This window comes from Schistocerca nitens, chromosome 5, assembly GCF_023898315.1.
Source record: "Schistocerca nitens isolate TAMUIC-IGC-003100 chromosome 5, iqSchNite1.1, whole genome shotgun sequence".
Classification (NCBI taxonomy): Eukaryota; Metazoa; Arthropoda; class Insecta; order Orthoptera; family Acrididae; genus Schistocerca; species Schistocerca nitens.
Genome location: NC_064618.1, coordinates 47,260,026 through 47,404,204, shown reverse-complemented (window position 1 = coordinate 47,404,204; position 144,179 = coordinate 47,260,026). Strand labels below are relative to the sequence as shown.

General features: G+C 40.3%; 1 protein-coding gene across 2 annotated transcripts; it reads right to left on the bottom strand.

Annotated features, from left to right (window-relative positions):
* Positions 1 to 55,377: 55,377 nt before the first annotated feature.
* LOC126260863 (zinc finger protein on ecdysone puffs-like) lies at positions 55,378 to 103,390 on the bottom strand. 2 transcript variants are annotated; one of them, XM_049958279.1, is made up of 16 exons: positions 103,295 to 103,390; positions 86,507 to 86,794; positions 82,905 to 83,057; positions 81,598 to 81,806; positions 79,646 to 79,781; positions 79,489 to 79,569; positions 79,070 to 79,171; positions 74,560 to 74,706; positions 69,781 to 69,882; positions 69,544 to 69,631; positions 69,241 to 69,465; positions 69,021 to 69,157; positions 68,837 to 68,923; positions 66,973 to 67,152; positions 56,221 to 56,320; positions 55,378 to 56,139 (listed from the first exon to the last, which is right to left on the bottom strand). In XM_049958279.1, the coding sequence occupies exons 2-16, from the start codon at positions 86,792 to 86,794 to the stop codon at positions 55,907 to 55,909; spliced, it is 2,268 nt and encodes a 755-aa protein (XP_049814236.1). In that variant the 5' UTR covers positions 103,295 to 103,390; the 3' UTR covers positions 55,378 to 55,906. The 2 variants fall into 2 exon arrangements, with proteins under 2 accessions (XP_049814236.1, XP_049814235.1); XM_049958278.1 differs by having other exon boundaries at positions 55,378 to 56,320.
* Between the last annotated feature and the right edge of the window lie 40,789 nt (positions 103,391 to 144,179).

The window sequence follows — 144,179 nt, the reverse complement described above, 5'->3', positions numbered from 1 at the left end:
AATTCATCAGTATCGGATGACAGTCTATAAATATCCACCTGTACATGCCCTAATCTCCTTTATCGTATTCCTGTGATTGTTGTTGTTGTGGTCTTCAGTCCTGAAACTGGTTTGATGCAGCTCTCCATGCTACTCTATCCTGTGCAAGCTTCTTCATCTCCCAGTACTTACTACAACCTACATCCTTCTGAATCTGCTTAGTGTATTCATCTCTTGGTCTCTCTCTACGATTTTTACCGTCCACGCTGCCCTCCAATGCTAAATTTGTGATCCTTTGATGCCTCAGAACAAGTCCTACCAACCGGTCCCTTCTTCTAGTCAAGTTCTGCCACAAACTCCTCTTCTCCCCAATTCTATTCAATACCTCCTCACTAGTTATGTGATCTACCCATATAATCTTCAGCATTCTTCTGTAGCACCACATTTCGAAAGCTTCTATTCTCTTCTTGTCCAAACTATTTATCGTCCATGTTTCACTTCCATAAATGGCTACACTCCATACAAATACTTTCAGAAACGACTTCCTGACACTTAAATCTATACTCGATGTTAACAAATTTCTCTTCTTCAGAAACGCTTTCCTTGCCATTACCATTCTACCTTTTATATCCTCTCTACTTCGACCATCATCAGTTATTTTGCTCCCCAAATAGCAAGACTCCTTTACTACTTTAAGTGTCTCACTTCCTAATCTAATTCTCTCAGCATCAACCGACTTAATTCGACTAGATTTCATTATCCTCGTTTTGCTTTTGTTGATGTTCATCTTATACCCTCCTTTCAAGATACTGTCCATTGCTGTGATTAATACACTAGAAATAAGATAGTGTAATGGTGTCAGAGTCTTTGATGACAGAACACACACACACTCTCTCTCTATCTATCTATCTATCTATCCATCTCCCTCTGCATTAATTTTGTGATACCAAAGGAGTACAACTACGAATTATAAAAACTTCGCTAACGCCGCCTGGTAGAGATTTTAACAAGATTTTACCACCTGTAGATCTTGATCATTTGTGGTGGTCCCATTAAATATACACATATTGGTCCACTGGAGCAGGCGGCCAGTGATTAAAGTCGCTTCGACAGACCTGTGTAAAGTTTTGTTCCCTGTACTGGAGGAAGACCATATCCCACAGACTACCAATCACAACAGAGCGTTCTTGTGTTGTTGTTTCATAAGCAATATAATACAGTGTTTTCTGCTGTAACACATCGAAGCACATGTGACACAGCTATACATTTTGTTTTTCTGCCGTGACTCTGACGTCCGTATCATGTGCTAAATCGACATTAACATCTTTCGAGCAATTGGTTCTCACAGAAAGCTGGACACTGTATGGTATAAACTATGCTGCTCCCACAACACAAAGGAGGGTTGAAATAAAAGATATAGCCAGTGTTTCTTATTGACAAAAATGTGGAGGACATCGCAAGATATGAAAACTGGAAGAGTTTGCATCACTGTGGAGCGTTTCCAAACAGCTTAATCTCATCTCCCACACTGATATGTGGCACATGTCACGGTGTTCCATTTTGGAAGAGACCAAGCGCATTGATTCCTCATGTTGGCGGTGCAATGTGATCGCTGTTTCGGTGTCCTAGGTGGAGGTCATCCTACCTCCAAATCTTTGGACACAATTCTTTAATTTTTATGACTTACAATGCGTAACTGCATATGGAACAAGAGGGGAGGGGGGATATTCTGCAGGACTTAAACCCATAAAACACGGATAGTGTGCACCATCAGTTGTAAATCCCACGTGTGGAGGAATGGAATCATTTTCAGATGCCCAGATGAGCATGTAAGTACCCCCATTCCTCCACATTTTGCCAAATTTTCATAAATTTTAAATATTTCCAAGAATTTTCGTAAATTTATCAGGTTTTCTGTAATTTTAACGCATTTTACCCAATTACTCGATGTACAAATCACCACTCTCCACGAGTTGTCACGTCAACAAAACGTCTCTTTGCGCCGATATCGTGGTGCTATCAGTCAATGATTTGCAGGACGATTCTTAGTTTCTGTAACATTGCTAAATCATGTCCTCAATTACTTAGCAAATATCATAGACATGTGGACATATCGAGAACCCTGTTATGCTTCTTACATCACATGACACAGATACTGTTTCTTAGTGTAGGTAATAGCCATCAGCAGAGAAGACTTGCAAAAACTATTTTCCTTAGCCGAAACATATTAAAAATTTGGTAAGATTTTATTACGATTGGCCATCTCGCCCTATGTGGATGGGAGCCACAAAGTATTCTCGTATTCGTAGTATAAGGTTGAAAATTGAAAGATCTCACCAGCACCTTTGGCGATTACCACCCCAACAAACGAATCACATCTGTGGCAGCATTGTGCCCTATATTTCGAAATGAGTTGCCCCTTCGGTCTCCAGATGAAACCATGAGTGCTACATCATACACCATCCATTTAGATGCATGCATACGTGGAGGTTAGCACTTCTTATTGGTGTATGGTAGATGCAGGCCAGAGACATTTGAGTGTTATGGTGATGTAATAGACAATTAAAAAGAAGAAGAAGAAGAATTGTATGGCATATGGACGATGGAGCTGCAGACGGAAGGAGTTTGAAACATTTTATGCACACCACTTGTGTTATTAATTCCGTTGTATTGTTTTAGTGTTTAGATTCCATACCTAGAGGGTACTGGGAAGAGAAAAATGATTGTAGAAGATAAACACACGCTCTTCAGATTACATGGTTCTCACTTAAGCATGCTATAATGTTAAAGCAATGAGGTTTCAGATATGTTAGTCGTGTGGAAAGAAACACTGTTAATATTTCAGTGCAGGAACTTATATTAACCCTGCAAGTTTTCTATCCCACTCACTATAGTGAGAAACTTCAAGCTGATGAAACTACACCCACTTCGCATCCGATTATGTGAACAGAACATAGTCTCTTCCATACACACCATATTTCAGGCAAATGAATACACAGGGATTGCAGTAATTCACAAACCCCTACTACAATCAAGAGGCAGATTCAAATGGCTCTGAGCACTATGGGACTTAACTTCTATGGTCATCAGTCCCCTAGAACTTAGAATTACTTAAACCTAACTAACCTAAGGACATCACACAACACCCAGTCGTCATGAGGCAGAGAAAATCCCTGACTCCGCCGGGAATCGAACCCGGGCGCGGGAAGCGAGAACGCTACCGTACGACCACGAGCTGCGGACAAGAGGCAGATTGTTCTCTTTTCTAGGAAAACATCCAAGGCACCAATCAACTTGTAAGTATCCCTATTACCTCAGTATACACACAGCAGTAACAGTTCTGTAAGGCATTTGCTAGCTGACACTACGTGTTTGTCATTGGTACAAAGTACCGAGAAGCACACTGGAAATACTGTTTGTTACTGTTGAAAGCACGTAAGCAATATTGAACGGGGTCAAACACGCGATCCATTCCGTAGTTGTATACTGTAGCGCCCCAAAACGATTATACAATTCTTTTCAGCTAAGGACACTTTGGAAAGTCTATAAGGTGGTTGCCGATAACTTTACTGTCACACCTGGGCTTGTGATCTGACATATGTAAATTTATTACTCTACATTTGGTGATCATCTACGTTAAACAATCTGTTCCACCCGTCTTGTCGCTATCCGCAAAAAATGACTCTTTCCCTGGTTCCAGATGCTTCCATGTCAACTTTTTCTCGTATTCTTCCTCTTGCTATCCCACACTCGTTCCAATGTACAAGAATTTTCCTGCACCAAGCAGACTTGTAAGTATTCCCTCATTCTCTCTCTCTGTTTCCCCGCATTTTTGGCATATTTTCTCTCAATTTATACGTATTTTCCGTCAGTGTTGATAATTTTACCAATTTCATGTCACTTCTGTTCACGTGATCATGATTTAACTTCTGGCCACGTATTTTAAAATTGCTTGTAAATGTTGTATACTTTGCTCGTTGACAGATTGCCACAGTCGTAATACACTCCTGGAAATGGAAAAAAGAACACATTGACACCGGTGTGTCAGACCCACCATACTTGCTCCGGACACTGCGAGAGGGCTGTACAAGCAATGATCACACGCACGGCACAGCGGACACACCAGGACCCGCGGTGTTGGCCGTCGAATGGCGCTAGCTGCGCAGCATTTGTGCACCGCCGCCGTCAGTGTCAGCCAGTTTGCCGTGGCATACGGAGCTCCATCGCAGTCTTTAACACTGGTAGCATGCCGCGACAGCGTGGACGTGAACCGTATGTGCAGTTGATGGACTTTGAGCGAGGGCGTATAGTGGGCATGCGGGAGGCCGGGTGGACGTACCGCCGAATTGATCAACACATGGGGCGTGAGGTCTCCACAGTACATTGATGTTGTCGCCTGTGGTCGGCGGAAGGTGCACGTGCCCGTCGACCTGGGACCGGACCGCAGCGACGCACGGATGCACGCCAAGACCGTAGGATCCTACGCAGTGCCGTAGGGGACCGCACCGCCACTTCCCAGCAAATTAGGGACACTGTTGCTCCTGGGGTATCGGCGAGGACCATTCGCAACCGTCTCCATGAAGCTGGGCTACGGTCCCGCACACCGTTAGGCCGTCTTCCGCTCACGCCCCAACATCGTGCAGCCCGCCTCCAGTGGTGTCGCGACAGGCGTGAATGGAGGGACGAATGGAGACGTGTCGTCTTCAGCGATGAGAGTCGCTTCTGCCTTGGTGCCAATGATGGTCGTATGCGTGTTTGGCGCCGTGCAGGTGAGCGCCACAATCAGGACTGCATACGACCGAGGCACACAGGGCCAACACCCGGCATCATGGTGTGGGGAGCGATCTCCTACACTGGCCGTACACCACTGGTGATCGTCGAGGGGACACTGAATAGTGCACGGTACATCCAAACCGTCATCGAACCCATCGTTCTACCATTCCTAGACCGGCAAGGGAACTTGCGGTTCCAACAGGACAATGCACATCCGCATGTATCCCGTGCCACCCAACGTGCTCTAGAAGGTGTAAGTCAACTACCCTGGCCAGCAAGATCTCCGGATCTGTCCCCCATTGAGCATGTTTGGGACTGGATGAAGCGTCGTCTCACGCGGTCTGCACGTCCAGCACGAACGCTGGTCCAACCGAGGCGCCAGGTGGAAATGGCATGGCAAGCCGTTCCACAGGACTACATCCAGCATCTCTACGATCGTCTCCATGGGAGAATAGCAGCCTGCATTGCTGCGAAAGGTGGATATACACTGTACTAGTGCTGACATTGTGCATGCTCTGTTGCCTGTGTCTATGTGCCTGTGGTTCTGTCAGTGTGATCATGTGATGTATCTGACCACAGGAATGTGTCAATAAAGTTTCCCCTTCCTGGGACAATGAATTCACGGTGTTCTTATTTCAATTTCCAGGAGTGTATTTTGTTGTACTTTCATTGATACATAAGTGATGGGTTTCCTAGGACGACTCCTTTTGATGTCTGAGAGAGTGGCACCCGTGGCTGATGCTTTGTTCAGGGGTTAGTGGGAGTTCGGGTCTGTAGCCGTTGGCTTTAGGCCGGTGACTTGATGGGCGCGCAGCCACGAAAAATGTGGTTTCCATCCACGCTCGTGGCGTCCTGTGTGTGTGTTGGCATTATTGGTTCACACAAAAACAGGAAGTAGCGAGAAAAAGAGAACGAGAGCGTAGTTGGGTAAAGAGGGTGCGAAAACACGTTTAATATCAAACTGACATCAGATTAATTATTCTAACTAATTATTGATCAACTAATTACCCCCACCCAATGAAGACGTCATGGGTTTTCCGCCGCCGGCACGTGGGTCCCTTTGCCCTTCCCACTGCCCTTCCCACTCCTGAAAAGGAGGGAAATTCAAATTTGCGGATGGGAATATCAAATTTTGTGTTATCGACCACTAGACAGTAGTTCCATTCAGCTTCATCAATAATTGCCGGATGTGGAGGGGATATTTTCGCTATTAGCCTAGCACTAGAGAGTTGCTCCAGTCAGTCTAACCGATAGCCCTACAGGTTCAAATGGCTCTGAGCACTATGGGACTTAACTGCTGAGGTCATCAGTCCCCTAAAACCTAGAACTACTTAAACCTAACTAACCTAAGGACATCACACACATCCATGCCCGAGGCAGGATTCGAACCTGCGACCATAGCGGTTGCGCGGTTCCAGACTGTAGTGCCTATAACTGCTCGGCCACTCTGGCAAGCATAGCCCTACTGGGGAAGGGTGGTCAATAATAATACTGAAGTACAGGGGAGTAGCCTCCTACCAATATACAAGTGAATAGGTGCTGTTGCCAGGAACATAAGGATGGGTAATAATATTAGAACAGCGACCCACTGTCCAAAGCGCCTGTTTCTTTTTTCCTTTATTGTCATGTCTTTCCCCTGCCCCATGGGCGACAAAAGATGGAATGTATACATGAGAAGGGGGAAGCAATTCGAGTTAAAATATACAAAAAAGGGATAGTCGGATGAGACACTTTTACATAAAATCCACACACAGTTAAAATGGCACTCAGTGAAGATGTAGCACGTTAACGCTGGCAGCATGAACAGCACAATTAAAAACAACATTCACAGTATGGGGCGACGACACTGAACACACACTGCACTGATGATACATACACAGTGAGCACCAAAACACAACCAAGTAACTGCAGCAAAATTTGTAGGGCCTGCCAGGGGAGGGGAGGTCATAGAGGGGGAAGAGAGGAAAGGGAGATGGTGGTTGACACAGAAGGGGAAGCAGTAAAGGGGGGGGGGGGAGGGTGGAGTCGGTAGCACACCAAGGAGCAGTAGACGGGGAGGAGCGCAAATGTCTTGTTGTTCTGTTTTCAAAGCAACCCAAAGTACTGATTCCTCATTTTGGTGGTGAATATTCCACATAGGTGTGTGATCACTGATTCGATGTCCTCGGCAGTAGTCACCCTGACCCCAAATCTTTGGCCAGTGTTTCCTTAACTTTTATGACCTACACCCATAGCCACATGTGGAACAAGGGGGTATTCAGCAGGACTTAATCACATAGAGCACAGATAGTATGCACCATCAATTCGCAATTCCACCGGTGGAGGAACAGAATGATTTTCATATACCCAGGTGACATGCAAGTAATCTCATCCCTTCACATCTTTTGCCTTATTTCCATCAATTTTACATATTTTCAATCAGTTTTCTTAATATTACCAAGTTTTCCATAATTTCAACATGTTTTACTCAATTACTCAGGGTTCAAACCACCACTCTCAACAATTTGTCATGTCAACAAAATGTCTCGTCACGTCGATCTCATGATGCTATCAGCCAATAACATTGTAGAATGGTTCTCAATTTCTATATCATTGCTGAACCGTATCCCTCCATTACTTCGAGAGGGTCATATATGCATGGAAGTATTGTGACCCTTATTACACTGCCTACATCACACGACCCAAATATTGTTTCTTAGTGTAGGAAATAGCCATCAGCAGAGGGAGGTTAAAAAACTACGTTCCTTAGCAGAAACACTTCATAAATTTGGTAAAATTTTATTAAATTTGGCCTTCTCCCCTTATGTGGACAGAGGTCACAAATTATTCTCACATTCGTAGGACAGAGACAGAGATTCAAAAATCTAGCGCTCAGCCCTCTATTCCGGAAAGAGTAGCCCCTTTGTTGAACGTATCAGCTAAGAACCCTGAGCAGAATTCTAGATGGCCTCTCTCTATGCATCATGTAACTCCTGGTCTGTCCGTCACCAATCCTACCTCCAACATTTTGTCCTATTTAATTTGGAACTGACCAGAAGTAGAAGGGTACTATGCCCATTTCATTTGATGTCTCATGAAAGAACAGAAAGAGCTGAGTTCCACGTAACGAATGCGCTTTGATTATTTGCTTTCTCAAAGAGTATAACATGTGTTTCAAAGTTGTACTGACTGACGCTAGTGATATAGACCAGTATTCTCATTCTAATACAGTAACTCATTCTAATACAGTAACTGCCATTCTGTGAAGACTTTTTCATACCAGTCTTACTCACATCACCTATCCAATTGCACACGATCTCTCTGCACGTTGCATGCTGAGGAGTTTAGCACTCCCTATTGGCATATAGTAGATACATTTGAGAGTATTGTGGTGATATGACATATGATTAAGAAGGATAAAAATAAGAAACATATGATTTGTGCATAATGGAGCTTCAGACAGAAGAAGTTACATACAACGCTTGTATTATCAGTTCCATAGAATTGTTGTGGTGTTTGGATTCTATACGAAGAAGGTACTGGGGAGAGAGAAATGACTGTAGAACATAAACAAATCTCCTAAGGCTACATGGTTATATACTTAAGCATGCCATAATGTTAAACTAGTGTGGTTTCTCACATATTAGTCATGTGGAATGAAGCACTGTTAAGACTCCAATGCAGGAAATATATTTCCGACACATGACGTACATTCACCCTGCAACTTTCCTGTCCCACTCACTGGTGAGAAATTTCGAGACAGTAAAACTACTACTTCTACACCAAAGGTAAAACATTAAAACATAGATTCTTTGTGATCGATGTACTATATAGCTTTCTGGAGGTACACGGTACCCACTGTTCACATACGATTATGGTTTGGAAATCATGCTATGCCTACATCAGTCATATAAAATGATCATCAGAAATTGAAAATGCATGAAATAACGACATCTTATGAGGAAATAGACGAATGCATAGTGGTAGTGTTTGACAAGTGAAATTACATGCCGTGCTGCTCTAACTCCATGAACAGAACACAGTCTCTTCCATACATCAAATCTCTCAAGCAAATTTGTACACAGGGATTGCAGTATCCCGCAAACCTCTTGTTGCTAACTTAGAATTACTGCATCTATGAAACTGAAGACTGTGCTATTTTCTTGTATGTGAGTGTGAGTGTGTGTGTGTGTGTGTGTGTGTGTGTGTGTGTGTGTGTGTGTGCCTGTATTAGTTTCATGTGAGGGCCCCAATGGCACAGGGTAGATTCTGGATAGGATGAAGACCAAGTGTTACGTCAGGGATAGGGGTCGAGGGTGGATCCACCATGTCTTATGATCGGAATAGGGTTCAAAGATGGGTCCATCATAGGTTATTGCCAGGACTAGGGTTCAGAGGTGGTTCCACAACACACTGTAGCCGGGATAATGTTTGAAAGTGCATACGCCATACACTAAGGCCAGGATACTCTTCAGAGGTGGATCCACAGTACATTACCATCGGGGCTGGGTTTGAAGGTGAATCCACTCACTGTATGTCTAGGGCAGTGTCTGATGGCGAATTCACCAGTGATAGGTTTGGAGCATGGTCTGGGGGGGGGGGGGGGGGGGGTCCCATGCATGAAACCAATACAGGCACACACACAAACAGAAAATAGCACAGTGCACGTGATGTTGACAACTGTACTACATTTACAAGCAATTGCAGAATAAGTGCTAAGAAGTGATGTCATGATCAGATAAGCAGAAGTGACATAAAAAGCTAAAATTACCGACATTGACGGAAAATATGTATAAATTGCAGGAAATTACACCAGGACAGGGAAATTGAGGGAAAATAAGAGGATACTTACTTTTCTGTTTGGTGCAGGAAAATTCTTGTACATGGGAATGAGTATGTGATAGCAAGATGAATACGAGAAAAAGTTGACATGGAAGCACTGGGAGCCATGGAAACTGTCATTTTTCATGAACAGCGATGTGACAGCTGGAACATATGTTTAATGTGGATGACGCTCAAATGTTGTGTAATAAATTTACACTCCTGGAAATGGTAAAAAGAACACATTGACACCGGTGTGTCAGACCCACCATACTTGCTCCGGACACTGCGAGAGGGCTGTACAAGCAATGATCACACGCACGGCACAGCGGACACACCAGGAACCGCGGTGTTGGCCGTCGAATGGCGCTAGCTGCGCAGCATTTGTGCACCGCCGCCGTCAGTGTCAGCCAGTTTGCCGTGGCATACGGAGCTCCATCGCAGTCTTTAACACTGGTAGCATGCCGCGACAGCGTGGACGTGAACCGTATGTGCAGTTGACGGACTTTGAGCGAGGGCGTATAGTGGGCATGCGGGAGGCCGGGTGGACGTACCGCCGAATTGCTCAACACGTGGGGCGTGAGGTCTACACAGTACATCGATGTTGTCGCCAGTGGTCGGCGGAAGGTGCACGTGCCCGTCGACCTGGGACCGGACCGCAGCGACGCACGGATGCACGCCAAGACCGTAGGATCCTACGCAGTGCCGTAGGGGACCGCACCGCCACTTCCCAGCAAATTAGGGACACTGTTGCTCCTGGGGTATCGGCGAAGACCATTCGCAACCGTCTCCATGAAGCTGGGCTACGGTCCCGCACACCGTTAGGCCGTCTTCCGCTCACGCCCCAACATCGTGCAGCCCGCCTCCAGTGGTGTCACGACAGGCGTGAATGGAGGGACGAATGGAGACGTGTCGTCTTCAGCGATGAGAGTCGCTTCTGCCTAGGTGCCAATGATGGTCGTATGCGTGTTTGGCGCCGTGCAGGTGAGCGCCACAATCAGGACTGCATACGACCGAGGCACACAGGGCCAACACCCGGCATCATGGTGTGGGGAGCGATCTCCTACACTGGCCGTACACCACTGGTGATCGTCGAGGGGACACTGAATAGTGCACGGTACATCCAAACCGTCATCGAACCCATCGTTCTACCATTCCTAGACCGGCAAGGGAACTTGCTGTTCCAACAGGACAATGCACGTCCGCATGTATCCCGTGCCACTCAACGTGCTCTAGAAGGTGTAAGTCAACTACCCTGGCCAGCAAGATCTCCGGATCTGTCCCCCATTGAGCATGTTTGGGACTGGATGAAGCGTCGTCTCACGCGGTCTGCACGTCCAGCACGAACGCTGGTCCAACTGAGGCGCCAGGTGGAAATGGCATGGCAAGCCGTTCCACAGGACTACATCCAGCATCTCTACGATCGTCTCCATGGGAGAATAGCAGCCTGCATTGCTGCGAAAGGTGGATATACACTGTAGTATTGCCGACATTGTGCATGCTCTGTTGCCTGTGTCTATGTGCCTGTGGTTCTATCAGTGTGATCATGTGATGTATCTGACCCCAGGAATGTGTCAATAAAGTTTCCCCTTCCTGGGACAATGAATTCACGGTGTTCTTATTTCAATTTCCAGGAGTGTATGTATGTTGGATCACAGTCTCAAGTGCAGCCCCAAAGTTATCAGTAAATACCTGTTATAGATTTTTGTAAAATGTCTTTAGGCTAAGAGCATTGTATTACCAGATTGGGGGCAGCAATATACAGCTACACAATGGATAGCATGTTTGGCCCTGTGCAAGGTTGTTTACATGTTTTAAGCTCTAACAAACAGTATTTACAATGTGCTCCACTCTACTCTCTACCTATCACAACTGTGCAGTGTCAGCTAACAAATACCTCACATTACACATGCTGCATGGTTTTTAACAACATTTTGCTGTTGTCTATCAAGGTAAGTTACAAGTTGATTGATGCCTTTGATGGTTTCCTGGAAAAGAGAACCATTTGCCTCTAAATTGACATGGATCTGCATTAAAGGATAATAGACAGTAGATGGATTAATTGGGTGAGAGGGGTAGTAACAAGGTATGATTTAATTGTAGACTGATGATGCATTCTAGAGAGAGGAAGATGTTGTGGCAGGTCATTTATCACAAATTTAATCATTCTTTCTGTTGTTTTCTTGGGGTGTATCACTTGTGTGGTATAACCTGAGTTCGACTCATATACAACTGACTGTTCTGTGTGTGACTTAGAGCCCAACCTACCTGCAGTTATCAACAGCAAATCTCTCCCTTCACAGTCAGAAAGAACTTCTAATGCATGTGTGATGAATCATGTGCACCAAACCGATGGAAAACGTATTTTGGCACCCTCCTATTGACGAAGAAGATGTGTGTGAAGTATTCCATCCCCATGCCACATTTTGGACATAAATTGAGTCTTCAGTTTCATAACTGAAGCGATTCTAAGTTAGTGATAGGGGTTTTTGAGGTACTGCAATCCCTGTGTACACATTTGCTTAATAGATGGGATGTATGGAAGAAGCTGTGTTCTATTCATGGAGTTAGAGCAGCAAGGTGAATAATTTCACATGTCAAACATCTAAGTTAGGGGTTTGTGAGGTACTGCAATTCTTGTGCCTACATTTGCTTGACAGATGGGGTGTGTGAAAGAGGTTATGTTCTGTTGATGGAATTAGAGCAGCAAGGCAAATGATTTCACATGTCGAACACAGCTGCTATACATTTGTCTATTTACTCAGAAGATGTCCTTTTTCATGCACTTTCCATTGCTGATGATCATTTTCTTGGACCAATATGAGCATAGCATAATTTCTGAACCATAATTATATGTGAACATTGAGTGCTGTGTAGCTCCAGAAAGCTATATAATGCATGGATCACAAAGAATCTGCATTTTATTTTTTTTCCTTTGGTGTAGAAGGTAGTACTTTTTTCATCTTCAAGTTTCTCATCATAGTGAGTGGGATAGAAAACTTGCAGGATGAATGTATGTCATGTGTTGGAAATATATTTCCTGTGTTGAAGAATTAACAGCATTGCATTCCACATGACTAATATATAAGAAACCATACTGGTTTAACATTATAGCATGCTTAAGTGAGAACCCATGTAGCCTTAGGAGTGTGTGTTTATGTTTTACAGTCATTTCTCTCTCCTCGGTACCTTCTTGGTATTGAATCCTAACACTACAACAATTCTACGGACTAGCACAAGTGATTTACATAAAATTTTTCAAACTACTCCTGTCTATTATGCATAAATAATACATTTCTTCTTCTTCTTCTTAATCATCTGTCATATCACCACAATACCCTCAAATTTATCCAGCTTGTATCAGGGGCAATTCTAGAAGTCAGTCAAGGGAGGAGGGGGGGGGGGGCAGAATGGAATATAAAGGAGAGTTGGGGTCCTCTACCAACAAATTGGTAAATTTGGTGTTGCTTAAAGTAGGTTTTGGTAACTGTTCTGCAGTTCAGGGTAAAAAACATGTATTAATAAATAATAAGACGTCTATTTTAAGTTAAATGATATTTATTGGTTTAGGTAGTAAGCTATTTGCCACTCTTATTATTTTGTTAAAATGTGTTTGGAATACATTGCAACCTATATTGCTACATAATTATAAAAAAAAAGATTGAATCTGTTGGAGTAATATATTCGCTGATTTCTGAAGTCATTTTATCCAGTGTAATATGATACTCCATGGGGATGGGGGGTGGGGGGGGGGGCTATAGCCCCATAGCCCCCCCGCCCTTGCTACCGCCCCTGGCTTGTATCTACTATATGCAAGTAATGAGTGCTAAACTCATCAGCATGCAAGCATGCAGAGAGATCATGTGTAATTGGATGGGTGACATGAGTAAAAGTAGATAGGAACAGTCTTTGCAAAATGGCAATTACTGTATTGGAATGAGAATACCAGCCTATACAATACAATATAAGTTAGGAACACATGTTACATTCTTTGAGAAAGCAAAATATCAACATGTATTGATTATGTGGAGCTGAGCTCATACTATTCTTTCATGAGATGTCGAATGTAGTTATGGTAGGATCATGAGACATGTGATGAGATGTTCTGTCGAGATTGGCAGTTAGAGACTGGAGTAATTAAGTAAAATGCATTGAAATTATGTAAAATTTGGTAATATTATGAAAACTGATGGAAAATATGTAAAACTGATGAAAACACAACAAAAAATGTGAATGGATGAGGGTACTGATGTACTCGCCTGGACGTATGAAAATCATTCCATTTCTCCATCAGTGGGATTGACAACTGATGGTGCATACTACCCATGCTCTGAGAGTTTAAGTCCTGCTGAATATCTCCTTGTTCTACAAGTGGTTATGCACTGTAGGTCACAAAAATTAAGGAAGCACTGTCCAAAGATTTGGGGGTCAGGGTGACTACCACTGAGGACACCAAAACAGTTTCCATATATTGGGATGTCTTCCACATTTTTGTCAATAAGTAATACCACTTCTCTCTTTTTAAATTGGCAACAGTGTCGCGAGGAGGGTTGGTCAAGAACAATGCGGGGAGATCTTTCAATCTCCAACTTTATCCTACAAATGGGTGAACACTCTGTGACTCCCATCCACATAGGGGGAAAGATGGCCAATCATAAACATAAATTCTGCACTATGACAGGAGTGCTAGAAATATGTAGATAACCTAACTGCATAGGCATAGGATGCTGTCTGGTACACTTTGGTGTATATGTCTGAGAATTAACCATCAATGGACCTACTGCACAGTCGTCTCTACATTCACAATCTACTATATACTGTACTCTCAAAGTAGTGGAGTGGTAGTTTAGGGGTGATACAGGATTGGGAAGCATGCTGCCGTGTCATTGGCTGGCACTGAAATTACAGGAAAAAAAGCTGGTAAAATTGCTAAAATTGATCACAGTACCAACAGTGGTACTTAATATAATACACTATGTGATCAAAAGTAACCAGACAGCTGGCTGAAAATGACTTAGAAGTTCGTGGCACCCTCCATCGGTAATGCTGGAATTCAATATGGTGTTGGCCCACCCTTAGCCTTGATGACAGCATCCACTCTCACAGATATATGTTCAATCAGGTGCTGGAAGGTTTCTTGAAGAATGGTAGCCCATTCTTCACGGAGTGCTGCACTGAGGAGAGGTATCAATGTCAGTCGGTGAGGCCTGGCACGAAGTTGGTGTTCCAAAACATCCCAAAGGTGTTCTATAGGATTCAGGTCAGGATTCTGTGCAGAATAGTCCACTACAGGGATGTTATTGTCATGTAACCACTCTGACACAGGCCATGCATTATGAACAGGTGCTCGATCGTGTAGAAAGATGCAATTGCCATCCCCAAATTGCTCTTCAGCAGCGGGAATCAAGAAGGTGCTTAAAACATCAATGTACACCTGTGCTTTGATAGTGACATGCAAAACAACAAGGGGTGCAAGTCCCCTCCATGAAAAACATGACCACACCATAATGCCACCGCCTCCTAATTTTACTGTTGACACTACACATGCTGGCAGATGACTTTCACTGGGCATTCATCATACCCACACCCTGCCACCAGATCACAACATTGTGTACCGTGATTCTTCATTCCACACAACGTTTTTCCACTGTTAAATCATCCAATATTTACACTCCTTACACCAAGCAAGGCGTCGTTTGGCGTTTACCGGTGTGATGTGTGGCTTACAAGCAGCAGCTCGACTATGAAATCAAAGCTTTCTCACCCCCTGCCTAACCGTCACAGTAATTGCAGTGGATCCTGATGCAGTTTGGAATTCCTGTGTGATGGTTTGGATAGATGTCTGCCAATTACACACTACAACCCTCTTCAACTGTTGGTGTCCCTGTCAGTCAACAGACAAGGTCAGCATGTATGCTTTTGTGCTGTACATGTCCCTTCATGTTTCCTCTTCACTAGCACATCAGAAGCAGTGGACCTAGGGATGTTTAGGAGTGTGGAAATCTCACGTACAGACATATGACACAAGTGACACCCAATCACTTGACCACGTTCGAAGTCCATGAGTTCCATGGATTACCCCATTCTGCTCTCTCACAATATCAAATGACTACTGAGGTCACTGATATAGAGTACCTGGGAGTAGGTAGCAACACAATGCACCTAATATGAAAAACATATGTTTTTGGGGGTGTCCGGATACCTTTGATCACATAGTGTATATTGTCCCACATCAATAATGTCTTTTCCATCCCATCCATCCACTTCTATGTTGTTATTACTACATAATAATTGATTGACACCAACTGTTTGAGATGGAAAGAGTCTTCGTGGGAGCAACACCTTCCTGGGATTTCAAGCACCAAAACAGTGATCATGTACATGATGCTTGCTGTAATATCTGGTGTTTATTGTTTGATCCTGTATTGCAATCATGAATCCTTCCATCTCACTGTATATGTTGCCTTTTCTTAGCCATGTGTTGGATGCGTCTTGATCAATGTGTGGCTGTGTTAGATGATACGGGTGCTTGCCATGTAGTGTTTTCTTTTTTCCAATTTACTTTCTTCGTATCTGTTGATGTTACCAAAGTATTAATATGAGTGATTGCTTTGTGTATTTTGCTAGTTTCTGCTCGTTATATAAAGAATTTTCTTAAATTGTCTACCTGTCCATATGTAGGTTTTTATGTCGATAAATCCCCTTCCTCCTTCCTTTCTGCTTAATGTGAATCTTTCTGTTGCTGAATGTATGTGATGTATTCTATATTTGTGGCATTGTGATCGTGTAAGTGTATTGAGTGCTTCTAGGTCTGTGTTACTCCATTTCACTACTCCAAATGAGTAGGTCAATATTGGTATGGCATAAGTATTTAGAGCTTTTGTCTTGTTTCTTGCTGTCAATTCTGTTTTCAGTATTTTTGTTAGTCTTTGTCTATATTTTTCTTTTAGTTCTTCTTTAATATTTGTATTATCTATTCCTATTTTTTGTCTGTATCCTAGATATTTATAGGCATCCGTTTTTTCCATCGCTTCTATGCAGTCGCTGTGGTTATCCAATATGTAATCTTCTTGTTTAGTGTGTTTTCCCTTGACTATGCTATTTTTCTTACATTTGTCTGTTCCAAAAGCCATACTTATATCATTGCTGAATACTTCTGTTATCTTTAGTAATTGGTTGAGTTGTTGATTTGTTGCTGCCAGTAGTTTTAGATCATCCATGTATAGCAAATGTGTGATTTTGTGTGGGTATGTTCCAGTAATATTGTATCCATAATTTGTATTATTTAGCATGTTGGATAGTGGGTTCAGAGCAAGGCAGAACCAGAAAGGACTTAATGAGTCTCCTTGGTATATTCCACGCTTAATCTGTATTGGCTGTGATGTGATATTTGAATTTGTTTGGATATTAAGTGTGGTTTTCCAATTTTTCATTACTATGTTTAGGAACTGTATCAATTTAGGATCTACTTTGTATATTTCCAATATTTGTAGTAAGCATGAGTGGGGTGCACTATCAAAAGCTTTTTGGTAATCAATGTATGCATAGTGTAGCGACCTTTGTTTAGTTTTAGCTTGATATGTCACCTCTGCATCTATTATTAGTTGCTCTTTACATCCTCGTGCTCCTTTGCAACAGCCTTTTTGTTCTTCATTAATAATTTTGTTCTGTGTTGTATGTGTCATTAATTTCTTTGTAATGACTGAAGTTGTATATTGTTGGTAGGCATGTTATGGGGCGATATTTAGCTGGGTTTGCTGTGTCTGCTTGATCTTTAGGTTTCAGATAAGTTATTCTTTATGTAAGTGTATCAGGGAATGTGTATGGATCTGCAATGTAACTGTTAAATAATTTTGTTAGATGTGAATGTTTTGAGGTGAACTTCTTTAGCCAGAAATTTGCTATTTTATCTTTTCCAGGGGCTTTCCAATTGTGCGTAGAATTAATTGCTCGGGTGACTTCATGTTGCAAAATTATCACTTCAGGCATTTGTGGTATCATCTTGTATGTGTCTGTTTCTGCTTGTATCCACCATGCATGTCTGTTATGTTGTATTGGGTTTCACCATATGTTGCTGCAGAAGTGTTCCATGTCTGTTATGTTTGGTGGATTGTCTATTTTAATGAGTGTGTTATCTATTGTCTGGTAAAATTTCTTTTGGTTTGTGTTGAATGTTTGGTTTTGTTTCCTTCTATTTTCACTTTTTTTGTATCTTGTAAGTCGTTTGGCCAATGCTTGTAATTTCTGCTTCTTTTCATCTAATTGCTCTATCACTTCTTGTTGTGAGATTTTACCTGACCTTTTTCATGTTTTGTCTGATATTTCATTTCTTATAAATTGTGTTAGCTGTCCGATGTCTTTTCTCAGTTTTTCTATTCTGATCTGTAGCCTGTGTTGCCATGCTGGTTTTGTGGATTTCTTCTGTGTGTTGGTTTGTTCTGATCTCTGCCTAGTGTGTATATTTAGTGTAGTGAGCGCTCCTCTATAAACCAGTAGTTGTAACTCTCCCAAAGTTGTATTTTCATTTATTTTGTTGTGTATGATTGTGTTGATAGTTGTTTTGACTTGTGGGTTATTTGGTGGTCTATGCAAGAATGGTCTAATGTCTGTATTTGTGTCTTTGTATTCTATATATGTCAGCTGAAATTTTTCTTCTATATGTAACATGTGTGTCACTTTGTGTTCTATTTGTGCTTGTTCTGGTGGCTGTCTTAAGATTTCGTTTTCCTCTGATTGTTTAATTGATGTGTGTTGTTCTTTGTTTGTTTGCTCTGGGATGTTTGAGTCCATTACTGTATTTTCTTCTTCTTCTGATTGCACATTATTTTGTTCCAGTATTTGTTGTACTTGTTGTTTGATGTTTTCTAATTCTGACTGGGGTATTCTGTTATTTTTTATTATTACACGGATCTTATCAGCTAGTCGTTGTTCTGTTAAAAATTTTAATTCTGTGTATCTGGTAATAAATGTTGTGTATACTTGTGATCGGTATCCAGTTGTGCTGGTTCCTAAGTTTGTTGCTTGGTAATAACATAACATGAGGTGTCAGTTAACTTCATCTGACCATCTCATCCTCTGTCTTTGTTTTCCTTCTAGAGTGGTTGCAGGAAGCATATCCTGCAAAACGCCTCTATTTGGATATAAATCATTTTCCGTGTGGCTAGCAGTGTCGTTACCATTGTGGACGGGCTTAGGGTTCAAGCATCGTCCCCGACCATGACAGCGCTTGTCCGAGGCTTCATTAGTTGTGCCCTGAACCAACTAATCACACTAAAAGGGGGGTTAGCCCTATTAGTGGTTTGTTCTTTTTGTCACCTTTTACGACTGGCAGAACATACCGGAGGCCTATTCCTTTCCCAGGCCTCCACGGGGTTTATTATTATATCTTCTTCAATGTAACTGAATTTCCTGTCATAGGATCCTTTCACTCCAACACAGACTGTGTATTTTTTCCATCAATTTCCAGGTGGTGGTGGCGGGGGGTGGGGGTGAGGGGGGGAGGGGGTGAAGCACGGGAGGGCAGGTGAGGGTTGGGGATTTCCCAGAAGAGGGAGGATTAATTAATTTATAGATTTAATTAATTAGTTAATTTATTTAATATCAAAAGCGTGCTTGTATCAGTCAGGGAGAGATGTTGGGGATTCCCCAGAGGTTTGGAGGGGGGGGAGGGTGGAGGAAGAGGAGGAGGAGGAGGAGGAGGAGGAGGAGGAGGGGATGGGGTTTCTCAGAAGGTTGGATTATCCCAAAGGGGTCATAAACCAACCCTTTGGGCTCATAAAACTCTTCACAGAACATTAGATTTGCCCTTGAATGTATGCTTGCCCTGAATGTATGCAACCCATACAAACAAAATACACCAGAACGAGCTTTGCCCCATCACTTATACCATCCACCATCTTGTGTCTTCTGTGCCCTCTTCTTCTTCTTCTTCCATTCACAGTTTCTTCCATAGCATCCATGAGTAAACAATCTCTTCTCATTCAAAGTTCAAGCCAACTGTGTTTCCTTTTCCCGATTACCTTTAAAATTTGTCTCTCTTCCCCACTCTTCTCAACACCTCTTTTCTCACTTTGCTCATTTTATCCCTTTAAACCTCCTCCATATCCATAGCTACTATTTTTCTTTTTTCCTCTTTCCTCAGTGCCCATGTTTCAGCTCCATGTAATGTCATATTCCATATAACGCACTTCAACAGTCTGTTCCTGAGGTCCCTGTTTATCACCCACAAATAAGTCTTCTCCTTAGCAGTTGCTATATGCATTTTCATATCATTATTGGATCTCTTCTTCTGTAATTATGCTTCCCAGCCATTTGAAAGCATTACCTTGTTCTGTATCTTCCTGTCCTAACTTCTCAGTTGTTCTTACTTTTTTTCACTTAACACCACACACTTTGTCTTTTTCTTATTACACTCATTCTGAATTCTTCACTGGTCTCATTTAATGTTTTAAAAATTATCATTCATAGTTCTTTCACTCTCTGCCAACAATACCATATTACCTGAAAACTGAATTCACTCTACTACCAACTCGCACTACTACCAACTCGCACTCCCGTTTTTCATTTCAAACATTCCTGAATAACATGCTTCAGATACTTGTTAAACAGTATTGGAGAGAGACAGCAGCCTTCCCTCACTCTCCTTCCAGCTGTGTTTCCCCTGTATCTCATTCCTAATTCCGGAATCCAAATACAGTTTAATTTAAGTTGATATTATCAAATTTCCATAACTAGCTGCAGGAAAACAGTAATTACTCTCCTTTCCATTTTGATCATCAGACAGCACCCCTGCAGAATTTTGTTTTGTTTCTGTGGTTCATATTTCTTTGGTTTTCACAACTCTTTCAAACCACAATTATGACACTGAAAAATAAAAGATTAGTACACCTGTTTTGTGATTCAACATTGTTATGAGACTTAGAGGCTTTGATTTCTCTCCTGACTGCGACGAGAAATCTGTCAATGACTTACTGTGGTATTTTTTGACAACAGCTTTCCTCTTTTCTCTTCATCCAAAAGTTGATTCTTCGTGAACTCTAGAGATAACATATCTGGTGACAGTGTTTATAATGCTGTGACTAGATTATCATAATACACAGCATTGTCAACAACTGATGGCAAACAATGTCAGTTTCTTCTGATCTTGCTCCACATGATTGTAACTCTCGAATTAATTTGTCAAATTGCAGAAAATTATAAGTAAGCAAGTTATTTGTTGAGTCAAATTTCATCATTACCATAGTTTTCTGAATTAAGAAGTGAACTGCCACTACTCTTCTCTTGAAAATATTGCACAGTGACAATCAGGGATCAGACAAGGTAGCTTTGTCATTGGCATACTCATACTCCAGATAATTATCTGCAGTTCTCTGTATGATTTGAGACCTACATCTGTTGTCATGTTTATACAAAGCTGCCAACTGCATGTCTTCCTTTATGTGTATTTCTGCTTCATCATTCTGTTCATATATGACTGTTTCAAAACAATTCATCTGAATACATTCCAGCAGGCCAATGTCACTTAACATACCTCAATTAGAAATTTGCAATTACTAAAATTGATTCCATCAAACAGCAGAATTTTATATTTCTCTGCTTCATCAAGCGTGATCAATAGTAAGATCACACCCATTATACCAGGTGGTTATAATTAAATTTCCCCTGTTTAGCACATTATAACACAGAAAATAGTTACCATATGAGTACTAAACTTTGTAGCATTAATGTTGAGGACATGGGGAAGAGAAATAATGCAGAATAAATTCAACTAAAACACTTTTAATGTGCAGCTACGGTACACCATACCATTACATACTGGTACCATTACTGCTACAAAAGGGGCTTGATACGGGGCTCATCAGTGTCCAGAAGAGTCTGAAAGCACAGAATTGTATTCTGCACAGCAGATCGAAGTATGTCCGTAGGTATGCTGGCTACCTCTCTTGATATGCTGCGCTTTAGATCAGCACATGTGTGAATGTTCCCCAGGTAAACCCTGTCCTTCAGGTACCCCACAACCAGAAGTCACCAGGAGTGGGATAATGTATGGATACCATTTGAGAATGGTTCGAAGTACCTTCTGTACAGCAGACCACGAGATGTTCGACTGTCGTGACACAACACATGCACTGTCTGACAATCAGGAATTGCATGCAGCACTGCCTGCCATAGCAACAGCGATTCCATCAACCACCTGTGGTGCAACTGGTCATCGGCCTCTTCCCAGAGTGACACGCAGTTATCCAGCTGATTCGAACTTCTTCATTATGCTCCGGACAGCAGGTGGAGAAAGAGGTCCCTTCTGGCAATATTCTTGAAGTGCAGCTGCAGCATTACTGTTGTTTTGATAATAGAGCTTCACCAGTAATTCCCTACTCTTTTTGTCTGAGTTGATGTTGACACGTCAACAAGTGCACTGCGACTGGTCAGATGTGTGACTATGAATCACAATGACTGATCACGGCATCTGATGGCCATGGTTGGAACTGGACAGTGGCATTGTGATGCCTGGAAATCATGCTCCCCATACTCTGGACATTAATGCTACCAAGTTTGGTACTCATATGGTAATTAGTTTCCATGTTATAACATGTTAATTAGGGAAAGTTTAATTGTAATCACCCAGTATTTCACTGTCAGAAAAAAATATAGTACATTCTTTGAGAGGTTTCCAATTCACTCAAGATTTATTGCTCCAACAGTGCATGTGGTGTACATGAAATGATTACAGTTACAGATACACAGCACAAGTGGTTCTGAGGTACCAGGTATCAACTCATGCTAAAACACCCATACTAGTGCGTGGTGTAACCTCCACAGGCAGCAATGCAGGCACTGACCCTGGCATCGAGTCGATCTTACAGATGGTGAATACTGTCCTGGGATAACTTAGGCCATGCCTGTTCAACCTGTTCATGTAGTTCTGTAAGAGTTGTTGGTTGAGTCTCACAAGTCACCTCCCATTCCATCATATCCCACATGTGTTTTTCTGGAGACAAGTCCAGAGATTGTGCCGGCCAGGTAAGTTGTTGCACATCTTGCAGAGCCTGTTGAGTTTCATGGGTAGTGTGTGGACGAGTATTATCTTGTTTGAACAACACATCATCCCCCTGTTGGAAGAATGGCAAAAGAATAGGTCTAACAACATTCTGGTTAGTGTCCCCTCCAGAAAAATCAAAGGTGAATGGAAATTGTAGTTTACTGCACCCAGACCATAAGGCCTGTGGTGGGGCCAGTGTGTCTTGGACAAATGCACGCTGTGAGACAGCACCCACCAGGTCTACGTCGTATGGGCAAACAACCATCAATTTTATGCAGGCAGAACCTGTTTTCTTCACTAAAGACTGTGATGCACCATTCCATCTTCCAAATGAACCTCTGACAGCACCAGTCGAGCCATGCATGTCGATTCTGTGGTGTGAGTGGAAGATGAGCTAGAGATGTGCGCGCCTGTACTCTCAATGCTAATAACTGGTTCTCAACCATTTGTGTTGACATGTCTGGACTTACAGTCCTCTTAACTGTGCTGTGGTAGCTACACAGTCTACCACTCCTGCCCTTACAATATGACGATCCTGGTGGGCGTCTGTGCTGCACGGATGTCCAGAACCGCATCTACGGGTGTGAGAATGTTCACAGACGTGACCACTGATACCAGCATCATTGCACAACTGACACAACATGTCCAACTTGTGTGACAATTCTCTGAAAGGACCATCCCGTCACTTGGAACATCACAATTTCGCCCCTTTCAAGCTCGTTCATTTGGCTGAAGGAGGCATGAGTGTATCTCCATGGCAAAGTTCTCTGCTTGCTTCACACGTCTGCAGCCTTCTGGCTCTGAGCATTCCTTATTAAAGGGTAGACACAATTGGCACTCTGGTAGCTATGCCATTACGCTGCCTGTTGGCGGACAGCATTGAAACCATTATCAATACATCTACTATCTCCCAGGTGGCATATGCCATCATTGGATCAAAATTGATGTTGTCTTTCAAGGTGTACTAATTTTTTTTCCAGTAGTGTATTATACAAGCAAACTGCATGCCCTGTAAATCACCATTGCTCTGGGCCCATATCCTGATAAACTTAGAGAGCTGCATGCATTCCTCCGTTTAGTTGTAATAATAACAATTTAGTTTGTGAACTTCTGATTACATTTATTGACTTCTGAATGAGCACAAGGAATGTTAACACTTGACAACCACCTACCAACAACATAAAAAAAATAATAGCACAGACTTGCCATTAAAAAGGAAAAATTAACGTACCGTCATTTGAGGTTACTTTGCTCCACTTTTTAAAGATTTTTTAAGAAAATAGTTTAAAAACAGGGGTTCCTTACTGTTTTTGTTTCTCAAAATGATTTGATTGGTTACAACAGTCTTTTGCAAAGTAATCTGTATTTATATCTCTTAAAATAACCTTTTATTTCTATTTTTTATTGTTTTTTGGGCACCGGATGCCTAAATTTCATTAAAAATGAGGATTACAGAGGTCTGGAGTTATGTTTGACCATAGGAATGAAATGGAATAAAGCAATTACTACAGAAATAAGGACTACAGCAGGGCTTCACAACATACGTGCTCGCGGAGCAAGCTGTGAGCAGCAAGGCGCGAGCACGGAGCAGTGCGAGCACGCTACCCCCACTACCGGACTAGAGCGGAGAGTGGGGAAAGTCACGTGGGGCACACAACGGCTGCCGCCAGTCAATGTAAATCCGCGGCCACCCGCAGGGATATCACTCACGAATTATTACTGCGAGAAATGAAACAAATAAAGGAGAATGTACACGTGCCACATAATTTTACTTAGTGTATGCATCTACATTTGTATTAATTTGTGAACTGTTACACAATAAAAGGTGTCACTGAAGTATGGGATTCTCGGTTAGCTTGTACTTTTTGCCCTTTACAATTGCGTCTATGTTCGAAGTAATGTTCTTGCGCATTGTAGGCGCAGCGAGCAGTTTAAATTTCGATCAGACAATGCGTTTCTCAGGCGCGTCTTGTTACATTTCATTGCAGAGAACAGTTGTTCACAAACATACGTGGAACCGAACATTGATATTATTGTAGCCGCCAGTTTGTGCAAACGAGGAAATCTATCCTGAGGGAAGTGTCTGTAGAATTCCAAAATGTTTTTCTTGTTCTGAAATTTGTCTCTGTATTCTCTGTCACACTGCAGGTCAATAATTTCTAGTTGCAGCTCAGGACGAATCTCTTCAATATTCGCTGAATATGGAGAGGAGAACAGATCAAAATCACTGTCTAGTGCTGTCAGATCTTGAAAGCGTTGATCAAATTCTTCCTGAAGGGCAACTAAACTATGTGAATAACGTTCACAGTCTTTGTGAACATCTTGCATGGATGATACTTTAGGAAAATGAGCTAGATTTCCTGTTTCCAGCTGACTCACCCAAAGTGTAAATTTCATTTTAAAAGCTCGTATTCGATCTATGAAATGAGTAATTAGCAGATCCTTACCTTGTAGTGAAATGTTCAAAGCATTCAGATGGCTAGTTAAATCTGCTAAGGACGCGAGATCACAGTTCCATGAAGGCTCTTTCAATTCAGGAACACACATGTTATTTATTTCCATGAACATATTTATCTCATCTTTTAGGGAAAAAAATCGATTTAATAATTCTCCACGACTAACTCAGCGGACCTCGCTGTAATAAGGCAGGCTACCATACTGGCTTTCTACATCCTCAAGAAAGCTTTTAAATTGCCTGTGTTGTAGCCCATGCTTCCTTATATAATTGGTTGTACAAACAACAACACTCATCACATTTTTTAGAGTGATACTCTTTGCACATAAGTTTTCCTGGTGGATCACACACTGAACGCCCCTTATTTTATTCGGCACGGTCAGTTTTTGCATTTTCTCCTTCAACAGCGCAACGAAACCTGATTTGTTCCTTCATCGCTGGTGCACCGTCTGTAGACACTGAAACTAAAGAATTCCACGACAATCCTATATTTTCAACACTTTCTTCAACACTACTTAAAATATCACCTCCGGTTGTAGTGTTCTTCATGGATACTACATCGAGGAGCTCCTCCCTCACCTGAAGATCTCTGTTAACACCTCTAATAAATATGGCAAGCTGCGCTGTTCCAGTGATATCAACACTTTCGTCCAGAGCTAGAGAATACGCCATTAAATCTTAACAGATATTTGCAAGCTGGCTCTGGACGTCGTCTGCCATGTCCTGTATGCGACGCATAATTGTCATGTTAGATAATGGCACAATCCGAAACTGTTCAACTTGAGATGGACACAAATGTTCCACTGCAACTACCAAGCATTCTTTTATTAAATCGCCATCAGTTAAGGGGCGCAGGGATTTTGCTAAAAGCAAAGCAATTTTGTAACCCACTCTGAGAGCTGCCTCAGTTGATTTTTCTTCGTCGTCCAGATCTTCTTCGGATAGCTTCCTTTTAAGTTTAATAACTTCCTGTGCACGATCTGGTCAATCACATTTTCCACGTCCGTAGTCTTTCGCGTGGTACAACATATAATGTCGCTGCAAATTAAATTTCCTAAAAGAATTCAGCGTTTTGTGACATGCTAAACATTTTGCAACACCATCTTTTTCTGTAAACATATACAATTCCTCCCAGTGGGGGTTCAACTGCGAAAGCATGGTTGGGGTTACACAACGGTGACTTGACATGATTCTTAACCAGCGAAGTGACTGTTAGAGCTGATCGTAGTACTTTAAACGTTACACAGTCGGCGCGAATTCAATAGGCACACTGCGGCCCTGTTCAAACGTGCGCGCACATTTCCCCTCCCTCCCCTCCCTCCCTACTCCACGACCTTGCACCTGCTCGCGAGCACGGGCCTGAGCAGAGGCAAGTACTCGCGCTCAAAACTGGCCAGTTGTTAAGCCCTGGACTACAGAGTACTGGAGCAATGATTGACCATCAGATTTAAGAAAAAATAATCATCTAGTTAGCAGAAACAAATTTTATTATCAAAATAGTTTAACAAATTAAAGATTTAACACAAAATGTAGCCTATATTGTGAGTTAATAGGTCCAATATCCTTGAAGCTGTGGTATGGAGAATAAGCCATGTTTGCTTATCTGTTTTGGAGGCTGAATGGTGCAAATCATTTCATCGAAGTCATACTTCATTTCATCTTTCGGCATTGGCCACTTCCATGATTTCTTAGACTTTTGCATTGAACTTATTGTAGCTCCATCATTGCTTACATCAGTAATTAATCCAGGTAAATATTCCCCCTCATATTTGAAGATCACATACTGGCCCACAGTGTGCACAACTTCACCAAATTTTGGACTTTTCTTCTTTGGCCCGGTTAGTAACTGGGTTTCATCCACTTCAAACTCTACAGGTGATGGTGATCTGACTTGAGATCTCAGATAATCCTCATCTTCAGAAGAATCTCTGAGAGAGATGGCATCAGAATCTTCTCCTGAACTACTATCTTGATTTTTGTGACTTCTGTATTTCTTCAAAACCTTTTTCTGCATTACTGTCACACTTTTACCAGGTGTGACTGAAAGCTTCTTTCTTCCTCTGTTACTGGCAATACCAGTAGTCCGTTCAGTTCTCTTATTCTCAAGGGCTTCAATGAAAGAGTCTTGTACCGCATCTTTGGCACAAGTTCGTGACGGAAGATGGCAAAGAATTTCATCAACATTGATTGGATAAATGCTGCACTTTTGGAAACCTGCCATTAAGTTCTTTGCTGAGTTCCTGACAACTATATCCATTAATCTCTTTAACAGAAATGGGAAGTGCTGTTTCTGCAAGACAGTGTCTTTGAAACCTTACTTGCTACTTTTCCACTCTGTAAGGACCTGTCTCCAGGCCACTTTCATGGGTCCGAAGAAATAAGCGTCCAAAGGCTGTGTAATGTGAGTACTGTTTGCTGGTAGACAGATGAACGAAATGTCATTCTCACCACAGAGCTCTAGAACATAAGTTGTCAAATGTGAGGACAAATTGTCACAGATTAATACTTTCTTTCCTTTGAGTTTTTTCAGTCTTGGTAGCATCAACTTGGTGAACCACTCGCTAAATGTATTACTGTCAAACCATCCACTAGGACTATGTGAGTAAAGGCAGCCAGTGGGCCCATTTTCTGTCCATGAAGACCACAGATGTGCTGATTTGTAAACAACAAATGGAGGCAAAACTTCTCCCTCAGCATTGTCAGCAAACATATGCTGCTCTTGGAGGAATTACTTGGAGGAATTACAGATATTTTCTCAATATTTTGAACCTCTTTTTGTGAGTACTTTCTTTTTCCCTGGATTGTCGGTTAGGTTGGTTTCATCAAAATTCCATATATTACACATATTACACTAGCTGGCACATCTTTCAGTTCAACTTGCAAATGTTCAACATATTCTCTGAGAACACGCTCATCAACTGCAGCTCTACTCCTTTTAATGTTGGTTGCAAAACGTACAGAAAGTTCAGGGTGGCATTTGGTGAAGCCCAAGAGCCATTCATAGCCTGGACAATTGTCTTTGAATCTAGGAATCTTACGGCCCTGTCTGCCAAGGTATGACTTCACAATCATTCGGAGTTCCATTTGAGTAACAGGGAACCCATATTTACTCAACTGCAAAACACATTTCTTCTTCATTAGTAAAAATCTGTGGGAATCCTGGATATGAATTACTTCCTTCCTTTGACTTCAGTTTATTAATTATGGTTCTCCTTGGGATATTAAAAGTTTTTCAGCTTTCCTTTGTGATATCTCCTTCCTCCTAATGGCTTGTAGGCATTTCTCCAGAGTTTCTGGGCTGTAATCACACTATCGCCTATTTCCAATCGTTCTCTTATATTTCCATGGCATTTTCACCAGTCTGAAAGAGATTACAAACATTGTTCACTGCCAGCAGCACACTACGGAGGTAAAATAAGTAAGAATTGTTTGTAGATGTGAAAGAAATGCACCCTGGGGATACTTTGCACCACTTTTGTTGTGGTGCAATGTTTCCCCAGAGTAAGAAATTTCATAACCTACAACATAAATTGACAATGACACAAACAATAGTCCATCAAATGAAAAACTATGATACTTTTCAACAGCTAGACGTTCTGAGTAATTAAAATAATGGTGACTGACCTTCACTGTGACTGGTTCACCCTGTGAAAAACACAGATTTTTCCAGCTTAATTTTATACACACTTATGAACGTCTTTACTAAGATGCTTGTGAAAAATTCAAAATGGCCGACAACTGAACATGCAAGCAAGGGTGCCAACCTGTAAGTGCTACCTTTCATAGAAAACATTGTTCGCAGATATACAGCAAGCAGTGTAGCATCTATGAACCAAAGAAACTTTTTTTCAAATGGATAAAAAGTTTGACCCTATGGAGCAAAGAAACCTCAAATGACAGTACTGGAAAAAAAAAAATTAATTTGAGACACTTCAATAAAAGGTAATAAATAGCACAGAGTTGTCATAAAGAAGGTGCTTATTCTTATTTATGTGGGAGGAATATTGTGTGATGCAAAACACTAAACTGAACATTATAGCTAGATACTTATATGGATATTGGGTCTGTTCTTTCAGACATGTCTGAAAGAACAGACACCATTGATGACCTGCAGCCATCTAGAACGAAATTAGAATTATATTAATATCATCAGCTGCGCACGGGCGTTGATATAGACAAACAGGGACAGGTGAAAATGTGTGCCCCGACCGGTATTCAAACCTGGGATCTCCTGCTTACATGGCAGACACTCTATCCATCAGAGCCACCGAGGGCACAGATGATAGTGCGACTGCAGGGACTATCTCGCGCACGCCTCCTGCGAGACTCACATTCTCACCTTATATGTCCACACACTACATTCGTAGTGTCCCACCCCAATACACTCATTACTCATGGAAGACATTCTACCAAGTCCCGTAAGAGTTCGAGAAATATGTGTGCACCCGCACAGAAGAAGAAGGTCATGGCCGGTATCACCAGAACTATATACTTATATGAATATGGTGTCTGTTTTTTGGACATGTCCGAAAGAACAGACACCATTGATGACCTGCAGTCATCTAGAATGAATATAGAATTATATTAATACCGTCTGCTGCGCACAGGCATTGATATAGATCAACGGGGACAGGTGAAAATGTGTACTCCGACCGGGACTCGAACACTTGATCTCCTGCTTACATGGCAGATGCTCAATCCATCTGAGCCACCAAGGGCACAGATGATAGTACGACTGCAGGGACTATCTCGCGCACGCCTCCTGCGAGACTCACATTCTCACCTTATATGTCCACACACTACATTCATAGTGTCCCACCCCAACACCCCCCTGTGCAGATGCACATATATTCCCCGAACTCTTAGGGGACTTGGAACTGGGGTGGGACGCTACGAATGTAGTGTGTGGACATACAAGGTGAGAACGTGAGTCTCGTGGGAGGCATGCATGAGATAGTCCCTGCAGTCGCACTATCATCTGTGCCCTCAGTGGCTCAGGTGGATAGAGCATCTGCCATGTAAGCAGGAGATCCCGGGTTCGAGTCCCAGTCGGGGCACACATTTTCACCTGTCCCCGTTGATCTATATCAATGCCAGTGTGCAGCTGATGGTATTAATATAATTCTAATTTCATTATAGCTAGAGGTCAAAATGTTACAATATGTCAGTTAGCCATGAACAAATATATTTCAATTAACAGTGTCATTTAAAAAACTGTGTGCACTGTAAGCAATGCCAAAAAACTTTTTGAATAATCTGGAAAACACTGCCTAGTGTGTGAAAAAACATTCAATGTGTGGAGGTGGATGGAGTGGGACACCAAAGCATGACAATGGGGGTATAGGTGGAGGGTGTGGCCTGCAAGAAGGGGGAGCCTCAGTTATGCCCACATGTCGTGTTGAGCCCGAGTGCAGGTTCAGCTGTGGATCAGAAGTGTGTTAGGCATGTTGTTGTCAAATAGGCCGGGCTCCACTTTCTGTTCCATGCAGCTTTGATTCTGTTTATCAAAACTGTAGTGCACTTGTCTAGGAGAAATATGTCAAATGTATGTTTTGTCCCTCCATAGTGACTTGTAAAGACTAGAGGAAGGCCCTTATAGTGTCATCCTGTAACATTACATACCTGCACATCACGAGGACTTTGTGTACAAAAATCTACAGTATTTTGTGACATTGCAAATGCAGCATTCTGGTGTTAGAGATATGCTGTCTTACTTGTTGCACCATTTCTGGATGGTTAAGTTGTATTAGATAAAATTCAAGGCTAACAAATTCTGCTGGAAGCGTCAATGTTTCACCACATAGGATCTTCATCAGGGAAGCTTGCAGATCTTTCTTAAAGATACTGTGATAAACAAGGAATAACCATAGAAGGGTCTCTGACCACCAAGAAACATCAGCAATGCTTTGAGCATGTGGTATCACCACTCCAGCAACTCATTGCTCTGCAGGTGGTAAGCAATGGTGTGAAATTTCACAGAAGCTGCACAATTCTTTGAACAGTACCACCTCAAGCTGAGCTGTCTGCCTAGTTCCATTATCATTATCACGGGACAACTGACCATGCAATCCATAACTGCACTAAGGCCATAAGTTTCATCTCCGCTGTGATGTCTGGAATTGGCATCACCTTGACCCACCAGAATCTGGGACTGGTATGCTGAAATCAGATATACATGCTGCTACCTGCCTGCTGGAATGTCATATTACCTGAGTTCCAGGTTAGCATGCCTGCACCATGGGTGCGGGGCCATCTCTTACAGCCATGTTGTGTGTCTGACCAAACAAAGTGGTCCATTACAAATTTGGTTGTGAGCTGGATGCCCAGGTGAGACAAACCGTGAAGGTTATCAACCACAAGTCTTCTCATTTGAGATGAAACCAAAAGTCTAACTTTCCCTGTTGATATGTGACACCAAACTCATTTGTGTGAGTCAGGGAGGGGGCAGCACTTAAATGATAGGCTTTTTGAGGTGTCCTGCAAAAGTTCTTTGATTTGGGTATCCATATCCTGTGCTGAAGTGATGTAATTGAAATTAATACACTCCTGGAAATGGAAAAAAGAACACATTGACACCGGTGTGTCAGACCCACCATACTTGCTCCGGACACTGCGAGAGGGCTGTACAAGCAATGATCATACGCACGGCACAGCGGCCACACCAGGAACCGCGGTGTTGGCCGTCGAATGGCGCTAGCTGCGCAGCATTTGTGCACCGCCGCCGTCAGTGTCAGCCAGTTTGCCGTGGCATACGGAGCTCCATCGCAGTCTTTAACACTGGTAGCATGCCGCGACAGCGTGGACGTGAACCGTATGTGCAGTTGACGGACTTTGAGCGAGGGCGTATAGTGGGCATGCGGGAGGCCGGGTGGACATACCGCCGAATTGCTCATTGCTCAACACGTGGGGCGTGAGGTCTCCACAGTACATCGATGTTGTCGCCAGTGGTCGGCGGAAGGTGCACGTGCCCGTCGACCTGGGACCGGACCGCAGCGACGCACGGATGCACGCCAAGACCGTAGGATCCTACGCAGTGCCGTAGGGGACCGCACCGCCACTTCCCAGCAAATTAGGGACACTGTTGCTCCTGGGGTATCGGCGAGGACCATTCGCAACCGTCTCCATGAAGCTGGGCTACGGTCCCGCACACCGTTAGGCCGTCTTCCGCTCACGCCCCAACATCGTGCAGCCCGCCTCCAGTGGTGTCGCGACAGGCGTGAATGGAGGGACGAATGGAGACGTGTCGTCTTCAGCGATGAGAGTCGCTTCTGCCTTGGTGCCAATGATGGTCGTATGCGTATTTGGCGCTGTGCAGGTGAGCGCCACAATCAGGACTGCATACGACCGAGGCACACAGGGCCAACACCCGGCATCATGGTGTGGGGAGCGATCTCCTACACTGGCCGTACACCACTGGTGATCGTCGAGGGGACACTGAATAGTGGACGGTACATCCAAACCGTCATCGAACCCATCGTTCTACCATTCCTAGACCGGCAAGGGAACTTGCTGTTCCAACAGGACAATGCACGTCCGCATGTATCCCGTGCCACCCAACGTGCTCTAGAAGGTGTAAGTCAACTACGCTGGCCAGCAAGATCTCCGGATCTGTCCCCCATTGAGCATGTTTGGGACTGGATGAAGCGTCGTCTCACGCGGTCTGCACGTCCAGCACGAACGCTGGTCCAACTGAGGCGCCAGGTGGAAATGGCATGGCAAGCCGTTCCATAGGACTACATCCAGCATCTCTACGGTCGTCTCCATGGGAGAATAGCAGCCTGCATTGCTGCGAAAGGTGGATATACACTGTACTAGTGCCGACATTGTGCATGCTCTGTTGCCTGTGTCTATGTGCCTGTGGTTCTGTCAGTGTGATCATGTGATGTATCTGACCCCAGGAATGTGTCAATAAAGTTTCCCCTTCCTGGGACAATGGATTCACGGTGTTCTTATTTCAATTTCCAGGAGTGTATGTACAGAAAGAGCAGTGATTCTTGAGAAAAAGTCTGCCACTGTGTTTTTGCCCCTCAGAAATGTTGCACATTTGTTGTAAATTGATTCACATAGTCCAAACGGCAAAAACTATGTGGTGGGCAGTCTTTCACAGGTTTATGTACGACCTCTCCTAGTGGTGTGTGATCTGTGAAAGTACTAAAGGACCCACCTTCACCTCATACATTGCTCACAGTTCTCTGTCAAATACAGACCATCTCTGCTGTGACTGTCAGTTTGAAGAAGAAAAAAAAAAAAAACTGTAACGGTTGTTGGACACCATCTACTAGATGTTAAAGCACTGTGTGTATGGTTATGTACTTGTGTCAGTGATAATAAATGATGGACCATTACTTACAGTGTGTACGAAAGTCGCAGCTGTCGGAGGGACAGTTTGATGTTATCGAATTCGTTGAGCATTAGCAAAGTCCATGTCAGCAGTTTCCTACAGTGTTTGTTTTTTCCTGCCAGTACATCCATTAGTGGTGCTTGAGTAGCTTCAACCTGCGCCATGAGACACCTATAGTAGTTGATGTTTCTCAAAAGCAACCTACATTCTTTGTAAGTTTGCAGCCAGGGAAGAGCTCAAATCAATGTGTTTTCTCTGCAGTTAGGTGGATCCCAGATGCATTAATGTTGTGTCCTAGCAACGTGACTTCCTCTGGGCTTAATAGGAATTTGTCTGGACTGATTTACACACCATGGTAATGAAGGGTATCTAACACCAAACGAAGGTGTATTTCATGATATGCTGCATTCAGTGAAAAAATCAAAATAACAAAAAGCAAAATGTCTTAAAATTTTAACAATGAAATTCTGCCACATCTGTGAGGCATTATTGAGGCCCTAAGCCATGAAAAGGTACTCATACTGAAGTGTTGGCAGAAGAGCCAACACCGTGTTGCTAGAGGAGGCCGAAATGCACGCGTTTAATTACACGCAGACTGGCGTGAGGTCTGGAACAGGACAATGTCTTGAGAATTGCAAATAAAGTACGTAGATGATGTAATACTTAACTTTAATCCATAATTGGTGTACATCGCTCTTGACGGTACAGGTTTTATATTAAGCTCAATATAACCGGAATGGCGCCTTGCTAGGTCATAGCAAATGACGTAGCTGAAGGCTATGCTAACTATCGTCTCGGCAAATGAGAGCGTAATTTGTCAGTGAACCATCGCTAGCAAAGTCGGCTGTACAACTGGGGTGAGTGCTAGGACGTGCTAGGACGTGACCTGCCGTGTGGTGGCACTCGGTCTGCAATCACTGACAGTGGCGACACGCGGGTCCGACGTATACTACCGGACCGCGGCCGATTTAAAGGCTACCACCTAGCAAGTGTGGTGTCTGGTGGTGACACCACACATACAACACAAACAGAGTAAGAACAGCTGTCTTATACACATTGTCTGGTGCCATGGGGATCTGAAGATAAGCCTTCTTACAACCAATTGCACTCAAGACAGACAAACCTACCAAAGATGAGAAATAAGCAGAGTGTTCAGAATTGAGTACCTGCCCAGAACCATCCGTTTGTTTAGCATACGATAGTCACCACACATTCTATGAAAGCCATGTTTTTTGAAGCAGCTGTATGGGCGAATCCCGATGGTCTCGCAATCTCTGCGTGGAGTAATTTCCCCGTAATATTCTTTGCTATACATAGACTATCTGGCACTAGGTGCTGAGCCTTATAATGAACCGGGCCTCCCATCTCGCAACTCATACTGTCTCATCATTCACAGTGCACTTGGCCACTTGTCTGCACTGCTCGGTAATGTCACTTGACACATGGTTGGGGGCAGCATGTATGCCTAAAATATCTGGCACCTGGCTAACCTTGATCCCTTGGTCTTCTTAGGGAACTTGTGTTGGTGATTGAGATTCAAGTTGAATGCACTGAGAGGGCTGCTGTCACAGTAATTGTTGTAGAAGATGCTGTTGTGCGTTTTGCTGATGAAACTGACATTGTTGTCATGAGCATTGCACAGGACCTTTTGTAGGGTAAGCAATCTGTTTTTCACATCAGTATTCACTTTACATAATTGTAGATGCTCCTGTCTTTCAACTTCAAATTTCTTCTTCATGCTCTGTATTTCTTGTGTTACAGCCTGAAAAACTTTGTGAATAATGTGAAAAACACTGCCTAGTCTGTGAAAAAAACTGCAAGGTGGAAGGTGGTGGAATGGGACACCAAAGTGTGACAATGGGGGTATAGGTGGAGAGTCTGGCCTGCAAGAAGGGGGAATTGCCACTTCAGTTATGCCCACATTTTGTGATGGGCTGGAGTGCAGATTCAGCTGTGGATCATCAGTGCGTTAGGCATGTTGTTGTCAAATAGGCCGGGCTCCAAGTTCATTTCCCATGCAGCTTTGATTCTGTTTATCAAAACTGTAGTGCACTTGTCATGGAGAAATATGTCGTATATAGTACCTTGTAAAGACCAGAGTAAGGCCCTTATAGTGTCATCTTGTAATATTACATACTAGCGCATCACCAGCACTTTGTGTACAAAAATTTACAGTATTCTGTGGCATCCGGTGTTAAGAGATATGCTGTCTGACTTGTTGGACCATTCTGGCAGTGAAGTTGTATTAGGTAAAATCACAAGGCCAACAAATTCTGCAGGAAGTGTCAATTTTTCATCATATAGTATGTTCACCAAGGAAGCTTGCAGATCTTCTTTAAAGGCACTGCAACCACCAAGAAGTACTCATGGAAGGGCCTCCATTCATTGTCCACCACAGTGACATACAAGCGATGTTTTGAGTGTGCAGTACCACTGCTCTACCAACCCGTTCCTCTGCAAGTGGTAAGCAGTGTAGCAAAAGCTTTGAATTCTGCAGAGGCTGCACAATTCTTCAAACAGTATCAAGTATTATGCTGGGGCAACAGAATCATATGAACTGTAACTGCCTGAGGGCCTTAGATGTCATCTCACCTGTGATGTCTGTAATTGGCATTTCCTCAACCCACTATGTGACTCTGGCAACAGCTGACAGAATGTACTTGTCACCACCAGAATCTGTAAGTGGTCTGACAAAATCTAGATGTAAGTGCAGTAATCTACCTATCGGAACATTGTACTGCCCAAGTTCTGGTCTAGCTCGCCTATCTGTCTTGCAGTGCTCGCATGCATGCAGGTGCTGGTCCAGATCTTACAGTTGCACAGTACAAGGAGGTACCCAAAGAAAGTGGAATAACATTATCGTGGAGCGGAGCTTGTGTAGTATGCATTTTCGCCACTAGGTGTAGATTGCGTAGCTCGTTGCCGGTTCATTGCCGTCTGTCTTGTCAACTGGCTTGTTCTTTTCATCTGCAGTGATTGTTTTTGCTAGTGCTGTTTTGTTCTTGTTCCACTTTTTATGATGCCAAGTTTAAGTGAACAACGTGTGTCTATGAAATTTTGTTTTTTGCTTGGTAAAAATGCTGCTGAAACTGTTTTAATGTTGAAAACAGTTTACAAAGATGACACTATGGGAAAAACTCAAGTGTACGAGTGATTTGCTTGATTCAAAAATGGTGAAGTTGTAGCGGTTCCACCTGCTTTCTTTTTTCTTCATTTGTTCATGAAGGGCTGAAGGCAGATGGCAAAACAAGAGCGGAAGTAAAATTATCCCAGCTTGCTTCATCACAACGTGTCAACTGATGACAAAACTTGTTCCGGACGTCCATCAACTGCCCAAATTGATGAAAATATTGAAAAAAATTCAGGGCTTGTGCTCACAGACCATTGACAGACAATTGATCAAATGTCAGAGATTGGTGGGTTAACTTAGAGCTAGGTATTTGTCAAAAAAGACCAGATTTGTGGCAGGCGGGAGACTGGTCCTTCCACCACAACAACTGTTAGACAATTTTTGGCTAAAAATAGTGTGGTTCCGCAGTCCCACACACCTTACTTACCTAACCTGGTTCCGCCTAACTTTTTCTTATTTCCACACAATGAAAGAGTGCATGAAAGGACACTGATTTGACAACACTGAAGAAGTCAAGAAAAGAATGAGGGAGGAACTGTCAGTCATTTCTGCAGATGATAACAAAAAATGTTTCGAACAGTGGAAGCACCAGTGGTATAAAAGTATTAGTTGTAATGGAGAGTATTTTGAGGGGGATAATGTTGTTTTGTGAACAACTGAAATATATAGCTTTTAAAAAATAATTCTTCTTCTTCCTTTCCCCCTCTCCCCCCCCCCCACCCCCCCCCCCCCACCCCACCCCCCTCCCGTACATCTTGCCAAACCAAGTGGTCTGTTACAAGTTTGGTCATGGGTGGCGGATGCCTGGATGAGACAAATTGTGAATGTTATCAAACACAAGTGTTTTCATCTGAGACGGAACCAATGGTCTAACTTTCCCTCTTGATATGTCGCAACAAACTTGTCCGAGTGAGCTGAGCATGTGTCAGAGCTCAAATGTTAGGCTTGTCAAGATGTCCTGCAAAAGCTCTTTATTTGACCATCTGTATCCTGTGTCGAAATTATGCAATGTCATCATAATTAATATGCACTGAAAGTGCATTGATTCTCAAGAGAAAGTCTGCCCCTATGTTGTTGGACCCTTGAATAAGTTGCACAGCTGCTGTAAATTCACTCACGTAGACCAAATGGCAAAAATGGTGTTGTGAGCAGTTATCCCAGGATTCTCTATGGCCTCTGCTGGTGGTCTGTGATAATAGAGCCTTGTACACTGCTCACAGTTCTCTGTCAAATTTAGACAATTTCCACTGTGACTGTCAGTTTTTGAGAAAGAAAAGAATAACATTTGTTGGACTATGAGTTTTTGAGAAATAAAACAGTAACAGTGTTGGATTGTCAGTTTTTGAGAAAGAAAACAGTAACTGTTGTTGTGCACTGACTACTAACTGTTGAAGCACTGCACATGTGGCTATGTACTCCTGTCAGCGATAATAGATAATGGTGTGTCGCTTACAGGGTGTACTAAAGTCACAGCCTGTCAAATGGACAGTTTGACGTTATAGAAAGAAATGAGCACTTCTGAAGTCCACATTAGAGGTTTCCTATTGTTTTTGTTTTTACTACTAGTATGTCTGTCAGTGGTGATTGGATAGCTGTGGTCTGTGGCAAGTATCATCTATAGTAGCTCATAGTTCTCAAAAACCATCTTAATTCTTTGTACATTTGTGGCCAGAAAAGAGCTTGAAGCAATGTCTTCTCTGCGGTTGAGTGGATCCCATATGCATTAACTATGTGGAAAATGTGATAGGACCTCTGTTATCTACTAGCTGTTACCCATGCCTGTGTTTACATAGCAGTAGCTTTGTTGTGATGAGTGGTACTAAGTAAGCAACAGTAGGGCTGTGTGATATACCATCAGCTGCCCTCATGTGTCTGCCTGTTATCCATGTCTGTGCTCGCATATCATAATCAAAAGAAGCCCGGATGATGTCTTTCTGTCATACAACATTTAAATGACACTGTCTTTGTGAGTTGTCAAGCACCTCAGAAGTTAAACTGTAAGACACTTGTGACTTAGTGGCTAAATTGCGATACGCTTGTGACTGATGAGAGTATGGAAGTATGGATTATACATGTTAAGGACTGCATATGCTTGGTATTCATTATGTTGAATCATCTTATGTAGAACATATCAACCAATAAAAGCATTTCCAGAAATATAGTAAACTTCAAAAGTCAAAGAGTACATAGCTTCTTCAAGGAGTATTGTTACATATATTTTATGTTATATTCTTCAAGTTAGTACATAAATGTCTTGCCGCATGGTTGAGGCACCTTGCCACGGTTCGCACGACTTCCCCCATCGGAGGTTCGAGTTCTCCCTTGAGCATGGGTGTGTGTGTTGTCCTTAGTGTGTTAGTTAGTTTAAGTTAGATTAAGTAGTGTGAAAGCCTAGGGACCGACGACCTCAGCAGTGTGGTCCCATAGAACCACAAATTTACTATCAATGTCTTCTACCTTACGCTTTTTAAAGTAGCCTATGTTCTTCTACACTGTTCAAGCTATCACCATACCAAATTTCATCAAAATAAGTTATGAGATTTAGTCATGAAAAAATAATAGATGGAGTTACTTTCACATTTATGATATTATTATGACTATACATAAGTGATCTGGCAGACAGGGCTGATCCATGTGGCTCAGCAATATTCCCGCCACTGGTATGGGTCATCTTTCCGGTGGTGTGCACAGAATGCGCGGTGGCGCCACCTACTGTGCCAATTGGGGAGTGAGGGGTAAGCTCTAGCAAGAAGTGAGGATTCTGCTTTGGGACACCTAGCAGTAACATTGTTTGGGAAGTCTGGTGGACAGTACAGGCGCCGTGCGAGGCAGCAGGAAGAGCACATCTAAAAGGGGCTGTTTACCCGGGTGACAACGCCGTAGGAAATATCGCCGGCGTGGAAGCAGTCACGTTACTAGGAAGCTGTTGGTGTAGTTGGCTTCCTGACGGCTCCTGGCACTGGGATCAGCAGTGGCTGGCTTCGTCGAACAAGAAAGAGCGTAAGGGCTTTGCTTGTGCTGTAAATTGTGACAGGAATAGACTACTGGGTGCAGTGCTTTGACTTCATTTTCTTGGCCAGCTGTTGCTACTCCTACTACGTCTGTCCTCGAACGTGTTAATTTTAACTTGCTTAGTACCTAGTACGCAAGGATCTAGTGAAATGTGTATGTGATGTGATGATTAACATTTACTAGTCCTGTAGTGCTGATACATTCTGTTTGTAGATTGCTACTGTCAGTGTTAACTGCTATTGAAAACAGTTTGGCTGGTCCTTGTCCAAGTGCCGCCTGGTTATTGTATTTATATCACACAACGGAGTTGTTGTTGTTGTTGTTGTGGTCTTCAGTCCTGAGACTGGTTTGATGCAGCTCTCCATGCTAATCTATCCTGTGCAAGCTCCTTCATCTCCCAGTACCTACTGCAACCTAAATCCTTCTGAATCTGCTTAGTGTATTCATCTCTTGGTCTCCCTCTACGATTTTTACCCTCCATGCTGCCCTTCAATGCTAAATTTGTGATCCCTTGATGCCTCAGGATATGTCCTACCAACCGATCCCTTCTTCTAGTCAAGTTGTGCCACAAACTTCTCTTCTCTCCAATCCTATTCAATAACTCCTCATTTGTTACGTGATCTACCCACCTAATCTTCAACATTCTTCTATAGCACCACATTTCGAAAGCTTCTATTCTCTTCTTGTCCAAACTATTTATCGTCCATGTTTCACTTCCATACATGGCTACACTCCATACAAATACTTTCAGAAACGACTTCCTGACACTTAAATCTATACTCGATGTTAACAAATTTCTCTTCTTCAGAAACGCTTTCCTTGCCATTGCCAGTCTACATTTTATATCCTCTCTACTTTGACCATCATCAGTTATTTTGCTCCCCAAATAGCAAAACTCCTTTACTACTTTAAGTGTCTCATTTCCTAATCTAATTTCCTCAGCATTACCCGACTTAATTCGACTACATTCCATTATCCTCGTTTTACTTTTGATGATGTTCATCTTATATCCTCCTTTCAAGACACACACAACGGAGTTAAGTTGGCCAATTACTATAGATATACATGGATAAAATTTTCCCTGGATATATTTTGTTGCGAACTGCAATAACATTACTGTTACATTTCTATCTGAAGTGATAGTGTGTCTGACAGACACGTGTCTAATTCTAAATGAGTCGTTTCATTAAGTCTTACTAGTTACTGAGAGGCTAGTTGTTATTGTGTGTTTAAATAGTCTGAAACTGATTCTATTAATGAAAGTACAAGAATTCCTTCAATGACAGTATGTGTATATTTTATATCCTACATTATAGGGAGCCTGCCATTTAAGAAACGTGATCGTGTGCCATGGTATCTGATTTGTTGTTGCCTGTACTCTGAATTACTTTGGTAATACCAATCACTTTAGTAACGAAAGACTACATTTCCTTGATAATTTTAGTAAATTGTTCTTCCGGTTGATCACAGTTATTGAGTAAATAATTTTTAACTCATTTCACTAAATGTGTAATAGTCCATAAGTGCTGTGGTTTATGGATGTTTAAATTTTGAAGTAACTTGCTCTCACCTAAATGGTAATTTTAAAAATGTGTTGATGGTTTTATTTGTTATTTGTCTTGTTTAAATGTGCCAAATAAACATTCAGTGCAACTGTCGATGGCGATTGCCTGATGTGTCACTTGGTCCGGTACTACCACCCCACAGCCTATTGTGCTGAGCTTGTGTCGTCGTGTAGAAGTTGAATTCCATGCTGTGCTGACACATCATAGGTAGCAGAGTGTGGTTGTGTTTCTGGGTCCCTGGGTCAGGCATCACCATCCACTGTTGTATCTGGTGATAAATTAGGTTATTTATCTTAACTTGTATTTGTTTGTGTGATCAATCTCTGTTGGCTATATTCTGTTACAGGATGATAAAACCAGTCACCCACAGTGCCGGGGGTGTCTGGGACTGAGCCAGTTGAGGAGAGAGCAGCTAGTTTACAAGCTTAAGAGATGTGGGGCACTAACTGATGGGATGGTGACGGATCTGAGCGCACGTTTGTGGGGAGTTTTGGGCTGTCCGGTATGCCTCGCTGGGGAGGGCATTGGTGAGGTAGGTTTGGTGTTGTCCATGGGTGCTGCATCGCTTTCCGGTGTGCGGGAGAACCTCGAGTTTATGACAGATAGTAACCCTTCCCATTCACAGATTAGAAGAGAAGGCCACTATTGGTGAGTTGTGTCAGAGATCTATGGCATTGCAGTTCTACCCTAATGTAGTAGGGTTGCGGAGGGAAGAGAGCATAGGAGGAGGTACATTGGTACAAGACCTGGTTAATGAATCAGTGCTGACAGGGAAATTAACTTAAGTTGGGCAGCCATTGTTCAAGCCATTTGCTAAGTTACCCAGTCCCATACTTCTTTTAATTAAGGGATTGAGCATTCTGGGGATAGACGAGTTGCCGCGTGATGTCGAGTTTCTGTGGTTACTGGCAGATTTGGAAACACACGCCGATGCACTAGGTGTTGACCACCGAGTTATTCTTCAACTGATTTGTCCTTTGGCGAAGGGGTTATTGAGTATTATTGTTAGTGAAGTATTGAGAGTTGAGGGTAGCCTTTCTGATTTGCAGCGGGAGATCACTGAATGTAAATTCACTCCATGCATTAAGCATGATTTGGCAGCCCAATATTTTTATCGCGTCCAGCGTCAAACCGAGACCCTCGAACAGTATATAGATGAAATCTGTGTTGCCATTACAGTGCTGGACTTAAATATAACGTAATGGGAGGCTGTAGAGAGTTTATTGCAGGGCATCAGACCAGAGGACAGGTCGCGGGTTATGTTTGCCCCTAAGCCAACTACCTTCAGTGAACTTGAGACTTTGGTTTATCGGATTGAGGGGCTCCATTTTGCTGATAGTAAGAGAGTCAGGATGTGAGATGCGGAACCTATAACTACCTGGGTGCAACCTGATCATATTGAAGGAAAGATAAACGATGTTGGAAATAGGAGCTGTTTTCATTGTGGGAGTTTCGAGCATTTGGTGCCGTACTTGTCCGGAGAGACGGAAACCGCGCTGGAGTAGCTGTCGGTTAAGGAACAGGGACACTTTTAGTCAGGAGCATCTGAAGAAGAATCCCATAAGAACAGTTGGTAGCCAGTGTGCGGCAGCTTGAACCATGAATCAGTGTGAGTGTTAGTAGATTCTGGCAGTAGTGTGTCCTTGTTTGACCATCAATGCTATCAGATGTATCATTCAGTACATAAGCTGCCTCCCTTGCAACTGACCTCAGAGGGATGTCATGCGGTTATGGGCAAAGGTTGCCCCTCATAGGCGTTGCCAGGGAAGTGTATTGATACAGGGGTTTTCGTGGCAGATTCACTTGTTAGTGATGGTAAACCTGTCCGTTAATTTGTTACTGGGTTGTGATTTGATACAACGGATGGGTCTGGTGTTAGATTACACCAGTAGGATGTTTCATTTTCGGTTCGCACCTGCGAAGAAGTTTAGTTTGTGTTCATGCCAGGGGCAGACCGAGGTAAACAATACATCTGTTCCGGATTCTGAATTTGGGCTCAGTCATTTGCCAGGTAGTCAGGCAGAGGAATTATTGGCCCTTCTGAGTCGTTTTCCTGATGTGCTGACTAATAAGCTCGGTGTGATGGATAAAATTTGTTATCATATCCGCTTGACCAATGATGTGCCAGTTTGCAACCACCGTACAGATTATCACTGCCGAAGATGGAGGCATTGCACCAGGTAGTTGTCATGTTGGAGGAAGGAGTGATCAGGAAGCCGACCTCTCCTTATGCTTCTCCGATGTTTTTGGTAAGGCAGAGGCTGGGTATTGCCCGGTAATGGACTATAGACAATTAAACCAGAAGGTTGTTTTGGAGTTGGTACCGTTGCCCGACTTGCACCATTGTTTTACCTGGTTTGCGGGGGCAAAGGTCTTTACCATCGTGGACCTCAACCAGGCTTACTACCAGATTCCATTATCCAGAGTTTAAACCAGTCACTGCGTTTAGCATGGACTGGAACCTTTACGAGTTTAATTGGGTGCCATTCGCATTGTCCGCGGGCATGGCAGTCCTGTCTCGGCTGCTAGATAACATCTTGGGGGATGTAAAGTGCAAGTTTGTTTATAATTACCTTGATGATGTGGTAGTATATAGTCCTATGTTTGGGGAGCACCTTCAGCATTTGGAGCAAGTCTTACTCCGCTTGTAGGAAGCTGGGCTCACGGTTAAGCCTTCTAAGATAAGTTTGGCACTCAAGGAGATTTAGTTTTTGGGTCATTTGGTCTCAGCAGGGGGCATGAGGATTGACCAGGGTAGAACGAGGGATCTACATAAGTTTCAGTCTCCTAACACTAAGAAGGGAGTTGCCCAATTTATATGTATAGCTAATTCCTTCCATAAATTTGTGCCCCATTTTGTGCAAATAGCTGCTCCACTAAACCAACTTCAGAAGGAGGACGTGGATTTTCATTTGGGTGAATCCCAGCAATCTGCATTTGATGCTATTAAGGAGGCTTTAGCCAATCCACCCGTGTTAGCTGTACCAGGTTTTGGTAAGCGTTTTATTGTTCAGACAGACGCATATAATTGTGAGGTGACAGCAATGCTGCTCCAGGAGGATGAAGATGAGCGTCATCTGATAGCATACGCATCCAGGGCACTCTTGCCTGCAGAGTTGAAATATTCTGTGTATGAATGGGAAGCATTGGCATACTCTTCACTTTAGAAAGGTTTCATTTCTACCTAGAACAAGACTTTTTGACCTGGAGACTGACAATCACGCATTAAGCTGGGTACTGGCCCACCCCAGGAAAAGCAGATGTATCGCCCGGTGGGCAGTCAGCATATCTCCCTTCAGATTCAGCATTAAACATATAAGGGGAACAGACACACTGGGTCGGATGTTTGAGGAGGGACAGGAAGGAGACCAGGCTACTGGCATAGGGAATGTAAGTTTGGTTATGGGTGTTCTAACCAAAGTTCCGGAGTTGTTTGGCAGTTAGAGAGAAAAGCAAGGCGTGGATCCTACCTTGAGTTCCATAAAACTGCAGCTCCTAGAAGGAAAGCAGGTGCTGGGCTATAGCATAGAAAAGGGCATTGTATACTACCAAACTAAGAGCGACGGAAGGGTTAAGGTTTGTCTGCCGAATGAACTACTCCCAGTGATTTTCCATTATTTCCATAATTCCACGGTGGGAGGCCACTCGGGAGTCGCCAAGACTATTGCTAAAATTTAGGAGCATCTAACCTGGGCAACATTGTATAAGGACATTCATAGATTAGTAGAGCAATGCCATGTTTGTAAGGAGTCCAAGCCCTACTCGAAGGCGAGGAGAGGGTTGCTGCAATCTACCAAGGAGAATGCACCAATGGACAAAGTGTTCATTGATTATATTGGACCATTACCAAGAATGCGGAATGGCAATAGATGTGTAGTAGTGGATGCGTTCACACACTTTATATGGCTCATCCCTAGTAGTGGAATAACAGTGGGTTTAACCATTCGCCATTTGATTAACGTTTTTTTTTAATCTTTGGTCCACCAAGGCCGCTTGTTAGTAATAACACCCCAGATTTCGTGTCGCGGCAGTTTAGGAGATTTTGTTTCGAAAGCGCTATACATCATGTCACTACTATTCCCTACTACCCACAACCTTCATTTGCGGAGAGAGTGAATCGCAGTCTTAAGGCCGCTCTCATAGCCTTCCACAGAAGTCGCAGCGAAGATGGGATGAGACAATCCCTTGGTTGAACTTAGTCTTCAACTCCGCCCGCCACAAAGTGAGGAAGGCTACCCCTCTCTCTCTGATGCTTAGTTATTCTGTGAACTCCCCACTCGCCAATTTGTGGTCCATCAATGATTTACTGCCCGAGGAGGTGACCAGCGAGTTCATTCAGCAGAATTGGAAACATGCAAAGAAAAATATCGAGCTTTCACACCAGAAACAAGTGCAGCGCTACAATGACAGACGCCATCCATTTAAGGTCCAGCCAGGGGCAAGTTTTCATCCGTAATTTTGCGGCAGGGGGCAAGGGGGAGACAAAATCTTGAGCAAGTTATCACCACGTTTCATGGGACCCTGCCGGGTGTTAGGGGTCTTGAACCCAGTCAGTTTGCTGGTTCGGAATAGTTGGACGGGGAAAACCTTACAGGTCCACATCTCTCATGTCAAGGGAGGGAGCTAGCTTGTCTAGTCTTGGACAAATGGGGGAGGGTTACCGGTTTTCTGAGGGGGAGGATGAGCCGTGTGGCTTGATCAGCAATATTCCCGCCGCCGGTATAGGTCATATTTCTAGTGGTGTGCGCAGAGCACACGGTGGCGCCACCTACCGGGACGATCGGGGAGCGAGGGGTAAGCTCCAGCAAGTAGCGAGGATTTTGCTTCGGGACACCTAGCATTAACATCGTTTGGGAAGTCTGGCAGACAGTACAGGCGCCGTGCGAGGCAGCACGAAGAGCACATCTGAAAGGGGCTGTTGACCCAGGTGACAGCACCATAGCAAATATCGCGCATGGAAGCGGTGACGTTACTGGGAAGCTCTTGGTGTATTTAACTTCCTGCACGTCTCCTGGCACCGGGATCTGCGGTGGCTGCTTTCATCGAACAAGCAAGGGGCTAAGGTCCTTGCTTGTGCTGTAAATTATGGCTGCAATCTACTACTGGGTTGACTTCATTTTCTTGGCCAGCTGTTGCTACTCCTACTAAGTCTGTCCTCGAACGTGTTAATTTTAACTTGCTTAGTACCTAGTACGCAAGGATCTAGTGAAATGTGTGTGATGTGATGATTAACATTTACGAGTGGCTGGAGTGCTGATACATTCAGTTTGTAGATTGCTACTGTCAGTGTTAACTGCTATTGAAAACAGTTTGGCTGGTCCTTGTCTAAGTGCTGCCTGGTTATTGTATTTATATCACACAACGGAGTTAAGCTGGCCAATTACTATAGATATACATGGATAAAATTTTCCCTGGATATATTTTGCTGTGAACTGCAAAAACATTACTGTTACATTTCTATCTGAAGTAATAGTGTGTCTGACAGACACGTCTAATTCTAAATTAGTCTTTTCATTAAGTCTTACAAGTTACTGAGAGGCTAGTTGTTATTGTGTGTTTAAATAGTCTGAAACTGATTCTATTAATGAAAGTACAAGAATTTCTTCAATGACAGTGTTGTAACTGCGACCATAACGGCTGTGGGGTAGCACTGACAGAAGGCGCGGTGGGACCCGCGGAGTTGCTATTGTCCGCTGGGACCACGTGTTCCACTGTGGCGCCCTCACACTAAAAGCGGGCCAGGAGGCGAGCACCGCCACAGCGTGCGGCGCGATGGTGTAGAGACCTCTATGGGTTTTCGACATCTGGCACGGAATTATGTGTATATTTTATATCCCACATTGTAGGGAACCTGCCATTTAACACTTTCACTCCAGCTGACGATTATGAGCATCACAACAAGCAACGAGCCAGTGCGGCTGATGCTGGTAAGCGTCAAAACAAGCCATGAGCCAGTGTGGCTGATGCTTATAAGCGTCTGCGCTCACTGTCAGATTACTCAGTCTAGTTGCAGCGTGTAAACTTTTGTTTTGTGTGGTCAGTTATCAAACGTATACCGTTCGTAATGGCGGCTAATGAACTGACACCTGGACCTTCAAATGTGAAAAGGAGCAGGAAAAGTGTTAAATTGACAAAGGAACAGTTGCTTAGTGTACTAGATGACAGTGATTTTCTGTGTAGTGAGGATGAGGCATACCCCGGAGATTGTCATTTAGAGGCTGCATAACAACTGCAGAGTGATGATAGCGTGGAAGCACAGCTTTCGAATCTGTTTCACGACAGTTCCGAATCAGACGATACGGATCACGACAATTGTGTGGAAATCGATGACGAAAAGAGCCCGACCAGTCACACGGAGATAATCCAGGTGAGTCCTGGCATAAGGAACCACATAATATGCAGTATCACCCATTTACGAAGGAAGAAGTTTTGCAAATTTTAGTAAGCTGGTAAGCGTCAAAACAAGCTGGCAATTCTCCTATGGATTTCTTCAGATTATTGGTAACAGACGAATTGTTGCAACTTGTCGTTGACGAAACGAACGGTAACGCAATCAACATATTGCTGAGCAAAAATACAAAAGAGGGATCTGTAAATGGAAACCTGTAAGTATAGGCGAATTACTAGTTTTCCTGTGTGTTTCGTTACATATGGGTAACATTAAACATCCGCGATTACAAGACTACAGGAAGAAAGAACCACTGTTTGAGAATAGAGAAATAGTGACGAGTATAAGCAGAGACCAGTATTTGATCATATTACACTGTCTTCACTTTGCAAAAAATCCACTTCCAGGAAACCCGAACCCAGACGATTGTTTATATAAGATATGACCTATACAGGATTATTTTAACACGAGAATGTCTCAAGTGTATTACCCGGGAAGAGATTTATCAGTAGATGAATCAATGATTCTTTGGAGGGGGGAAGACTGTCATTTAGACAATACATAAAAAGGAAACATAATAAATATGGCATTAAGATAAGTGCGCTGTGTACACGGGAAGTAGTGGAGATATGGGGGAAAGAGGTAACGCTGAGGTTGTTTTGCATTTGACGGCAGAAAAGCTGCATGCTGGTCATCACATTTACTTGGACGATTATTATAACAGTTTTCATTTAGCTACAACTCTGTTGAACCTAAAAACACTTTCCACAAGGTACTCTGGAATTAAATAGGAAATATACCCCCGAAGACATTGTATTGGGAAAACTAGGGAAGAGGAGAGAGAATTGCGCGGTATTCTAATGGAGTTATGATTGAAAAATGAAAGGATCGACAAGAGGTTTCCCACATAACATCTAAATGTTATGGAGCAAGTAACGAATGTGCGCCAGCGAATAGTCACGAAACCTTTGCCTATTATTAGGTACAATGCGTGTTATGTCTGGGACTGATAAACAAGATCAGATGTTATCGTATTATTTATGTGGATGAAAGACTATCCGCTGGCCAAAAAAAAAACTTTTCTTTCATATCATTGACATGCTAGTTTTCAATTCTCTACATCTGTACAAAAAATACTCGGGAAATAAAATTACGTTGTACAATTACAGAATGAACATTATAAACGGGTTCCTTCAACCAATGGACGTTCCACGAAATGTGAGCAAGAAACATCACAAACAAACAAACACACGTTGTTCAGAGGCGGGAAGCTACTGCAGGGAAGAAGGCAAGCGCACTGACACACCATATGAGTGTACAACCTGCCCAGACAAACCTGGATACTGTTTGAACTACTGTATAATTTCCCGTAAGTATCAAAAATGCGATATCGGGGAAATTCCGATTATCAAAGACGAACTTTTATTCCTTTTGACATTGCATGGTTTCTTTTTATGACGTGAAAGGTTAGAACTTTTTTCCACAAGTACTCAGACAAGGCGGTTTTCTTTTGTGTTAAAGCCTCCACGTACGGTGTGTTTCACTTACTAATTTCTACTCATCCGGGCGTCTATGATAAATGTAGACAGCTAATCCTCATAGCAGGAACAAACATGCTACTAAATTGACAACCTCTATCAGAATCAATCTTAAAAATGCGCATTTGAAGTAAATATAATTTCAAATGAATCCAGCTTCCTTTTCCTTCTTAAGAATTTGCATTTTGGAATCCAAATTTTTCCTGAATGCAGTGGATTTGTTGCTTGTTTGAATTGGATTTTTGGTTACATTATGAACAAATCACGAACATTTGAATGACGTCTGTGACCTCTATAGGTGTCAGACAGCAGACAGACTTGAAAACATGACCACAATACAAAGTTTATTTGAAGTAATGCATCTAAGGTGTCATCATGTAGTCAGTATAGGACATGATCCTACAAGGTCTTGACGTCAGCCTGTAGCTCAGGTGCGCTTAGGAGCATCTGCTCCAAGCAGTACCTTCCGTTTCAGTGTGTTACCAGCCCACACTGGAGAGTTGTGCGCCTGCACCGAAAGTGTTAAGTAACGTGATCGTGTGCCATGGTATCTGATTTGTTGCTGCCTGCACTCTGAATTACTTTGGTAATACCAGTCACTGTAGTAACGAACGACTACATTTCCTCGTTAATTTTAGTAAATTGTTCTTCAGGCTGATCACAGTTTGAGTAAATAATTTTTGACTCATTTCACTAAATGTGTAATAGACCTTAAGTGCCGTGTTTTATGATTGCTTAAATTTTTTGAAGTAACTTGCTCTCACTTTAACGGTAATTTTAAAAACGTGTTGATGGTTTCATTTGTTATTTGTCTTGTTCAAATGTGCCAAATAAACATTCAGTGCAACTGTCGATGGCGATTGCCTGATGTGTCACTTGGTCCAGTACTACTACCCCACAGCCTATTGTACTGAGCTTGTGTTGTGTTGAATTCCATGCTGTGCTGACACATCAAGGGTAAGCAGCAGTCTGCAGGTAATGCTGTGGTGTATAGGAAGCTGGTGTTTTGATTAACTGTCCACCTGAAATGTTTAGTCCGATTCTTGGAGTCCAAACTCCCACTTTGTTTACTGCATTGCTGTTTCTCAGAATCTATTATTTTTTACGTAGAAGTCTTGCAAAGTATCTTTCCCAGTTTTTCATATGAGAGGGGAGCTCCTAGCTTTGCAAAAGTGCTCTCACTGATACGACCCGAGTTAGAATCCAAAAGACACCAGTAAATGTGAAGAATGGGAAAGCAGTGTGTCGCCTGTCCCCTCAGCTTTATGATGTCTGTCGCCTGTCCCCTCAGCTTTATGATGTCTGTCGCCTGTCCCCTCAGCTTTATGATGTCTCTCAGTGTCAGTCGTGCAATACGCTTCGATGCACCTGAGCAGTCTTCACATTGTATGTAACTGTTGTGTGTTTGCTTTGTAATTTCTTTATTAGAACATATAATGTCTGGTGTACCATCAAAAATAGTGGCCCAAAAGGAAGACCAGTGAAAAGAATAGATTTCCAAGAAAAATGGGAAGAATAACTTTGCTTTATAAGTAGACCCAAACAAGGTACTGCTATTTGCTTCATATGCCTGGACCCATTCGTGTGACTCAAAAGATAGTTTATTTCACCACTACACAATAAGCATAGCTCATTTAAAGCAGATTTTTCTTCAGAGTCAAATCAAAGAAAGGAAAATAATTGTGCATCTAAAACCAGCAATTTATCTTCAAAAGAAATGTCAGCAGCAGTTGGGCAAAATGAGGCTGTTATGAAGGCTTCATAGGAAGTATGTAATATTCTTGGAGGGTGGGGGAAAAAACTGATGCAACGTGTGCAAACTCAAACCTTGTTTCAACATTTCTCAAACAGCAAACAATTATTGGCTGAAATAAATAAGCTTACACTTTTGGACTACCTGTTTTTGCCACATAGAAGATAATAAAATATATGGTTGCCTGGAGTAACTAACAAAATAAAACTGCAAAAAATTTAGTCTCATTTGATTCCAATGCATAAATAACATTGCAATTCAGTTTTCATTACTTGTGCATTACTGCACAAATGAGGGGACAGTAAAAGAATTATTAGCAATTACAACCAAGACACTAAAAATTGTTAAATGAATTGCTTACCTTTGAGTAATTTTATATCAGTGTGAACAGACAGGTGTCAATCAGTGAGTATGTAAACAGTTGAATGGTAACACCTAGAAGGAATTAAATTTACCAAATTTACACTACATTGACGGCACGACATGCCAGATTTCAAATAATAAATTGAATATCACGAAAACAATTTCTTTTGTGCAATTTAATTCACTGAAAATTTGAAGCTCTGAAAAAATTGCAGGCTTGTTATGGTGATGTCCACCATACTGTTATTAGATGGCTAACCAAAGGAAATGTACTACAATAGTTTGTTAACTTGAACTTTTTTATTCGTACAACAAAGTCGAGAAAATTATGCTGAAGGTGGCACTTGCAGCTTCGCAGTCAGTATCACACAAAAAGTTGCTAGTAAAATATTTGCATTTGAAGCCAAAAAGCAGTTGTATAATTATACATAAACTTGAGGAAAAGAATTGTCTAATTTTGCAACTGCTGTTACAGTCCAGATCACTTTGGCAAAATTACTTACCAAGACATGGTGTCCTATTTGAGAGATTGTAGTAAATAAAATAACTTGCAAATATCAGAAATATTTGAGACTGTTCATACTCTTAGAGAACCGTTGGCATGTTGTCACAGTGATCTCTCATAATTCTGCCATCTCAAGCTTCGTAAAACACATCTGATAAATGAAGTAACTGAACTCAGTGACCCACAGTTCACAGCTTAATTTATACATAATGAAAAGCTGAATTTTGGAGATCCATGCTCAGCAATAAACTTGTGATACAGTGCACAGTTTATTTTAACCCTATTTCCTTCCTGTAGCTTCTTTTTCAGAAATGAACTACACAAAAAAATAAATATTGTGATTGTCCAGACACTTACATGACGCAATGAAGATTGCATGCAGTCCAAACCATGCAAATATAGACTAGAGCCAAAAAAGTAATTCTCAAATCACATTCATTGACATTTTCATTCTTTTCTTACATTTGCTTTGTCATCAGAGTGAATAAAAATTCCAGGATCAAGAGCAAACATGTGGTTTTTTCATAGCCTTTGGCATGTGGAATGAAGTGGCTCGGTGGTACTTCATTTTCAAAATTTTGACATTAATGGCATTAGAATAAACTGAGCCCACACTCGTTTTTGATAGTGCCTCAAAATGGTTTTGGTGGAAAGGTTAACAGCAGTTGAAAAGGTCAGCTAGGCAGCATTTGATTAGTATGAGAGGTGGATGAGCGGTGGGTAGGTCAGGGGTTGGACAGTGGTGCCCTCACACAAAGGTTGGATTACTGACTTAGGTTGTGCCTGCAATGCTCCCCAGGTGCTGCCGAGCATGGGATTCAATTTCAGAGATGTGATGTATGAAGCAAGTATTTCACAGTAGCAATATATTGCAGTGCTTCTGGGATGTCTGTACCACGGGGGTGTGTTTTTGCACAACCAGGTTTGTAAGGGCTCGATACTGGTAGAATCTGAAAAGGTGAAAGTCACTGTGAAAAGAGGGATCGGAATGGAGGGGTGGTTAGGCCACTGGGGAGGGGGGGATTTAAAGGTTAAGGCAGCATTTAAAGAATAGGGAACAAATACATAGACACATGAAAACACATACAAATACATTACAATGCACAAATGTGGAAAAGGAATCCATGAGGTATGGGAGCATTCATGTGTTGGGGTAAGGGAAGAGCCTACCAAAACACACATCCCCTAGCTGGTTCAGTGACAATCTGTGTCCAATTTAAACCCACCAACCACAAACAGTACCTCCATTATAACAGCTGTCATCCCCTCCACACACACACACACACACACACACACACACACACACACACACACACACACCAATCCCATACAAGAATTCCCTTGCCCCTTCACAACAAAACCACCCCAGATTGCAACAAATGAACCACATCCTTCACCAGGGCTTTTATCATCATGGCCTTCGGGACATCCTACCCAAGATCCTTCCCACCCCTTCCGTCACTCATCCAACATCCATAACATACTTGTCCATCCCCCAAGCCCACCTCCAATCCCAATCCCTTGCCACAAGGATCACACCCCTGTGAAGACCCAAATGCAAAACCTGGCCAGTCCACCCACCCACCCACCACTTCCTATTCCAGTTGTCACAGGGCTGTACCACCTGTAAAAGCAGCCCTGTTGTAAACTAGCTCTGTATTGGCAGTCATATACTATATGCTGAACACAACATCCTCCTATATTTGAATGATTGCTTCACTACCCGAGCCATCTGGATGTTCCTCTCCACCACAAGCTTTTTTGATCTGCAGACGCAGGAGTTATCCTTTGAACATATTTCTGCTCTCAAAATTATTCCATCCTCAACCTACAGTAACTGTCCCAACATCCTCCACTCAACAGTTTGCACCCTGTTAACTCCCCTATTCTAATCTTCCATCCTAGCTGCCAATCTTTCCCCATTCCTCTTGTTTTTCACTCCATCTCCCCCTCCCCTTGACACACTGCCTGTTGGCAGTGTAGTCCCTCCACATTGCCCCCACCCATACACTGCTATTCCTCCTTTCCCACACCTCTGGATAGCTGCTTCATACTATGTGACAGTTGCATTCTGGTCCAAGCTGACAGATGGCAATTGTAAACAAGATGTGTGATTATGCGAATGAGTGAGTGAATGTATGTATGTATGTGTGTGTGTGTGTGATGAAGGCTGTGCCCTGTAGCTACTGTGTACGTCTTTAGTTGTACCCATCCGTAACTTAATGTGTTACCTTTACAGTAGGCAACAATCTGTTTTCCTTGCATTGTAAACAATAATGCTGGTATATTACAAGTAAATACTTCTTACCATGGTGGGAAGAGGCAGCAAACAGCTGTGACAGTTTCCTGATAACATTATTCAGGGCTGGTGTGTATAACTGAATTCGTGACTACCGGCTGTAACCCCTAGTTAAGACAATAGGTGCACTAAATTAAAAAAAAAAAAAAAAAAAAAAAAAAAAAAAAAAAAAATATCTAGGTCTGCCATCATTACAATGCATTCTCACAAGAAAATTCTCTCAAGCTGACAACATGGATCATGCATTCAAACATCGAGTGTGCAGAGTTTCCTATGCCCATGCGGAAGAAGCATGTTGGGGAGTCTTTCTGTACATGTAGTGCCATACCTAGCATGTCATAATTGTACACTTGTGTATGAATGTAAACCAATGAGATGGAAGGCCACCACCTGTCACATGGTACTATCTCCTCAGTAGCTGTGACACCACACTGGCTAAAATTTAGCTCACATGCTGTTGAGTCTCTCTAAAAGTAGTTACAATTAATTTTCAGTTAATATCTACAATTACAGCTTTCAGGAGATGGCAAGTACAGTCTTAACTCATTCGCAGTGTAGTGTAACAAGTAGATGCAGAATTGTAAGGAGGTATGTGTTGCCAATTCCCATCTCACTGGAACCAATGTTTTTCTCCTCGACTTTCACGTTTTGACAGGTTCCGAATGAATTTTCAAATGGCTTCACACACAAAACAACGTGAACTACTTGCAGCGAGATCTTTTACTTTTATTACAACTTTTGTATTTCATGTTTTAAAGATTCTGCTACTGAATAGGAACAGTAGTTTAGTAAAAATGACTAGGTAATTTACATTGTACGAAAACTGTAAATCTGAATCACACCGTTTGTAATGCAACATTTGTACACTCATTTCCTTATCGGCTGGACAGCACACTGCCTTTCAAGATGTTCACGGTTATTTGAACTTTTATTATGTATACTACAGACACAACATGATTAGCATGTAACAAGGAAGGAAATTTCACTAACACAAGAATTTTACACTCATCCATTTCGTAAACTGTGTGCTTTGCGGCCCAGATATAGGTCATAACTGTCAATGGACTGGGCTGTAAATGCATGTAGGCAAGTGTACCATAGAAGTAAGTCTCGTTATTTCTTAGTGTTCAGCTGCAAACTGAACTCTGCACATTCAACCTTACACTCCATGAATTATCAGAATAATGCATAACAAGGAAGCTCATATGTCAGCTTCCAACATGCAGCTACTCATGTGCTACGGCTCACAAGATCATTACTCTTATACTGTACAGCACCAACCAAACTACAACCAGAATTCCAAACAATCTCAGTTTTGTGTCAGTTCACAGAAGCAGCACTTCTGTAGGAGGAACATTAATCTCAATTTTGTGTGACAGTTCTCAAAAGCAGCACTTCTTTAGGAGGAAGACTAAAGGTATACAGTTTTACAAAAAATTATGGTCACAGGTGTAGTCTTTTATTTAATAGCCTACATTAACATTACAATAGAAAACTGAAGGAACGACACTTACACAAATGCCACACTCTCTTCAATATGGCAAATAAAAAGGGCATTGTTTATGGAATACAAAGCGATAAAAGCCAGAAAGAAAATTTACAACACAGTCTTACAAACTGATTACTACATTCACAAATTTAGTCAGAAGCTCAAGAGTTACATTAATTCTAAAATTGATTCTGGTTTATGCATCAAGAAACAAGCTACACACTACTGACAACTGGGAAATGTATATACGGAAGGCCCCAGTGAAGTAACAGCATTACAACTCTACCTAATGGTCATGTTTTCACATGTCTAAGGCAGAAGGAATGGCCCACACATCACAAATACTTAAACATACATATATCATGAAAAAATCATTAGTCTAATAAGTAACTGTGTGTTGAAGGTGAATATTGCCGTCTTTGAAAAGATGGTGCAGTCAAGCAAACACATTTGTTTGTATTAGTGAAGAATTCAGTCTTATTTGGTGCGCTTACGACCACGTCCACCTCTTATGGCAGCCCCACTGCCACGTGTTCCTGCAGCAGGTGACCCAGCTGTACCACCTGTAGGTGTAGCAGCTGCTGGTGACCCACCTGCAGCTGCTTTTCTTGTACCAGGCTTTCCTTTTGCACCTGCTCCTTCAGCCTTTGATGAAGCAGCTGAGTCATCTTCTGTAACCTCTGCTCCGCTTTCTCCTTCAGCTTCTCCTTCTACAGTATCAAGAAGTGTACCAATATCATGGTCTACTTCAGCCCAAATATTATCTTCTTCATTTTCTTGCTTAACTTTACCTTCAGCTCCTTCAGCACCCTCATCATCTTCCTCTCCACCTTCAGGGGATCCCTCCGCATCTGCTTCTAGAGGATCATACTTCTCCTCTCCTGGTAACAACTGGAAGAGTTTTCAGAAGTTAACATTAACACATGAAGTTATCATTTCCAATAAAATGACAAGGGGGGGGGGCGGCACAGGACAAGATTGACCATCTTTTCTCAAACTAAGAATAGAAGCAAGGTAATCCCTTTTCCAAATTCCTACAGTATCTCATCTAGTAGGCCAGAGAAACACAGACAACACATTAAAGATTTAACAAGATTGTGAACAGATGAGAGGCAACGAACAAGTCAGTTCTGAAGCGCAGTGGTCAAGCATGCACACAGTCAACCTGCCACCTTTGGTTCGATACCAGCTCCTATAGTGATTTTCCATTTTATGTTACTCCTCACAAACTGTTAATTATAAAATCTGTCACGATGTTTCCTACAAAATTTGAATGTTCTCTCTCAGCCCCCCCCCCCTCCCCCACCACATATGAACTGCATGTAGTCTTCTATATGTAACAGGTTCCTTCTTTAAGTACAGATGGAACGACGGCAATTTCAAGGCTAATGAATATTTCTCTTGTACTTTGGTGTCCTCGTCTGGTACGTAGTTGCAACAATTATGCTTATGCTCATCTGAAATGGGCAACAATTACACTTATGCTCATCTGAAATGGAAGTTCCCATGATTTTTTCCCGAGATCGGGAATCACGATTTATCTTAAAAACTGGAGGAAAGAAGTTGAACAAGGTGGCTCTAAAAATAACAATTGCATTCATGAACTCCAGAACATGGAGAATATTTCAGGATGCACAAGGCTTATGAGCAAGTGATGAGCATTAGAACAACAGGTACCACCAGTGTCAGAAATAATAAAATCACAATAGCAGTGGAAATCTTACCCAAAGGGGAGAATTTACAGTGTGCACTTGACCACTTCCATTATGCCCCTGACTATTGTTATTGCTCAAATATGTCACAAATGTTTAGAGTTACTTCTTTATCCTATGGTATATCATGAGACATTCTATACACTTACAAGGGAACCTCCCCATCGCACCCCCCTCAGATTTAGTTATAACTTGGCACAGTGGATAGGCCTTGATAAACTGAACACAGATCAATTGAGAAAACAGGAAGAAGTTGTGTGGAACTGTGAAAAAATAAGCAAAATATACAAACTGAGTAGTCCATGGGCCACATATGCAACATCAAGGAGTATGTGAGCTCAGGAGCGCCGTGGTAGCGTGAGCAGCTGCAGAAGGCTCCTTGGCCAAGTCTTCCCTCCAGTGAAAATTTTACTTTATTTTTGCATAGTTATTATCTTTCCGTTTGTTCATTGACATCTCTGTTCACTGTAATAAGTTTAGTGTCTGTCTTTTGCGACCGCATCGCAAAACCGTGCGATTAGTAGACGAAAGGACGTGCCTCTCCAATCGGAACCGAAAACGTTTGGTCGCAAGGTCATAGGTCAACAGATTCCTCCACAGGAACACACATCTGATATATTCTATACGACACTGGTGATGTCATGGGCGTCACATGACAGGAATATGTTGTCGACCCACCTAACTTGTACACTTGGCGAATGAGTAAAAAGATTCTTCTACCTTGCCCCATTTAGGTTTTCTTGTGGATGTGATAATCACTCCCAAAAAAGTGATGAAAACTTATACATAAACTGAAAATAAAAAATTAAAATTTTCACTCGATGGAAGATTTGAACCAAGGACCTTTCGTTCCGCAGCTGCTCACGTTACCACGAGACCACGGCGCTCCTTCATTCTAGTGTCCTTGATGTTGCCTATCTTGCCATAAACTACTCAGTTTGTATATTTTGCTTATTTTTTCACAGTTCCACACAACTTCTTCCTGTTTTCTCAATTGATCTGTGTTCAGTTTTTCAAGGCCTATCCACTGTGCCAACTTATAACTAAATCTGAGGGGGGTGCGATGGGGAGGTTCCCTTGTTAGAAGGGGCAAGATCTTGCAAATGAATGTCATTATTTAAGCAGTTATTGTTGTGGTCTTCAGTCCAGAGACTGGTTTCATGCAGCTCTCCATGCTACCCTATCCTGTGCAAGCCTCCATCTCCTATTAAATACTGCAACCTACACCCTTGTGAATCTGCTTAGTGTATTCATCTGTCTCCCTCTACGATTTTTACTGTCCACACCTCCCTCCAATGCTAAATTGATGATCCCTTCATGCCTCCGAACATGTCCTACCTACCTCATTAGTTACGTGATCGACTCACCAATCTTTCATTTTGAAAGCTTATATTCTGTTCTTGTCCATGTTTCACTTCTATACATTGCTATACTCCACACATACTTCCAGAAAATACTTCCTTACACTTAACATTTCTGTTCTTCAGAAACACTTTCCTTGCCATAGCCAGTGTACACTTTATACCCTCCCAACTTCGACTCATCAGTTATTTTGCTTCCTAGATAGCAAAACTCATCTACTGCTGCAGCTGTCATTTCCTAATCTAATTCCCTTAGCATCACCTGATTTAATTTGACTATATTCCACTTTTCTCATTCTGCTTTTGTTGTTGTTCATCTTATATCCTCCTTTCAAGACTGTTCATTCCATTAAGTTGCTCTTCCAGGTCCTTTGCCGTCTGACAGAATTAGAATGCCAGCAAAACTCTTAAGTTTTTATTTCTTGAAGCAGTCATTTCTTCTCTACGGCTTTTAATTCCTACAGTCCTGTCTCATTCCCTTCTCAACCACTGCACCCCTTTCATGCCCCTCAACTCATAACTGCCATCTGGTTTCTGTACAAATTGTAAATAGCCTTTCACACCCTGTATTTTACCCCTGCCACCTTCAGATTATGAAAGAGTATTCCAGTCAAAATTGTCAAAAGCTAGGTTTGCCTTTCCTTTATATATCTTCTACGTCTTAGGGTCGGTATTGCTTTGTGTGTTCAAACATTTCTACAGAAACCAAACATCTTCCTCAAGGTTGGGTTCTACCAGTTTTTCCATTCAACTGTAAAGAATTCGTGTTAATATTTTGCAGTTGTGACTTATTAAACTGCTATTTCAGTAATTTTCAAATCTGTCAACACCCGCTTTCTTTGGGACTAAATTATATTCTTCTTGAAATAAGTGCTTCACCTGTCTCATAAATCTAGCTCTGACAGTTTTGTCATGGCTGGCTCTCTTACGGCTACCAATAGTTCTGATGGAATGTAGTCTACTCCTGGGCCTTGTTTCAATTTCGATCTTTGTATAGACCCACTATATACTCCTTCCATGTTTTTGCTTCCCCTTCTTTGATTAGGACAGGTTTTCCATCTGAGCTCTTGACATTCATACAGGTGGTTCTCTTTTCTCCAAAGTTCTCTAATTTCCCTGTAGGCAATATCTTACCCCTAGTGATACATGCTTCTACATCCTTACATTTATCCTCTAGCTATCCCTGCTTAGCCATTTTGTGCTCCCTGTTGATCTCATTTTTGAGACATTTGTATTCCTTTTCACCTGCTTCATTTACTGCTTGTTTTTACATTTTCTCCTTTCATCAATTAAATTCAATATCTCTTCTTTTACCCATGGATTTCTACTTGCCCTCATCTTTTTACCTATTGATCCTCTGCTGTCTTCACCATTTCATCTCTCAAAGCTACCCATTCTTCTGTATTTCTTTCCCCTGTTCTTGTCAATCATTACCTAATACTCTGAAACCCTCTACAACCTCTGGTTCTTTCAATTTACCCAGGTCCCATTCTCTTGATTTCCTACCTTTTTGCAGTTTCTTCAGTTTTATTCTACAGTTCATAACCAACAAACTGAGGTGGTCAGAGTCCGCATCTCCCTGGAAATGTCTTCCAATTTAAAACATGGTTCCTAAATCTGTCTTACCATTATATAATCTAACCAAAATTTTTCAGTGTCTAGGTCTCTTCCATGTACTCAGCCTCCTTTCATGATTCTTAAACCAAGTGTTAGCTATGATTAAGTTACACTGTGCAAAATTCTACCAGGCAGCTTCCTCTTCCATTCCTTACCCCAGTCCATATTCACCTACTACTTTTCCTTTTCCAACTATCTACCGTATTTACTCGAATGTAAGCCGCACCTGAAAAATGAGTCTAGAAATAAAGGAAAAAAAAATTTCCCGAATGTAAGCCGCACCTGAAATTTGAGACTCTAAATTCAAGGGGAGAGTAAAGTTTTAGGCCGCACCTCCAAATCGAAACAAAGTCGGTCCATTGTCATATGAGACACAATTTAGGTCGAATGAATGACGATACAGCTACAGTCGTTTGGTTCGAGTCGTAAGCGTAGTAGCTAAGTTTTATCAGGTAGCCATTGCTATGCGTCACGCGCTCCGTCCGTATTTATACGTGTACCCTTCCTTTTTCATGTGCTTCGTCTGGTTTGAATCGATTGCTTATTTTGCTTCGATCTGATAAGTGACGTTTTGGTTTGTTATAGGTGTATACGTCACTCTAAGCTGAAAATGCATTACTGTACTGTCATGCATTGTTCGTCGCATTCTGATAGTGCGTGTTTACGGCCTGTCGCCGCTAGCGGCATGGCTTGCTTTTGTACGCGCTACCACCGCTTACAATAAAAAGAGAGGAATTGTCTCATTAGCGAAACAATGGCAAAAGACTGCTATTTGTTGTTACTTACACTGCTGCTTTCTTTGATAATGATCAACAAGAACCAAATAATAGACTGCGTATGATAGAACATGTTCTGAACGAGAGTTAGGCGAAAATTTTTCTCCGTTTGAAAATCTTTGCGGCCGCTTCTTTAGTACATCAAATTCTGCACAGAAATTGGGGATTTATAAATCTAGTCAGTTGCAGTGCTTCATTTCTGACTGTATCACTACTAGGCATAAGAATAATACGCATATAAACATGACACGATACGTATATTCTTCCGCGTTTGCTATTGTCTCACTCCAGTTTCGTAGTTTATTGGGCAGACAGGATTTAACTGAGATAGCAGCAAACATGAAAGAATACATGGCAAAATGTTTATATTCGTATTATTCTTATGGTGAAGAGAATACTGCATGTGATTCACATTTCATCAGGTTCCTACTAGCAACCATCTCTTCTCACAGGTAGGAAAAAATTCAGAACGTAGAGTTGGCCATATTGACAAACATCCCAAACAGTCTTGCCAATCGGATTTTCGCAGTACATTGAAATTCTGCTACATTCGAAGATGAACAATACGGAATTTGTATTTACTTCGTTAGATAATGTATGAAAATGCAGTGGTCGAAACTCGGGGCGGAGAAAAAAAAAGCTCGTCTTCCACCTTTTTTTTTTTAAATTTATTTACTGACTCAGAGGTTTTGGCGCCAGTATTTATCTTTGTGCCTACAAAGCACGCCTCTGTCCCGTTACATATATTCGACGGCAGAAGTTAGTTGTGGCGGCACCTACCAACATTTTTCAGAACTTCCGCTTGCTTTGCACTCGATTCTAAGCCGCAGGCGGTTTTTCGGATTACAAAAAATGGAAAAAAAATGCGGCTTAGATTCGAGTAAATACGGTAATTGCAGTCTCCCATGACTACTAAATTTTTGTCCCATTAATTTCTTTTATCTGATCATACATTTCTTCAATCTCATTATTGGTACATATTGACCAGCTAGAACATTATACCATCTACATAATAGCCAGTACACTGAAGCAATGCAGCCTTGGTAGGTTGCTTGATGGAGGTGGCATCATCACACCTGTACAAGTCACCTAATTCTCAAATTCCGGGGAGGGTGGGGTGGGGTGGGGGGGGGGCAATGAGCTCTGACAACACATTCAACCACATCCCAAATGAGATTTTCACTCTGCAGCGGAATGTGCGCTGATATGAAACCTCCTGGCAGATCAAAACTGTGTGCCCGACAGACTCAAACTCGAGACCCCTGCCTTTCGCGGGCAAGTGCTCGTGTCTCCACAATATCCTTTCTTTCAGGAGTGCTGGTTCTGCAAGGTTCGCAGGAGAGCTTCTGCAAAGTTTGGAAGGTAGGAGACGAGGTACTGGCAGAAGTAAGGCTGTGAGTACCGGGCGTGAGTCGTGCTTCGGTGGCTCAGTTGGTAGAGCACTTGCCCGCGAAAGGCAGGGGTCCCAAGTTTGAGTCTCGGTCGGGCACACAATTTTGATCTGCCAGGAGGTTTCACATCCCAAATGTTTTCAATCTGGTTCATATCTGGCAAGTTAGGGGTTTAGCAGAACTGGAACTCAGTGTTCCTCAAACCACTCCATCACACTCCTGGCCTTATGACATGGCGCATTATCTTTTTGGAAAATGTCACTGCACACGACACTAAGGGGATGTACATGGTCTGCAACCAACGTACAATACTCCTTGCCCATCATGGTGTCTTCCATGAGCTGCTCTGGACCCATGGATGCACTCTTGAACGTTCCCCAGAGCATAATGGTGCTGCCGCAAGTTTGTCTGCTCCAATGTATAGGTGTCAAGGAGCTGTTCCTCTCAGACAGATTTGTGCTTCCCACTGGTGTGATGGAGAAGGTTTCGGGATTCATCAGACCATCCAACTCTGTGCCAAAGGTCACATGCCCATTTCAGTCATTGCTGCCATTGTCGAGGTATTAACATGCATATGGGTTGGCTGCTGTGTTCAGTAGACTTGTGTGTTCAGACACACTTTTAATCTGTGCAGCTTTTAAATCTGATGGTTGTTATGCCACTGTTTGCCACCTGACCTATTTTACCAGTTTGCCCAGCTTACGAGTCTAACATCTGTAATGAAGGGCAGCCACCCAACCCCGCTACACCTAGATGTAGTTTCACCCGGTTTCGCCACGTGTTGACACACACCACAGCACTCCTCAAACACAAAACGGGTCGTACCGTTTCCAAAATGCTCATGCCGAACCTCTGGACCATCACAATATGCACACTATCAAAATCAGTTTGCATGCCTTCCCCATTCTAAACAAGAACAGCACACTCACTGATATTACACACACCCTGCGTGTTTCTCATTAGCAGTCATTCCTCACCAGGTGGTGCTATCGCCTGGACAGGTTTATATCGGTACTAGGTTGGTGGTAATAATGCTCTGGCTGATCAGTGTCTAAATTTTAGGGTATACCTCAATTCACCTGTTCAAAACTAGATATGTGTATTGTATCTGTAGAACAAAGGAAGTCATATGTATGATTGTTGAACTCTAACATTAACAATGAAAATTACTCTGTTACTGGGCCACAAAAGTCTGGGTTGACTGGGTATTTGGTCCAACCACCACCACTGCTTGTTATATTGTACATAGTTGACCATGGACTAATCAGTGTCTTCATTCTACAACTTTCAAAATATGGCTGTAGGTACAAGTGACCAGATTAGTTTGTCAAAAGGTCAGTTAACATTTGAGAGCAAAGGTTTAGGTTCCATCAAGAATACTCCACCAATACAAACCCAAATGTCATGACCACTGTAGTTAATTTAAATTCAGATAAGAAAATGTGTCAATTTTGTGGTCACACATCATGTAAGCTTTTCACAACCAGGCCAAGAGCATTAGTACACTTAACAGGAGTAATGGGAACAGTTTATCAGTTTTTATAATAATTAGATAAAGATTTCTTTCAGACACTATTAACACAGTACTATGTGACTGCAGAAAACCCGTGTTTTTAATCCAATTACTTGAGAACAGTGTATCTTTTGTAATATCATCTCAAATACCATTTGACCATAGGCAAAAAGTTGAATGGTGTGTTTTTAGTTTGTTACAAAATAATGAGTGCCACTACACACAACAAAACTTCAAATTGTCAATGGCATGTAAGTGATGCAAGCATACTTGCAAGTTCTATTGTAACTTAAAAATGTGTCAATTCCATAGTTCAGCACTGAATTGAAATATTTCACATTATCAAAAAAGTGACAATGAGCATGTTCCTGTCTAAACTTGGCATTCAAGTACTGTCAACATGGTTACCACCCTTTCTTTTAATACTTATGAAACCAGTTGGCCTAAGGTTATCAAAGACTTCTTTGTCAGACCTTCAGGTATTTCTTTACTATAAATTTTACTCTAAACTAACCAAATAGAGCAATATTTTTTAGAGGATTCACTGTGATTTATAAGCTTCATTGTATGAGTGCTCATTCCTTTGTAAACACAGAGCGTTAGTGATAATATAGTACCAATAAAAAGCAATGAGCTATAGATGTAATGTACCTTAGCCCTATTGCAAGGGATTCTGGGAACTTAAGTACACAGTAATGCATAGTTTGAAGCAGCACAACAGGTGTAGGGAAACAAGCCTTGCCTCTCTCACAGAGGAGACAGCACAATGAAATTAAAATTGCATTCACAGTGCAATGCTTTTATGCATAATAACCAGGGTGGCTACTCAAATTTGGAAAAAATTCCCTCCACAATAATGACTTTACTCTCATCTGAGCTACATCCTGGCCATTAACAGTAATTTAAATAGTTGCACTGAAAATTCATGAAATAATATTCATATAATTAACACCTGAATATCTCAAGTTTCAAAATTTGTTATTTATGAAACTCAAAATTCAATTTCAATGTTAGGTTCAAAATTCAGGAATTTTATAAAATCTCAGGAAATTCTGCAAGTCCCTGATTTTTCAGGTAAAATCTAATTCCCTGAGAATTCTAAGTTTTAGAAAAGAACACCACCTTCACTGTTTCGTAGCACATGTTGCCGACCTGCACTGACCTTAAATCATCTGACTTCCTAGGGCCTAGTTCCATTGTACGTATAATATCACATTAAGTAGCTCACAAATCTCAGTGTTAATCTTATTTTCAGGTTATAATAGAGGAAACATTCCACGTAGGAAAAATATATCTAAAAACGAAGATGATGTGACTTACCAAATGAAAGTGCTGGCAGGTCGACAGACACACAAACATACACACAAAATTCAAGCTTTCGCAACAAACTGTTGCCTCATCAGGAAAGAGGGAAGGAGAGGGAAAGACGAAAGGATGTGGGTTTTAAGGGAGAGGGTAAGGAGTCATTCCAATCCCGGGAGCGGAAAGATTTACCTTAGGGGGAAAAAAAAGGACGGGTATGCACTCACACACACATATATCCATCCACACATATAGAGACACATGCAGACATATTTAAAGACAAAGAGTTTGGGCAGAGATGTCAGTCGAGGCAGAAGTGCAGAGGCAAAGATGATGTTGAATGACAGGTGAGGTATGAGTGGCGGCAACTTGAAATTACCGGAGATTGAGGCCTGGTGGGTAACGGGAAGAGAGGATATATTGAAGAGCAAGTTCCCATCTCCGGAGTTCGGATAGGTTGGTGTTAGTGGGAAGTATCCAGATAACCCGGACGGTGTAACACTGTGCCAAGATGTGCCGGCCGTGCACCAAGGCATGTTTAGCCACAGGGTGATCCTCATTACCAACAAACACTGTCTGCCTGTGTCCATTCATGCGAATGGACAGTTTGTTGCTGGTCATTCCCACATAGAATGCGTCACAGTGTAGGCAGGTCAGTTGGTAGATCACGTGGGTGCTTTCACACGTGGCTCTGCCTTTGATCGTGTACACCTTCCGGGTTACAGGACTGCAGTAGGTGGTGGTGGTGGGAGGGTGCCTGGGACAGGTTTTACACCGGGGGCAGTTACAAGGGTAGGAGCCAGAGGGTAGGGTAGGTGGTTTGGGGATTTCATAGGGATGAACTAAGAGGTTACGAAGGTTAGGTGGACGGCGGAAAGACACACTTGGTGGAGTGGGGAGTATTTCATGAAGGATGGATCTCATTTCGGGGCAGGATTTGAGGAAGTCGTATCCCTGCTGGAGAGCCACATTCAGAATCTGATCCAGTCCCGGAAAGTATCCTGTCACAAGTGGGGCACTTTGGTTCTTCTGTGGGAGGTTCTGGGTTTGAGAGGATGAGGAAGTGGCTCTGGTTATTTGCTTCTGTACCAGGTCGGGAGGGTAGTTGCGGGATGCGAAAGCTGTTGTCAGGTGGTTGGTGTAATGCTTCAGGGATTCCGGACTGGAGCAGATTCGTTTGCCACGAAGACCTAGGCTGTAGGGAAGGGACCGTTTGATGTGGAATGGGTGGCAGCTGTCGTAATGGAGGTACTGTTGCTTGTTGGTGGGTTTGATGTGGACGGACGTGTGAAGCTGGCCATTGGACGAGTGGAGGTCAACATGAAGGAAAGTGGCATGGGATTTGGAGTAGGACCAGGTGAATCTGATGGAACCAAAGGAGTTGAGGTTGGAGAGGAAATTCTGGAGTTCTTCTTCACTGTGAGTCCAGAGCATGAAGATATCAATAAATCTGTACCAAACTTTGGGTTGGCAGGCCTGGGTAACCAAGAAGGATTCCTCTTAAGTGACCCATGAATAGGCTGGCGTACGAAGGGGGCCATCCTGGCACCCATGGCTGTTCCGTTTAATTGTTGGTACGTATGGTCTTCAAAAGTGAAGTTGTGGGTCAGGATGAAGCTGGCTAAGGTAATGAGGAAAGAGGTTTTAGGTAGGGTGGCAGGTGATCGGCGTGAAAGGAAGTGCTCCATCGCAGCGAGGCCCTGGACGTGCGGGATATTTGTGTATAAGGAAGTGGCATCAATGGTTACAAGGATGGTTTCTGGGGGTAACGGATTAGGTAAGGATTCCAGGCGTTCGAGAAAGTGGTTGGTGTCTTTGATGAAGGATGGGAGACTGCATGTAATTAGAATTGTTCTTCACTAAATTGTTACCTTCTTTTCATCAGCTTCAGAAGTATCCATCGATTCTTCTTCATTTTCACCATCTTTTTCCTCTTCTTGCCCATCCCCCTTTCCAGCCTCACCATCTTCCTCTTCTTTAATCACTTTACGGCGCTTCACATTCCCTTCTTCATAGGTTGTAGTCTCATCTTCATTTGTACGTTTGCCTTGCTGTAAATTAATTATGTGAATAAGCAAGGAATTCATCTCTCATATGACAAAATGCACAACTAAAATCAGTTGCTGAAAATTTTCAACAAGCCTTTGATGAAACTTACATTCACTGAAGCCAGCTAACCCTTTTCTTCTTTTAATTCACCAAACTAAATCAATACCAACATCTGTCAACTCAGTGCAAAGATAATATTTGCTGAACAGAATTTTGAAATTCTTTAACTCTTCCTGTTATTTAAAATTTTGGTACACTGGTATGGGGAGTGCCACACAAATATACCAGTGGGGTGCAGGCATGGGGGAATGTGGCATTAGAAGATCACTATCTTCCTCGAGTAACAACCCACAGTTTTTAGCAAAAACACTTCCCAGCACAAAATCAAAACCACATTGAATTCCCTACAAAAAGTCACATTCGTTGTTTCTAGGACTAAGTTTCTGTATTGCAGAGGGTGGAAAAGTCACAGATTATTAAAAATGGTAGAATTATGTTATTAAATTGATTGTTGAAATTATCTTCCCCATAACAACTCTTCAGCTGGCATAAAGGATGCCTAAGAAGAATTTCTCTAGCAGCATTCAGAGATTTACATAGATTCTGTCTGTGTGTGTTTCTTGCATTACATTATCAGTGACTGATTTGCACTATGTAGTGCCTGCATACTGCCTTCATAGGGCAAGCTGAGAAAGGGTTGATATGACTGTGAAACATGCAATGCAGAAAACAGTTCTAGAGAAAAAATTAACAAGACTTACCTTGTAGGGAATTCAATTTATTTCAATTTTGTACTAGCAAACACTTCACTTCACTGGAAGCTGCATTTTTCACATTACGTAAGAGAAGTGACCTTTAGATTCCATTCCACCTCACCCCCCTGCACTTAGGATTTTTATGTTGTTCATGACACACTCTCCAACCATTGTAAACAAATTTGCAACTATACAGATTTTCCCCATCTAATTTTCCATCACTGACAGGTCTGACATTCTAAAGTTACTTTTCACAACCTCTTCATCTGAAGAATCTGTGCTGCTGCTGCTTCTTCTCATTCACAATTTCTGTACCACCCTTCCCTTAAGATTAGGGGTTTGCACATGTAAAGGGGCTGGAATAAACGACCAAGAAAACTGCACGAAAAGGAACTTTTAGACAAAAAAGGTACAGAGCAGCCCACGATACTGACAGTTGCTCCTGTGAAACAAGATCTGGAAGGAGTATGTGCAGAACAGAACCAACTCTGCAGTAAAGAGCATGCCTGCTTACACAATGGTGTAAAGCACTTCCACCACAAGTGCACAACTGGAAAATCGTTAATGGATCGTGTGTCTGCCACTCCATACCTTGTCTATTCACTGATTGGTTATCAACATATCAGGAAAAGGAAAGATTGCTTCTCATCGTATACAAGAGAAAGTCTCAAAGATTGCCACATATTGAGCTTTTCGCCTTCAAGTCCATTTTCTAAATTAGACAAACAGGACATACACACAAGCACAACTTATACACACATGACCACTGTCTCTGGCCACAAGCTGGACTGCTTGTATCACTCAATTATCTTTATTCCACTACTTAGAAACCACCACCTTATTCAGAAGTTGAGATTTTTATGTCAAGTCACAACAGAATTCATCATGTTGACCATCAATCTCAGTTTGAAATATCCTTCTACCAACCCACCTTGTCTGCTTTTTCCTTAGCTTCTGCCTTCTTCTTGGCTTCTTCTGCCATAGCCTCTCTCCTCTCTCTGGCTTCAACAACTCTTGCCTGTAAATATCAATATGTCAAAACACTGAAAATAACTTAAGCAAGCAGCAAATAGCCATAAAATATGATTCAACAATAAAAATGCATCTTTGCTTACCTTTGTTTTCAACATAGTAACATAATTATTGTAATGAGTCAATGTGCGGCAATGAATTTTTGCATCATCGTCATTCAAGAAGAAACGATAGCAAGCGCGGCACTTTATTCCTGTTAGTTTCTTGAGTGCACTCTGACCTACAAAAATTAAATGTATTGCATGAATTACTTTTTTTTTAAATACAGTTTTCCCTGTATTCAGCATTTAATTGAATCCTTACCAATTGGAACATCAGGATTATATTTTGGTATTCGTGTCCGCAAATTGCTGAAAGACAATTCTGATAATTCATCAATTGGTGTGGGATCTTCTGCACCCTCTTTTTGTTTTCCCTCTCCCTTTTCATCCTTATCACCTTCTTCCTTATTCTTATCAACCTCTTTTATATCCTCTTCCTCCTCTTCACGAGTTCTAACCTTAATATCTTTCCTCTTGAAATCGTCATCTGGAATAATTAAAACCCAATTACTAAATATCCACACAACTCTGAATTAGTACATCACATATGTTCATATTAAGTTACCTAAGCTACCAGTGTCAGAGTCAAGCTCCTCTGGCAAAAAGTCATCATCTGAGCCATCTTTACGATGTTTACGAGCTTCTGCAGATTTCTGTAAATGTAACCAACAATTAGTGCCACAGTTAATGATAAACTGTCATTAAATTTCATTTTATCTCAATAGAAATTTCAACTTTGGTGTTTTTGTTCGGACTACAAACACAGTGTGTGTGAAAAGCTTGAAGATGACAAAATCTTTACCTTGAGATGTAGTGGCGTCAAGCGGTGATGGTCCCATTCAATCCTGGTAGGAAACTCCTTTTTGCACAGATGACATCGTGGATGGAGAAATTTTTTAAGTTGCTGGAATAAGAGAACACAATTAGCACCAGATAAAGTTTCTCAATGTATATGCAGTCCTTATTGCCCACAACTTATGTATTTTATTACTTCAATTAACTTCATGCATTTATGATGGAACCGTACTTTGTAAATATCTATGGAAAGACCTCTTCATTGCTCTATAGATGGCTACTGGTTTTGACTAAAGTTATTTGTACTTCATTCTGTGTCATACAATATAATTTTGTAGGTACATTAGTGGCATATGTGGAGACTGTCTACAAAATATATTGCTAGGAGTAGCACAGACATAATAAATTTAAATGTCAAGCATAATGTGGCAGTTTTTTACTTTTAAGTATTTATGATGTCACGTTTCCTAAACTGGAAACAAATGGATGCATTCCTACAGTGAGGTATTTAGTGAGTGAAGCCAATGAAAATTTCAGTACATCAAATGGCTGGCCACATCACTGAACAACAAAAGTTATAACTTCTCTAACCAATAGTTAAGGGTAGAACATGAGGCAATGGACATGCAAAGTTTAAGAACGGAAGAGTATTTTGTCTTTACTGAAATATGAGCCCAGACATCTTCAATGATTATGAAATTGGTGTATTATATCTGACTTCCATCAAAAATATACTGTGTGCGTGGGAAAATGTCACAGAGCACAGAAACCATAAAAGCAGTGACAACCCTGCTGTATTTTGATAGTAGTGCTACCATTAATAATCATAAAATTTAGAAATACATTACAGACAGATTAATCATAATTTTATCAAAGCAAAGTACGATATTACATAGGCCCGACAGTATGGAAGCTGTCTAGTCACAAGACAGAATAGAGTCTACATCAGAATTTTCAAAACACACACACACACACACACACACACACACACACACACACACACACACACGATTTTAACATATAATGCTAAACTTTACTAAGTTTCTTAGGAAGTTTTGTTGCCGACAGACGCACCAGGCAGAAACAGTTTTATTTTTAACAGCTGCCCTGTTATACTACATGAATGTTGATGTGTTTCTTCCTGATAACTACATGTGTCACCCGCAAACAGACGTGTAATTAATCCTGTGAGAGCTAAATATAGAAAAGCCATCATGCTTAAGTCAATTTCATTCCTCAAAAAAGTCATGGGAATACATTTTTTTCATGTTTGTTGGTGCTTGCAATGTTGTAAATTTAACAAGTACTTGCTGTGGGTCTATATAGTTGCTATTTAAGACTATTCTCCTGTATGCTGCCACAGACACCAGAAGTATGGCACATCAGGATTTGTCTGCAGTACAGGCAGAACTTAGTGAACTGTGTGACGAATTTTGAAAAGCAAAGCAGAGCTAGACGATATACTGATGATGATGCACCTACATTACATTTTAAAAGCAGTATCTAAATTTAGATGTAGCAGGGATTACTGAAGTTCGGTGGCAGGAGGAACAGGACTTCTGGCCAGGTGAACATAGGGTTATAAATATGAAGTCAAATAAGGGTCATGCAAGAATGGGTTTAATAATGAATAAGGAAACAGGAACAGAGGCAAGCTCTTATGAATAGAGTAATTAACACATTATCAAAGACACAAAGCCCATGCCTACCATAGCAGCACAAGTTCACATGCCTATTAGCTCCACAGATGGAGAGTGTAGAAATTTATGATGAGGTACAAGAAATTACTTAAAGTAAAAGGAGATGGAAACTTAATTGTGATGGGGGAATGAAATCTGACAGTAGGAAAGGGAAGAAAATAGGTGAATTTGAACTGCAGGAATGGATACAAGAGGAAGCCACCTGGTACAATTTTACACAGACCATAATCTGATCATCCCCAACACTTTAAGAATCCAAAGTCCGTATGTGTGGAAGAGACCTGGAGACACTGGAAGGTTTCAGATTGGTTATATAATGATTAGGCAGAGATTTAGGAACCAGATTTTAAATTTTAGGTCATTTCCAGGAGCAGATGTGGACTGACCACAATATATTATTAATGATCTGCAGATTAAAATTGAAGAAATTACAAAAAAGGCAGCAAATTGAGGAGATGGGACCAGCTAATCTGAAAGAACCAGAAGTTGTTGAGAGATTCAGAGGTGACAAACAGGGGAAAGCAATGGAACAGAAGATGAATGGATAGCTTTGAAAGATTTAGTAATGGCAACCACAGGATCAAATACGTAAAAAGACAAAGCCTAGTAGAAATCCTTTGATAATGCAAGATATACTGAATTGATGAAAGGAGAAATTTAAAAATGCAGCAAATTAAGCAGGTGAAAGGGAATACAAACATTTAAAAAATGAGTGATAGGAAATGCCAAATGGCTAAGCCGGAATAGCCAAGAGGACAAAATGATTTAGAAAGATATTTCATTAGGGCAATGATAGAAACCACCTCCAGAAAAATTAAAGAGGACTTTGGAGATTAGATTAGAGAAGCAATTTTATCAATATGAAGAGCTCAGATGGAAAACCAGTTCTAAGCAAAGAAGGGAGAGCTGAAAAGTGTAAGACTATAAGGGGGTCTATACAAAAGAGATGAAGTTGAAGGCAATATTATAGAAAGCGAAGTGGCGTAGACAAAGATGAGAGAAATAAGAAATACTGCGAGAAGAATTTGACAGGGCTCTGAAGAATCTAAGTCGAAACAAGGCCTTGGTGGTGGTGGTGGTGGTGGTGGTGGTGGGGGGATGATATTCAGTCATAATTACTGATAGTCTTGGGAGAACCAGCCATGACAAAAACCTTCCGTTTGGCATGTAAACTGTATGAGAGACAAAATACTCTCACTTCAAGAAGAATGTAGTGAATTCCACTTCCAAAGAAAGCAGTTCCTGAAAGTTGTGAATATTGCCCAACTATCGGTTTAGTAAGTCATGGCTGCCAAATACTAACTAATTCATTAAACAAGAATGGAGAAACTAGTAGAAGCTGCCCTCAAAAGGCAATACTGACCCTATGACACAGGAGAAGTTAAGGAAAGAAACTTATGTTTGTGGACTTAGAGAAAGCTTTTGACAATGTTGACTGGAATACTCTCAAATTCTAAAGGTGGTAGGGATAAAATACAGGTAGCAAAGTCCTCTTCGAGTTGAGGGACATGAAAGGGAAGCAGTGGTTGACAAGGGAGACAGGGTTGTGGCCTATACCAGCATCATTCAGTCTGTATTCTGAACAAGCAGTGAAGGGAACCAAAGAAAAATTTGGAGTAGGAATTATGTCTTTAAAGTAGGATATAACACAACAAAAGCACAACATTATATGATGCGATGGAAATCAGATTAGGAAACAAGACAGAGTAGATTTAGTTTTGCTATTTGAGCAGCAAAGGAACTTATTATGGCTCAAGCAGAGAGAATATAATATGTAGATTGGCAATTGCAAGGAAAGCAGCTCCGAATAACAGATGTTTGTTTAGGAAATCTTTCCTGTAGATATTTGTATTGAGTGTAGCCACATATTGAAGTGAAGGATGGGAGACAACCAGTTTAGACAAAAAGGAGTTTTTGAAATGTGGTGCTACAGGAGAATGTTTAAGATTAGATGGGTAGAAAAAATTGTCATAGCTTGGCCAAAAGAATGGGTCAGTTGACAAGACACATTCAGAGACACCAAGGAAACTGCAATTTAGTGAAGTTTGGGTAGTAAAAATCAGAGAGACCAAGAGATAGATACAGTAAACAGACTGTAGAGGATGTAGGTTGCAGTAGTTATTCAGAGATTATGTTTGCACACATCAAACTGTTTTCTGACTGAAGAGCACAACATCTACTGGTAATACACGAAGGCAAAAATTTCAAGACAACTGCTAATAGACAAGTGACCTGTAATGATTGTCTCCTACTAATCACCAGATTTAGCAAAATAAGCATACTTTTTCTCTCCTACCAATCAGTTTCCAATGTTCAAATCTCAAGCCCAATAGAAGATTGCCACATCTCAGTTTTGCAAATGTCTGCAGGGCATAACAAAGACAATTAATATATCGTAAGATGGAAATTGTGGTCAGCACTTACTTTCAGCAGGCAAATTCTATAGCAATCACCGAAAGACAACCAGAAGCAAAGGTGTCAGTAATATTCAGTTTTATTTGACTCAAAGTACTTAATGTTTCAATCCCTGTGCCTCAATGTAGTTTCTATAAGAAACTAAATCTGCCCAATCACCACCTATGTCACTTATTATTTCGAAAAGTTGTGAATTAAGTGTGATTCTATTCTTTTCCCAATACACAAAGAGAGAGATTCATCAAAATATGAGAAGAGACACTGCACATCACAGACAGCGTGTAAAGAATTTCACCACAGTTGGTGTCAATAAAATAATTTTTGCATTGCGTTCTTTTAACTCAACAAGAGCACTACTGCCAAACCCAGGACACTTAAGTGTCATGTCTCGCTTCATAGGTAGAGTCACTAACACTTCAATAATCTATCTTCACAACTGCAGCAGCTATTAATATTTGTGTCACAGAAGAATGATTACTTCCAAACTTTGGGACATTCATTTCTCATTAGAACTTTAATCATGGCCAAGTAAATGCTTTTAAGAGAAATTTTTATTGGTTCAGTGAAGCTTCAAGATCTCCAACCAATGAAAATGTTAAAAACAACTAAGATACTGCATGGATGTAGAGGCTGACCTAATGTTTTCCATACATTTTTAGATATCCACAAACCTGATGTCTCTCATTGCGGCGATGAACCATTAGGTGACCATAGAAATGTAGATCACACATTGTACAATATTCTCTAGTTTTCATGTGAACTTTCTTTCCCTGTCGTTTCATGCGTTCCATTTCTATTTCACGTTGTTGTTCAGCAACCTGTGGAACAATTAACTTGTTAAAAGGCACAACCAGATTTCATTACATCAAAGACCTACAACAATTTCAAAATCACACTTAGCTCTTACAATGGCAACCCTTAAGACAATTTACACATATGAAATGAAGCAGCAGCATAACATTTATAGAGGGAGTACAGAATTAAATTAAGTGGAATTATGAGTGAGAAGGGACATTTCAGAACAATGCTTTAACACTATTTTCATTGCTCAGCACCCTCATTTTCATGCAGTTCAAGTAACTAGAGAAACCACCCACTGCACAAGTGCAATTAGAATCCAACCATGACAGTCTAAGACATATGTTCGAACACCTAGGAATACTTCTAACAATCATGTAATACAACAGTAAATCCACTATATAATTCAGTACAACAGAAATAGATTCTAAGTAAATACTGTTGCCAATATAGTCAACTAATTTAAAATTATAGAACAAAGACAATGGTAAACCATTCATGCTAAATGAGGGACACACTTCTACATGATATAAATTACTTCATTTCAGCATTTCAGATCAGTACTGTGATCCAAAGAAAATGGAACCTACCAAAAAGACTTAGAATCGATGTCTGTACTGCAGTTTACAGTGTTACCTTTATGAGAAATGTTTGTACAAAGCTTAATTAGCTCAAACAACGTTGCCTGCAACGAAGGGAATGATGTCATACAGTCGCTCAGGAAGAAAATATCGGCACTTCATTAGTCTAAGGTATTTGTTGTGAACATTCCAGCGAGACATGACTTAATTCCACAGTCCTGTGTAAATGAGGCTATCTCACAAACGAACTCTGAGTTAACAAAGTTGTGTAAGCGTTTTTAAAATACTTGTGTTTTAGATATAAGCAGTTTTGGACGAGAATTATTTACAAGACACGGTATGCACCTGAACAGATCAGGAAAAAAAGCATTAGGTACCCTTTTAAAAACAAAAATATTGGAAGAAGTCCACAAATGTACCCCAAAGTTGGAACCAATCGCACTTAAATGGCTCCAGCCATTAAGTCAGACTCTGCTTCAAACTCAAATGTTTCAGGAAATTGTTAGTAATGAACGTACTGTGTCTGTAGCTACAGATAATTTTTTTAGGCAAAAGTTTACATCTGTCTCTAATTCCAAAGAAATGAAGATTTTTCACCAAAATGTGGGAGGACTTGGTAATAAAGTAAATGACATTACTGTTCTGTTAGAGAAACCACAAGGAATAAAAGATACCGATGTATTATGTTTTGGTGAACATCATGTGAAAGATATTGAAAGGTTACAGCTAAGTGGTTACTGTCAGGCAGCGCATTACTCTAGAACCATCATGGAAAAAGGTGGAGTGATAATTTATGTAAAAAACAACATATCTTACAATGCATTAGATTTAAAGAGCCATTGTATAGAGCAACAAATTGAAGTATGTGGTGTTGAGATTACTGTAAATGACTTCACGGCTGTAGTGTTAGCACTGTATAGATCTCCCTCAGGGAATTTGAATGTATTTCTTAAGCACTTAGATTCTTTATTATCCATACTGTACTCAAAGCCCAAGGACTTGATAATTACTGGTGACTTTAATGTTGATTTCCTAAATGAGAGCAATAGTAAAGCTGATTTAGTACATTTAATGAAGTCTTATTAATCTGATGGCAATAGTAGATTTCCCAACTAGGGTTACTGTTAACAGTAAAAGTCTGATAGATAATATATTTATAGATAAGTCTAAATGCAATGAGATCACTGTGCATCCAATCCTTGGCCTTTCTGATCATGGTGGTCAATTGCTTAGGCTCAATTACATCTGTGTGTGCAACAGTTCCGAGCATTCTTGGAAATCTTTTAGGATAATAAATGAACAGGGCCTTAAAAAATTCAGTGATAGCCTAAAAGAGATTGGAGCCCAGTTTATAGGAAAACAGATGTAAACAAAAAGTATAATTCATTTATAAATGTATTCATGTCTGTATTTGAGTCCATCTTTCCCAAAAAAGTAGTTAGAAATAGTCATATAGGCAATGCCAAGAAGTCTTGGATCACTACAGGGATAATAACATCTTGTAGAACAAAGAGGATGTTATACAGTTCTCTCAGGACTTGTAATGATCCAAAGAAACAACAACACTACAAACTTTACTGTAGCATTCTCAAAAAGGTTATAAATAAATCTAAAAGTATGTGCATAAAATCAGAAATTGAAAGCTCAGAAAATAAAAACAATATGGAATGTAATAAAGAGGGAAACTGGCAGGACAACAGGGAACCTGTCTCAGGTAGAGATTAAAACAGGGGACAGTATCATAAAGAAACCCGAGTTGGTTGCAGAAATATTTAATAACCACTTTTTGAGAGCAGCAGAGAAGACAGGCTGTAATGGTTCTATGGAAGAATCACTGTCCCTCCTACAGAAAGCTGTTAGCAACAGAATCCCACAGTTATCCTTACCTCCAGTTACTGTAAGCGAAGTCATAAGAGTAATTAGATCATTAAAAAATAAAAATTCTGCTGGTGTGGACAATATTTCTAGTAAAATACTGAAACACTGTTATAAATTTGTTAGTCCCATCTTATGCAACACATACAATGCATCCCTACAAGATGGGATTGTCCCTGACAGACGTAAGTTGGCTGTAGTGATTCCTCTCTTTAAAAAAGGTGATAGAAGCATCGAACTATCGCCCATTAAGAACTATCGCCCAACATCCCTATTAACTACCTTCTCGAAAATTCTAGAAAAACTCATGCACAGGAGGATTGTAGACCATCTCAACTTCCACAGTATCTTAAGCAAAAATCAGTTTGGTTTTCGTGCCGGTCTTTGTACTGAACAGGCAATATTCTCTTTCAGCAACCAAGTTTTGGAAGCCATTAACAAAAAAAGTCTCCAGTGGGTATTTTTTGTGATCTTACGAAAGACTGACTGTGTAAACCACCAAATTCTTTGGAAAAAGGCAGAATACTATGGTTTAGGTGGTACTGTTGGCTTGTGGCTACAATCATATCTACAGGATCGTAAGCAGACTGTAATGCTATGGAGAACCTGCCTCGTCTGAATGGGGCACGATAACATGTGGTGTGCCTCAAGGCTCCTTTTGGGCCCACTGCTTTTCCTCATCTTTATTAATGATCTTCCTCTTTGTTCTGGGACAAACAGCAAATTTACCCTGTTCGCCGATGATACCACAATTCTAATTGACGATTTGATTGATCATGATCTTGAACAAACTACAAATACTGTTTTTAATGACATCTTAAATTGGTTCTCCTCAAATGGTCTCACTCAATGCAGATAAAACTCATTATACGAGGTTCCATACATCACAAAGTAATCCCGATGAAATTAACATAAAATGTAGAGATCAACCAATACAGAAAGTTGAAGATACAAAATTCCTGGGTGCTTACATAGACAGTAAATGTAATTGGTCAGTTCACATTCTTCATCTATGTAAAAAACTTAGCTCGGCAACATTTGCATTACAGGTAATTTCTTCAGTGGCTGAAGTTGACACTATTAAGGTTGTCTACTTTGGCTACTTCCACTCATTGATGTCATATGCTATTCTGGGGGAACCAACCACTTGCAAAAAAAGTTTTCACCATCCAAAAAAAAGCAATCAGAATAATGTGTGGGGTCCATCAAAGACACTCTTGCAGGCACTTGTTTCGGAAGATAGGTATCCTAACAACTGCCTCACAGTGTAATTTTTCCTTGCTGACCTTTGTGTGCAAAAATTATTCCATCTACCAAGACAACAGTAAATTCCGTGGTTATAACACCAGAAACAAAGACAATCTACATTTCGAAATGATACGTCTCACTCTGGTACAAAAAGGAGTTTACTACTCCAACATTAAGCTGTTCAATGCTCTACCACTACATATCAAATGTGTTCATACAGAACTGCCAAAATTTAAACAAGTTCTCAAAGATTACTTGACAGAGAAATCTTATTATACTGTGAATGAATATCTGAAAGAAAATGTATACCATCACTAAACTTATTGTGTCTAGAAGTAGTTCAATTGATTTTATTGTGCATTTGGGCATTAGCACACTTTTTGTAACAACAGATTGGCTGTACATGTATTTACTCTTGTAGGACTAATATCTGATTTAACTTTGTGCTCTTATCTTTAACCTTTATTTGAAACTCCTTTTTCTGTTAAATGGTTGTTATGTTATCTAGCTGACATTGTATATGTTACTGTATTTATAGTATGTCTTACTTAAAATATGTACAATTTGCCATTGAACTGCCCTTGTATTTATTGTAAGTTTAAATTGAAACCTGTACAATTTGACACATTCCATATCCTTGTGACTAACTGGATCTATGGAACAAGAAATAAATACTCACTTTTAATTTATGTCTCATTAACTCCACCTTTATTTTATTGCTTTCCTCTAACTTATCCATCATCAGTTGGTGTGTCCTGCCCTTCAAGTGGCTTTCAAAGGACTGAAACAAAATTAATTATTAGGAAGCTCAAAAAATTATAAATATAGTTTGAAAGCCTATGATGTTTTCAGTAAATATCTTAAAATAATTTGTTATATACAGTCTGAAAACTTGCTGTACCTACATCAGTCTCAACAAATTTAAGCAGAAGTGCAAATACACACTTAAGAATGATCACAGCAGACAATTTTTCTGTGTGTATTGAATTAAACTAACTAGGAATGTAAAAATTCAACAGTGTGTCATATGACCACAGTAAGTAAGATTTTATATTTTGCTCTTCAACTGCAAGTGAATTAGGACTAATAAGTACTTACATTACCATCCCACATATGCTTCTTGCACACGTGACAGAAGAAGAGAGCATTTGGTATACCACTGTATCTATTTCCTTTTTCCTGTTAATAAAAAGGAAACATAATTAATGCACATTCATAACAAAATTAATAAAAAATGAGCACTAATTCTATATACCTCATCATCATCGTCTTCTCGTTCCTCTTCAGTTTCAGCATCACCTTTGTCTTCTTCTTCCACAATTTCTCCATCTTCTGGTTTCCTTTCCTCTTTCCAATCTCTCTTCTTATCATCACCTCCTTCACCTTCCTCCCTGTTAATGAAATCAGTTACTGTTATGCTACTACCCTCCTCTAAAATTTAAAATTAATGATGATTTAACAGTGTTAAATTTTTTATGAGCACTGAAATGAAGTGTCACTGATCAAAACTTGGGAATCAACATGTAACATCAAAACGGCAACACTGACAAACAGAATGGCATTAAAAGCTTTATTTGAAATATTTGTAACACTATCAAGAAAAATTTATCAACTTCCACAACTTTGCATAAGAGCAGTAAGTTTTCGTAAGTTTAGAAGTAACCTGTTTAACACCGAACAGTTTAATTTCTAGTTTCCAGCTTGATTTTTCATTAAGTGACAATTTGACATTAAAGCAAAATTATTTACAATTATAGCACTTTCTTCAATTTCATTTCACCACAAATCTCTGCAGTTATTTCAATGCAAGTACATGACAACTTAGAAAAGTTATTGCAGTTCACTGTAAAAATAGCATACATGATTTAATATGACTATGCATCAACTACATCATCCTCAATTCATTTCTTATGTGCAGTAAGGAAAAGTTGACTGACATAACAGACCCCAAATTTGTAAAGCCCTTTATCTACTTTCCTCGCAGCTCAATCCCTGCCTGTAAGCTTCCCAATGTTAACAGTAAGAACTGCAACACTTTAACTTTAGTGAGAAGCTGCTCAATTAAGTCTACCCCAATCTTACGTAACAAAGATTCACTGTCCTCCAGATCGCAAGACTACAAAAAAGTCTAGATAATGTTTGAACAATACAAACTGCCATAATTAAAAGTCATCACATATCTACAGGCTTTCTTATGCAATGTTCTTTGATAAATTTGAAGTAGAAACAAGTATTTACCAATAACAGGGCAAAAGTGGTAGTTGAGAAACTCTTGTAACTAAGTCAAACAGAGAGCAATGCAACAGGGTAGCTTCATGAAATATTTAATTCTTAACATGTTAAGATGTCTTTTAGACACTTTTCCCCTTTACTGTTCCGTTATATAATCTGATGATGCCAGGAACTTTCTATTATAATGGCCCACATTTTTTCCAATTAATGTTTTGAACATTAACACTAAATTGGTTAACATACATTACTGTCATGGAAGTGTGTTTCCACATTACTAGTTCAAAAACCAACTAAAAAATAAGCAAATTCAAATTTGCAAGATAATCATGAAATGGAAGAAAAAAAAAAAAAAATCAACAGTCAAACAGCTTTCAGAAGTTATTTACAGAAAATTTTTCTGAAGCTTTCCAGAAATCAGTAGCTGCTGGACATCAATTACTTTGAACCAACACTAATTCAGGAATCTGCAGAATGATTAATGGAGGCAAGCATACATCATTTAGCACACTGCTGCTAACCAGAAACAAGTGTAAGACACTATGTGCTTATTATACTTAATTTAGTAACACTTAAAATTAAAATTCAAAAATTATGATTTTAAAAAGTAATTTCTTTCAAAGCCTGCATTACTACTGAGTTTTGTTGTTGAACTCTTCTCTCTTGAACAGAAACAAGTGCTGTCAATTTCTTTTGCAACTGTTACTTAATAAAAATAATATATACGTCTGCACACAATAATACTTAAGGTCAATAGAAGTATGAAGACAAGTGTGCATTCCACCAGATATTTACTTCTACAGGAACACAAAGATACTAACAGAAAGTGGGAAGCCAAGATGCAATAGATTATGTTGCAGAAAGAATGGCAAGCTGCCATTGAAAGGTATCCCAGCAAGATGCTGAGAATTCAGAAGTGAACGGTACAAACTTACAACAGTAAGATAGAACAATGATGAAGCAGTAAGTTCTGCTTACCTTTTCCCATCCTCTTCATCTGCTTTTTGCACATCTCCATTTGTCTTATCCTCCTCCTCTTTATCCTTATGCTCTTTGTCATCAGCTTTACCCCCAAGCTTGCTGCCCGCACCTGGCCGGGACTTCCTTACAGGACTGCGAAACCCTTGAGCTCCCGGCTTGCGCTCGGGGCCACCCTTCGAAGGGGTGGAGCGACGGCCCTGTGCGTTCTGCCACGTCGCAAGGACGGGTTGTAATCACAATTAGCAACAACATCAGCAACAACCACAATTCTTTGGCCAAATTGAGTAAAAAGGATGATCCGGATATTTCTGGATCAATAACTGGGAACAGTTTCAAAGCAATTAAAATGGCCAAATTTCAAGGTGGTTGGTTGTGTGTGTATAGGGAAACAATTCATTGAAGCCTTCACAGAGTGACATAACATGTAAATGTGAAACTAGAAAGTTGACATATAAGTAAAAAAAAGGTTATTTTGCAATGCAAGTACATGATTGCAAACATACAAATTTTATGACAGCATGTCTTGGGTGTGCTGTGCTAACAGCAACTCAAGCTGAAGTATTTAACTGATGCTTTTACTGTGAAGTATTCAGTAGTATTAAATCATAAACATGAGGAAAACAGGCATTAACATATAGAAGTTGTTTACATTAGAACACTGAAACAGTGTATACACATGGCATAAGTGTAATAAAATGAAGATAAGGAATTAAGAATTTGTAATATCAATGCTTCAAAAAATGCAAAAAATGAAAATGTTAAGGAACATCTTAGTTTAATGTTCATATAAGGCTGTTAACAGTACACAGCTGGTAATCTCGAGGCCAGAAATCCAGATGTTCGTAAGCAGGCACTATTACCGAGAATGCCTGCTTCATAGCCAACATTCTCCCAACGGACAGATCTAGAAACCGATCAGAAGTGACCTCAGTCACATTCAACATCACGGCACTGGCCACTGCCAATGAAGTATGTGAGTTATTTCTGAGTGGTAATGAGCAAATGAGAAAAATGCTCATGCATACTCCATCTTATGAACGAGATGAAATGTCTTAACTACAATGAAGCCACTGAATGCAAAGTTCCAGCAAAGAGGCTGCTAGAGTGACAAGCTTCAGCTTCCTTAAGTAACTCGAGCCTAAAATCCAATTAAAAAGGAGGGCAACTTGTTTAATATCAGTAACTTAATAGTTGTGACATTATTAAAAACCTGCCACCCCCAGCTGGCGTACTCCCATAGCTGTAGAACTTGTTTGTATATCAATAGCTTGACAGGATATACTTCTATACCACAGTTGACATACCTTATTGTACGGTTCAGTCCTGCGAGAATCAAGCCGTCGTCTTCTGTTGTCCTGAAATCTACCTGGAGCTGAACCAAATTGCTGTTGCTGCCTGAAGCCTTGGCCTATATTACCAAGTTGACCCAAAGTGCCAAGACTTAACAATGGAGGAACCTAGTACATAGAAAAAAAGCAATCACAAAATGTAAATTCCTTCATTATCTGCTTGCAATACTAAAAAGTAAAATTTGAAATGTACAATCAATTCCCAAAAACCTCACTTACATGAGAATAGCATGCTTAGTATTTAATGGGAAATTCTCATCTATTTGGGGCATCCCCAGAGTACCTTAGTACTATCTGTTACAATTTTTATCTTGATTGGATGGAAAAATCACCTGCATGCATTCCACAGCAACAACCAGCTCTTCTGTTATGGTAAGTGCACCCCAACCTATTTAGGACTGAAGATCACAAAATTGTGTGTGTCACAAAAAAGTTATTAGTGTTGCCAGAGCTTCTGGTTCACATCTTCAACTTAGCTACAAGCCAGGGGCCTAGTCATTTCTAAACAATCCAACAGACTTAACTTCAGCAAAGATTTATTTGTTTCAAATTTGTAACACCTGAAGGAACCAAGCACCACCTCAACCCAGATCCCAGGGATCTGGAGCTGACTGCACACTGTTCTATTACTACACATGGTTCTCCCAATAACTTCCACCATAGAGGATATCGTTATTCACTATCTGAACTTTTTACAGACGAATACAATAAGAGACAACATAAACAGAACCCAATGGGAACACCTCCCAACCACTTTACAACATTGCACTGATATTTGAATCTATATCCTGTTGCTTGTAATGATCTAGACATGAATTGATGAATTCAGGTTTTCCCAAAATCTCATATGTTGCAACTTTCCACTTAAAATGCTTTTGTGAAATTGTGGACAAACACTTACTGTCCTCTACTTATTGAACTCTGCAAGTTACTCACAAACCAAAAGAATGAACTGCCTTTTCATCCGACTTTCCTTTCCTGAAGACTGAACTGCAAGCCTGACAAAATAATATAGAAAGAGTATTACTACTTACACTATGCCTCCATAAAGACCTTGAGAAACACTGGTAGCGAGGATATTTATTTCCCACATAATGGACTGAATGTCATAAGTTAGTCTGATAACTTGATCGTACAAATGTATATACTTTAGGTTTAACATTTATACACCACTACTAGTAAAAAGTAGGTCATGAGTACACAAGAAGCTGATTTAATGCCACTAATCTTAATACCTATACAAAAGGATTACATGAAACTGAACAGACTTTTCTGTGAATCAATTCTGTTTAGGTCTTCTGTCCTGATACTAGTCTGATGTAGCTCTCCAATCTATTCTTGACGAGACACACCAATGCCAAATAGGTCACAAGAATTAACTTGTCAATAGTGCAACTTCTACATAGTACAGGGCTATTACAAATGATTGAAGTGATTTCATAAATTCACGGTAGCTCCATTCATTGACATATGGTCACGACACACTACAGATACGTAGAAAAACTCATCAAGTTTTGTTTGGCTGAAGCCGCACTTCAGGTTTCTGCCGCCAGAGCGCTCGAGAGAGCAGTGAGACAAAATGGCGACAGGAGCCGAGAAAGTGTATGTCGTGCTTGAAATGCACTCACATCAGTCAGTCATAACAGTGCAACGACACTTCAGGACGAAGTTCAACAAAGATCCACCAACTGCTAACTCCATTCGGCGATGGTATGCGCAGTTTAAAGCTTCTGGATGCCACTGTAAGGGGAAATCAACGGGTCGGCCTGCAGTGAACGAAGAAACGGTTGAACGCGTGCGGGCAAGTTTCACGCATAGCCCGCGGAAGTCAGCGAATAAAGCAAGCAGGGAGCTAAACGTACCACAGCCGACAGTTTGGAAAATCTTACGGAAAAGGCTAAAGCAGAAGCCTTACCATTTATAATTGCTACAAGCCCTGACACCCGATGACAAAGTCAAACGCTTTGAATTTTCGGCGCGGTTGCAACAGCTCATGGAAGAGGATGTGTTCAGTGCGAAACTTGTTTTCAGTGATGAAGCAACATTTTTTCTTAGTGGTGAAGTGAACAGACACAATGTGCGAATCTGGGCGGTAGAGAATCCCCACGCATTCGTGCAGCAAATTCGCAATTCACCAAAAGTTAACGTGTTTTGTGCAATCTGACAGTTTAAAGTTTACGGCCCCTTTTTCTTCTGCGAAAAAAGCGTTACAGGACACGTGTATCTGGACATGCTGGAAAATTGGCTCATGCCACAACTGGAGACCGACAGCGCCGACTTCATGATGGAAGTGCGGTGGAGCACCATCCTGATTATGTTCGGCATTTCTTAAACAGGAGATTGGAAAACCGATGGATCGGTCGTGGTGGAGATCATGATCAGCAATTCATGTCATGGCCTCCACGCTCTCCCGACTTAACCCCATGCGATTTCTTTCTGTGGGGTTATGTGAAAGATTCAGTGTTTAAACCTCCTCTACCAAGAAACGTGCCAGAACTGCGAGCTCGCATCAACAATGCTTTTGAACTCATTGATGGGGACATGCTGCGCCGAGTGTGGGAGGAACTTTATTAACGGCTTGATGTCTGCCGAATCACTAAAGGGGCACATATCGAACATTTGTGAATGCCTAAAAAAACTGAGTTTTTGTATGTGTGTGCAAAGCATTGTGAAAATATCTCAAATAATAAAGTTATTGTAGAGCTGTGAAATCGCTTCAATCATTTGTAATAACTCTGTATATATAATGACACCCCTTCCCCTCACATCCTTTCCCTTCCCCCACCAGCCATTACATGTGTACAATGTACATTATACATATTATCCACTTTTGGGTACACTTCTTTATAGTGTTCACTTAGGTTACAATTGAGATTTTTGTTCCATTTAAGTACAACTCTCATTCCATTATAAAGTTTTTCATTATTTCTATTGAGGGGGAGGGAGGGTGGGGTGCAATCAGTGTTATTGCACCAATATTCTCATCACCAGTGGCAGTATCTGATAGTTTTGTAACACAATCAGTTTTGTATCATAAGTATTGATGCTGAGGACTGACTGCTTTCTGAATATTCTTCATAGTATATTTCTTATATTTCCTCTTGACTCCTCAATTAAGCTTGTGCTTAATGTTGCTAGATGTTATGATGCACTACAATTGAAACATCAGTATCAAATTTTGAAGTATTACCCTTATCAGCATTGGCGGAAGTCTCAAGTTCACACGCCTCTTTGAAACTGTCACTTCTTGTGCAACCATTGCACCTGAAATTAGTCTATTCTGTGCAAGCCTTTTCATTTCAAATTTTCTCACTAACATTAGGTGCTCATATTTTTCACAGCAAAGAATCATGTTATCACCAATACCAACATTTACCACAACACTTGTCATTTATTTCAATCTCAATACTTAACAATTCTGCTAAGAACTTTTACATTTTGTAAAAAATATTCACGTATACTACTAGGCACAGTAACTACAGAGAAAAGCTTGTGAATACATGAAGTTAACCTGAGGTTGTTCATAAAATTCTGGACACTAATAATACGTATCATACCTGTGGTTGTGCTGGTTGCTGTGGTCTAAGAAGTGTTGTGAGCAGATTGCTAGCAATAGCAAGCTGAGCTTCTGTTGAAGATAACTGTGAAACAAGGCTCGATTGTTGTGTTGGAGTTGGTAACAGTCCTGCTAAGCCACCACCTCCCCTTGGGTTCCCAGGTACAAGACCACCTTCCCATGGATTTACATTCATTTGGGATGGTCGGTTACCACCAAAGCCACCACCTGGGGCATTCATCTGGTAAGACTGCCTATCATTCCGGCGATAGTTACGATTCTGCGACATCTGGAATTACAAAACCATTGCTTTTGTTCATATGTATGCTAAACAGACTGACATAGTACATGTCAAATAAGGATCATTTCAGGCTAATTGTGAAACATTTCTGTGGATAATGGATAATGATTTTTAAAAAAAGAGAGAGATTGCCAAGTAGCTACAATGAACATGCACAGCACTGAACAGTTCGAAATGGAACCTTCCACTGCTAAACTTACGTCTCCTTTGAAGTAACTCTTTTCTAAACACAGAACTTTAACCGGCAGTGTTAATGATCTTACTATAAAGCATTTTAAGAAGAGAATTCTGTTCTAGCAGGCCAGAACTGTTTTCAAAATAGCATCCTTCATTACTTTATCTATGGTGGATCATGTTTAACTATGCTATCCAACTAAGGATTGTTGATGGGAGACTATAACCATTCACAAATAAGCTTTTTAAAAGAGTAGCATAAATTCTCTTTTTCCATTTTCTGTGTTTGTTAAACATTGAAACGGACCAACAATTTCAAAAGTGGGTTATAGTGCAGCTCCTGCACTGCATGCTGACCTTGGCAATGCATATGCATCAGATGCAGCCGAACTGGTGATTGACACCATTTTTCCAACGAGCTAAGCTACAGAACAAGCTATCAATATCTGGCTTTTTTTCTTTCACATTCAATGTTTTCACCAAGTAACAACCAAACTGAAAATACAAACCGAAAGATGAGGTCACAGCAGCAACTAACATTGTGTCACTGGTCAGGACACAGCAGCTATCAACATTGTGTCACTGGCCAAATCCAACAACTAGTATCAAATTCGCCTCTACCCTAAATTTGGTTGTCAGCTGCAAATCCAATAAACAAGAATGAAAGAAAACTCTGCTGACTGACCTGTCTTGCACACAGATACTAGATTAGCACATGAGAAATTCCTTGTGAGTTGGCAAAGCCAACAAATCTCAACATGAAAATATGACTGCCACTGTCCTAAAGGTGCATCCACACAACACCTTTGTTTTCAACTTCATGCATGTGCATAATTTTCCAACAGCAACTATGCATCCACAATTGTGCATGCATAATTTCCTGGAAATAGAGGCTGTGCATAAAGGACACTGCTAGCCACCTTTGGTGGGAATCTCTGCACCTTTTTGCAGACGACAGGCAGCTGGGGCCAATATGCATTTAATTGTGTAGTGTGTTGGGGTTATGCTGAAAAGCAATTTACATGCAATAATTCTGTTGACTCCAAATGAAGCAGCAGGTGATTACACACAAAATAGTCATATGGAATGCCACTCCTGAAGATTCTTTGCATAATTCTACATGTGTTGCCCTGAGTGTCACATATTACATAAAAGTCTCTGATCATATTTCTATAAAGAATAAGAGACCGTAAGTTCCGAAGTAGGTAAACAGTACAATAAGCCAAATATTTATGAAAAGTGTATATAGAAACTGGTCAAATATTCAGGCTGTGGCGAATTAAAAAAAGCACAACTGAGAAGCCTGACATCTGAACAAAAGAAGTATGTGTAGCTCCTCAACAAACAATCAAAAACAGAAATGAAGCACACTTATGATGCATAACAAAACTCCCATTCCAACAGATTCTGACATCTCTGAAATTATCAAATTTGTTGATTCTGAGGATGTTAATCTTCATATCATATTTCATGATTAAATGACAGTGAAAGTAAATTAACCTTCACAACAACTAATAACCTTCAAGTTGTTCTGTTTCAGGAATAATCGCTTATTTTTATTTATTTACTTGTTCGTGTCCCATTGATCTGGTATGCAGGCGAATTTCATGGATATGGAACAAGCCACAATCATACATAAAAACAGTACTTATACACTGAAGTACCAAAGAAACTGGTATAGGCATGCATATTCAAATACAGAGAGATGTAAACAGGCAGAACACAGCACTGTAGTCGGCAAAACCTATATAAGACAAGTGTCTGGTGCAGTTATTAGATCAATCGCTGTTGTGTCATCGGCAGGCTATCAAAATTTAAATGAGATTGAATGTGGTGTTATAGTGGGCACACAAGCAGTGGGACACAGCATCTCTGAGCTACCGATGAAGTAGGGATTTTCCCATATGACCTTTTCATGAGTGTACCGTGAATATCAGAAATCTGGTGAAACATCAGATCTCAGACATCGCAGCAGCTGGAAAAAGATCCTACATGAACGGGACCTATGATGACTGAAGAGAATCATTCAATGTGACAGAAGTGCTGCAGATTTAAATGCTGACCCATCAACAAGTGTCCGTGTGCAAATCATTCAACGAAACCGATACTGACTTTCGGAGCCGAAAGCCCACTCGTGTACCCTTTATGAATGCAAGACACAAAAGCCTTGTGCCTCGCCTCGTTCCGTCAACTGTGACACTTGACTGTTGATGAGTGGAAACATGTTGCCTGGCCAGATGAGTTATTTCAAACTACACGGATCGGAGGGATGTGTATAGGTATGGAGACAACCTCATGAATCCATGGACTCTGCATGTCAGCAGGGGACTGACAAAGCTGGTGGAGGCTCTGTAATGGTGTGGACCATGTAGAGTGGAAGTGATAAGGGACCCTTGATTTGTCTATATATGACCGACAGGCAGTACATACTTAAGCATTCTGTCTGATCACCTGCATTCATCCATATCCATTGTGCATTCCGATGGACTTGTGCAATTTCAGCAGGACAATGCAACACCCCACACGCCCAGAATTGCTACAGACTGGCTCCAGGAACACTCGTCTGACAAACATTTCCACTTGAGCATATCTGGGATGCCTTGCAACATGCTGTTCAAAAGAGATCTCCGCCCCTTCGTACTATTGCGGATTTATGAACATCCCTGCAGGATTCATGGTGTCAATTTCCTCTAGCACTACAACAGTCAGTCCATGACACGTCATATTGTGGCACTTCTGCGTGCTCGCGAGGGTGCTACAAGATATTAGGTGGGTGTACCAGTTCCTTTAGCTCTTCAGTGTAATGCTAATCCACATGAACTGCAATATTGTATAGGAACAAATTACACTAATAATGACAAGCTTGGGCATTTCTTACAGGTATAAAACAATGAAATAATGAACATTACAAGCTACAAATCTAACAGAATTTAATATCTCTTTTGAAAAGGGGAATAAATACTTCCAACAAGTATACAAGTTGCTAGTTACTCGCTAGCAAAATTTTATTAGCAGCCTTATCACTAGAGTTTCCCAAGCAGAAAATCAAAAATATCTTTGTGACCTGAAGTTTGCAGACAAAAAGTCATTTTGTATTTATAATGCCTCTGTTGGTTATATGCTTCTTTAATTGGTCGCTTTCCCGTTTTCTCTTTGTCACCTCTTCATCACAACAAACCCAATGCAAGCTCCCAAGCAAAGAAGTGGATTCATAGACTGCTCGTGCAATGAGGAAGCATGTGGAAACGAGAACACACATGCGTACATGCGTTCTTTCCACAAATTTGAGTGCATGCCCTTTCATTCCCACACATCTGCAATTGCGCACAACGAAAGAAGCATCGTCTGGACTGATGTATAGCATAACCTGACGTTCATCACTGGAATAACCTACTTATGTACCCATTTCCAATTTCCCTGAAAATTCTACTGACATGTTTAAAGTATGACTTAATAGAGCAATATTCCATGCAACTTTATTTACAATTGAGATCTCACTGGCTTGCTACACGTGGTCCCTGGTTCATTACATCACCTTGCCCCAATTCATGGCATGAATCATTACAAGCAACAGCGTACAACAGGAAAGCCACAAAAACCTTCAGCATATGTCCATTTTGTACCTGAGGGACCTGCATGAACTGCAGAGATTCAGTCCACCTATAACTTGGTTGAGTTACTAGAGCCATTTATGTAAATACCCCGTTTTAGGAGACTGAAAAGTAACAAAGAAATCAAAGTTTGGTATGCCACTTTTCCTAATCTATGCTTCTGGGCATAGTGATACAACATTATGCATAGTGATACAACATTTTGTTCTCAGCGCATAAACAAGGAAAGTTAAGTTCAGAAGGCAATGCTTTTGGCATAATCTCAGTTCAAAGTGAGCAACACATCATGTCTCAACAAATCTGTCCCATAGTTTCACAAGCCATTAAGTAGTAAGAAAAGGGCATTATGGACATGGTCTTTCGTCAAACTATTGTCTGTCTGGCTGTAAGATATTTCACAAATTAGAGCCTAGCACGTGTATTTACTTAGTAGAAATGTGGAACCCCATGCCATTTAATGACAGTGCCCTAAAAGGACTGAAAGCTGTCAAGGAACTTTCATTAGAAGAACAATAATTGCTTACGCAACACTGGTTTACACACTAGCGAAAACACTCTAGTGTGTTTCGATCATGAAGCCTTGCTCCTACAAAGAAATTTGTGTTAAGATCGTTCGACCTATACTTGAGTATTGCTCATCAGTGTGGGATCCGTACCAGATCGGGTTGACGGAGGAGATAGAGAAGATCCAAAGAAGAGCGGCGCGTTTCGTCACAGGGTTATTTGGTAACCGTGATAGCGTTACGGAGATGTTTAGCAAACTCAAGTGGCAGACTCTGCAAGAGGCGCTCTGCATCGCGGTGTAGCTTGCTCGCCAGGTTTCGAGAGGGTGCGTTTCTGGATGAGGTATCGAGTATATTGCTTCCCCCTACTTATACCTCCCGAGGAGATCACGAATGTAAAATTAGAGAGATTAGAGCGCGCACGGAGGCTTTCAGACAGTCGTTCTTCCCGCGAACCATACACGACTGGAACAGGAAAGGGAGGTAATGACAGTGGCACGTAAAGTGCCCTCCGCCACACACCGTTGGGTGGCTTGCGGAGTATGAATGTAGATGTAGATGTGGAAAGAAAAATCATACTGCTCGAAATTTTTTGCACTCAAGAACATTGGGAACAGCTTACCAGCTAAACAGGATAACCACATTCGATATTAAACAAGGCCAAAAATGTGCCCATCCTGTAGAAAAGAATTTGATAGAATGAAATATTTACAAATGGACGTTTCAAATGACTGAGCACTATGGGACTCAACTTCTGAGGTCATTAGTCCCCTAGAACTTAGAACCAGTTAAATCTAACTAACCTAAGGATATCACAAACATCCATGCCCGAGGCAGGATTCGAACCTGCGACCGTAGCGGTCTTGCGGTTCCAGACTGCAGCGCCTGTAACCGCATGGCCACTTCAGCCGGCAAATGGACGTTTCACCTGAGACGAAGATGGCGAACTAATGTTTCTCACAATTTAAATGCAAGCTTAATGGCTGTTGGAATATCACCATAGAAACTTCAAATTTGTGCAAGGGATACAAAAGGACATGCAAAGCAAAAAATGCATTAGTTGAAGGTGCAATTATTAATAAAACTGCAGCAGTTGGAGAATCAGATCTCAGTGAGTTGGAGCAACCATGCACAAGCAAACAATGCTTGACTTGTTTACATTACAGCCAGCTGATCCAAGAATTTAAAGAAAAATTAACATATGTATCAAATCATGAGAAAATTCATGATTTTGATTCCTCCCTCCCCCCCCCCCCTCCAAAGCTGGTCTATTAAAACGACCATGTAAGAATTGCATGTTCCAGAAAGTATAGTAAAAAGCTGAACAGGGAATAGTAGCACAGCCCAAAGGTAAATGTGGGAACTTGCTGAGGCTGTGAAGAGACAAGAGTCACAATATTTTATGATTACTTTTGCCAGATTTGTCCAGGTAAAAAGGACTGTATTATTATTCAAATAGATGAAGACAAAATTCAAAAACAAATGTGCTTGTTACAACTAATGTCAGCACACAGTGTAAAAGATCATAAAATTTTACTGAGCAAAATTGTCTAATTTTGAGAAGTACTGCATGCTTCATCACTGTGTAGTATGTCCAAGAACAGAAGCTATAATGGAATATTTGAAAGTGTTTCTGCACACGCCGATCCTGAGGATCCAATTAAGTTTGAACAATGTATTCACACAAACTCTAAACCATAGTAATGATAGTTGAGTTCATTGAAGAATTCATTACAATACTTTTCGCCCTTTCTACTCACCACTACATTGTAAAGCATCAGAGCAAGCATTTGCAATTGACTAAAGAAGGTCTCAAACAATGACAATTACATTAGGGTGAAGTGGGGTAAGTGTAACCACGTTTTGGCATAGTTCAACTTTGACACCAAATTGCCAACTTGTTATTGAAGATATGATTTTGGAACTTCTCATGCTTAAAGTTTGACTTATTGTCTTTTAAACAATCTACATTTTGTTTTTGAAAAAAGAAATTATATGGTCAATTAATTGTTTTCAAAATTTTGTGTTGTGAGGTTACACTTGCCCCATGGTCCGGGGCAAGTGTAACCCCACACCGTTGTACCCATACACAGCATTGTAAAAGAGACTTGGGTTAAGTGACCTGATTACCCAATTTTTACTGAATTTGAGGATTTTTGAATTATTAAAATATCTTAGATTTTACTCAAGATATGAACTTTTTTTGCACACACCTCTTTGTATAATATGAAATACACAGAAAATGTTAGCTAAACTAAAAAATAAGTGTTAGACTAAACCATAAAACACAAACAGAATGCTTCATAGATTATTTTTGTTTTAGGCCAGTAATTTATTAGTTTAAATTCTACAAAACTAATATCTTTTCTTTAGTAGGCAATTTAACAAAAATAATAAAATATCTAGTATCAAGAGAAAAGAAAAATTCACTTTATAAGTTCACTTTCTATTATTTTTCATGGTAATTGAACTAAAGTTATTGGCAATTTGTGTTTAACGCTAAACTGCCCTAATTCAACTTATTATTTTCACACTTAGGCCCTAACTATTATTTAGTCACTGAATGTTGTATGAATCAAATTTAACACCAAATGTCAGGTCTCTCCTGCGACTCAAAGTAGGCTCAGGCAGCACTGAAATGACATCAGAGGATGGAACTTCCATCTCATCTCTTCTATCAGGCCCGTAGAATGTAGTGCCACACTGTCTTATTTTTGCATCTGAGGAAAATCACTTCTGGATCTCCTAAATCACTAATTTTGGTAACTTGGCCAATAAAATGAACTTTCTTACATTTTGTTGCAAACGCTACCAGAACATAGTTTCCAACTGTAATTTTATCTTTGGCTTCAAAAAAGTTTGCCTTTTTTTCTTCTTCACAGTTTATCATTTCTTTCCTCAGATCGGCCAATGTTATTATGGTCCCATTTTCTTCATCACCACTTATTAAAGATAGGCCTCCTTCAGTTTCACTTTCTTCAGTTGTTGATTCAACTTCGTCTTTTTTTCTTGTTACCCACATGATCAATCAGGGATTTTTTTCCACAACATTCCAAAATGCCATTTCGGATAAAGTAACAGCACATTGTTTGGAAGATTTACTTTTCATTACCACACCCTTTTTTATGTCGATAATGCTTTTTCGTTTTGCTTTCTCCTTATTATTCTTGTTTCCTTTGAAATCTTTTTCTTTATAGATGGCATTGTGAAAAGTGGTAACTTCAGCTTCTGGTGCAATCCTTTTCTTCTTTGTTTTACCAGTGGGACTACACTGTCGGACTGGGTCATATTTTATAAAAGGAAACGTGGTTTAAAAATACAGTAGACTTAAATAAAAAGTAAAATATATCTCACACAAACTTAGTAGGCCTACAAATCCAGCACATCAGGTATTCTGGTATCCATATGTACAGGAAGGCCAGTTTAGTTTATCTAGTGTGATAGCAAAAATAAGGTTACGGCTTAAATAAATAAATCTGTTCGGGTAAGTTTGTTTGGGGCAAGTGTAACCCCCCCCTGGTTATACTTGCCCCAGCCTGTCGGTTACACTTGCCCCACATGGGAAAAAGTTGGGGTAAGTGTAACCATGCCTGGCATATCAAGAGCTTTATTAGTAGAGTAAAATGAATCTCATATTTGAAATTTTCATGCAAAAGTTAGTTTGTAACCAAAAAAATGTGCAGTTATCTTTAAAACTGCAAAAATGACAGACCACCAAATTCTGAGCATGTCACTCACTCACAGAGTGAAAATGCAGACGTCAATTCAAGTCCAAAAATTAATTACCAATTTATGTCATATTCAACAACTTATGGTTAAATATAACAAAGAAAGGAGTAAATTAATATGTATGATAGGTCAGAGATAAAAATACAGCTTCTTTAAGGCACCATAAGCCATGGTTACACTAACCCCATGGTTACACTTACCCCACTTCACCTTAATGGATTTTGCTGAAAATTATTCCTTTAGTCAAAGATTTCATTGAGAAAATAGCCAAGCTATGTTACATCCGTCATTTACAACAATGATAATGAAGAACCAAGGAGCATCAGCTACTCCTCACTCGGTGATTCTCTCTGTTATAGAATTGCAGTGCATATGTTTTTAACTTACTTGATCAAATCCCTGCAGAGCATTTTCACAGAAATTAAACATATTCATTATTTTAGTTACAGTTCTGCTGCCCAGAACAAAAATTGTAAGATCTCCCTAAACCTTTGCCATCATCAAAAAGTTTTGGCATTGATGCAGAATGGAATTCTTTTGAAATAAGCCATGGGAAATTATGTTATGGAACTGGTAGCACAGTTAACCATTTAATAGCAAGCACTAGCCTTCAATGTCCAATTGAAACCCTATTAACACCAACTGATCCTTTTTGAATATTGCAAAGGGGTCATTCCACGCCAAATCAACAAATGAAACCATCAATTTCAACCTTACCCTTTTGGATTTAAATGAAATTAAGTATGCCTATAGTACTCAAATAGTACCACAAATTAATTTTTCCACATTTTTTTGATAAAAAGTTACTCAGTAAGGGACTTTCAAAAATTTGAAAAATGACAAATTTTTGACTCGCAGAACAATGTTTTCTTTACAACTCGTGTTCTAATTAAGCTAGAACAATAAAATTTACTTCATTGGGAAGCTCTTTTAAAGAGCTTGTATATCATACCAAACATCATTAGTTTTCTCTCTCACACACACACACACACACACACACACACACACACACACACACAGAGTTTATAAAAACAACATTGTTGAATTTATCGAATTTTTAAAATTCTCAAAAAACTGTACGTGAAAGATACACTTTTACATCAACATATTCTGAAAGTTTCAACTTGGGATGAGCATGGGATCACTATCAAAAGCAATTTTATGTTTACCACGATTCTCCAAAATCACAGTCCGATAGGTGAATTTCTATTATTTTGCTACACATGAAAATATTACACTTTTAGATTTTGTTACATGGTCCACAAATTTTACTTCTGAAGCGAATAACTACTTATTAAACTTTAGTGCTAACTATTTATTAACAGCTGTAAAACCACGGGAAAAAAAAGAACAGACCCGAGTCAAAACAAGGCCCCGGGAGTGGACAAAATTCCATTAAAATTAGTGATAGCCTTGGGAGAGCCAGTCCTGACAAAACTCTACTATCTGGTGAGCAACATGTTTCAGACAGGCAAAATTCCCTCAGACTTCAAGAAAAATATAATTCCAATCCCAAAGAAAGAAAGTGTTGACAGATGTGAAAATTACCGAACTATCAGTTTAATAAGTCACAGCTGCAAAATATTAACGCAAATTCTTTACAGACAAATGGAAAAACTGGTAGAAGCCGACCTCCGGGGAGATCAGTTTGGATTCCGTAGAAATATTGGAACACGTGAGGCAATACTGACCTTACGACTTATCTTAGAAGAAAGATTAAGGAAAGGCAAACCTACGTTTCTAGCATTTGTAGACTTAGAGAAATGCTTTTGATAATGTTGACTGGTACACTCTCTCAAATTCTGAAGGTGGCAGGGGTAAAATACAGGGAGTGAAAGGCTATTTACAATCTGTACAGAAACCAGGTGGCCGTTATAAGAGTCGAGGGGCACGAAAGGGAAGCAGTGGTTAGGAAGGGAATGAGACAGGGTTGTAGCCTCTCCCCGATGTTATTCAATCTGTATATTCAGCAAGCAAAAAAGGAAACAAGAAAATGTTGGGATTAGGTATTAAAATCCATGGAGAAGAAATAAAAACTGAGGTTCGCTGATGACATTGTAATTCTGTCAGAGACAGCAAAGAACCTGGAAAAGCAGTTGAACAGAATGGACAGTGTCTTGAAAGGAGGGTATAAGATGAACATCAACAAAAGCAAAACAAGGATAATGGAATGTAGTCTAATTAAGTCGAGTGATGCTGAGGGAATTAGATTAGGAAATGAGACACTTAAAGTAGTAAAGGAGTTTTGCTATTTGGGGAGCAAAATAACTTATGATGGTCGAAGTAGAGAGGATATAAAATGTAGACTGGCAATGGCAAGGAAAGTGTTTCTGAAGAAGAGAAATTTGTTAACATTGAGTGGGTGCTACAGAAGACTGCTGAAGATTAGATGGGTACATCACATAACTAATGAGGTGGTATTGAGTAGAATTGGCGAGAAGAGGGGTCTGTGGGACAACTTGACTAGAAGAAGAGATCGGTTGGTAGGACATGTCCCGAGACATCGAGGGATCACCAATTTAGTACTGGAGGGCAGCGTGGAGGGTAAAAATCATAGAGGGAGACCAAGAGATGAATACACTAAGCAGATTCAGAAGGCTGTAGGCTGCAGTAGGTACTGGGAGATGAAGCTTGCACAGGATAGAGTAGCATGGAGAGCTGCATCAAACCAGTCTCAGGACTGAAGACAACAACAACAACATATGCATACTTAATTTTTAAAATCTGAGAGGTTCAGGTTGTAGCACTTGTTCATTTGACATGGAATTGCCCAAAGGAATGTGCTGGCACTGAATTTATATACAAAAAAATTGAAGATACAAAAAAAATTTTATAAAGAGCATTCTGAGGACAGATGTACAGTTTTTGGTACTAGAGAACATCACCATTCAATTTATGAGAAGCAACTTCAGTTCTAGTGAGTACCAAATGATACATTATCCTTTGTAGCAAATGTTCCAGCATGTTGCTTATGTGTGTCTGAAAATGGTTTCATGTATCATCATGGATCTGCTCAATCAATTTCATTGGCCTGGATTCCAGAACAGAAATTGCAGTCATTCCAGTTCCAGCTGCATCATTAATAAGGTGGCAGGACTATGTAAGCATCCGATTCCACCCACCTGCTTTGATCAATGATGTCACCAATATGGCAGAAACAACCATTCACTATGGCTCCAATATGGCGCCTATGACATTATGTAAACGTGACAACATAGATGAAAATAGATAGAAAACCCAACACATGTTCCTCCAAAAATATAATCAAACTAACGGGACAAGCAAAAGAAATTGGGGGTTTTTGGGTGGGGAAAAAACAATTTAAACACAAACACAGAATACCATACCAAATGACACAAAACGGCGAAATAAATCAATGCACGATTCCCAAATTCCACTACACACAATATCTTATGTAATCAGTCAATTCCCTTCACCATAACTGTCGATACCACATTATAATCCTCCAAAAATTACATCACCGCCCCACAATTATTGGTACCACAAAACGAATGTCTAGACAAGCAAAATTGGAATCTAACACTTCCCTTGACGTATGTAGCTCAACAGCAGCTCACAATATGAAAACACCCATAGCTACGACCGTGCGTTGGAATCTGACACTTCCCTTTACCAATATAGGTCAACAGCAAGTCACGATAGCAAAACACCGATACCACCAACCAAACAACACAGAAGTACCCCACAAACCACCATAACACGCAAAACGTAGGTACACTGAAAAGAACGACTACTTACCACAAAAAAGTTCCGGCACTGCACTCTAGGTCAGCCACCACAATCACACACAGCCACACACATACACAATTGCAAAAATTTTATAAGGGACAACTCATTGTCCCCCATTTCCACACGCCGAGTGCTGTTGAATTTATCTGTCATATCCATACCTAATGAAAGCAGCCATAATTAAACAAATGAACACAAGAGGTTCGTATGAGCAGTTGCCAGCAGGCTCATGCGCAGAGCTGAATTCGCATATCAGCAGTGCCTTCCTCCCGCTTCTGGCTACTTGAAGTGTGGCTGTTTGCTGTATGAGCAGTAGTGGCACGTAGCCAGAAGCTACCCGGAAAATTTTTTAATGGCACACCCAAGCTGCCAGATTCGCGCATGCGCAGAGCAAGCTGAGTTATAGTGGGGAGTCCTTCCCCATGTGACCTGTGTATGTGTTTCATGTCTTCGTTTACAGCTCTCATGTCAAATGAATTCAAAACAGGTTTCTGTGGCTGGGAACCATCAAGTGAATTAATATACATTCTTATAACCATGAAAGACCAAAATAAGTTCTTAGTTTCAATTTTCTGATTTTATAAGATTTCCTTGTTATTTGTAATCAACCATTAATGTCTTAATGAAGCTATTTGTTTTATAGAGAAATTTGCTTCTATTAATTTTTTCCGCTGAGGCAGTTTATTTGAACTAAGTGTTTCATTCCACACTATCTGCTACTTTCAACCTCATTCAATTTAAAGTGCAAGTTTTCATTTTCTGGGACGAAGACATTATACCATAATAAAATACCAAACATGAGAACACAGTACTGGACCTCCAAGAAAATTGGTATCACGAAAACCACATGAAAAGCTGAATGTCAGGTACTTAAGAGTGCATCTGGACATAGAAACGTGCAATTAGAGTGGAATGAAGCATTTTAGTATGGATTATGAAATTCTGATGCTGCTGGAGTAGTCTCTGATGTTCTTTTCCTTTTATGACACTGTAAGATCTCTTTATGCTATATACGTATGAACATACATAAACATTGACTTGAAGCTAAGTAGGCAAATTTGGTCAGTAGTTTTGAACTAAATATTTTGTTTCAAATATAATGACAGCTGTAGCAGAATTTCACAAATCTGCCTTCTGTGAAACAGTGTTTTTCGATGACAAGGCACTTGTCTAGTACTTCCTCTAGGCCTGAAGTTATTTCTTAATTTGTGTTTACGTCTAAAAATTTATAGAATGCCATTCTATGCTAAATTTTAGACTGGCCACATACCATGTTTTATCATTTTGACTCCCCAGATGGCTTCATATTTCTTCCTAGAGTAGAATATAAACTGTCAGTTATACAGTTTCTTTGCCTCACAGACAACCATGTTAAGTTTTTCACATTTTGAAAGTCATGAAATTTGTCCTTTATTCCGGTGTAAGCTGCACAAGAAACTGTTTTTTCTTGCAAGAAATTTGTATTCCATCCTACTAGCATTTTGCAGTGCTGTGTAGATGCAAACCTGTTGGAAATGCTACAACACAATATTGCAGAGGATGAATTTAAAAAATCTGTCAAAGTCACCCTTTAGCAAAATTTTATGGTACTTCGAGCTGTGGAGTCTAATTTTGAAATGATATTTTGTCACGAACTGCTTCCTTATTTGCATCCTTTATCTGTGTGGGATATGATAAAGCAATTGCTCTAAGTACAACTCAGTATGTCCGCTCAACAACATGCCGCAGGGCTGCACATGGTCATGTGATGCCCCACTACGCAACACACGGAATTCCACCAGAAATACGACGAAAAGCGTATGAGCAGAGCAAGCACAAAGCACGGGCTGCATACGTCATCTTAGCTGCGCATGTGCAGTACAGCCTGCTGTCTGGCGCTTTCTGATAACTGCTCAAACGAACCTAAGACATACAGCAAACAGCACTACAATAACTTAAGGTTCGTTTGGGCAGTTACCAGAAAGCACCAGACAACAGGCTGTACTGCGCATGCACAGCTACGATGGCGTAGGCAGCCCGTGCTTGGTGCTTGCTCTGCTCATACGCTTTTCGTGGAGCATCACGTGACCATGTGTAGCCGTGCCGCCCGTGCAGCATGTTGTTGAGAGGACATACTGAGTTGTACTTAGAGCAATTGTTTTATCATATCCCACACAAAGGATGCAAATAAGGAAGCAGTTCGTGACAAAATATCATTTCAAAATTAGACTCCACAGCTCGAAGTACCATAAAATTTTACTAAGGGGTGACTGACTTTTTTTAATTTGTACTCTGCAATATTGTTATGCAGCATTTCCAACAGGTTTACATCTACACAGCACTGCAAAAAGCTACTAGGATGGAATACAAATTACTTGCAACAACAAAAAAAAAGGAGTTTGTGTAGCTTACACCGCAATAAAGGACAAATTTCATGACTATTTCAAAATGTGAAAAAATTAACATGGTTGTCTGTGAGGCAAAGAAACTGTATAACTGACAGTTTATATTCTACTCTAGGAAGAAATATGAAGCCATCTGGGGTGTCAAAATGATAAAACACAGTATGTGGCCAGTCTAAAATTTAGCACCACCAACCACAACAAAACGACATCTATAAACAATACACACAAACTTAACTCTGAACCGTCATGGGTCAAAGCCGATGGGTGGAGTTTAACACTTCCGTTGACCCTAGGGTGGCAATACAGTTTGCCAGAAGCAACAGCTTTAGACATTAGAAACAAATTTCACAATATTATGTAAAAGAAAGTTACCACTCACCATATAGCGGAGAAGCTGAAACTGAGATTACACCAAAAGCATTCCTTTTGGAACTTAACTTGCATAGTTCATGTGCTGAGCACAAAAAGTTTTACTACGATGCACCAAAGCAGCTAGCACCTTTAGATTAGGATATGTGGCATGCCAAACTTTTAAGATGTCATTGTTACTTCTCCGTCTCCGAAAAAATGGCCTTAACAAAAATGGCTCTAGTACCGCAACCAAGTTGCAGGTGAACCTCAGAGGAAGATCATGCAGGTCCCTCGGGTACAGACTATAAATTTCATCAAAATTGGTCAAGCTGTGAGGATGTTCTTGACTAGGACACTTACATGGAATGACCCAAATTTGAGACTTCAACAGCATTAAGGAAATAACCTGATAGCTAAAGAATACACAACAAAGTTGTCTGGAAAAGACAACAGCTTTATTGTGTAGAACACACAAGAAATTTTTGCACAGCAAATGTCAATTTAGCCTACATCAAAATCAAGGATGGAACTTAACAATTCTGTCAGTTAATTGAAAGTATTGGGAACAAAATGTTTGATGGCTGCTGGCACAAGCAGCATTCATAAATCCAAATTTAGCATTCCTTAACAGCGTTAGTATCCTACATGCCCAATTCCAATAAAGTGGTAAATAACTAAAGCCAAATATTATAAAGGTAGATACACATTACACCACTCTAATGCATCTTTAAGTCACCAACAATCTTCCAGACAATCTTCTGTTTTTATTTGATGCGAAAGTTACTATGAAAAATTGAGTGTATACATATTTTACAAATTTCCTCTAGGTTCTTGCAATTTAAAACGAATGGACTAGTGTGAAGCATTGCACGACTGTCATATAGTAAGCCCTTATTGGCACTAACAAAAATATACTCCCAGTAATGTGATTTTGTGTCAATCAACACTCTGCCCCCCCCCCCACCCCACCAACAAACACACATCTTAGATGTAAAATGCTGATTTGTAGCCATAGTCCTACTATAAATGTGCCAGACGATATACCTGTAGTCTGACCAGAACACGAGATAAATTTCATTTACTCTTTTAAACGACGGGGAGAGGGGGGGGGGCTATTCCAAATTACGCATCAACACGTCAGTGAATGGCAGAATGATTTCTTCATAACGGCCACCGCCCAACTCCTGCCCTACACATGATATTGATTTATTGTAATTCCACAGTATTGTACCGACAATCCTTAACCACTGACGATCCCGTATGAATAAGCTTTCCAAACTCAACGCACGAAATTTAGTTACGATAAAGTGGCACAAAAAAAAGGGCTGACTTTTTTTTTTTTTTTTTTTTTACTATGGGACCCAAAAATGCAGTTTGTATGTCCAACCCACATCAGCTTCGCAGTAAATACGTTTTCTGTGTAGTTAGTTCGGTCAACAAAAGGCTATCATAAAAACAAAAAATCTTACTCCCACACTATAGGCCACTGCCACGATAGGGATAGTTAACTGGTAACTAGATTAGTTCCCACTACAACTGAATCTTGCAGAAATCCATCAAAATGTACATGAAATCAAGTGTAACAAATTCCTTCGAAACAATTTTTAATGAGAGAAATAGTACAACCCGTCGATAATTCCGGCAAGAGACACGACATCACAGCGCTACTGAACAAAAATGGCGGCAAAAGTTTAAAAAATTAAAGTAGACTATATTTCAATCTAAAAACTCATCAAAATCTACTTTAAATATACATTTAATAACGCCGATAGCCTCCCTAAAACTATTTTTACAGAAAATACAACAAACATAATTTTGCGTTATAGATCCAATGAATACCTCCGCCATTCTGGTGGCGTCATTGCCTCGCCTGTTTTCATTGAACGGAATTGGCCTTTTCCATAGATAATTAGTTGAAATTTAAATTTCCCTCACGCTCATTACAAAAATTATCACAATTTAAAATGGTTCAGTAGCAATATTTACCTTTAAAATACCTCCTCGCTTTTTCAGTATCAGCACCGCTAAGCTAACCTGCCGGGTACGCGATGCTAAAGACCTTTCCAAAGGCAGCAGAACCGAAGACTGACCACTCTGGCGTAACAACGAGATTGACTTAAGCAAAGATCAATGGAAAATTCGACGTAAGGACGGTTTAATATCTTTGTTAGATTACTACCGTATGAAGTACCAAAATGCTACTTAAATAACGTTTGAAAAGAAGTAATGTAAAATTTATTTTATAATCGTCATAGACCTTTCTCAGAATGCGACTGGATCTATATTCTGGTCGTCACGGAAGGAACGTAAAAAACATACCACAATCAGTTTCAAATGGTGGCATATACATACACCTTCAAAAATAGAAGGTCGACATCAAGAGCTGTCGTAAGGAATATTTTGACATGAAGTTAGTGGGACGAGATGGCTTTGGTTCTAGTCGATTCATGTTTGACAGAACGTAATGAAACGGAACGTCAAAACATTCCATAATGCATTTCAAGTGGTAGCATTCGCACAAGCCGTCAACGGAACGGAAAAGGGACCTCGAACTGTAGGTTCCTCGGGAAGAAAGTTTATGACGTTGATATTAGTGTGTCTGCGAGAGCGGTGCGGGGAGGGAGGGGGGAAGGAGGAATGGTATCGTCTGTTAACATCGGAAGTTAGTCTACTCTTGCTGCACTTTGTTATGTTATAGCAGTGATCTCATGCTTGTTTTATTAGTCTTCATTTCATTGTTTGTTTTGTTTTAGTGACACATTGAATATGTTCCATGACGATCTGAGTATTTTCTCCACGAGAGTTTTTCCACAAAAGAAGTCAGATATCTACGACTTACACTTTACATAAATAACATTTTACTTTGACGTTATTTGATACTTAGATGGAGTCAAAACACTGTGGCAAAAAGCTCTATGTGTTGCTTGTAAATAATGTTTGATGTGTTTTTCATCGTATGGATAGTGTCTTCGTCGATCTTACTCAGCGTATCCCATGTTGCTCTCATCCTTGCAAAAGGAACATTTAAATCGGCTGTCATGAGTCACTGTTAGATAGGTCTTGCAGCACACCGCCATGTAGTGCTACACATGACACCAAAGGACACCGTATCCACACCACCACACTGACTGCAATTGTTACTGGTCTGCGTGTCTTTTTTAACTGCTGCACTCAGAGTTTCACCTCAGGTTGTCCTCGGATTATCTTTTTATTATTATTAGATTACTTTCTGATCACACCGAGAGTGCAAACAATAGTGCAGTGATATCTTATGAACACAACACATGCCAATGAGACTTTGTGAACTTAGTTCGATATCACTGCTATTCCAGCTGCTAGTGAATATTGGTAACCGGGGGCTGTGGAACAGAGTATAAGACTGCAGAGAGACTCAAGGAAACAAAGTTATGTGTGCTTGTATCGAATATATTGTAAATAAATACAGTTATGTTTTAGTCCTTCTTCTCATATAGTGTTTTATTTGTTCCAGTGTGTTCATCCATCTTATTACTCTAGTGGACACAACAGATATTTATAGTGATGAGTTTGTGATCTGTGACTACATAAATCTATGGAAGGTGTTTCAACATCTCTGCATGCTACAATAACAAATATTTCTTTCAGTGTTGGTGGAATGAATTGAAATTTTTCTTTTTTAGAAACAGCCATTAGCGGGAAGTGCCTGGTTTTCTTTAGGTTTTCAGTATTATAAGAGTGTTTATGAATACTTTATATCTAATCTTGAAGTGGTTTAAATTTCGTATGCATTGGCAACTTCTGGAGACTGGACACTCTCTGCAGTTATATTTAATTCAGAGCCAACAAATTCGAGAGTTATTCTCGAGCATTACTGTACTGTTATATGCGCAGCAAGGACAACAAACTACTATTGAAGCACAGAATTCTGGTGGCCAGGTGGCACTTCTCCCCCTTCTCTTTCTGATGAAAAACAAAAGGAATGAACAGAGTACTGCAGCCAGCTTGAACAACATTTACAGACTACAGAATCACAGGAGACTCACGACATTCTTCCTTTTTTCTGCATCCTAAGCTGTTCCCCTAAGTAGAGCTCCAAATCCTACCATATGAGGAAGTCGTTAGCAAACTTGACTTTTTAGAAGTACAGATTCATGTAGCTGCTACTAATTTCAGAGATATTCATACACGTCATCAGTTTTACAAGGAATAGATTGCTGACCCAAGGACATGACTAGGAACTGTAAGTTTAACTGAACTTGTGGAGCTTCTTTTCACGAGGAAATACTTCACGATGTCATTATGCAGAATCTTGCAGACAGCAGAATACAAGCTGAGATTTTGAAGCATCGCAGTCCTTGTACAATGATGTACTTAAAGTAATCGAAGTTCAGGAAGTACAAGATTTCGCGCAAATTGACTTTCAAGTGCCTGTTGTTGCAGCACTGGTCAAGCTTAGTTCTAAGCATGCGCTAGCCCACACAGCTCGTGTTGACAGTACCCACACACCACAACATAGCTGGGCATAAGGGGCCTGGCCACTTATACTGCAAGTTCATGAGGATGTGAGCAAATCGAGATTAATATAATATCACATTCTGAATCTTTACCTGCTACTCCTGGCAATACACACAGAAACGATAGACATAAGGATATGACTCACAAAGCGACGTACTAGAATGCAAATGTTGGCTAGTTGCAATCGGCTCTCCTTACATGGACAAATAGGAAACGACTCTGTCTCTCCCAAAACAGATAAAAGCGGACTTCCAAAAGTTGGAACTGACAGTATATTCAGGAAAAAATTGCAAACTATTCATATTATTACAGATCTGCAATCACTCTGTATCATTTCAAACAGATGCTGATACTTCAGTCACACTGCTCAGTAAAACTACTTATGGGCAACTGGGAAACATCTGTGTCTCACATACTACAACGGTGAAAGTATCTCTGCCAGGATGTGCACTCTGAAATCAAAATATCAAAATTGGACTTTATCTGTGCCATTCACAGTTGTTCAGCCTTAAACAAATCTTAATATATTTGGTATGGATACATTTGATTTGTCTGGATTAGATATTCAGAACAATGTGCATGTTATTCATATGTGAGTTTCCCTTGCTAGCATACATCAACTGAGTGAAAAATATGGACACTGGTTCGATGGTACATTGGGGAAGCAAAGAATTTTCAAGCTCACATTATACTTAATGACAATGCACAGCTGCAGTTTTACTATGCACGTCCAGTGCCTCAAGCCATTTACAATGAAGTTGCTTCTGAACTCAACAGCTTAGAACAAATTGGTGTCTTGAAACCTATTTCTGATAGTCAATGGACATCTCCTTCGGTCATCATAAAAAAATGACCAATGGGAATATTAGATTTTTGGCCACCTTTAAAACAATAGTTGCCAACGGCCTTCCCGAAGTGGTAACACTGGCTCCCACCAGATCACCGAAGTTAAGCACTGTTGGGCTCAGCTATCACTTGCGTGGATGACCATCCAGTCTGTCGAGTGCTGTTGGCAAACGGTATCCACTCAGCCCTTGTGAGGCAAACTGAGGAGCTACTTGATTGAGGAATAGTGGCTCTGGTCTCGGAACCTGGCATACAGCTAAGAGAGCAGTGTGCTGACCACATGCCCCTCCATATCCGCATCTGGTGACGCCTACGGGCTGGTCTGTACTGCTGGGTCTGCTAGGGCCTGTGGACAGAGTTTACATTTACAGTAAGACAATAGGTAACAGTCGAATGATTATTGATTCTGTCCCACTTCAACATATTAAGGAGCCTATGGATCACCTAGCAGGTGGACAATTCTTTTCTAAAACTGATTTATCTCATGCCTACCTTCAACTTCCTGTGGATGAAGGCATTAAAATTTTTGTGGTGATCAGTGCAAGTGTCAGATTGTGTCAGTACCGGTGCGTTCAAATGGAATCGCATCTGCTCCTGTGTTATTTCAATGGTTTCTTGAACAAGTGATGTCGAAAGTTTCGTAATTTTCAGATTTTTTGGATGACATCATTATGTCCAGACAAACACATAAACACCATCTCAGAAATTGAGAATCTCTATTCAGAGCTGTAAATGACGCAGGCTTAAGTGTAATTTGCGGAAATGTTCAATTTTCAGTGCTGAAATTGAGTATTTGGGATATCTCATTGAGCCCAAGGCACCTGTCCATCGACTAAGCACTTTGAGGCCATCTGGGGATTACCTCCTCCTCAAAATGCATAAGAACTACAGGCAGATCTGGGTAAACTGACCTACTACACTTATCAGCCTCAACAGTGTCACCACCTGCGTAATAGCTTGTTTGTTCGTCTTTGGAACAGAATACATGACTGATTATGTGTATTAGGGGTCCAACAATTTCTGGTAGGTTTGTGGAGGTATGTGGCATTAGACGTCTACGCGCAGGTAATTCACGTATATAATGGGACACTGATTTACATTCTCACTGATGGATCCCGACAACGACCCAGATGGGTTCCATAGGATTAACATGAGGCGAATCTGGTCGCCAAGCATCAATGTGAGTTCACTATACTGTTCCTCAAACCACTGTAGCTACACTGCTGAAAGATGACATCGCCGTCGGGAAAGGCATTCAGTACAAAGGGATGTAGATGTTCACAACTGTCAGCGTTTCTTTGATTACTACTGTAAGTCCCATGGAAGCGCAGGGTAATGTCTCTCACAGCACAATACTGCTCCCACCAACCTGCGTCCGTGGCGCACTGCACCTTTCGAGCCGCCATCCACCTCGATGACGGCGTTTGTGGAGACAAACATCGACCTAGTGAAGCAGAAACATGTTTCACCTGAAGAGCCGACACATTTCCACTGATCGACAGTTAAATCCCGATGGTCTCTTGCACACTGCAATCGAAACTGACGACGTCGTTGGGCCAACATGTGAACAAATAGGGATGATCTGCTGTGGAGCTCCTTGTTCAACAATGTATCATGAATGGTGTGATCCAAAACACTTGTGCATGCACCAGCATTGTGCTCTTTGAGCAGATACTTCACAGATCACCATCTATCCTATTTTAAGAACAGACAAGCCCCCGAACCCCACATTCTGAGAAGAGTCGTGGACATCCTACCATTTAGCGCCTAATGGTAGTTTCATTCTCCTTCTGCCTCTTTCCAGCAACATGTTAATTAATATTCGACCATCTTCGCCGCTTTCGAGGTCCCAGGTTCTGCGTAATAATAATCTGCCCTTTGTCAAAGTCACTTATCTCCATAGATTTCCTCACTTGCAGCCTATATCTTCATTAGGGTGATCCTCCATCCATGTCTGCTCTGCTTACGTACTTTTGTCACCGTGTTACATGCTCACAACACCTCCAGGCAGCATCCAGTATCGTGGTGGGCAGTGGTCATAATGTTTTGACTTATCAGTGTATATCATATTTACTCTGAATGCAGCGCAAGTTGTTGCTCTTATGCTTCGCCTCCAATGTAAAAATGTTCCATTTCAAAGGGTTGGATAATACAAGCAATCATTACAAAAGCTGAAAAATGCATTGCTTGGTCGTCCATGGCTTATTCATTTTGATCTCCAAAAACCAGTACTGCTTTTAGTTGACGCGTCATCATATTGAACAGGGGATGTTTTATCTCACAAAGTTGACAACATTGAAAGCCCCATTAGCTTTCACATCTTAGACATTGAAAGAGGTCCAAACCAACAGCAGTCTGCCAGAAAAGAAAGTCTTAACCATTGTCTATGGTGTCACGAAATCAATATCTGCATGGTAGAAAATTTTTTCTGATGACAGATCACAAGCTGTAGACTGCTCTTTTCCATCTCACAAAAGATGTGCGTTATCATACAGCACAGAAGCTGTAACGATGGTCGCTACTACTTTCAAATTATATGTACGAAATGCTCTCTCGCTCCAAAGCATAACATGCAAACGCAGACACTCAGTCTCGCTTACCTACGGGAAATGATCCAGAATTCGACGCATCAGAACTTTCTTGACTTCAGATTGATCAATATGATTTGCATATGCTGCAACCCATTCCCGTTTATTATCAGTGGATCGCACAAGCTACTGAAGAGGATCAGTCACTACGATTCCTAAAGAGTTTCATTCAGATAGTTTGACCTCATAATCCCAAATCTGTTTCAGATATATTAATCTCCAAATACTGTGGGAAACACAGCAGCCTTTCTCTTAAAATGGTGTAATTTTATTGCATACACCTAAGCAACAAATGCGAAGGAGAAATGTCGTATTGATGGTTTCTTAGTGGATAAAAGTTGGTGCGTCCTGCGCCACTCTCCTCTCTGCAGAAAACACATTTGAATCGGCCACGAAGAGCTGCTGCTAGAGAGGATTCACCAGCCGATGCCCAATCACCCTACCTACGCCGCCAGAGGACGCCGTATTCACACCACTTCACTGTTTCGACTCCGACTGGTCCACACGACTTTTTAAGCCACTGCACTTAGAACTCCATGTCAGATTTCTTCAGTTTATCTTCAGATTGTCATCGAACTACTCTCCAAGTACACTAAGCGTACAGACAATAGTGCAGTGAGATCTTACCAGCGCAAGACGATGCCAGTGAGACTTTACGAACCTAGTTCGACGCCTTTGCTACTCCGACTGATAATGAATATTGATAACCAGGACTAGTGGAATAGAGAAAGAGGAAGCAGAGAGACTCAAGGATAGAAAGTTACACATGATTATAATGAATATATTGTAAATAAATACATTTATGTTGCAATCGTTCTTCTGTACAGTATTTAATGTGTCCCTAACTGTTCATACATCTCGTAACACGGCGGTCACAACTGTTTGCATGTACATTTTTTCTGTCAATTGTATGTTGGTGTTTTGAAGGTGTTTGGACAGCACCTATTGTTTCCTTCTAAATACTTTATCATATAAACTTTGTCAAGAACATGCGTTATAACACTTGATTTATCACAAACAATCTTCCTCAGCGCTAGTTTCCTTTTTCCTGATATTATTCGAGCCATTCAAAAAGACATGAACAGGAGGCTGTAAAATGAAAACTGCTGAAGGGAACGTAATACTATTGCCTACGGAAGAAGATGTTGTCCCTCTAAGAGCGCTGAGCCCCAAACTCGCCGCTAGAGGGACATAGGGACACACTTGAGTGGCGACAGAGAGAATATCTGCTTGTGTCTATCGACCACTGCACTCAGCAGTGCAGAAAACAGAGAAATGGACGTCACGAAAAGAGCAAAGGCGTGTAGTGTGTTTCCTGATGTCGGAAGAAGTGTAGGGAACGGAAATTCATCGAAAAATGGCACATGTGTTCGGAGAGTGCTGCATGTCCATTGTAGTTCCGACGCTCGTGGTGTCAGTAACGTCGTGTGATATTCCAAATCATCGGCCAACGACAGTCGTCCTTCCTTGAATCGCTTGTGCCATGCCTTGACTCTTGCAATGGACATGAAGTGCTCTTCGTATACTTCTGATATCATCACGACACCCACCAAAACTGGTTGTTCTTCTTTCGAAGCCGCTATTTCTCTGTTTTCAGCACGAATGAATGCAGTGGAGATTGACTGGTTGACTTGTGCACATGCTCACTATGCCGTCTTGTGGATGTCCGTCCATGTCGGTCTACAGGCGATTTCGTTGTCTCATCGCTCTTATAGGGACCACACCTTCATTCATAAGCAATGACACTTTCAAAAATATACTGGATATTAACAAATGGTTTTTAACATTGGATAAGACAACTCATCAAGTTTTGTTTCCTCATTCATACACATCAATATGAGCGCCCTTGGTGGCATGGACAATGTCTAGTCGGAATCCCATTTGTCTCCACATATGATTCATGATCTCCACAATGACATAGAACGCATAATTTCAAGTCCTGTAAGTCTCTAACCCTGGTTCAGTAAACATACTCTTTACTAAACCTCATAGGCAGAAGTCTAGTGGTATGAGGTCAAGGTATCATGGCGGCCACCGAACTGGATCATCTCGTCCAAAGCACCTATCTGGATATTTTTCATTTAGAAAGGGATGGACATTTAGGAACCAGTGGTGTGGTGCCCCAACCTGCTGGAATAAGATATCATGCTGCAGTCCTTCTAATTGTGACACCGGAAACTCTTGTAACATGTCCAGCTAAATACCACTATTGTTGGACTGTCTCTTTCCTTTTCATGAGTAACATGAGGATGCTGTGAACACTATACACAAACGTTATGATGATTCAGTTTGCCAGATACATGAAACGTTGCCTTACCAGAGAAACAAATCTTTTCCACAAATTCATTGTTTTCATCAGTCTTGCCTAGCATATCCACTGCAAACTGTTTGCACTGAAGTTTTTCCATATACTTTAATGCCTGAAGCAGCTACACGTTGTAGGGATACAGTCATAACCTCTTATGCATGACATTGTGCACTGTTGTTGTCTCATTTATAACTCTCTGGCCACTGTACCTATCGATTTTGTTGGACTCCTTGCAAGTGTCTGCCTCACCTTGTCCACATTGCCATATGAAATAGATGGGCGACCTCCTACCTTTTTGTGGAGAACAAAACCTGTTTCCATAAACGATCTAAGCCAAAACCAAATAGCTGGTCAGAATTGTGGTTGCCTTCCATACACTCTTTGAAAATTTCTTTGTACTTGGATATCAGGCGTTATCTGTGTGAGCCAGACAACACACTGAGCTTTGTATTATGGTGTCCATATTTTATCAGGTTTTTAAGTTCAATTTTGGGTTAAAATTGCGTCACCTTGAAGGTAACAAAATTTATGAGTTATCTTATCACATGTTGAAAACCACTAGTCAATATTTAGTATAGTTTTAAAATTTAAAGTCTTAAGTTGTAAATATATTTTACGGATATCCTGTATTAGATTAGATAAGATATACGTTTCGATCTATAGATCCACAGAGAGGAGATCCTCAATGACATAGAATATTTCGGAAAACAAGGAATACATAATACACATTTACGAGAAAAAATGATGATGTACCTTCTATAGAACCCAGCTGAAATGTTCCTCATGGATATGGAGTAAGCGAATAAATCTTAAACATATTTTTATTTAAAAGGTGAAAACAACTCTATCACAAAATATGTAAATATTCAGTACACTGAGATGCATATGGTAATTCTTGTGCTGTTGCACCGTTGCATGAAAGATGTACATATACTTACATTGTTTAATATTGTTAATAACACACAAACATTAGTCAGTATTACTAAGAAATTCGACAGAACCGTAGAATGAGCTGAGTGCCAATAGACGCTTTAGGCTCCCCTTATACTGAACTTCACTAATAGGGTAGTTAAACTTTTTATAGCTACTGGAAAGTTTCTGAAAATATATTTTCCTGACTAATGGTACCTTTCTGGATCAAAGTAAATAATTTTAAATCTTTGTGAAGATTATTGTTACTTCTAGTATTGATTCCATGTACTGAACTGTTAGTTTGAAAAAAGAAGTGTATTATTTATGACATAACTCATTAAGAAATAAATATATTGTGAAGCAGTTGTTAGTGGCCCCAGTTCCTTGAACAGGTCTCTGAAGGATTTTCTTGAGTTCACACCACAAATAATATATAAATAGAAGAACAACTTCAAACAGCCAAGATTGTTATTGTACAGCATTTATTGTGATGACTGGTTTCAGCAAACTAAGTTGCCATCATAAAATCTTATGCAGTACACTTCACTGAATCTTGATCAAATGCTTATTATAAGATGTCAAATCGTAGTACAATACCTCATGAAGATGAAAATCATAGTATATCAGCAAGTCAAGAATTTTGCTAATGTATGAATATGAGCTTGTTTAGTCAGTGCAATATGTAGACTGTTTTATGTAACAGTTATTTTATGCTTGACTTGCTGATATACTATTGTTCTTGTGTTCATAAAGTATCAAATGGTTCAAATGGCTCTGAGCACTATGGGACTTAACATCTATGGTCATCAGTCCCCTAGAACTTAGAACTACTTAAACCTAACTAACCTAAGGACAGAACACAACACCCAGCCATCACGAGGCAGAGAAAATCCCTGACCCCGCCGGGAATCGAACCCGGGAACCCGGGCGTGGGAAGCGAGAACGCTACCGCACGACCACGAGATGCGGGCATAAAGTATCATTCTATGATATGACATGGTATAATATGCATTTGATCAAGATTCAGTGAACTGTCCTGCAAAAGATCTGATAATGACAATGTGGTTTGCTGAAACTGGTCAGCATAAAAAATGTTATACAATAACAATACTTTTGTTTATACATTAATCTAGTTCGTCCCCAACTTGGTAATGTTAAGCATATGCACATAATTCATATTACACATATTTGAGTCAGAAAACCTTAGTGTGGCTTGATGAGTTACCCCAAAAAATCATACTGTATGACATTAAGTAATGAAAGTAAGTGAAGTGCAACAGCTTTTTTAAAATTTTTGTATCACCTATGTCTGACAACACCGACATTACGAATAAAGATTTGTTTAGACACTTCAACAGTTCTATGGTATACTTCTCCTAGCTGAATTATATTTTTGAACCGAAGAATTTAATACTGTCAGCCTCTTCTATCTGCCTATCATCATATTTTAGGTGTACACTGGGAGGCAGGGGGGAGGGAACTCTTATATTTCTGAATTGCATATAGCTCACTTTTTCTAAGTTTAGTGACAAATAATTGTCTAGGAATCTATTATTAATGTCCATGTAAATTTCATTAACCAGTCTTACCAAAATATACTTTACTTTCTATTTATTACAATATTTGTATCATCTGTCAACAAAACAAATTTGGCATCTGTTTAAGTTTTTGATGAAAGATAATTGATACAGAAAAGAAAGAGTAAGTGCCCTAAGATGGAAACTTCTTGGACACCAATTGTACTCAGTACACAGATGGATGGTGCCTAATACATTAATACAGGACTCTTTCCCACTGACATCCTTTGTTTCCTATGAGACAGATGAGATTTGAATCATTTTGCTCTCTAGCGATGACCTGGCTGCAATGATGTGCTCATTGTGAGTGGCATAAGACATATGTAAGTGGCGAATAACTGTGTATATACTTGTTTTAATTCTGACATGCTGATGTGTCTTCTAATCTGACACATACCTGCCACTTCATGAGAAAAAGTACTACTACTGCTATTTTAAGAAATATACAGTTACCTGTCTGTCGAGATATGGAGATGGTAACATTGATTGTAGAAGCCAGTAATCAAAAATAAAGATCACTGTTAGAGATTTTTACTAAGAAGATTATCTCTGGTGCTAGAGATAGCACTATACTTCTTTTGAGGAATTCTTATGTACACTGAAACACCAACAGACACATGTGTAGAAGAATGCCACTTTTTAATATTCCTGTTAGACAATGCAATTTCATCATTTCATTTATTTAATAGCACGTTTTAATAATCAAAATCAGCCTCAAAATTGCCTCCCTGGTAGTGCACTGCCCACTAGCCATCAGCTGGACTCCAGCAGAGCTCAGTATATGCATTTCTGGACAGCACTGAAACATCTTGACTTGACTCGATCACAGAGCCTGGAATAAAGGCAAGTATGGGATTTTTTTAGTAAAGCAATTCAGGTAACATCTATAATAGAAAGTTATAACACCTATTTATACTTGTCTGGCACCGCTTATTGGAATGTAGCAGTGTATACTGAGATTTTTTGTGAACATTGTCTGTAACACTGTAACAGGAAAGACAATGGGTAGCAGTAGTGCAAAGTACCGCTGGCATGCTCTGTAGGTGGCTTGCAGAGTACATATGTATTTGTAATACATTCCAAAGTTAAATAACTTAGTAAATTTGCTACTGCATGCGCTTTGTGAGCAATTATATGGTCCTGTATACAACACTTCCCATTGTCTTATATACATCGCTATGAGTGATGACTTTCTGTGATTCGATAGAAGAATTTGATCTCCAACTTTATAGTCATTGTTGCGTGCATTATTTCTGTCAAAATACTTCTCATCTCCTATGCTCGTTAATCAGTGTGAAGACAGGATTTCTCACTTTTTATTTGTATGCTAGTTAATCACAGGTATATTTTAGAAAGGGCATTGTTTATGCTTTCTACTCCTCATGCCATAACATTAATTTGTGTGGCGCTTTAGCCCATATATCAATGAAGCAAATAAGTAGTAATTTTCTCAAAGTGGCACAATTAGTCAAATCACCTTCCTTGCCTTTTAGAACAGTATAATCTCATTAACGTAATGAGTTCTCCCTAAGAGTGTCTTCACTGGATTTGGTTTCAGATGAAAGTTAGAAATAAGTTTTTTTCTAACATCTGAATCTGACTGAAAATTCGCCTTCGACCAAAGGTATATTGACCCTCATTTCCTGATAATGTAGCATCTGGTTACCCAACATCCATGAAATAGTCACTTCTGTCCTGTTTTATTATCACAATATTGACTGCATTCATTGTAGTGCATAATTTCAGATGCATAGAAACATATTTATCTCCTTATTCTTTTGCTAAAGCATCATAGATGTCCAGAGCAATTATATACACACATCAAAAAAAGTTTTGCATCACCTTGGTTCCAAGAGTTCCGGAACCTGTACAGAAAATTGGAATAGAGATCAACATAAACATCATTTCTGCCCTTTTTATTGCTCATGAAAACCACACATTGCATGTTGTACTACCATACAGCGAGACCTTCAGAGGTGGTGGTCCAGATTGCTGTACACACTGGTACCTCTAATACCCAGTAGCACACCGTCTTGCATTGATGCATACATGTATTTGTCGTAGCATACTGTCCACAAGTTCATCAAGGCACTATTGGTTCAGATTGTCCCATTCCTCAACAGTGATTCAGCGTAAATCCCTCAGAGTGGTTGGTGGGTCACGTCGTGCATAAATAGCCCTTTTCAACATATCCCAGGCATATTCGATAGGGACTATGCTGGCCACTCTAGTCGATCATTATCCTGAAGGAAGTCATTCAGAAGATGTGCACGGTGGGGGCACGAATTGTCGTCCATGAAGACGAATGCCTCGCCAATATGCTGCCAATATGGGTGTCCTATTGGTCGGAGGATGGCATTCACGTATCGAACAGCCATTACGCCGCCTTCCATGACCACCAGCGGCGTATGTTGGCCCCAGATAATGCCACCCCATACCAGCAGGGAACCTCCACCTTGCTGCACTCGCTGGACAATGTGTCTAAGGCGTTCAGACTGACCGAGTTGCCTCCAAACACATCTCCAACTATTGTCTGGTTGAAGGCAAATGTGACACTCATCGGTAAAGAGAACGTGATGCCAATCCTGAGCGGTCCATTCGCCATATTGCTGGGCCCATCCGTACCGCTCTGCATGGTGTCGTGGTTGCAAAGATGGACCTCGCCATGGACTTCGGGAGTGAAGTTGCACATCATGCAGCCTATTGCAGTCGTAACACGACGTCCTGTGGCTGCATGAAAAGTATTATTCTACATGGTGGCGTTGCTATCAGGGTTCCTCCGAGCCATAATCCATAGGTAGCTGTCATCCTTTGCAATAGTAGCCCTTTGGCGGCCTGAGCGAGGTATGTCATCGACAGTTCCTGTCTCTCTGTCTTTTCTCCATGTCCGAACAACATCGTTCTGGTTCACTCCGAGACACCAGCACACTTCCCTTGTTGAGAGCCCTTCCTGGCACAAAGTAACAATGCGGACGCTATCCAACAGCGGTACTGACCGTCTAGGCATGGATGAACTATAGACAACATGAGCGGTGTACCTCCTTCCTGGTGGAATGACAGGAAGTGATCGGCTGTCGGACCCCGTCCGTCTAATAGGCGCTGCTCATGCATGGTTGTTTACATCTTTAGACGGGTTTAGTGACATCTCTGAACAGACAAAGGGATTGTGTCTGTGATACAGTATCCACAGTCAACGTCTATCTTCAGGAGATCTGGGAACTGGGGTGATGCAGAACTTTTTTTTTTATGTGTGTAGTTGGGTAGGGATATAAGAATTTAGTCCCCTTTCCTACATTTATTGCTTGTCTTGTTCTTTGCCACAGTAAATAAGATTTTAAGACATTCTGCACTTTGTAAGCACATTATGGAAGTAGCAGTTATTGTTAAGTGTTATAGTGCATTTAACAATACATGGTGACAATTATTGAACTATATGAAGAAAAACGTAACTTAGTTACAAACTACAGCATGCACACACTTTATTCAATACGTAAACGTCACTACAGGTATTCGGATTGAGGTTCTGATATGTTTGATACGCCTGCCATCATTGGTGATGATGTGGCAAAGTCGAATAGCGAAATTCTGCATGACTCGCTTAAGTGTTGGAACATCATTGTTGTCGATGACCTCCTGAATGGCTGTTTTCAGCTCAGCAATGCTTTTGGGGTTATTGCGGTATCAGAATACGGTCCAAGTGTTTCTTCAGGATATCAAAATGGTTCTGAGCACTATGGGACTTAACTGCAGTGGTCATCAGTCACCTAGAACTTAGAACTACTTAAACCTAACTAACCAAAGGACATCACGCACATCCATGCCTAAGGCAGGATTCGAACCTGCGACCGTAGCGGTCGCGCGGCTCCAGACTGTAGCGCCTAGAACCGCTCAGCCACTCCGGCCGGCTTCAGGATGTCACTCTCCTGCTTCAATGGGCCTGAGCTCCGTCTTGCACGAACCACATCTTGTCCAAATCAGGATCACTTTGGATAATGAGGATCAAATCATCTTCCAAAATCTTCACATACCATTCGGTAGTCTCCTTGCCATCAAGGAAAATCACACCAATTATTCTGTGACTAGATTTTGCACACCATACAGTCACCCATTGAGGGTGAAGAGACTTCTCGATCGCGAAATGCGGACTTTCAGTCCGCCAAATCCGCCAGTTTTGCTTACTAACTTCGTTGCTAAACCAAACCATACAGAGCATACTAATTCCCATCATGCCCCTCGATCAACCATGCATTTTGAACATCCTAACACAAATCGTTATGACGATTTAATATAGCTCAATAATTGTCATCCTATACTAAAGAGTCCCTGTGCATAATTGAAGACTTTTAATAACAAAGGCTCTAAGTACCATAATAAGCAATTTTGATGTTTTGTGTGAAATGGGATATATATGCCAAGCCCAATAACATGTAAAATGCTAAAATGGCCACAAGCGAAAATGTAACACCAAATACAATCAAGAGACAGTATGCAGTTTAACAGCCATTACTGTTAACATATGAAAGGCTCTGTGTTCCATGCGTTTACTCCTCAGCATTAGATAAAATGGCGGAGGCAGCTGATTTTTGCAACAATCTGAGTCGAAAGAAGCTACGAACTAAAGGAAAAAGTAATGTGGCAGGAAGAAGGCAAAAGCTGAAAAATGGAGGGAATGAATACATAAGTTCCTGAAAAAGCTCATCAAGCACAGAACGTAAGTCTTATTATTGATCTCTAACCTACACAGTAACTGGATAGAATGTTTATTCTTGAATTACCAAATGTGTTGCTCCAGAAGGAGTAAAGGACATGATACAATATTCAAGACAAAGTCATTTATCGTATCTGAATCCTTATATTTCAAGAAAGCAGCAAATAGTAATATAAACTCAGCAAATCTGAAGATATCCAACGTGCAGCAGCTGTGGTTGGACAAACACGAGGCTCATGAAGACCAGGAGAAGCTTAAATGTAATTGTGGTCTGGGAAGGTATCCCTGTTCTGAGAAAAGGTTTTTAACGACGTTACGAGTCACATCTGTGAAGAAAATAATAAAAGTATGATTCAAATGATGCAGTACCTGACAAATAGTGACCACATACAGTTTTACAAAAGCAGACTGAACTTTTTGTTGAATACTGAACTATGGCACTTAGAGCTTTTCATTGCATTTCCACTTTCAGTCAGTTTTTCATATTACTGTATTACAATATTTGTAATTTCGTTTCGAAACTAAGTACATACTGTGCTTAAATTTCAATTAAAACACATTAATAGTGCACTTATGACTGTTAATTACCTAGTATATTAAAACTCATTTTCCTCAAATTTATGATTTTGGCACTTAGAGCCTTCTTTATCTCAAGCCTTCTGTTCATATGTCAAGTCAACTTATTTTCAGCTTGCTTAGCAATGCACACTAACCATTCCTCTGTATCAGTTCTTCTCCCATAAAATAATACATATCGGTATTGGTTGAGAATATAATGAGCTATGCTTTTGTTGTTTGGCTCTTTTTTACCAGTCCCTTATCTGAAACCAAATGGGATTTTCATCTTCTATTTGTCTAAATAGTATTTGTAGTATATTCCACCCACCATCAGAAAATTCTTTGTATCAGCACTTGCTTCACTATGTCAAGGCGGTTCTCAGGACCTTCAGGTAAACTGTCTGGTGTGACGGTAGCTATATTCTGCTCTCCTTCAATAAGAACAATCTCGAAACTCTGCTGTTAAAGTGATAAATACAATGAAAATGCACATGCAGTGACTGAAAATAAATTGTTCAAATAACTTACAGGAATGCAGTTGAGTGACGTCAACAACGCCTGACATTTTGACAGGAACATATTCTGCCTCTATCAAGGCAAAACTGCAGCAAGTAAACGCCGTGCAAGAGAATTTAAAATGTCGGTTTGCGGAAAACTCGAGAAAGATGACACACACACACACACACACACACACACACACACAAACAAACAAACAAACACACACACACTATAAACACAAGTGCCATTACACAGACCAAAGATGATCGAAGTCAGAAGTTATCGATAAGACATTGGAGAGAGCAGGATTCTTTCCAGAATTTAAACGAAAACCACAATTTCTAGGTATAAGAGCTGAAATATCGGCAGTTGTCTACTATGACGCCTGCCTGAATTCCTGTACGTTATTTGAACACTGTACATGTGACGAGAAACTCAGGGCTCACACTGTTTACTTCTAAGGGGAGAAAATATGTGGTTACGTCTGGACGCTGGATAAACTTCACAGCAGTTGTGTAAGAGTGCAACGTGCATTGTCGTTTTTGCTGACGTATCATGATCAAAATATTGTTCCAACTTACACCAAAGTTATGCATCATATTAAATCGTCTGCCGTCATTCTCATCAAGCAATGCACTATTCTAACTCTTGTTCATGAAAGGATCCATTACATTCGTCGACCGTTAAATTTAGTTTCCAAAGAATTCTTTCAGCTCATTTAATGACTGCTTCAAAAATTTCAGCTTTTTATTGGGATTGGATGGACAGTGCTTCATGGTCGCAGTCTAACTGGGAACTTCATTCTGTAAATTTCCCAGCATTTGGCGATGTTTGAATATTTCTGTGGCTCGGAATCTAATACTACACTTCGATGTTCTGTGATACAGATACGTACCGGTGAACAATAACATCGATTTGACAGCATAATACTACATAGTCGCTGTCTACCAATCCTGCGAGCCTACATCTGTTCGTGTTATGTGACTGATCTGCAAAGCATTGTGTGGATGCTGCTAGGATCGTACAGGTTGCCATAACCCATTTGAATACAAGAAGGAAAAATATCTCTGGGAAAGACGACTTGTTTCTCTCTGAAACATAGGAGTGGATTAGGCTACACACAGAAATATATAGGCAATTTTTTACTCGATCAACTTGTTAGATAAGGGTAGGTGAGTAATGGATGATACTGATGTGATGTGCTCTCCACCATATACAGTCTCTTGCAGCGTATTTGTTTTAAAATGTGGGATGTTCGTTGGTAATGAAGCTGTCTTCAAGCATGTGGGAAGTCCTATGGTGGAGTTGGTAGTCGACCTGAACATAACTAAATCTATTACACATAAATGGGACTAGAAATCCCATACACTGTCATCGGAAGCGTTAACTGCCGTAAAATAAAAAAAATGCCTAGCAGTAAGCTTCTAGAGCAAGTTGAAGTAGAATGCATTCAGATTCATTTTCCGGAATCTTAAGGGACGCAACACAAGCACTAAGAACTGACAAAAAACAATGAGCTAACGTAGAAGAATATCTCAGGCTCAAATTCATCGGCATGAATTTTTAAGGGGGGTATGATCTGCCCACTAAGATGAGACATTGTAGGAGGCAAGTGGCTGCAGATACCGTCGGTATATCACCTTGAGACTGTTGCGCTACAGATTGAGCTGTAACAGGTACTATGGTGACTGCTGTTGATGGAGAAAACATTGACATTGATTTGCTCTGGCTCGTACTTGTTGATTAATTGGCTCTCGATGTGTGATAGTTGCTTCTAAATAAATAACTTGGATTATACAAGAACAAAGGGAGGTTCCTTGGGCAGGCAAGCATGTGGGGATAAAAAATGACCAATGTTGTGATTAAGTCCTTAATACCCCCTTATTCTTGCAGTAGCTCTGAATTATGTGTGTAGCTGTAAGGCTGTTGCGCCAATGTAAATGGTTCAAAGGATAGCGTATTGGAAGCTCTGTGGTAGTGTTAGATTCGTATTATGGAGGTGTGCTCAATTTGAAAAAAAGGTGATGTAATTCTCACGAAACACTATGCTGTCAACAAGGATTCTGCCACAATTACACTGTCGTATTTCTAGCGCATTAATCATAGGAATCCGACAAAGGAGATTAGGACATGTGCAGAGGGATATTTACAGACAATCATTCGATATCGACGATTTGTAAGTGCTACACTTTTAAATTTCTTTGTGCTCTGCAAATATCCTTGTGTGTTTGTGAATTTTATCCTGTACGTGAATATGATATTTTTCTCATCGTGGTAGCTCTCTACCTAGTTAGTGACAGGTAAAGGACTAGACAGTCTTCTAGCTAATGGAACAGTGGTGTCAGAACATGATGCGATTTCGACAGAACTAGAAGGGGTCTATGACTTGGCGGGGCATACCTCTTACTCGTCGAAATTTCGTGAATTCAAATATCGAAGACTGCAAGATTCGTGAGAATATGGCAGGTAAGCGATACTCTGACAGAAGGTGAGTTGAGAGGTAAGCTATACACCGCTTCTTCTAAGTGTTGTAGGTAAACATGTTACAACCTCTCACATATGTCTCGAAAAATGACTGCAGTGAGAAAATTAAGGGTTAATACAAAGGTTTTTACTGAGGGACGATAAGCATCAGTAGTTTCGTTTTTTATTTTGTTGATAAATGTTGAGACAACATTCTTCTGTGAGTTTGTGTGGCTGTAAATGGATAGACTAACATTTTAATAGGTAGACTAAATCTGTATGCATACTTCGCAAATCGTCGTACAGTGCGTGGTGGAGGGTATCCTGTACCACTACTTGTCAGTTCCTTTCCTATTTCACTCGCAAATAGAATGAGGGAAAAAAGACTATCTATATGCCACCATATGAGTGTTAATTTATTGTATCTTACCTTCGTGGTCCTTACGCAAAATGTGTATTGGCGCCAGTGGAATCCTTCTGCAGTCAGCTTCAAATGCCGGTTCTCAATATAATTCCTTGAAAAGAACATCGCCTAGAGAGTCTAAGTTGGGGCTAGAATTGCAGTTAGAACAATATGTCCATGCCATGCATGCTTGTATCACAGTGTGCCATGATCAATGGTAGTAGTGGACACAAGGCTTCTGGGGACCAGAAGCCACAAGCTTAGCCTTGCACGACCAGCAGGTATAAAGAAAGGTGCAGGCTATTCGGCTCTTGCCTGCAGCTGCTGGGGCAAGTCACAGAGATGGCGCTCATGGCGCCCTCTGGATGGGTGTATAGTGAACTAGCCAGTGTGCTGGTTGATTGGCCCTCATCCAGCTAAACACCTACACATACGCAATAGGAAAGGGGAGTAAAACCCGTTTCAAACGTCCTTAGTTCTGTCCCATACTCCAGGGCGAGCACCAATGGTTCATTCTGCCTGTCAGAGGAATAGGATAAAGGTGTTTCTTGCATTGTGGATTGACTGGCCATTTCAAACTCTCAAACAGCTCCAGCATGACCAGTAGTCTCTATGACTTACAAAATTCATTCTGCTGCATCTCCATTATTTGTTGAAAAGTATTCACCACACGAGATGCACATACTCGACTCTTTGCATGGTACCCAGTGGAGCCCACCCACCCCAACCTCCAAGGTACTTGCTCGGCACTCTATGACCCGGCCAAAAGACATATGCACAGGCCACTAAAATAGCAGCTAATATACTGCACTTCATTCAACTCCTCAGTGCTTACAGTTATTACATCATGGGAAGTGGGGGTTAGGGGTGCAGATGTGAGCTGTAGTTAAGTGTGGGAGCTCTGTCTCCCACAAATTGATTAAATAAAGAATATGCAATCGTTGAACAGTACATTATTATGTCAACTGACATTTCCTCTACAGCAGCTCAGCACATACTGGTTCTTTTTCCCGCTAATTTCCAGATAGGGTAGGAGGGGTGTTGGAGAGGGTTGAGGAGGGTTGGGGATTTCCCAGGAGGAGGAAAAGTGGCTCAGAACCGAACAGGGGGTGGCAAAAAGTGCCCCTTTTAATAGAGGGGTGCAGGGAGGAGAAGTGGGAGGAGCAGTGGTGGCGATTTCTCAGAACACATTATTCCCAGGGGGGTCATAAATCAACTATCAGAGTGACAAAACTACTTAACAGAACAATATGTTAATGGAAGGGGGAGGAGGTTAATTTGCCCCTGAATGTGTGCTTACCCATGAATGTATACAATCATCACAAGCAAAATATGCCAGAAGCCGCTTTATGCCACTACTGTCTCTTTGCTTTTGATGTCTATTATGGTGTGAAAACGGTTACGTTTAAGGCGCTTTTTGATCTTGTGGAAGAGCCAGAAATCCGCTGATGCTACATCCAATGAGTAGAGAGGCTAGTAGAGGACTGAAAGTTCGTTTCTGCGAGTCATGTCCCCACAACAAGTGATGTGTGGGAGAGAGCATTGTCATCATGTATATACATCCTCCTTGCCATTTTGGAGGACATTTTCTTCAGATTGCCTCCCTCAGTCGCTTCAAAACCTGCATGTAGCAACAGCCTTTAACAGTTTGCTCTGCTTGTATAAATTCATGGTGTACCACACCTTCATTGTCGAAAAGACAATGAACATAATTTTTGTTTTGGATTTGACATGATGTGTATTGTTGGGAAAGTAGAGGACGTTGTATGCCATTCTGATGATTGCCTTTTTTGTTTCAGGTTGTATGCAGATACCCAGATCTGATCTCCAGTAACGATTGTCTTAAGAAATGTTAGGGTCTACTGTGCTTTTTTCAGACCATTTGGCAATAGTCAAGTAACGAGTTTCCATTTGATCCAGTGTCAGCATCTGTGGGACAAACTTTTCTCTGATAAGTTCGATCTTCAAATTATCTGTCAGGATTGCGTGAATGGATCCATGAGATATCCGCAATTCTAGATCCAGCTCAATCATCGGTCTGATATAATTGACTGTTTCACTTGCTCGTCCATTTCTGTGTTTCTGGAGGTTGATGGTCTTCCTCAGAGATACTCGTCTTCCAACTATTCCTGCCCATCCTGCAATTCTAGTGAACAGCTGTTTTCTCTAAAGCAGAGTCCCCATAAACTGTTTTTAAAACTAACAAAGACTGCAGCAGATTTCCCCAAACTGTACATGTACTTGATGTTTGCCCTCTATCCAAATTGTGACATTGTGCCAACAGATCACCACAAATTCTGACCTGTAAATGAACAAAATAAACAGAAAAATGATGCATATAATTTCACAGTAATCAAGAATAATCAGTTAAATCAGAGCAATTAATTCAAACTAATATGAGGTGTAATAAATGAATTACCTCGAAATTCCAGAAACTTTTTGACTGCCCATCCTGTAGACAGAGTATATTCTACTTTACTCTTTGGAGTATATGAAGCTTTTGCCACATACAATAAAGGAATTATTACCAAGTGTCATGTGTTCTGAAAAAATAGACAATCTGCAGTACGTCAGTCATTGACCATAAGATAATGTGGAATGCTGAAAGCAAAATCTGGAGAGTCAAGCTAGACACAGGACGAAAGCAGCTACAAGAGGTGTATGTGAAAAGTCCTCTAGTCACTCAGCATATTCTTTCTACAATCTGGACATTTATTAAACTGTTGTTGAAACTATAAACATCATTTCTGGCAAATGTACTGTTTACTATAAGAAACTTTTTGAAGTTTACAGTTAATGATAAAGAGCTAAATTCTTGGAGTGTTTATATGACTTATCAGTTTACACATTTTATCATAGCCTTTTGACAACATGCCAAAAAATAAAAGATCAGTACCAACAGAAGTTAACGAGAAAATAGTTTTGATTTTTTAAACTATGAAAATTATTATCTGAGGAATAATTACCAATGTATCAAACTCTTTTTGTCAAAATGTGCCGAACTTACCCAGCATACTATTTCAAAAAATTACCTTCGTAGTGCCAGTGGTGAAAGAGAATGATGTGTCGGCAGCTGGGCCAACACCTTGTAGAATGAAGTGGCTGAAAGTGCACGCTAAACTAACGCAGACGGGCGTGAAGTACTGGAACATGAGACTTATTAATGAATAAGAAGAAAAGTACGTAGCTGGAATAATATACTTAACTTTATTCTCTTGTTGGAATACATCTCTTGAATAGTAGTAAGCTATAAGCACTGATACAAATGGCGCCTTGCTAGGTAGTAGCTATGGAATAAGCTGAAAGCTATTCTATCAGTCTCTCGGCAAATGAGAGGAAGACTTGGTAGGTCTGGTCGCAAGCTATGTCGTCCGTACAACTGGGGCGAGGTCTAGTCCGTGTATTGTGACCTGCCATGTGGTGGCGCTAGGATTGCGATTACACAGTGGCGACACGCGGGTCCGACATGTACTACAGGACCGCGGCCGATTTAAGTTACCACCTAGCAAGTGTGGTGTCTAGCGGTGACACCACAGAGAAAATGTTCTTTGTATTTAATGTGAGAGGTTAGAATGGTGTAGGTTACTTGAAGTGAGAAGTGAACCCCAAGAGCAAGCAAGAAATTCATAACTACCAGATAGTATATGAGGTGCGACAATAAAGTAATGAGACTGATGTGCAAAAAATGTTGTTTACCGTTTTAGTCAAGTATAGTGTTATAGTACCCTGGAGATACTAAAAGGTATCAGATAGATTATATAATGGTAAGACAGAGATTTAAGAACCGGTTTTAAATTGTAAGACATTTCCAGGGGCAAATGTGGACTCTGACTACAATCTATTGGTTATGAACTGTAGATTAAAACTGAAGAAACTGCAAAAAGGTGGGAACTTAAGGAGAGGGGACCTGGATAAACTGACTAAACCAGAGGTTGTACAGAGTTTCAGGGAGAGCATAAGGGAACAATTGACAGGAATGGGGGAAAGAAATACAGTAGAAGAAGAATGGGTAGCTTTGAGGGATGAAGTAGTGAAGGCAGCAGAGGATCAAGTAGGTAAAAAGACGAGGGCTAGTAGAAATCCTTGGGTAACAGAAGAAATATTGAATTTAATTCATGAAAGGAGAAAATATAAAAATTCAGTAAATGAAGCAGGCAAAAAGGAATACAAACGTCTCAAAAATGAGATCGACAGGAAGTGCAAAATGGCTAAGCGGGGATGGCTAGAGGACAAATGTAAGGATGTAGAGGCTTGTCTCACTAGGGGTAAGATAGATACTGCCTACAGGAAAATTAAAGAGAACTTTGGAGATAAGAGAACCACTTGTATGAACATCAAGAGCTCAGATGGAAACCCAGTTCTAAGCAAAGAAGAGAAAGCAGAAAGGTGGAAAGAGTATATAGTGTGTCTATACAAGGGCGATGTACTTGAGGACAATATTATGGAAATGGAAGAGGATGTAGATGAAGATGAAATGGGAGATACGATACTGTGTGAAGAGTTTGACAGAGCACTGAAAGACCTGAGTCGAAACAAGGCCCCCAGAGTAGACAACATTCCATTAGAACTGCTGACGGCCTTGGGAGAGCCAGTCCTGACAAAACTCTACCATCTGGTGAGCAAGATGTACGAGACAGGCGAAATACCCTCAGACTTCAAGAAGAATATAATAATTCCAATCCCAAAGAAAGCAGGTGTTGACAGATGTGAAAATTACCGAACAATCAGTTTAATAAGCCACAGCTGCAAAATACTAACACGAATTCTTTACAGACGAATGGAAAAACTAGTAGAAGCCGACCTCGGGGAAGATCGGTTTGGATTCCGTAGAAATACTGGAACACGTGAAGCAGTACTGACCTTACGACTTATCTTAGAAGAAAGATTAAGGAAAGGCATAACTACGTTTCTACCATTTGTAGGCTTAGAGAAAGCTTTTGACAATGTTGACTGGAATACTCTCTTTCAAATTCTAAAGGTGGCAGGGGTAAAATACAGGGAACGAAAGGCTATTTACAATTTGTACGGAAACCAGATGGCAGTTATAAGAGTCAAGGGACATGAAAGGGAAGCAGTTGTTGGGAAGGGAGTAAGACAGGGTTGTAGCCTCTCCCCGATGTTATTCAATCTGTATATTGAGCAAGCAGTATAGGAAACAAAAGAAAAATTCGGAGTAGGTATTAAAATCCATGGAGAAGAAATAAAAACTTTGAGGTTCACCAATGACATTGTAATTCTGTCAGAGACAGCAAAGGACTTGGAAGAGCAATTGAATGCAATGGATAGCGTCTTGAAAGGAGGATATAAGATGAACATCAACAAAAGCAAAATGAGGTTAATGGAATGTATTCGAATTAAGTCGGGTGACGCTGAGAGAATTAGATTAGGAAATGAGACACTTAAAGTAGTAAAGGAGTTTTGCTATTTGGGGAGCAAAATAAGTGATGATGGTCGAAGTAGAGAGGATATAAAATGTAGACTGGCAATGGCAAGGAAAGCGTTTCTGAAGAAGAGAAATTTGTTAACATCGAGTATAGATTTAAGTGTCAGGAAGTCATTTCTGAAAGTATTTGTATGGAGTGTAGCCATGTATGGAAGTGAAACATGGACGGTAAATAGTTTGGACAAGAAGAGAATAGAAGCTTTCGAAATGTGGTGCTACAGAAGAATGCTGAAGATTAGATGGGTACATCACATAACTAATGAGGAAGTATTGAATAGGATTGGGGAGAAGAGAAGTTTGTGGCACAACTTGACCAGAAGAAGGGATCGGTTGGTAGGACATGTTTTGAGGCATCAAGGGATCACCAATTTAGTATTGGAGGGCAGCGTGGAGAATAAAAATCGTAGAGGGAGACTAAGAGATGAATACACTAAGCAGATTCAGAAGGATGTAGGTTGCAGTAGGTACTGGGAGATGAAGAAGCTTGCACAGGATAGAGTAGCATGGAGAGCTGCATCAAACCAGTCTCAGGACTGAAGACCACAACAACAACAGTGTTATCTCCTTCAAATTAGTTCCCTTCTGATTGCACACACTTTTTCCAGAGCTTCTGTCATTGATGGTAACATTTCTGGAACTCATCTTCTGTAAATCCTCCAAGACCATCGTCACAGCTTTTTGGATATTGTTTGAAAATGGTGTCCCTTGACTGCCGTTTTGGACTCTTGGAAATAGAAAAAAGTCGCAAGGAGCGACATCTGGTGAATAATGTGGCTGTGGTAGTACTGAAATTTGTTTTGAGGTTAAAAATTGCTTACTGACTGAGCAGCATGGGATGGCGCATTATTGTGATGCAGAATCCAGCTATCAGCAATGTCGGCACGGATTCGAAGAACTCTTTTACGAAACTTTCTAAAATTTCTTTGTAGTAATATTGCTTAACTATTTGTCCAGGAGGCAAAGACGCACACAAGCATGCCCTTCACTTTTGACTTTGATATGCGAGCTTTTTTTGGTCTGGGTGATCCCTTTGAGCAACATTGCGAAGTTTGGCGTTTTGTCTCTGGATTGTACTGAAAAAACCAACTTTCATCACCAGTGATAACATGGCTCAACAATTGTGGATTGATTTCCGTTTGCTCTAACAGATGGGCTGCCACATTTTTCCGTGTTTCTCGCTGTTGTGGTGTGAGATTTTTGGGAACCATTTTTGTAGAGATCTTTCTCATACCAAGATCTTCAGTTATTATTAGATGAACCGTTTTTCGATTGATTTTAAGTTCTTCTGCAATCATTTTCACAGATAATCTTCGATCAGATCGTATGAGTTCACGCACCCTGGCCAAGTTAATATCCATCAGTGAGGTTGATGGTCGTCCACTGTGGTCTTCATCTTCAACATTCGTTCTGCCTTCACTAAACATTTTATGATAACGAAAAACTTGAGCTCTTGACATAACCTCCTCTCCAAAAGCCTTCTGAAGCTTACCGTAAGGTGTCGTCGCTTTTTAACCCAATTTTACACGAAAAGAAATGGCATACCGTTGCGCAATATTATGCGGTTCCATTTCCATGACGAGAGACACAAACACATGTTAACTTATTACAGCACAACTCACAACTGAGCAGTTGCATCGATATGCCACTTGGACTAGAAGCAGCTTATAGACCAAGGTCAAAGATTTTGTGATTACAGAAGCCTGCAAGGTTGCCACATCTTGCAAAGAAAATTAGTTTCATTACTTTATTGTCGCACCCCGTATGTTCGAGAGGATATGTGAGATTCCAATTGTGCCATAAAAATAAAGGAAATGGGTGCAACAGAAACAGTTCGAGAAAATGAGAGAGTTATTCAATAAGCAGCCTGGATTACAAAATAGTAAAATACATGGGAAAACTAAATATGTACAATGGGAGTCCTGTGTGGGTAACAGGGCGTCCAGATTGTGGTGCAAACCATTTCATATCTCTCAAAATCATACATTGTTACTGAACTGGAATTCTGTGAAGAGAATGCAAATCGTAGAGAACAAGCCGAGACATGGGATGAGAGTACTATCAAAACTAGAGGAGTTACTTCTGTATTAGAAATGGATACATCTAAGAAGGTAAGTTTTGCCTCACCAAACCTGTTTAAAACCAACAAAAAGAAGTGATTAAGTGAGTGCAATTAGTTTCAAGGGCGCAGTTGGTACCCTATCAAAGGCAGTCAAATTCCGGGCCTCTCTGGAGTAAGAGTTTGAGGATAGGGTGATGGAGTTTTCGTTTATCATAGAAGATGAACTGCTGAGGACTTCATTATTGGAGCAGACTTCTGACAGAGAAATATATGTTATGAATAGTGAGGACCAGGACCCGAAAGTTCATTTAGTTAAGTTTATTGCAGGTCACAGCAGACTTCACAAGCATCTAAATAGCAAGTGGCTGAGGTTGGTACTGTCCCTCTTCAATGCTGCAGATTAAGTGCCTTGTCCTGAGATGGAGCTTCAGGCATTATTTCGAAATGAGTTGCATCAAGGGGTACATCACATACGAAAATATCGAGTTTTGCTTAACCGATTATCTTGATGGTAATGTGTACATGTTTTCTTCTAGAATGGAGGAAACTAACTGATGAAATGATTGTGAAATCTGAGAAGTTGTTGAAGTACTAAATGAAGTAAAGTATTTGAACCATTGAACGTTTGTACTGTGTGACATTTCCCATATCATGATGGCACAATTCGAACAAACGAAACAAATAATACATCTGTCTTCTGCAGCTTCACAAAACGATGTGAATTCAATTTACAACCATCTCCCACCAAGTCTGAACACAGAGACGAAGAATGGAGATACAATAAAAAACGAAGTGATTACCTCTTTGTCATAGACAACTGCTGGAACAGATCTCGCAAAATAATGGACCTAAATTTACCATATTTGATGTTAAAATGTCTACTTAATTTACATACATTGAACATAAATATTTAAGCGTGACATAATTGATTTTTATGGACACAGTTTTCTATATGAATTCTTCTTTATGTAAACAAAGATATTGATTCCTGTTGTTTGCTTAAATTACATGTCCCATCATACGGAACTCCTCACATAACTATTTATGGGTGGGAATCTGTTAGTAACATGATACTCAAGCCAATACTAATAAAATTTTTCCTTCTTATCTATACAAAATATTTTATGAAATTTTACAAAATTACATTTTACAAGTGTTTACAGTATGTATACGGGGCTTAACTTAAAATCAGTTCTTCTAACTTCTCTTTTACAAATAGCTATGGTCTTTATTCCATTATTCATGCTCTCGATGTCACACCTCTGTCCAGTTATGGTATTAGCAGTTTTTCACTTCACAGAGTACTCTCCGTTTGCCCTACAACATTTTCTTAGCATAAATGCATAGAACCAGGTTCTCCTAACATGAGATATTACAGATGCATACTACACCAGTAGCTGAGCTGGAAGTAGAAGAATTAATAGACAAATGTATCAAAAATGTGAGGTGAAATCTCTTAACAGTATATTACGTATCCACAAGAAAATAAATCTTATATCAGTGATTATTATAGAACATGTTTTTCACAATGTGCGTAAATTTCACATACAATAAAATATCGTCAAGTGACATCATAAATTGTTGTGAATACCAAAGGATCACTGAAAAGTCATAACAGTGTACTAAAACAGGTAGGAATGTGACTTCCAATCATATATTTGTTACTCACAGCATATGTGTTGCTTCTTCATGAGAAGTGAGCTGAGGAAATTTTTTCATATCTATTTTTCCGATGTTATCGTAACCCCCCACATCTTTTGATAAATTTTTTCATAGTGTTTTGACATGAATATAACTTTAACATACATACCTCAATATATATAGGTAAGGAAACCCCAAATATGTGTTTAAATGAATATGTAGTGGAACTCCAAGTCATCACAGTGCAAAATGTTTTTCAAACTAATACAAATAATACAGTAAAATTCTGTGTAAATAATTACTACCTCAGAATATTTTATATCAAACGAATAACATTAATAATGAGAAATGAAACACCTTGAAATATTTTAAGTAAGTTTACAAACACAATAATAAGGGCAAATCGTATAACTAAATGTCATAAGAGACAATCTCAGCATATAATAAAGTCCTGAAATACCAAATAAATACTGACAGAAGTAAAATGTGAATCTCCCTAACTACTCCTTTAATCTAAGAATATTCATGGGTATAAGTTGCCTGAATCATATTCAAAGGCACAGTTGTGCTCTCTGTGTTCTTACAGAACAAAGTGAAAATAATATAACCATGTAGAACAAACACTCCAATCATGCAGCATGTACTACACAGTTCTATCATCTTCCACATGACATAGACAGACCTCACGTATTAGACTGTTCAAGACTAATAGTTATCAGCAAATATTGTCCATGCTGTAGATAATTAATCATCAATGTTCATAATAAAGTAAAGTTAGGGTTTTTCCACAGCCTTCAAGACACAAAATTTCAAATTTCACTCAGTGGTACATCTGCCATTCAGTAAGCCAATTTAACAAGTGATTCCTTCCAGCTGAATAATTAAATGTATAGTTTCATGTTTTGTGAAATTACAATGTTACTCCAATAAGCCAACATAATTAATGATTCTTAATTAATACCGAAATGGAGATAGAGAAAGACACTTTCAGTAGATTGAGAGAATGAAGAAGAATGGATGTAGAATGAAAACTAAAGTGAAACATGCCACAACACTGTGCTTTCTGTGGCACATCACATATGAAGGACATATGTCCTCCTCAGGTTTTACAAAATTTTTCAATGTCGAGAGAAACAACAAAATTTGATACCAATAGTTAAATGTGTTTTTCAAAAGCTACAAATCAAATATAAGTAAACACCTGAAAAATGTTTAGTGAGAAGTTTTCCTTTTTATAAACTATAGATTTTGCAGTCTTAATTAGTTCAAAGACTCTTCAATAATTCTGAATGAATGGTTTCAATTCAGTAATGTTCCTTAGTTCAAACAATTTTCTAGATCTTGGATAAGTCACTTATATATGTTGGGGTGTGTGTTTGGCAATATCGCAAATGACCTATGTAAATATCAAGAAACGTCTTTAACTCAGCAGTCAACTACGTATTTGGATTTCTCATGTGTCTTAGCTATGACCAAGTCTAACATTTTCAGCTATTTAAATTTAGCCTTTTATAGATTAAATTATCAACATCCCAACCAGATGTTATGTTGGAATCATGTTGGGACTCCGCTGTTGTGGGTGCTGTCTGCCTACCACAATTATTACTTCAACGTCAAAATGCTGGATAAACTGCTGCAGTCCTTGCTATAGATTTATTTAAAAAATTAACCAAAATCTCTGACATACTGTCACAATGAAACAACGAATTAGATACACAAATAACTAACTATATTTATTATTTAAGGTTTGTCTAGTTAGAATTAGTTGTAGACAGTTGGCTTATACTTTCAAAGCAAGATTGCACTGAACGCCGTCGATTTACTATTATCATAGTTGGGAAGGTGACATGCAAAGAAAAACATGTCCTTTAAATGCAGTTTTTCATAATCAATATAAAACTTATGTCATGCATATGTATGAATGAAAATAACATATTCCAATACAAATGCCTTTACTTTTGATCCAAAAAAGCATTTCATAGCTACAAATGAAATCTACAATGAAACTATACCTTTAAAAACCACATTTAAATATCAACATGTTCTCATATGCATGAACTATTGGGACACTTTCAGCTTTGAATGGTCTTCAAAAGCAAATATCTTGGATTTTGGAATAACTTCCATCTTAGTGTATAATGCTTACTATACTATATCATATTATGTATTTGTGACGATTTAGTATGTGATATCATGGAAAAATTATAAACTGGCAACAGTAGGATTGATTTTCAATGTTCTGATTTTATTGTTACTTCACAATTATTTACAGTATTGCAAATCACCATTAGGGAATACAATTGCAAAACATTATCATTACCTTTTATTAGAAAGTTTCTTCAAGGTAACTGTTACACTCAGCCATATAAACCAGAAGCATCTTCTAAACAATCAAAAGCGAATTTTTCTACCCGTGCTGAACAACGTGGGTATATTGTCAATGATGGATGTATACCAACTTACATCCTCTCAGGCCTCTCTTCTGTGAAAATAGTTCACATTAAATCCTCAACATCGTTCTTCTTGTCGTCTCAGATTGGATAGCTGAGAAACATTTTAGTTTGTGGTTGAGAAAAGAGTTTCATAATGATCTATCTACACTTTTAATGAGGCATCCACTCTTGTATATCTTGTTGGGATCTCCAGAGTGCAATTGCCTCAATATGATTACAGAATGTTTCCCATAGCACATGAAAATCTGTTTCATTTTGTAACGTTCTTTAAAAGTAATTCTTTGATTACTTTGAATGAATGTCTGAACTATGGAATGGATACTTAACTTGAATTATCATGTAGTGTGTTATAATTGCAAGTGATGTGCTTACTCTGTGTTATTGTTAGTAAAAACTTTATATGAATTGATTGGGCAATGCAACTCCCAATACCAATAAAGAAATAGAGTCAATGCAAAATACATTCAGATCCTTAGGCACTGAATCCTCTGGCCCTGTTCAAAACTGGTAACCTTGGTCCCTGTGCACATACCAAATAAATTAAATTGTCTTACCTCTAAAGCAGCAATGGTGGAATGCAATATACACTCCTGGAAATGGAAAAAAGAACACATTGACACCGGTGTCTCAGACCCACCATACTTGCCCCGGACACTGCGAGAGGGCTGTACAAGCAATGATCACACGCACGGCACAGCGGACACACCAGGAACCGCGGTGTTGGCCGTCGAATGGCGCTAGCTGCGCAGCATTTGTGCACCGCCGCCGTCAGTGTCAGCCAGTTTGCCGTGGCATACGGAGCTCCATCGCAGTCTTTAACACTGGTAGCATGCCGCGACAGCGTGGACGTGAACCGTATGTGCAGTTGACGGACTTTGAGCGAGGGCGTATAGTGGGCATGCGGGAGGCCGGGTGGACGTACTGCCGAATTGCTCAACACGTGGGGCGTGAGGTCTCCACAGTACATCGATGTTGTCGCCAGTGGTCGGCGGAAGGTGCACGTGCCCGTCGACCTGGGACCGGACCGCAGCGACGCACGGATGCAGGCCAAGACCGTAGGATCCTACGCAGTGCCGTAGGGGACCGCACCGCCACTTCCCAGCAAATTAGGGACACTGTTGCTCCTGGGGTATCGACGAGGACCATTCGCAACCGTCTCCATGAAGCTGGGCTACGGTCCCGCACACCGTTAGGCCGTCTTCCGGTCACGCCCCATCATCGTGCAGCTGTTCCAACAGGACAATGCACGTCCGCATGTATCCTGTGCCACCCAACGTGCTCTAGAAGGTGTAAGTCAACTACCCTGGCCAGCAAGATCTCCGGATCTGTCCCCCATTGAGCATGTTTGGGACTGGATGAAGCGTCGTCTCACGCGGTCTGCACATCCAGCACAAACGCTGGTCCAACTGAGGCGCCAGGTGGAAATGGCATGGCAAGCCGTTCCACAGGACTACATCCAGCATCTCTACGATCGTCTCCATGGGAGAATAGCAGCCTGCATTGCTGCGAAAGGTGGATATACACTGTACTAGTGCCGACATTGTGCATGCTCTGTTGCCTGTGTCTATGTGCCTGTGGTTCTGTCAGTGTGATCATGTGATGTATCTGACCCCAGGAATGTGTCAATAAAGTTTCCCCTTCCTGGGACAATGAATTCACGGTGTTCTTATTTCAATTTCCAGGAGTGTATTTTGGCCTCTCATGAGAAAATAAAATGCTAGCTACAGGCTTACTGGTGTGTAATGCTGACCATAATATTTTAGAAAAAACATGAAATGCTTTTGACTGATAAATGAAAACATTTAAGAACAATCCAACGTCTATGAAAAACATATTACCTGGATAGGGAGGCAGTCCTGATTGTGATGAATTACGTGCACTGATTTTTTTTTGTGAAATTATATTCCAACTTAAGTTTGTCTTTTCAAAAACATCTGACAGTCGAAGTTACATTACTCAGAAAAATGCATCATATTTACTAATTGACTCATGAACAATGATATTTATGGAAATCATCAAGTTACATACAACTCTGTTAACAAATCTTAGAAACATTACAAAAGTCAAATATCATGTACATGTACATTCTGGTGTTACTCAGCAATTGACATTTATGAGCCAACTCATCTATATTAAGGCACTGGCAAAACGAAAATCGTTATTATTTAATATTTTTACCTTTCTGCCATAAATACTTCTGCTTCAATGTTCTCATAATTCCAACATTTACCTAACACTTGGTGGCTTCATAGAGCACACAACAAAAACCGCTTACACTCACAGTGCGCCAAGCGTTCTCTTACTCTAACACTACAATCTCAGACCAGAAGCACTAACTTTGGCTCTGCAGTCGTGCACAGTCAGCAATCCACATTATAAAGCCTATCACAGACATACATTGCTTATAAATAATAGTTTTATTTCATTTTACACTAATGTTATCATCGTTTTCGGGTGCCACATACAAACATGCCCGAGTAGACTTCTTTCACAAACCTCTAGTGGGCTTTAACAAATTATAAGTACCTTGTACAACAGTTGTGTGGTAAATTTATCTCATTACTGATAAGTAGAAATCATAAGTAGAATAGAACCATTACAGTTTAGTCCTAAGGACAATTATTAAGTAACATGTTATGATTGCACAAAAAAAATCTAAATGTATAATAGGATTAAACTTGAAAGAATTGATAGTGCTCAGGTGCACTAGTATGAATCATAATCTGGTTATAACATGAGTAAATTGTCTTGTAAACAAGGTTGCTGACAAGTAAATCACATAAAGCAAGATCATTATGATCCTAATCATGAAGATAATGGTTTGGGATTGGGCAAGGGAAAGGAAGAGTCATGGCTGAAGCCTATGAGCATGCTGGAGTGACTATATCATAAAGTTCATTTCTTTTTGTTTGCACAGGTTCAACAATTTAGTAGTTGCCAATGTAGATTGCATTCAGTGTTCCAAGACACCTGAACTCCTTATTATTTTCCTCAGTCATGTGCAGACCTACAACCATAGTTGGCGATTATTGTAATAACAATAATGTGATGACCGGCGTCATCACTGTTATTCGTAGTGGACATCCTTCTGAGATACAAAAGACGTATACAGTCACTTACGTTGAAGCAGGAATACCATTAATGAATTGCTCCAATACCATGAACAGAGGTGGGATCTCAGATAATGGAAGGTACGAAAAGGTAGCAAAGTTAAGGTAATGGAATATGCCTATTTCTACCTATGTCAACATAGAGCAATATATCTGATCATAAAAAGTTCACTATCCTAATGAAGTTACAGGCTAGATAATGCAACAATGATTTACATCAGAGTAAACAGACAAAATTGAAAGTTAACTCTGAATAAGAAAACATCAATAAGTGTGGCATCAAGCTGCCAATTAGGCATAGAATGACCTAACATGACAGAGAACTTCACTAGTTTGTAACATTATACTGTGGCTCTCAGTTGCCTCATATATGCAATATTGTGACATAATTACTTAAAACCTAACAGTAAATCAAGAACTGAATGACTCGAGGTGGCCTTGTAGTGGGAATACATGCAAATCTTAATATCTGAAACAACTGAATAGAAAATATCAGTCAGAGGCTCTAAATGGCCTTCTTACATACATAAATGCTGATCTTAGTAGCTAAAAAATATTATAGAAATCATCTTTGTGGCTCAAAGTGGCGTAGTTTTACATTAAATAAATGCTGGCCTTAATAGCTAAAAATGTGATAGAAATCATCTTTGTGACTGAAGTGCCTTAGCGTAACACAGCATAAAAGCAGATCTTAACAGCTTAAAAAAGTGACTGAAATTATCTTTGTGGCTCAAAGTGGCCTAGTTTAACGTACTATAAATGTCAAAACTGAGAAAGTATCATAACATATCATTTACTTATAACTTTATATGGCACTCAGAGTCCTATGCATAGTTAATAATGAGAACATGTAACTCGATATGGCTTTTACAAGAACAAAGTGCAATATTATGTGGAAGTATGGCTCTGCATGGCCTATATGAGTACATACTAGACAAATAGCATTGTATGAGTAAGGGTATAATGTTTATAGGATATATAGCACCGTTGGGGCTTCATAAATTTCAATCTATTAAATGACATATATCTCTAACAATGTGCATATCTACATGGAAGGATATATAGGATGATTGATAAGTGCAGTGCACTTTATTTGTAAAGAAAATGATTAACAGTCAATTGTCATTTGTCTTGAGTCAAGAACTGCTATGGCTACAGCAAAGAAACAGTGTGAATATAGTATATGCAAGCATAAAGACAGGAGTACTAAGTGCAATATAGCTTACTGACTAGGTAAACGTAACTCATCACAGTAAATCATGAGATAAATATGCAACGATAAGAGTTAATTGCAGAAAGAGTGGAATCTGGAAATGTGATTATTAACCTGAAAAAAAGGCAGGCATGCATGCTAATATAAGAAGGCAGTATCATATGCAATATTAAAAGGAATGGTGAAAAAATTTTTTAGCTGCAAAGCTTCTGTGACAGTCTCCTACAAACACCTCCAATGATGTGGCACAAGGTAAGACAGATTTTCCTAGAAAGGACAACATACAAAAAGGACATATTAACATTATACAATATCATTATAGAAAAATCATCAATCTGTCATTATAATCATCATTATTGGAGTGCAGCTCACAGCATGAACACTTGTTAAGCATCAAAATTCCGTCATTATTCCAAAAAAAACTGGTACAGCTCAGAGCATGAACACTCATTAAATATTCTAACAATATTCCTACACCTAACATAAAATTCAGAGAAAAAATATCCTTAATCCTAAATCATCATAGACAATCTGCTTAAGTTACCTAGTACACTAACAGGAGAATGGTTATAAAAGCCTGCCAGGAAACAATGTGAGAAGTGCCAATGGTGTTTTGTATTCCATATAAGTTACTTATGTCATGCTTTCTAAATAATGCATTTCCTGCACACCTTTATGGGTGACACATTTCTCACTTTCATGTGCTTCTGTTTATGAGCATAATGATTAGTTTGGATATAGTGACGCTTTGGGACATTCGTTCTGCAAAATGGATGAGTATATGCAATGAACATTAGTTACCGGTTACATTGATTTCTTAAATCTACATAGGTGAAAGCAAGTAAACTAGCGACATCATCAAGTACGAGAGATATACAGCAAAATACGGCACAAAACTGGGCATAAATGAAATATGGAAACATTATAAATTACAAACAGTAACTAAAGCAACAAAAAATATTATAATAATTCATCAGACAAGAGTTTAAATGCTAGTAGTAATACTGTCTTGCTTAGGGTGTGCAATAATGGCAAAGAGGAGTAGCATAGCATCATAAGAAAAATGGCACAATCCATGGTATCAGCAAAGACAAAATAGCATCAGAAATAAATGAACATAAGATATATATATATATATATATATATATATATATATATATATATATATATATATATATATATACACACTACTGGCCATTAAAATTGCTACACCAAGAAGAGATGCAGATGATGAACAGGTGGGTATTCATTAGACAAATATATTATACTATAACTGACATGTGATTACATTTTCACGCAATTTGGGTGCATAGATGCTGAGAAATCTGTACCCAGAAGAACCACCTCTGGCCGTAATAACGGCCTGGATACACCTGAGCATTGAGTCAAACAGAGCTTGGATGGCGTGTACAGGTACAGCTGCCCATGCAGCTTCAGCATGATACTACAGTTCATCAAGAGTAGTGACTGGCGTATTGTGATGAAGCAGTCGCTCGGCCACCATTGACCAGACGTTTTCAATTGGTGAGAGATCTAGAGAATGTGCTGGCCAGGGCAGCAGTCGAACATTTTCTGTATCCAGAAAGGCCCGTACAGGACCTGCAACATGCAGTCGTACATTATCCTGGTGAAATGTAGGGTTTCACAAGGATCGAATGAAGGGTAGAGCCACGGGTCGTAACACATCTGAAATGTCACGTCCACTGTTCAAAGTGCCGTCAATGCGAACAAGAGGTGACCGAGACGTGTAAAAAATGGCACCCCATACCATCACACCGTGGGTGATACGCCAGTATGGCGATGACGAATACAACTCTCCAATGTGCGTTCACCGCGATGTCGCCAAACACGGATACGACCATCATGATGCTGTAAACAGAACAGAACCTGGATTACACCGAAAAATGACGTCTTGCCGTTCGTGCACCCAGGTTCGTCGTTGAGTATACCATCGCAGGCGCTCCTGTCTCTGATGCAGTGTCAAGGGTAACCGCAGCCATGGTCTCCGAGCTGATGGTCCATGCTGCTGCAAACGTTGTCGAACTGTTCGTGCAAAAGGTTTTTGTCTTGCAAACGTCCGACTCAGGGATCGAGACGTGGCTGCACGATCCGTTACAGCCATACGGATAAGATGCATGTCATCTCGACTGCTAGTGATATGAGGCCGTTGGGATCCAGAACGGTGTTCCGTATTACCCTCCTGAACCCACCGATTCCATATTCTGCTAACAGTCATTGGATCGCGACCAACGCGAGCACCAATGTCGCGATACGATAAACCACAATCGCGATAGGCAACAATCCGACCTTTTCAAAGTCGGAAACGTGATGGTACGCATTTCTCCTCCATACACGAGGCATCACAACAACGTTTCACCAGGCAACGCCGATCAACTGCTGTTTGTGTATGAGAAATCGGTTGGAAACTTTCCTCATGTCAGCACGTTGTAGGTGTCGCCACCGACGCCAACCTTGTGTGAATGCTCTCAAAAGCTAATAATTTGCATATCACAGCATCTTCTTCCCGTCGGTTAAATTTCGTGTCTGTAACACGTCATCTTCGTGGTGTAGCAATTTCAATGGTTAGTAGTGTATATAAAGGCTGTATACAAAAGGACTCAAATTCTTTGTATGAAAAGAGGATGTTTGAGTTACAGTTTGCAGCGGTCAGACCATGCAAGGGATGTGATTCGCTGAACACATGTCAAAATAAATCGTATCTCTTTCAGTTGTTTTGCTGCACATGCGTATGAAAACAGAAACAGGTGCAAGGCCTAAACTTATGGTAAGAGAACGGACCAGCAAGATTTTCCCTACTGGGCATTTCGCCACCTAATAAAATGCTAAAAAATCAAGGAAACGCGAAAACAAAGTATCAATAGAATTTGTATAAGCACAGTAAATGTGTCAATTAAAAGTCTGGTGTGGTTTCCAGTTATGTGGACTGGTATATAAAATCAAAATAAGCATAAATTGAAATTTACTGGTAATGTTAATAGCGACTTCTGCAAGATAAATGCCAAGTATCATATTTCCTGAAAAGTATCAAAAAATTATACAAAGCTGTAAAGTGTTAAATATATGTAAAACTAGTAGTGTGATGTCTTCAGAATGCAAGACGTTGAACTGAAGAAATAATTTATGTCATCAAGATTGGTGCATATCAGTAGTGTAAATAATGTAGCTGGTCGCATAGAAATTAGAATGGCGTAATAGTTACCTCTGAAATTCTTACTGCTGAAATAAGCGTGCGTATAATTTCGTTCATAATCGCAGCCGTATTCTTGGCGCTAAAACTTACCTTATTGGTATTTCAGTAGTTTCTCATTATTGCTATATAAGGGAAACTGAAATTCAGAACATAAATTCAGGTATTGCACAGTTACAAAAGACATAAAAAATGGACAAATTCAGTGTATCATTGTCGAAATCGTGTGTAACGTCGCAGTCTGGGAAAGCAAAATCGTATAAAAGGTAATTTATGTGAGACAGAATCTGCTGTGTTGTATTTACACAGCGCAGTATAATTGATCCAGCTATGTGTTTCGCTTGGCGTAATACTTTTGAGATGATTGTAGATGTGATTAGTTTTGGAGATTGATGTTTTTAAATAAATTTGATTGATAGTTTGATGCTGGTGATATTGAACCCTTGTTATTTTATTGTTGACTGATTTGCTCCTGATGACTTGGCGATTGATTTCATAGGATCTATCCACTGCTGTTAAATTAGAAAGGAAGTAGCTTTGACGTCAGAGGGCTTGATGTATGTGGATGAGAGTTTTGTTTTGGTCGGCGGGGGGCTACATTGCTTTGACGTAAGCTGTGGTGTGCCATTGTGCTGCCCAACGGTGTTGTTGCCAGTGCCACTGATGGTTTCAATGACAGCATGGCACTTACCTGTTGCAGGTATCACATTTTGTCTGTCCGTAGCCTCTATGCTTCCAGTACAGTGTACTAATTCCTCAGTAAAATTTTGCTCTTTATTGTTGATGGGTTTTTTAATAGGATGTGGGGTTTCCGAAGTGTCAACGTCTGTAATGTGCTGTACGGAATTATTTTCAGTGGCCTTAGTATCTGTATCTATGTGTTTGAAATGGTTATCAGGTGTTTCTGTGTACAATTTCAGCTCGACACGTATGCTGGAGAGTTGCACATTGAACTGCAGAAGTGTCACCATGTAGTTGTTTTTTATTTGGCGAACTGTTCATGATTTTTATAAAATCTTTGATTGATCTGAGCAGTGGAGGTATCTTGTTTTTCTCGTATGCTGGCGAATTATTCATCTGTTTTATCAAACCATTCATTGAGCAGAGTATTCCATTCAACCATCATTTGCATGGGAGTTTTGAAGCATCGCTTCCATATTACTTTCAATTAGTATGTTAGGTGTTACCTGCGTTGTGCCACCAACAACCATAGACATCTCATTTGTTGTGTTATCTGCCTAATTACTGCTAATGGAATGTGACGGATGTTTAAAAAGGCATTGAGTACTTTGCACTCCTGTGTACTCTGACACACTATTAGCATCCTGATTGAAATGTGTCAGATAGTTAAATCACTTTCCTCATATGGTAAACAATCAATCTTTGAATTGCGCGCGTTAGCCATGTGCAGATCAGTGGCGTCTGCAATACTGGAATCTACCGTCTGATTACTAGTCAAATTAGTGAGTGAAATTATAGTGTCAGGAATTTGTCTACTATTTTGAGAATCGGTATGTACATTGTCTGTTGTGCGCTGCAAATTAGGCACTGCAGAATTGTCACAATCTTTGTCACTATTACATTCAATATTGTTATCGTTAACCGGAAAATTGTTCATGTCAGTATTTTTAACAGTCAAATTACGTGCTTGATTCGTAATAACATTGCATGGTATCCTAAATAAAATACAGAGTACAAACCGAAAGACGAAAAATATTCAACAATAAAATCAATGAAAAACAATGTGGAGCATAAGAATGCCTATGAACTGTTAAAAATTTTTGTACAAGTTAGTAAATTCCGTTGCGCCAAAAAACATCGGACTGCTATTATCACTACAGAGTGGTTGAGAAAACAGAAGACATACTTTATATATATATATATATATATATATATATATATATATATATATATATATATATATATATATATATATATCAGAGATTACACAAACAGAACGACTGGCAGTTCTGTCACCAAGTGTAACATTCTTTTATACATTTTATCGTTTGAGATACTTAAGTGAGATTATTCTGCTTAGTATGGAATACACTGAAAGATGACTAGAGAACACAAATATTTATACTGTCTTACCTTTAACGTAGCATCGGTGGAATGCAATATATTCTGGTCTCTCATGAAAAAAATAAAATGCTAGCTACAGGCTCAGCAGTGTGCAATACTGACCATAATACATTGGAAAGTACATGAAATTCTTTTGGCTGATACATGAAAACATTTCCTAAAAATCCAACTTCTTTGAAAAACATATGACCTGGACAGGTGAAATTATATTGCAAGTTAAGTTTGTCTTTTTAAAAACATCTGACAATCGAACTAACATTAGTCAGAAAAATACATCATATTTTCTATTGGAATCATGAACAAT

Coding starts and splice junctions, on each gene's coding strand:
- LOC126260863 (XM_049958278.1), bottom strand. CDS start 86,794: ATGTCGCAGAATCGTAACTATCGCCGGAATGATAGGCAGTCTTACCAG. Junction 74,707..79,069: donor TAATGAGACATAAATTAAAA/GTGAGTATTTAT, acceptor ATTGTTCCACAG/GTTGCTGAACAACAACGTGA. Junction 69,632..69,780: donor TGACGCCACTACATCTCAAG/GTAAAGATTTTG, acceptor TTACATTTACAG/AAATCTGCAGAAGCTCGTAA.